This window comes from Gobius niger (assembly GCF_951799975.1).
Source record: "Gobius niger genome assembly, chromosome: 4".
NCBI lineage: Eukaryota > Metazoa > Chordata > Actinopteri > Gobiiformes > Gobiidae > Gobius > Gobius niger.
Window position 1 is genome coordinate 27,134,893 of NC_136855.1, and position 126,802 is coordinate 27,261,694.

The window sequence follows — 126,802 nt, forward strand, 5'->3', positions numbered from 1 at the left end:
TTGTGTTGATGTTTTGTACACTATTGACTTAAACTATGTAAATATGAATCAGGGCTCCAGTCCAGACTAACATTTCTGGTTGGTTTTGTCCATCAGATTTGGGCATACTATTTAAAAAATTACAAAAAAACAGGGTTAAATGCCAATACTTCCACAATACATAGCCTAGCAAAGCCGCTAGCTCAACCACGCACACCATGGTCTACATGCATGTATCGACTCTACGCAGAACACGCTCCTGTTTCCACCACCACACACACAACCAAATTTGTTGTGGGAGGCGCCCCCACAGAGGAGCACACTGTACAGATCATCGTTAAAGTTTTGTAAGTAAGGCACGATGTTAACAAATGTGGACAAATGCTGCCTTCTGTTGGGGGTTATGGATTCATTCAGAGGTACAAAGCTGTAATAAAACAAAAAAAGTAACCACGAAACTACGAATTATGAAGGTAAGCAACTTGCAAATGTGATGCTAACACCAGCTAAAGTTGCACTAACAGCGGCTAAATGCGAATATCGGCAAAATCCCCTTTTAGAACAGCAAAATAATAATAAATAATAAATAATTCATTCGTATGACCTAATAGTGAGGGCTGTCCATTCTCTCGTTGCCAATCAGAGAAATGTGTAACTGGTGTCATGTGAAAAGCACTGTACAAAAAATAAGATCCCTTTCCTCTTAATTCAATGAATTTTCCATATCTGTAAATATCATTTGACAATAAACTTGATACAGCCCTCTATTTTTATTCTCCCATAAACACAAAGAACATTATACAGTGTATACTTTTTGCTGTACCTCTCTGAATTTTCTCAACTTGGCACTGAATGACAACACGTTATTTACTGCGTGTAAATACAGCATGCATGTATCATATGTATATTTCCCTACGATCAGAAGACCTTTGACATTTTGGTTCAGCAACACTCACAGGAGCATCTTGACAAACAAGTACAAGACCTTAAACTGACCTGCGCTCAAATCACCAAACATCACAATGAACAAGAGGAGGCTGTGAGGAGAAAATCCATGCGGCTGAAGTGCAACTGCATTAAGTCTGATGAGTGATGTTAAACAACAACTGGACCGGCGGGCAATTATCATGATTGGAGTGCTATTCCCTGTGAGAGCCATCAGAGAGACAGGGAGAGGGGGAGAGCCGGAGCCAGTATCCCACCTTCTTACTGTGGTCACAGGGGTCCATAACTCATTACCATGCATGCTTTTACAGGCTTGGCCACAGCAGTCAATGTGCTCCACTTTATTTATTAGTAAATAGAGACAGATGGCAATGAGGAGGTGATATTGACTAGCCATTGCCTTTTAAACAGGAATCAATGGCAGGGGTGGAGCACAGAGAAGAGGGGCATTAACGCGCTAATATAGTCTTATGAAATGAGACGCCGCTGTGATGTGCCTCCCAAACATTTGGACATTTCCACAAATTAACCAACGCACAGTAGTGATGTTGGGTTCACTGTTAATGATGCAATGGTTAATGATACGCAAGGTTCGACAGCTGTCATTACATTTAAAAGATGAAGCGATACCCCATTGATCCTATTGATTGGTTTTACAAGTGGGTCAATTTGAAAGTGACAGGACAGCATAAGTGGTAGGAGCAAGTAGAAAATACACCCAGGTACACACCATTAAACACCGCGAGGCTGTCTTACATGAGATGTGTGTAGCTTATGTAGCTAATGCTGACGACAGTTTGTTGGTGAGGTCTGGTGCATTTAAAGATACCGGTAAAAAACAAATTTATCTATCTGTCCACCACCAACCACTCATGCAAACTATCAGGTTTCTTTCTTTCTTTCTTTCTTTCTTTCTTTCTTTCTTTCTTTCTTTCTTTCTTTCTTTCTTTCTTTCTTTCTTTCTTTCTTTCTTTCTGGAACATCTTCATAAAGACATGAGACAGGCTTCAACTCTGACACCGTTCAAATCCAGGCTGAAAACAGTTCTTTTTAGTTGTGCATATGACAACTTAAAGTATTTCTTCTGCACTCTTTGCTTTTAATGTAATTAACACATTGATGTTTTATGGATAGAGTCTATCTGCCGTCTCGTAACATGTATGTAACTATAAAAAAACATACCCTGCTCTTTTTAATTTTAAGTTGGGAATCATTACACATTTCATCAATTTCACTTTCTGATATTTTTGTGTAAACTTGTATTATGAAATGCTAGTTAAGCCCAAAGATAGATTATGTGTCACATTAAAATACATAAATTAATAGATGTATCAATAAACACACTTTTAATTTTTTTCTTGTAACAGTATCACTTTGCAGAGGTGTTACATTCCCCAGCATTGATGGACAGTGTGTACAGTCCATCATCACCCTTTTCTCTTCTGTCTCTTCATTACTCCTTAGCTCTTTCCATAGGGGGCAGGTGAGCTTCCTGAAACCCCTTCCCTCAGAAACAATAAGAACACTGACCGGGATACAGCCAGCCACAGATAGCAAGGTTGTTTAGAACGATAGAGCGCTTAAAAGATTATAGTTATGGGATTTATGGTTATAATGGAACTGATTTTAGGGGAATCATTCATTCCAGTGAACTGTTCAAAGGACTTATTTATTTTAAGAAGCCGACCTTGTTCCTGCTCTGGTGTTATGGTTACTGTTTATGACATGTAAAAAAAAAAAAAAGAAAAGATGATTCTATTGAGTCATAAAAAACATTTAAACATTTCTATAAAGTTGGTAGAATTGGTGCTGCCGTGTAGAAATGTACAGAGCTATAGTGATGAGGGGGTGCGGGGGAGTGCATGTGAGCAGAGTGTACACAACCATCCCCTCCACCGCAAGAAGGTCACCGGCTCTCTCCGAGGACTCCCTTAAATAAAGTCCCCTCTCCTGCACTTTTCTGGGCAAACAACCTCCTCTGCTCTTTATTAACTAAATATGAGGGGACTTTGACCGAGGGGACAAAAATTCAATATTTTTCCCCCCACCAAATATTTAAACCAAGCAAATAAACAGACAAATAAATAGATCTCCTCTGCCAGGGGAGACGAGGCCAGGCGGTCCCCTGGATGTAATTTGACGGCCCACTTACTTGGAAGACCAGAGCCCAGTGCAACTCAGACACTCATTTGAAGAGCTGTCAATCACAGGGCAGCAGAGGCGTCGGTGGTGCTGATGGAAATGTCTTCATATGTTTGTGTGTGCATATGTGCGGGTGTGTTTAGTGTGGACCCCGACAGATATTCGTCACCAAGGTTAGAGACGATGAGGTGATGCCGGCTTCGTACCATCCAGATCTGTTCACAGCTTTTTTAAACGGTTAAAGTGTCACCTTGGCTAACATTACTTTCCATGAAATATATTATTTATCGTCTCATATTGTAATTATCTCATCAAAGCCATACTGTGTAAAATTTCATCCAATGAATTGAATATGAAAAAGCATTCATTTCACTACAGGTTATATTGATAATAGAAAAGTAAACATCACCCGGGACATAACCAGCTCGTCTCCATGGAGATGCTGCTGTTTTGCCTTGCCTTTACTGTAGCTATGGTTTAATACATTTGACCCTCATCTCAATGCTTATCTTGATACACTACCAAAATACTAGTATTGGTGTCCAGCTGAGCAGTAGCAGCATATCGTTTGTGTGTCTATGTTTTGACTAGTTAGCTGCTCTAAGTTGCTCTAGAGATAGCGGCACAGTCATGTAGCGCAGTGTGGTTTTTGAGGCCCTGTAACTTTTGTCCCAGTTGTGCAGTAAAAGTCTAAGTTAATGCTTGAGAAGAGTTTGGGAGAGCGAGAAAAAATGATGAATAAAATTTAGTACACACACTAAAGTAATGCTGTTTGTCTTCTGGTCCCATCCCTGGGTAATCTTACAGCTACATATGAGGAAATCCTTTTGTGATGTGATGTGTACGTATGGTGAGGTCTTAATTTATTGTCTGCAATATTTACTTACAAATAAGTCCTGACTTATTGAGGCAAACTCTTATAAGTGGCTTACAATCATTGATTTTACTAAATTATTTTAATTTATGAAGCATAACTGAAGAAAAAAGGTTGGGTGAATGAAATAAATGTAAAAGGTGCTGTTTCATTGTGTTTGGCAAGAGAAGTAATATAAGCAAGGGGTTTGAACAAAAGACAAACATCTTATCTGAGAATCTTTGTTATCTAAGTACTTGAGCAGGTATGTAAACTTCCCTTTCACAGTATTTTGATGTCTTTGTTCCTGTTGCTCTCTTATCATTCCACAAGCAAACAAGCTCCTTCCTCCTTCTGCCCCTCTGAAGCAGACTGAGTCTGGCCTAAGCCTCTGCTCCATCCTGCTGGGTAGAGCCGGGGTGAGAGACTGGCGATATCAAAAAGTCTTTTCATCCATTTTAGATGAGATGCAGATGACTCAATTATGCTTGGCCTGACATCAAGACCACTTGGCGGAGGAGCTGCTAACGCTGGAAAACGATCCATTTAATCCCACTGATATGAATGGCAGCGCGCTAACTGGGCACGCAACGGTAAGGGGGAGAGACAGGTGCGAGGAAAGATGCTGCGGAGGAACAGGGCTGACTATGTGTGAGGGATAGGAAGACAGAGGGAAAGATGCTAGTGGCCCTATTAGCTGTAGGTACTTGATATTGCTGGTTTGACAAGTCTAGATGTCCGCTGTCAATCGAGATTTGTAACGTTCAAGTATTGCATTGTTCACGTGTTTTGTCAATGCCAGTGTAAAGGGTTGTATACAAAAACATGAAACAGGTTGATCTGAGGGAAATCTACTCAACATTGTTTTATTATCTTGATTAATATTTCTATTCCTAATGCTTTTGAAATGATTTAGTGTTAAATTGCACTTTTGGTTGAATGGTTGAAGAGATTTTGAAATGGGTCATCTGTAGACTGATGTGGACACATGTTTCTGAAGATGGCTATCAGAGTTAGGGTTCGGCAGTGACCCACAAACATGTTCCACTTCTGATCAGACGTGTTTGATCCACCAAAGCTCTTCCTCCCTGCAGACCCCAAACCCCCCCCCCTCCTCCTCTCCATCAGTGTGCATTTACTCTCCATCATAGGCCTGTGCTCTGGGCAGAAGCACTCAGCTCTGTCAGCATTGAGAATACCACAGCTTCACTTTCACCAGGCTAATTCCTGGTGAACTGGGGCTCGGGAACATGTCGGTGGTGATCAGCCTGCAAACAGACAGGGCAGCTGCTAAACACACTTGCTGAAATCTGCTGCTCACACTCACCGCTTTGGAATGCTGCCTTATGCGACTTGATGTTATTACATTATTATTGATCCATCAAACCATTCCTTTCAATCAACCGCACCCATATTTGCACATACAAGTAAAGGATGATCACAGGCCACAGCCTCTTTGATTTAGCCGCACTAACATATTAACTGATGATGCAGGTGCCCATACCTGTGTAATTGCTTAGCTCTACTCTACGGACTCTACTATAATAAACACAATTTGACAACAGCTCATCCCACACACCAAGATATCAAATAGGACGTTTAACATTTGCTCTGTCAAGTGGCATACGTACATTTAGGATCCACTTATCACAGCAACAATGCGCAAAAGCACCTCTGCTTGATAATAACTAGGTAGAGGTGCTTTTTATTACATGCTAAGGATATTATTTGCAAGAACTGCTGGCATGCTGGTATGATTTATATCACATTTTAGACAAAGGCCTTTGGAAGACACACTCTGACTCAAATGATGCTTTTAAGAGCTGTATAATTTAGAGCAATGACTGTTGGAGGTGCTTGGTATTTACACTTCTGTGGAGCCTTCGCTGCAAGTCTTTTTATGACCTCTGGTGCAATTATCAGTTGCAAAACATTATGGTTAGTGTTGCTTCACATGTAGTCAATCAAGTTGGTGTTTTGTCAGTGCCGGCTGACAAAGAGCTCGTCTGTGTAACTTGACAAATGAGTTGGGCCCATCCCACTGCTAACAGCCTCCCCTGAGCGCTGATGCTATCTCACAGCTCCTCTGCAGGCTTCTACAATTACGACTGCGTGGCCCAGTGGCCCCGGGGCCTCCGACACTGCCACTGCACTCAAGAGCCAGGGACACACAATCACACCGTTTCATTTGTACAAACAGTCTTTACATGGATTTAGACAGAGAATGTTGGTTGGTATTTAACCTCTTAACCCCCGCCTTAACCGAGTACATTTCCTCCAGTTCGGCTTTACCCAAATTCTAAAAGCTTCTTGAAAAAAGTGGCAAAACAGTGGTGACGTAAACAAGGAGGAAAATGCAACAAAGACGTGACAAAACGTTACAAAAATACGACAAAAACCCAACCAAAAAGTTACAAAACGTGATGAAGAAGCGTCAGGCAAGTGGCAACAACAAAAGGAAAAATCTTAGGTCAGTGTTGTTGGTCTTAGCTTTCAAATGAGGCTAACCTCCAGTCGAGAAACATTTGGATTTGGGTAAAACCAAACCGGAGAAAATGTGTTTGGTTATTTATTGTACAGCAAGTTTTCAAATAAACTAATAGATAAACTGTAAAATCAATCTTGCATCTTGTAGCGCACATGACTCGAACTCAAATTTCTTCAGATTCAAAAAAACACAACAGAGTTACCTTCGCTTAAGCACCAGAGAGCTTAACATTTTATTATTTCCTGTTGGACACCTGCCTAACAGATGCGAATATAAATCGCTGCAAATCAAACTGCATAGAGTATCAGCACAATGTATTTATGGCATACCCATAGCTTATATAGCCACGAACGCCACATTTGACTGAGCCATGACCCCAAACCGATACCTTTCCCCAGCACACACCTGGTTATTTTATCTCCCTGTGCTCCTATTGTTGGCCTAATTGAGGGTCGCTGGGCTGGCTGTCTGCAGGTTGACCCCAGTCAGAACAATGCATACCTGTGGCTCTCTTCAGCTCTGTGTCATTGTCTCCTCAAGTGGGGCCCTTTTCAGCCGCGGACCCCGGGGGGGAAAACACACTGAACATATCCATCACTCAGTCATCGGGCCGGTGCAGGAAGTGGTTAACTCGGTCAAGCTCTGCCGTAAGGTCTGGACAGGGGAGGGGAGAGGGATTTTGAAGAGACATAAAAATATATATAAAGGGCATCAATTTGTCAAAATCTGTGACATTAAGCAATCAATCACATCATCCGTCAGCGGGACATACGAGCTGTTTGCTCTGGGCTGCAGTGTGCCGCTCTGAAGATGGATAGGCAAATTGATCATGGGCAAATGCAAATGGCTTCTTGAGAAGACAAAGCGAAGTGATTTTAATGTCAAACATTGGGTATGCAGTTGCAAATTAAAGAACTAAGTAACTTGTTTACCTTAATAAATCCTTTCAGTAGTCCTTCTGGGGGTAATACAAGTGTTAGTGGGATGATTGAGGGGCCTTTCTTCTTCAACCCTGGTGTCTCTGGCCAAAACTGCAATTGCAACTCTCCTGCCTCCGGATCAGAGCCACCAATACACACAAATGGAATCCCGAAGAAGAAGCTAACAGGCTAACGGACAAAGCTAACTGCAGGCTTGCGCCAATTAAACATTATTTACAGCCAAATTTGAGTGATTTTTTTTTATTTCCATTGTGTAATTGGATGAACAATATCCCTCTCTCCCTCTCCCGTTTCTGTAAGTGTAGCATTTACTCTCAAGGACATTTAATGAGTAAAAAAACGTAACATGCTACGACACCTGCAGTGGCGCTTATGGGCCTCTAGAGACATGAGTTAGTTAGTTCTGCTCTAAGTTTTCTCATCTTTAATAAATAACTAAAAAGAAAATTATTATTGAAACTATTGAAATGGGGACAATCCAGACAACGTAATTATATGTCAACAAATTCTGTTTTTTTCATCCTATAGATATCTAATATCCTAAAATGCTGCACTGACCATATTTTTGGCCATTATTCTGTTTACAATTGGGTTACTGAGAAGACTTGTTTGATTATTAATATTCCGTCATAAATTGCACTGACAATCTAGAATCTAGCCAGAATCTTGTATAATTAATGTCATTAAGACTAGATGGTGATCGTGAATGAAAAAACACTGACACAAGGCGTGTTGAAGAATACTTTTTTTATTACTTTACTGCCATTCCTACTGCTTACAACAGACGAGCGGGGGCAAAGGGAGCACACACTGATTCAAACAGTTTTTAACGCTACCGCCAATCTACAAACAAATCTCTGACAACAAACAACAGAAGCGCAGCAAAGAAGAAGAGCAGCATTTGGCAACCATTAACATTTTTGAAAAAAGTAAAAAGGAGTGCATTCTGCATTTTTAATAGTAAACAGCGTCTCTACTTCATCATGGACTAGATAGAGGAAGGGAAATCAAACAAGCAGGGCTGCTACACTGCTTTGACGTTGGCCCCCTTTTCCCACCCTTTTTAGCTCTTTCTTTGAAAGTGGATTTCGACTGAAGCGCCGGATCCTTCTCTCTCTCTCTCCCTCTCACTGTCTCTCAGATGGCCTGCAGCATTACAGGGGCGCGTGGTGCTCTACACACTTTAATAGTAATTAAAAGCGATTGAACAGCTGTAATTATGAGAAACGGCGGCTGTGTTCTGGGTCATTCTATCAGTACTGCCTTTCATCCCGGCATAGGCAGAGGGACCCGCGCTCGCTTGTCTCCTTTCCCCCCCCCATATGCACGTCTTCATGTACAAACAACTGGCAGGCTGCCTACAGGCTTCAAACACACTATCGCATTCACACACACACACACACACACACACACACACACACACACCTACACACACACACACACACACACACACACACACACACACACACACACACATACGCGCCCACGACAAAAGTGAAAGTGAACAACACAACATATGACAAACACGCACACACGCAATAACGGTACAAACACATCATAAAATACTAAAACCACATTCTTTATAAAACTCTTTGTTGACATTCATAACTTTCTTAGCCTTCATAGCTTACTTTGGTCTCTCCAGTCTCGCTTTACCTCGGAACACAATGAATAGCAATCCACGATTCACAATGAACAAAAACGCGAGTGAGCAAAAATGCTATCAGTCTATTTTTGTATAATCATATAACACTATGTAGAAATCTCAAAAGCATATATGCATGTACGGTACTGTGTGGCTACTGAGAATGACTCAATACACTGATAAAAGCGTGTGTGGGTTAGATGAGCTTGAGTAACATTGAAATAATAAATAGTTACACAATGTATGCTAACAATGAAATGCAGGAATTGTTATACTAGCTTGATACGCCGGACTCGAAGCATGTTACTGAAGCACTATTGCGATAATACCGTGATACTATTGTGGTACTGTGGTTTGTGTTGGGCTGGGTCAGACAGGTTGGCTAGGGGTCGTATAGGTGAAGGTGGTAGGGGGTGGTGTTGGAGATGCCCTCGTCAAAAGAAAACAATGGTGAGATCACGTCGGTGCCGTTAGTGGTCTCGTCCCTCCTGTCGTGTGGGGCCATTCACAAAGACTGGTGGGCTACTTCAAAACACCTGGGATACATCACATCCTATTGAAAGAGAAAACAATAGCAGTTTAATACAGATGGCAGATACATTATGTCATCGTGTGTTGATGATGGGAGTGTGAACACAGCGCAAAGCCTTCTCCTGCACATCCCAAAGATTCGCAGTGGGGTTAAGATCTGGACTATTGGCCAATCCATGTGTGAAAATCGAACCACTCTTTCACAATGTGAACCCTGGCATTGTCATCTAGGAATATACCCGTGTATCAATGAAGAAGAAATCCACTGATGGAATAAACTGTAACATCCATTCATGTGATCTCATTTAATTGAGTTATTCTTGGGGACAATTCTACATAAATGACACAAATACATGAGTGAGAGGATCGGTCCTTGGGCTGCGAAGGGTAGGCCTGAAATCACTATATGGCATTACACACTACATTACACGTCTCTGGATTCCGCTACCACTAAAAACATGTACAATAGACCAGGATGAATGACATGAGTGTGCATGAATGAATGGTGGTGGTCAGAGGGACCGTTGGCGCAGATGTGTGCAGTCGTGATAGGTACCACCAAGTATAGACTAAATATGTAATTGATGCATGTAAAGCACTTTGTGAGTATGTTTGTGAAAGGAGCTATATAAATAAAGTTATTTTTCTTCACATTACTAACAAAAAGAAGCAAAGGTTGAGATATATAAACAGTGGCTCTCAAACTGTGGTCTGTTTACCACTAGTGGCACTGGGCTGTGGACCGTTGTTTAATTTAAGAACAATCTTATTTGTGTTTATTTCCTCCTTTCTCAAAATACTCAATTAGATTGACTACAGTCAAGTTCATTCCTGGTTTGGGACAGGTTTGTGTGTGAATTAAAATGTCCTAAAATATAATTTTTATGATCTATTTTAGTCTTTTTGTCCATTAGATTGTTGCTACAAGTAATTTAGAAAAGAATATCACACATTAAATACAGGTGTCTTCATAATTTTGAGCTTTTGTACGAACTTAATTGCATCAATTTCAGTCGTGCATGAGTGAAATGTGTTAAAGGTCAAATCACGTCCAGTTTGCCAGATTAATGTGACACATCAAAAACACAAACAGCTTCTAAATTGGGCCCACCTCCAGAGCAGCGACTCCACTCTGCTGATGATTTCGGCCAGATCAAAAGGCAGAGGCATGCGGGGGTCATCCACTCCCCAGAAAGGCCGGTCCACGGGGGCTTCCTCAGGGGGCAGTGTCTGGGCCAGTGTCGAGTGGCACCTGAGGCGACAGGACACAGGAAACAAGCGGCCATTAACTCCTTCGACTCATAAATCCAACGGGGTTGACAGACAGCAGTATTTTCTGCGTTCATGTGACATCATATCGTTCTAAAGAGCCTATAGTTTAACACAGAGGCGGAGACAGGTCGGTTTTCTATGGTGGAATTTGTCTTAAAACTGTCAAAAAGCAGATGTTGGTTGATCTGGCACAAAGTTCAGTGTCTTCTCTCTCTCACTATAGTGAGAGAAAGTGGTGACATAATTCATATTCCTTCATATATTGTTGTTTGCTGACCCGATACCACACAGATATAGATAGAATAATAAGGTTTACATTGTGCCTTTCATATGATATTATTGCAGACTCCATACAATTCTCACTTAGTCCATAGTAAAATAATGTAAAACACTGTAGTTTGGATTCACATTACTATTCTGAGCCCATATCCATTTCCCAGTAGTTGTTACTCAAAATGTTCTGCTGTATATGTTATTGACTTCTTTCTTTAAATATTGCTTTGGCTAATGTGACTTTAAGGATGTTGCCCCCCGTTCAGAACAGTAGACATCTGACGTTCAAGTCTTGATCTGTATTACAGTGTGTGGGTAAGTGTTAGGGTGCCCTCAAAACACCCATCTGCGGGCATGTGGCCTGATAACCAAAGTGAAATGTCAAGGCATGCATCCTACATAATAGATGAAATATAATAAGGCCATAAATAAATCTGTCTGCTGTTGCTCAGTTTGCACCACATAGTGACCTTTAACCTGGGGTCAGCCGTGGCAGGCCCTGATACAGTCGCAGCTGCGTCCAAGCTTTTCAGCTCAGCGGGAGGAGTAACTTAATTAATAGCATTTTTAAAAAGGGGAAGTATTTGCAGTGACATTATGGTGTATGTTACACAACCCAAGCGTCTGCCATGTCATCAGATTGGACCAGTTTGGGTTTCATCTTCGAGGAAGATGTAGCTAAAAGCCATTGGATAGAATGAAGAAAAGGGTGATGTTATGCTTTATTATCGAGTTATTTACTTTTTGGTTTGTTTAAATATGCAATTTGTATGTCTCATTTAATTTTACAGTCACATAAGAAGTACATCCAAAATTGTAGGCATTTCCAAATTTTAAGTATCTGTTCTGATCTGGGGTTGTTGCAGTTGATCAGGTCTAGGATCATCAGCAATATATGTCTAAAGAGTGAGATCAGCTGACTACATGAACATCCAGAATGGCCAGATTATTCCATCATGATTTGTTCTTCCATGATGACACGTGCATATTCCAAAATGACGATGCCAGGATTAATCGGGCTGTGGTTCAAGGAGCCTGAGACATCATTTTCACACATGGATTGGCCACCACAGAGGCTGGATCTAAACCTCAGGTAGAATCTTTGGGATGTGCTGGAGAAGGCTTGGTGCAGTGGTCACACTCTCCCATCACCAATGCTAGATCTTGGTGAAAAAATCAATGCAACACTGGATCTTATAATATTGTATCAGCAACAATGCCACAGCGAATCTATGCTGTAATCAAAGCTAAAGACGGTCCAAAAAAAAATAGAGCGTGTGACCTTTTTTTTTGTGCCAAGTTTTTTGGGTCAGGCAGAGTATCTGTTGTCGTATCAAGCACTCACAGGTATGAGCTTTCCCAAGTGGCAGCCTGTGCAAAAAAAAAGTTTGCTGACCCCTAAAGTATTTGTGAGGTGGCTCTCCTTAAACACACAGTAGTGTTTGACCAAGAGGCAGACAACGTGTGTTTCTCGTGCATTTTATGACTCTTAATGTTGGATGTAAAGACCCTGAGGTGGTGAGAGTGTGCAGCCTATAACCTGCTTTACAGGCAACGAGCAATTCAGCATTTTAAGCATTTATGTGTTTATAATGCTTTTGAAGTTAGTGAAATAAACAGAGGTAATTTGGCTCTGTAGTAGAAAGTAAAGAGGAGAAAGTGACTAACAGCTTGTTTCCAAACACAAACAGCTGCAACACTATCAAGCAAATAGCTGTGATATCATGTCTGTCGATTAATGCCTCATTCATCTTACGCACTCGCACGGCCACACAGCGAGATGATTTCACAACAGCGACAACGTCTTTATTGGAATCACTACAAAGCCCAGAGACACCGGGGTTTGATGTCCCAGCCTGATTTTGATATGATTAATAACATGGAGTCAGTTGATTTGTACAGTGTTTGGAAGCCTCATAGACCTTCATGCCACATCCTTTGTCAAAGCAGTGTAGGCTAAATATTTACTGCAGTGAGTTGGTGTTGCTCTCCGCTGTCGTAGTAAATCTGCCCCCGCCCCTCTCCCTTTTGACAGATGGGGGTGACCCTTGGCCCTGGAGGTGCAAGAGGGGAGCGCTTGAAGATGGCATTTATATGTTTTGTGAGGTGCGGTGACTAAAGAATTTCCTTCCAACCGCAGCAACACGGACTGGTCCTTAAAAAAGACACCAGCCAAAGGAAACAGGATTTTCCACCACTAAATGCTGAAATTTGTTTCTCGCACCTTCATTATAAGCATAAAGAGTATATATTTTTTGATCAATGTTCATAGTTACATCACATCATCCCTCCAACCCTGGACCCATACCAGCTTGCTTATCAGTCCAATCGCTCAACTGAAGATGCCATCTCCACTGCGCTTCATACAGCCCTCACTCACCTGGGGATCTCCACCTGGGGATCAACACGTCACTGTGCAACTGGCTGCTGGACTTTCTGACGGGGAGACCACAGGCTGTGCGTGTCCTCCAGAACCATCACACTGAACACGGGGGCTCCCCAAGGCTGTGTGCTGAGCCCCCTCCTGTTCACTCTGCTAACCCATGACTGCACTCCAAAGTACGACGCAAACTTCTTCATCAAGTTTGCAGATGACACATCAGTGGTGGGTCTCATCAGCAACAGAGACGAGTCAAACTACAGGAGTGAGGTGAGCAGTCTGGCCATGTGGCGCACACAGAACAATCGCTTTCTAAATGCGGAGAAGACAAAAGAGATTGATGTGGACTTTCGAGAAGCGCCGGCCAACGTGCTCCTCTAACAATCAACGGTGCTGCAGTGGAGAGGGTGACCAGCACTAAGTTCCTGGGTGTGCACATCACAGAGAAGTTCTCCCGGACCATGCACACTACATCACTGGTCAAGGAAAGTAATCAGTGTTTCTACTTTCTCTGCAAGTTAAGAAGAGCCAGAGTCCCAGCCTCTGTTATGTGCAACTTCTACAGAGGGACTATAGAGAGTCTCATCCGCAACCCTACGCACCCATCACACAGTCTCTTCAAAGTAATGCCTTCAGGGAGGAGACTGCAGAATCCACAGGCCAGTTCCAGTCAACTGAAGAACAGTTTCATACACCAGGCTATCAGGAAGCTGAACTCCCTCTCTTCTGCCCTCCCTGTGCTTCCACCCCTGCTCCACAACAAGGACGAGAGAATGAACTATTTATTTCAATGCGAAATGAACTGACAAATAAAAACTTTGAATCTTTGAAACCACAATACAGAGTAAAAGGTCAGGAAAGGTGGGTGCATAGGTGGATCCTTTAATGTGAGGTTTTGACAAAATTTGATGAAAAAAAAAAAGTTTTTTGTTTTTTGTTTGTTTTTTGTTTTATTTTTATTTAAACTGTGCTGAATTGGTTTCGTAAAATATGTCAAATATATTGCTATATTGTGTAGCCCTAATACACACCCAAACAGCATTTGACTCGCTTTTTGCCTTACTTTTTCATTTTATCCTTATAATTACTAAGTGCTTTTCTTTTTTTAGCTAAACAGAAAAAAAAAAAAAACCTGTAAAATACAGACAAGAAGAGAGATGCTTGAGTTGCCAAGGAACCGCCACAATTTAACGATTATATATTTTCAAGGTCCTTAATGTTTGACCAGCTCTCAGGCTAAGTGCAGCGTTTTGGTGTGGTTAGCCCCCTTAAAGAGCCACTGCATTACGCTTAGTGAGGAGCGGCATTAACATCACCAATTCCAATATATCTTGTGCGCTCTGGATCCGGGCCTGATAATAGCATCTGTTAACATGCGCTAAGTACCATTATGTAGCACATCACTTCATAAATAATACGATTAAGCGACCTTGGGGCTTTGCAACGAGCCGTGTGTTTAAATGTTCTCATCATTTATTTAGGCTGCGAATTAAAGGAAGCAGCACTTCAGAAGAGCAGGCGGACATGGCTGGCATACATATCAAGAGGCAAGTGCAAGTGTGTAAAAGAGAGGTGTAACTGACCCAGACGTGCGTTTAGTACATGCAGTGCACGGCTGCCATCATCCAGACAATGCAGAAATAAATCTATAAATCTGCATGTCACATTTATATTATGTGATGCTATACAATACGTCCGTTGGCATACATTCACACAATGGATGAAGTGCCTTGCCCATGGACACAAAAGCAGTAAGGGGTTTGAACAGTCTCGGGGACACACAATATCTGGGTTGCTATGTGGCAAGACACGACCAAAACATGACAAGGTATGCGTATAACACAATACAAGCTTGGCTATGAGAAATTCTCAAATCAGATACTTGCTGGATGTCATAGTAAGTTTTCAGATATAGGTCATAAAGCACTTCACAAAGAATCATTATTAATTCACTCTCCACACTCAATGATGGCAAGGTACATGTTAGCCACAGCTGAAGGGCTGCCAGTGGGCACCATGGACCCGTCCAGCCACCACCAAGGACCCATACATCAAATTCAAACATAGGGAAGGTGTGTGCAGTGTCTTGCACAAGGAGGACACAATGAGAGTATGCACAGGTGACGGCTCGATTCGAATTGCAAACGATGGATGTGTGAATGCTCTAACCCCAAATACGGATACACAGAGCATTCCGGCAAGTAGGTATTATTCTTGATCAGTGCATCTAACTTTTTTCTCAAAATTAGCTTAAAAACACACATAACCAAGGTTGTAGAACTGAATCAGCGGAGGTAATTCAGAACACACTCTTACACAGCCTACTGCTGTTCACCAAGTAACGCTGCCTGACTGCTAAAATGGAACCAAACAAAAAGTCAATATCGAAGCGAGGTGCCTTAAGCTCTCTGGGGCTCTGACTAAATTTTCAGTATAAGCTACAATAGAGTAAAAACAAGGCTCACCAAAAGATTTTCCCATGGCTGAACAGTCCACCTTAAAGTTAAGGTCAAAGACAAAGAGGTGTGATGAGGCGGTGGGGGTGAGGTGAAGAGGGAGAAAATGTGTTTGTGAGTCCAAGCTGTTCCAATGGATTAACCCGAGACAGATATGGGCCTAACTATCCCATCTGGCACTCGGTCAAGAGAGATTGGCAATACAATCACTCATTTCAATTTGCCCTGAAACCTTATAGCTCTGCAGGCCCCCACTTAAATGGTATGCTAATGTGAAAGGTATCTAGGATTCTATCGCCTGTATTCCACTGAGGCCTTTTCTTCCATGCAGCACAGTGCACTTGAACTGCAGCTTCACGGCCCTGGCGCAATAAGGGCCCGATCCCCCCTTGCGCTCAAACTAACCACTTTAGCTAAAGTGAGTGTTAATTATGGACAGGCAAAGCAGTCAATAAAAGGTTAATGTAAAAGTCAAAGGATAAATTCCTTTAAGCATTGCATCATTCCACCATCCCTGCGACCAACACGCTGCTCGCAGGTCTCCTAATCAATACGTTTTACTGTAATGCGCTCCCCATCGATTTCCGACACCCCCCCCTCTCTGCTGCACAGTCTGGGCTTCATCACTTGGCTAAAGAAAAGAAAAAGAGGAGGGGGGTTTGAGAGAGCGCCGAGTAAATAAAATGATTAACCTCGGTTTCACATTGTTGTTCCCCTTTTAGTCTCCATCTGAGAGGCTCGTTAGGAGGGTGCCCAATATCACTGCGGCTATCGAAACATCGCAATCATCAGCATCATCACCCCACTCAATCGCCAGGCCGCTGTGTAATTGTGTAGCCGTACACTCAAGCAGGGCCATACATTAAAAGGCCCTCTGCTCTTAACAGGGTGGAAATCCGCCTAATAGACAACATCAGTGCTTCCGACTCATGCAATTACACTGATAGATGCACAATTGTGTCAGGCCAAGTGAAAAAGAATCCAGACAACGCAGATAAGAAAAAACACTTATTGCGTTATTGCTACAGGAGGGCATTTGTAACCACTAGAGAACTGGACAACGTAGAGTCCGTGGACATCATCGTTTGGTCAGGGAGGGGTCCTCAATTAAGTTTCAGATTGAGCCGCTCCAACTGCACTTAATGCCAGTTTGTTTTGAAAAGTATGACGGCAGACAGTGAAGTGAATTGAGCACTGAGCGGCACGGTAGCACAGCGGTTAGCCCTCGTGCTTCACAGCTAGAAGGTCCGGGTTCGATTCCCACCTGGACGGGGCCTTTCTGTGTGGAGTTTGCATGTTCTACCTGTGTCTGTGTAGGTTTCCTCCGGGCGCTCCGGTTTCCCCTACCACTAAAAATATGTACAATAGGCCAGGATGAATGAGAGTGTGTTTGAGAGTGCGCATGGGGAAACCGGAGCGCCCGGAGGAAACCTACACAGTTTCTTGTCAATGTTGCGCCATGCCTGGATTTTTCACCTTTTTTCATGCGAGCAGTTACAAATGTGCAGCTTTCGCGGCACACGCCTATTTCACCGGACAGGTCGGGGTGCCGGGAGTCCCTCCTATTACTGCGCACTGCCGTACAATTACAATAGGCCCGAGCCCTGCCAGGCCACTCGGGCCTAATTACAGAGGGGGTATTATGTGAAATCGGCTTGTTCTCTCATCATCAACATACTTTGAACCTTCTCCAGTGGTTATTCTTAGTAGTGCGGTGATGGCTCCCAAAAAACTTCTCCTTCTCCTACATATCAAATGCTTTCCTCACCTCCTGAAGCTTAATCCTGTAATCACAAACTAAAACACACAAGCCGCATGGACTTTTCCTCTTCTTTATTGAAGCAACTGTGCAGCGAAGGAGAGCAAGAGGACGGGGGGTTGGAAGGGGTTACGGGAGATCACCCAGGAAGGAAAACCAGGAAGGGAAACTGCTGGATATTTTGTTTCTGCTGTTTTAGATCAATATTGCATTTTCTAATAAAGATAGTGAAAAAGATGTGTTTGAGATTATTACCAAATACCGGCAGAGCTGGACTGGCAGAAAAAAAACAGCCCGGGACTTTTGGGTCAAGACCGGCCCTCTGCAAAATTTAATTGCGAGGCCATTACCAATAAGATAAGCCCTTGTACAAAAACACCTCATAGCCCCCACCATTTTAATCTTATCGTTTCCAACATTTGTAAAATGATAGAACAATCTTAGAATGTTTGTTCCGTTAATGAGGTTCCTCTTGCGACTACGACGCAACTAAACTTCACAAAACCCATCAAATGCTCACACTGTAGATTTAGTTAATGAAATGAACTTACCAAAGAGTTAGAGTGAGAATAGAAGATCCTTTTATGGAAACCAGACACTTTTCCAAACTGCGTGCACTGACGACAAGGTTAAGCAAGGCGAGCCACCTTACAACTCCCAACATGCACTTCTTTGCATTAATTTGTCTGGAATGTATAAAAATAGAGGTCTGAGGGTCTGTGGGTCCTGGAGGGTGTTACAATAAACCATTTTCACTTATATTGGCAAATATGATGTGAGGGGCAGGAGTAATGTTATATCCGAGATTATCTGGGAACTATAACTCAAGAAAGCATGCCAACAGAGGGGTTCCTCGGCCCACCGGGAAAACCCCCGGCGCTCCAAGTCCAGCCAAGAATATCAGAATGCATAATACCCCCTCTTTAACACCGGTTAGTAGTTGCCATTGTGTCCCAAGGCAACACACTTCACCCACATTGTTTAGTCACAATATATAGAGACAAAATATGTAAAAATATGCCAAATTACCAAGGAACTCAGCGACGAGTTCCTTGGTAGATTTGGCAGATTCACTACAATGGAATGTTTATAAAGCAAAGGACAAATACATTAATTGGAATGACTAAAACAGCTATTTTTCTTTAGAACAGATTTTGAAATATGTACAGAATGTGAAGAAGAAATTGTTTTTACAATTCCATCCTTGCCCTTTCTGAGGCAATAAATCACTGTGATTATCTTGACAATACTAGCCCGAAAGCCATCTGAATGTTGCTGGAAAGTTGTAGAGGATGTTAAGAAATACGGTGCAACAATGAGTTCTGCGGCATCAACAAAACCAAAGCGTATGTAAAAGGGAACTTCATGCAAAACTTCCCCTTGACTTTGCATAACATCATTGAATCATTAACAAAATATGTGCCTAACCCAATGTTCAAACTTCAGAATCAAATTAAATCTGCAATTACACAGGGCATAAATCAGCTGTCACTGTCAGCCTTGTAATGTCTCATATGTCTGTGTTCACCAAGCCAAACAAAATACCTCCGATCACCTGCTTCCTCAATGCTTCGCTTTTGCTTCATGTGACTCCCCAGCAACCCCGGTGCAGGTGTGAATCTTTATGGTCTTGGCAACTTGAGTGCCCCTGATCGCTGAGAATACAATCAAACAAGTCATGAGAAAACAGGCATGTGTCACATAAATCAGCGTGGCCCTAAAGGTAAGGCGAGCAGTCACGTCCCAAGGTGAAGTGAGCACCGAATAATTGTGTTATCCTTTTAAACGCTTCAAGGTATGAGCAACCCGGAACATGCGTGTCATACTGTTATATAATGCTCAATTTGTACAAGTATGTGTTGAATTGATGTTTTAGCACAGTGACATTTTGTGGTGTTGTAATCCGGCCACAACTCAGATCATGATACAGTATGTGCCAGTCCAAACCCTGGATATATCTTTTCCAGTTCAGAAAATGAAAGACTCCACACATATACCCAGTACAAGACTGCAGGGTTACAACTTATTAGTAGGCTATTCTTTACAAGTACTGTAGCACTACTGTAGTTAATTTCTCATCAGTCTCAACTGAGTGTGTTCTCAAGTCTCAAGTGGTCTCAATTAGAGATGCACCGATCCAGCTTTTTTGCTACCGATACTGGGTTTTGAGTATCTGCCGATACCCGATATTTACCCATACCACTTTCTTAAAAGTGTCTTTCTCTGAGTGAAAAATTTAATACACTATCACCTCCATTTTAAGATCAATAAAGTCATATTTTATTGTATATGATATTACGGATCAATTATCAATCATCAATTATCATTATCAAACCATTGGATACACATTTAACAAGGATCACTGGACTTTTCTACACTAAATATCCCATATGGGTTACATTAATAGAAACAATTTACATAAAAAGATCTGATCAATACAAATATATTAGATCCGCTATTTCTTTAACTAAAACACTTGGCTTCAGCAGTAGTCAATTTTATTTTATTGGGCTACTCAAGGTATTTCTATCATAGTTTCTGACCCTAACGCATACTAACCGATTCTAACCGTGGCATTTTGGGCGGCGACCAAATACTTATACACAGCATGTCCATATTCACTCAGATTTAGGTGGTAAATGTTATGTTTTAAAGAGCCAAAACTGGTATCAGTTCAGTGTCGGATAATTGTAGCCAAGACCCGATATCATATTTTTTTCAGTATCGGCTCCGATATCCAGTATCAGATCGGTGCATCCCTAGTCTCAATGATTGTTAGTGTTAATTCTATTCAGGCTGAAAATTATTTAGATGATACTTGAGAACCACACTGGTCTACATACATCAAGAAGAAGAAGAAATGGCTCTTTAAAGTGCAATTCCTTCAAAATGTAACTCAAGTAAATACAACGAGTTACACTTTGGATTTGAACCCAGAACACTTGCGGTTGTTATCCTGTAAATGACTAAAGAGCAGCTTAGATGTGTGCTTATTAACCCCCCAGCTCCATTATCTCGATCACTGCCACACTGAGCGATAAATTTCAAGCGGTGCAGAATGTGGGCCAGCCAGAGCGCGTGGGTTGGGCTAAGCCATAGTCGTTTCCTCGGGATCAATCAAACACTATTGTGTCTGCAGACGCTGCTGACTGTACACTTTGTAAGTGTCTGAGGTGGGCAATTGTGGAAAGAGAACCAGGGGAAGGGGGGGGGTTGGACTTCAAATGCATGACATATGTTCCTTTCATTTTGATTCCCTCTAAGGAGCCATGGCTAATAAAACTAACATCTGATGCAATCTTTTTTTTTTCTACATTTAATTAGTGGTTAAGCAAAACCACATACACAAAAAAAATGCATTATTATGAAAGGAGACGAGATGGGCTCTGCGTAGGACTTTAAACACTCCCCCCACGTGCCACCAGCATGTCTGCCGCTGGAAACAATGATCTTGCCCAGGACCGCCGTACCTTTGGGTGGTGTAGGGACCTCCTTAACACTGTGAGGTCTCCCTTCAGCCAGCTGCAGTCTGGCTCCTCATTAAACCACATGAAACAAATAGGGCCCATTATGGCGTTTACAGCCAGTTGGGAATGCATGAATGACTAAGTGGTTCTATATAGTGCACTCTGAAGTTAGTGTAGCTGCGCACAGATGTAGTGGCTTTGTCATACCTGCCTGACGGTTTGATGTGGCTAAGTGTGTCTTCTTGTGGGAGGCGGACCAGGTGCAACCCAAAAACACACACAAAAGGTAGGCAGCTTCTAAATAGGCCTCATAATTGGGGGTCATAAAACACTACAGCAGTCTGGAAGTGCAAGAGGAGTCATGGCCCTGAACTAAAGCTTCTGCTGTCAAAAATCCAGGTGGATGTCCATTAGGTGCTTAACAGTGTAACAAATTACCCAACACTGTTACCCTGCTCCTTCTTCACCTCAGGCAATGGACGGAATGTGGCCTTATGTCAACACAGGCGCAAAATTTACGACCAGACGACTATAGTTTAAATGCAATCAGGTTCTAATAAAAAAGGCAGGTAAAAGGATAAACAGATAGAGCCCTTCTGGCCATTGTAGCCTTCCAACAGTGTGCTGTACAGACATATCCCGCCCTACGGCTCTGGCCCGGTGTAAAAGTGTGTATGTTTGAGAGAGGGAGAGAAGGGAATCAAAGAGAAGCGGTTACAATTTGTGTGAGGGCTTCAGGCAGAGAGCACTTGAGGTGTCTGAGGTGCTTGGCCCTACAGCGACTTGTGACAGGTTACAGCTAGCTCGCCTGAGCACCTGGCTTGAAGAAGTAAAACAAGAGGAGGGAAAAATACAAGCGCAGTCGATTAAGAAGATATTATACATAGAACTATATTTCACACACTGCATCTGGAAAAGCGTCATTTCAAATTGGCTCCAGACGGTCCTGCTTGAACAGATACAAAAGGCAGGAGTGGCTGGCTGGCTAACGTCTGAGGCCCCTCCTCTACTGCCTCATGGGCACTCTGAATGGTACACCAACACTCATGATGGATGAGCTTAGCCTCGACAGCTATACAAGCAGGCCAGAGAGGCGACACCTGACCCCAGTCACATGATAAGGTCGATCCAATGTGGGCATGCTTCCAACTTACTTCAGGTGACAATGGCAGGGTCGAACCAGCCAGTCTAATAATAGCTTCCTATAACTTATGTTAACACACTGCTGTGAGGGATAGTGTGCTATGTTTGCAAACTTAGACAAAGTAACCTGCTCCACAAAGGATATTAGGTTTCACAAAGAGGTTTGATGATGAGAACACCCATGGAATGGAATGAAAGCTTATTTCTAAAGGTCTTTCCACATGACACAAGTCGCCCAAAGCAGCACGAGGCCGTTCTGTATGGAGTTTGCATGTTCTCCCCGTCTCTGTGTAGGTTTCCTCCGGGTACTTCGGTTTCCCTTACCACTAAAAACATGTACAATAGGCCAGGACGAATTATGTTGTGTTTGAAAAGTGCGAGTGTGGGACAACGGATGGAAATTAGCCTCAGGCTACAATCCAGCGTGGTGTGTTTACATGTATGTATCCATGTATGTTCATTAACATGCACTGTCCCGCACTGTGCAAGAAATCTTGTTCATTCATTCCACACACGGTGGTGGTAAGTTACGTATGTAGCCACTTTACCCTGGGGTAGACTGACAGAAGCGTGACTGCTCACATCTCCAACCACCACCATTTATTCACCCACACACAGAAATCATTCATCCTACGGGTACTCCTTAACCGAAGAACCTGGAGGAAACCTACGCAAGCACGAGGAGAACATGCAATCAAACCGAGGACCTACTTGCTGAAAATACATCTAGAATCAAAGTTTTCTAGATGTAAGATTTCCAGAGTAATAATTTTCCCTGGTTGAATGAAGCTTGCAGAAGTCAGCAAAAGTGTAGGCTTCAACACAACTATGCAATTGCACATGCAGTCATGCATACTTGCTGTGTGCTCATGCCAGAGAAGTGCTTTCTGCCAGGTGTTTGAACTTCTGCATCACCTGCTGCTCCCGCTGCGTGAACATGAGTTTTGTTTCACCCTATTAAGTAAATAGTGTAATTAAAGGGCCTGGGTATTTAAAATGCTGTGAACAGGCAGCAATTTGTTTGGAGGAGCAGTCAGGCTAGGCCCTGAGGCAATGCACTGAACAGGAAGCACAGAGTAATGCCAGCCAGGAACAGACTCTTTCTTTGTGTGCACACTACATACAGTTTGTACCAGTCTGTTCAATTACTTCATCTCTGTTTGTGTGGGTGTAAATCAATCATTAAAGTTCTTTGTCTTTGAAAGAATCTGTTTGTTGTTGAACAGGTACTTAATAGTTGTGTTTGTTTTGTCAATATGAAAGATTGATGTCATAACTGTAGCACCTGCATGTCATAATTGTCTTTTTGACTGCACTTTATCAAATGGCAATAAAACAAAACCGACTATAGATATAGGCAAGAGGTAACGCAGGTGTTTTGCTCAAAGAAAACTGGAAGGAAAATATTGTCAGCAGAAATGAAGTTCTCAGACAGACGACGTCTCGTCATCATTGTGTCTGTGCAAACATCCCTCTTTACACTACCTATCCTAGTCAATTCTGTGCCTTTGCAGCTGATCCCGGGTCAGCTGTGGGAAAAAGAGGGGATAACCTCTTCCTGAGCAGCAGAGAGGCCCAGATGGCTCTGCAAAAGCTCCCATCCAAAAACTAGCTTACGACTCAATCACTGCGGCCATATCAACGAGTCCACAGTTTAACCCTCTCCCGTGTCAGCCAAGGTCACAGACGCACACTTGAGAGGCGAAGGCAGCCAGGAGAGGAGTGCTGCCAGAGGAGAAGGAATTAGACCCGGACTGAGTGGCCCTCATCTGGCTAAGCCTGGTAAGTAGCAAGACTAACAAGCTGAGGAGGCATGGTGTTTTGGGTTAGCACACATGCACACACACTGGTTCTATGCACACAATCGACATAAATAAAGAGGTAGGAACACACAGAGGAAGTTGGAGGGCTACAGATGGCATGCCCTGGGCCTACTGACTGGGGCTCTCAGTGAGCTCGTCTTAGATCCACACCCACAGGAGGGCTTGGGAGCTAGGAGCGGGGGACAAAGAGTGCAAGAAGAGATCAGAACACAGTGCTCTCACCATTTTAGGTCTATTTGTGTGAATAAATAGTGTCAATACATGTCCAAACCCATATGCTGTCCAAACAAATGCATCTAAGAGAACATTACATAAACACCAGTCCAGACCACTGCCGTGCCAGAAGTGCCAGAAGTCACCTCAGCTGCGATTCCGCCTGACTTGCACTATGGCATCAGACAGGCAGGACACAGGCAGCGTGAGGACAACAAACTGTGAATACGGGAAGAGACAGAAAATCATTGAGAAGCTTGCCTTTATGAATGTTTGATGAGAGAAAGTGGGGGTTTGAGGGCCCCTATTGCCTCTGGTTAAATCAGAGCATAGCGTGCGGTGTGTGACTGCCAGCAAACTGAGGTGGAGACGAACAGGATTTGGACTAGGCCCAGACTAATGTAAAAGAGTAGAGCCAGATATATTTCAAACCAGCAATTACTTCCCGCTCTTGTACAAAGTGACGCGCAAGGATTTCTTTGTGTACAAATTGATTGTGTCATAAATATTTAATTATGAAGCTGGCAACACTTCATTATACCCTCGTTAATCAATCAATCAATGCCACTTACATACTTAAACATGCATGATGCAACATAAACATAGTTACTCCAGAAAGGTCTTGTGTGTAATTGTGAATCATCACACACTATTGGATGCATTGAATATTTGCCCAGTGGTCGCCCAAATGTGGGTCGCGGGACTTTGCCTGTATTCACTGTTTATACATAGTTTTTATAGTTTGCTTTGTGATCAATGCTTGTATCAAGAGATTGAAGTGTGGAAATACTGTGATATGATAATAAATATACTGAAGCCAGAATAATCGTATCACAATGTATCATAAGCTGTTATAAAGCAAACTTGTATCATATGCATATTAGTTCAGGACAATAGCACTATATCGTATTACAAAGTTACTAAAGTAGGAGGAGGAGGTGAGTGACAGGAGGGTATTAGCCAAGCTCACCTCCATAATGGACAACACCTCCCACCCACTGCACGGGACTGTAGAGGAGCTGAGCAGCTCTTTCAGTGGTAGACTGAGGCACCCTCAGTGCAAGGAGTGCTACCGCAGGGCCTTCATCCCCACTGCTGTCAGACTGTACAACAAGACAGTAAAGTAACATGTGCAATAAACTCCCTTAGCAAAATTACGTGCAATATTCTCTGTATCAGCGCCACTTTATTCCCTGTACCAGCGTCACTTATTGACAACCTACACTAGGACTGTAAACTTTGCCAATGCTGATCTTCTACTTTCTACTTTTTATTGTCTGTTCTAATTTTTATTCTAATTTTTATTTTATTCTTAATTTCCTTAATGTTTATATTTCTGCCCCTTAAGATTTTTGTTTTTTTGCACACCCTGAGTGATCTTATTAAGTGCCGATTGTAACAAGTGAATATCTCCATTGTGAGATCAATAAAGGATTATCTTATCTTATCTATTTCCATGTTCTGAACAGGAAGAAGTGGGTACCAAAATGTATAAGTATTTACATGGTATTTTAAACATGGATGATTAAAGTGTTGCTAATGACAGCATGTTCCGCAAAAGCAACGCAGTAATTTAGATATTGAATAACACGTTTGATGGAACCAGTTCCATTCACACACAACTATAACATCTTTTACTGCTTCGGGTCATGGTCATGTTCCATTCTTCCCTTTGAAAGCAAACTAGTTAAACCTATAATAACAGTTCTGGCACTAGGCCATGACAAATGACATGTAGCTATGTGGGAGTGACAAACAAGAATACAACTCATGTTATACAAAGCAGAATCTCAATTAACAATCATAAAGCTTGTGTCAGTGTGGTTCATAAGGCATGCAGCTGAAGCGTGGGAAGTTGTGCATATACACCCACACCCAGTGTCTGTTCATTGTTCTTGACTTCACACCTGCACTGGCATCGGACACATGAAACGGATGGCAGTGACTCACAGCGGCTTGTTTTAATTAAAAATACAAGACAAGTTACAGCAAACCCTCTATTACATCTATGAAACTACTTTTTAATAGATGTCAGCCAGGTGCCAATTTCGCCTCAACATGACTTGGGTTATGTTACGAAACAAGCAGAGCAGCATACGTAGTAGCTTTATCTCATCTGCCACCAGTGACAGCACTGAATCCTGAACCACCCGTCGGAAGCTCAACTCATGTTAATGTGTCACAATGAGGCGTTTTGAAGACTTGATTCATCCAACTGTCAGCGATGCCAGAGACACCACTCCATGACTTAGGATCAAATGAAATCTACTGTCTTAGTCTGATCAAGAGTTGCCCTGGCTCTCATTTACATCCGTCAGGTTCAAACTTTTACACTTCACTACACAGGTGGATCAAATACATAAAGTACAGGCACAAGTTCAATCTTTGGACTAATTTATGCTCAAGTAACACCGAGTACTTCTGATTTGGAAATTATAGTGAGGAATTGACTGACAACTCGCGCTGCTTTTTTCTCACAACTGCTGCACTTTTACACATGGGCCAAATATGGGCTTCTTCCCGGAGCCTGAGGAGAAGACAATAAAGCAGTTTGCCAGTCCTTTCCAGGGCAAGAGTGAGTCTAACAGTGCCCCCTGATGGCTCATGCATACTTTATATCAGAATGAAAACGTCTGAGGCGGACATGTGTGCCAGGGAAGCTGCAACACCTGACATCAAGTGGAGCCATTGTCCAGTTAATGTCAGGCAGAGGGAAGAGAAAATAGTAGTACTTAGCAGAGCAGCTAACGTGGTCAAATCAATAGCAGCGTCTGAGTAGCGGAGGAGTGGTGTGCGCTAGGAGGTGGCTGGGGGCCAACCCCTGGCCCTCTGCCCCCCGGCCTGCTCCTGGGGGAAACCTGAATGTCTCTTCCGCCTCCATCTCTTCTGCTTCACTGTCCATCCTGTGACTCGAAAATGTGTTCAACAAGACAACATTTACAAACGTATGACTTTGATGCAACATGGGCAGAAACCCATACACACAAAAATAATACACACAATACGTCTCCTGTGAAGAAATAGTTTCCCAAAGCAGTGCATGCGTATGAACTTATATGAGTGCTAATGTACATGCGTCTAACTATACACTACTAATACAACTACTGACTCACAAATATAACAACAACAAAAAATCCTATATACAGGAAATATTAAGGGTAAAACAAGTGCTTTTCCCTCATTTATCCTTTGTCACTGTTGCCCTCTTGCTTTCAATCACGGTTAACATCACAGGACACGAGGTGGAGTGGGATGGGAGGAGGCAAAGCACAACCCTGCTGTACAATGCACTTGTCTGGCAGCTGCTGGCTCTGACATTTGAGGCCATGGGGACCTTGTTGAAAGAGCAGATGCTCACTGATGTACAGGCACAGGAACACGGCAACAACACAAGTGGCTGAGGCAGAAAAAATCTGCACTAGCATATGACAGGAAAGAACAAGGGGATAAAGCTAAAGATGGCTGCCACGTGCTGAGATTTGTTTGAGACAGATGCAGGGCTACGTCCGTGCACGGACATGGCACACTGATGCAGATACAGGGAAAAAAAACTATCAAGTGATTCAAAATATTACACGCCCGATATTACAATAAATGCAATGCAAGGATTATCCAAATCATTTTGTTTCTTTAATGTTCAACTGAGACACTGTCATCATTTAAAAAACAAAAAGAGACGATTGAAAAAGAATGGATGCACGGAGAATAAAGGGAAAGTAAAACTGGCAAAAGGCTGAAACACACGACTGAGAATGCAAAGTGAGAGCTTGACGATAGCATGGTGCATCTCCGGTAGAGAAATGAGTTTCCACAGAAGGGCTGCAGGCATCGTTATGGAAATTGGTGGCTGGCAGCGAGTTCAGCTGACTGTAAACAGGATCTTGGTAAGGCATATAGCCCCTGGTGCGGCCCGTAGAGCCAGCCTTCCTCATGGAGTTGTTCTGAGCTAAAACACTCCCACAGTCCCTCCTTCTATCTGCTGGGTTCCGTTGCTCCAACCTGCCCAAACTGCACTAGTGAGTAATTTATGAAGCCAAGCGGGGGTGGCGGCGGAAGCAGTACGTGCACATCCTGACACCGAATACATGGCATGTTCCACATGTCTTCGCGCTAAACTACAAAGAACCCTTTTGTCTCTACAAAAAAAAAAAAGAAGCAAAACTAAAAAGTAGTGGAGGCTTCTGTATCTCGTTGTAAGCGGTTATGATCCTGGAACTGCATCTTTCCTACATATCTATATTGTACCACTGCAATGAAAAATAAACCATCATCTTTCTTCAACACCCCAGATAAGTATAAGTGCATGTGCGGGTCAGATGGAAATACATGGGTGTCTCTGCAGTGCACAAGCAGCTCACTCTGACATCTCTGTTCTCCTGCTAATAGCTGTTGCCGGGACAATTAGGCCTGCATTATGTTTTCCTTCCAGCAAAACAAAGTGTGGTGGCGTAATGCAAGGTCTTACACAAATGTAAACAACTTCATCTTGTGTCTGAAATATGTGTCACAACAATTGTTCAAAGCGGCCCATGGACACAGACGTGCAGGGTTGAAGAAACCCTTTCTAATTAATGAGAGTGAGAGAGTCAGTGAGAGAGTCAGTGAAAGACACAAACTCACTTCTCCAGAGTTCTCCTTCAAACAAACACTTCCTACGGGACACTATTGTTTGGATTGAGGCATCATGGGTAGCCTTATTTACAGATTTTAATTGCTCTGGTGATCAGGGGGTAAAACACCCAGTCGTAATCACCCCACAGTAGAATTGTTACTCATTCTGACAATTGTAATATAATGCTCTACAGCGTGCAGGGGAAAATTGAAGTATACAAAAGAAAGGACCAGGGGAGTGAAAGATGGCTGAAACTGCATGAGGATACCACAAAAATACTGAGGAAAAGAAAAAATAAGCAGGAAATATTTGGGATGCTAATTTACTTTGGTGAGAAGAGCTAATCCGGGCAGGCGGAGAGCAGAGATGAGGATGGGACTGTTGTCCAAGGAAATGATTGCTCTCGCACCTCAAAGTGACAACCATGAGAAGCTCACCGTGCCTGGACCTCCGGAGCGGAACCACCGAGTAGACATTCACTGCAGTCGTCACACAAATATATACACCAACACCTCTGTGCTCAGGAACACCGCAACTGAGGAGCTGGGTCACCTACACCTGCAGATTAGTGTCAGCCGGCAGAAGTATATACATGTGACTGTCAGAGAGATGTCCCCAATCCTACATGAGAGGAGCCAGCACACTTGCACTGGAATACATTACACACAATCAGGTATATTTTGGGAGTGATTAGCTAGACAGCTCCAGCTAAATGAAAAATAAGAGGATGTGACAAATTACAACGATTGAAACAAGAAGCTGAGGGATGATTACAGAGCACTTAAGGTGTGTGGGGAGACTACTTCTAATCCATGGTCCAAACGTCAAAACATAGATTGGATAATATTGAATATAATTGAAGAGGTTTTCCCATTCTTGGTAAGCTTGTAACAGCACTTCACTGAAATGAAATGATTTATGTTTGTCTTTGTTAAAATAAAGGCTGCCAGCTCCGCTATCAAGCAGAAAAGTAATATGCCATACTCTATCCCATATTAATATGCCTGCTGATAAAGGTAACACAAACACCCTGTGCATCAAAGGTGCATGAAAAATTTATCAGCCAATCAGCTGGCAATTATTCTCTTTAATCTCCTGGAGGCAGCCAATGGGGATGTGCCTCTGGTGATAGTGGCCTGGAAGGTATTTTTGCCTTGGGTTTTAGCACATTTCACAGTCCAAACACTTACTTTGCATTATGCTCAGCTCAGGCTTAAATTAAGTAAGGCAAACTTTCTTAACCGCACAGTATATAACTTTTTATTTAACAGTATAGTACACCACAGTATTTGTTTGGTAGATTGATAATATGGTCTCTTCTCTCAGTATAGACCAGGTAAGGAGATTGGACATAGATAGATGCACCCTGCTAACTGAGAGAAGCAATGAGAACTTCTAAGCATGGCAAATTCAGTAAAAACAGACAAATAGACAATAAACAATTAACAATATTTTATTTGGTAACACTTTATTTTACACTACCCTGGATGTGCTTTGTAACAATGTGTAACTTGTACCTATATGGGTTGGATACACGATGGAATAATCATGTGTTTGTAGTTTGGAGGTACATAATGTAATAAGACACAAGAGTTATTCCATTGTGTATCTAATCCATAGGTACAAGTTATTAAAGATTGTTACATAGCACATGACATTGTACCAAATTTAGTTAGGTACAATGTATCAAGGTACTGTACAATAAAGTGATACTCCCTAACTCTAACCCTGATCTTAAGCAGCCCTAACCCTAAAGGTCATATGCCTTATTAAATTATGTACCTGCAAAGGACAAATACACATTATTCCGTATGTACAACATATATATAAGTTATTACAGATTGTTACAGAGCAGATCACAGTGTACTAAATTGTGTTAGATACAATGTATCAACCTCTTAACACCCACCTAAACCAAGTGCATTTTCTCCAGTTTGGCTTCACCCAAATCTAAAAGCTTCTCGACTTGATCTCACAGGCTATAGGCCAGTGTAACATCTCATTTGAAAGCTAAGACCTGCAAAACTGAAAAAAAGTGTCACCAAAAGGGGCAGGACTGGGACTAGAACAAAACACACGATCATTTATGACCCTATGTGTAATGGCACAATATAGTCATATATGTCTTTAGTCATTTACAAAATCCCATTAATTGTTCAATTACACTGCATCAAAATCCACATAGACCGTTCCTGCCTGCGCGCCATGATGGATAGGCGGTGCACAGCTGACAGCCTCCTTAGCTGCTCCGCTGAGTGTATAACTAGAAACATTAGCGAGCATCCTCACCCAAGGACCCCATCAAAGACAAGGGTATTTAGCCTGCTGTCTATGGGAAAACACACCGCGGACAGATGTATATACGTACACGTGCGTCCAAAGCTGGCACGCCCACGCCCGCTTTATTGGCACATGTGCACATTGACAAACTGCAGTTGTACTCAAACATATATATGGATGTACACTTTGATATGGCCGCAATAACACACACACACACACACACACACACACACACACACACACACACACACACACACACACACACACACATAAAGCAGGGAGAGTGAGTCAATAGTGCTGATTTTCCTTGTCAGCTCCTGGGCAGGCACTGGTTTAAAGAGACATCAATCTGTGATGTCAGCACTTACCTAATGAACCCGCTCGGATCGATGGGCGCACTGGTCCGCCACAGCCTGCCTTCACTGCCCGGGCCTGCTTTTTATGTGGATGCTCTGACACTTCGGGGATCTATACTGCGCAGGGCGGCGGACAGCACAGGTGTATCCAAGTGTGCACACGCGGGGAAGGCACAGGGACATCGATTCTGTTTTACATGGTTGTGATCACCTAGTTATTCGGGGACTTAGTTGTAAGACTCGAGCCGGAGCCGTGTTTCACTTCATGTGGTCCCTGCACTACTTACTGCAGACTCTCTCTGTCCTCCAGATTGACCAAAAGAGGAAGAGAGGGATACCAGATTGCCTCAGTGAATGTACATCAACAATTTTATCAATGAATTAAATAAAAAATAATATTCAGCACTGTTTTTACGCCGTATTTGTTGAACGTCACAATGGTTGGACTCCAATCAACACTCGGCGAAGTTTAAACAACAATTCACTGTCAAAGCAATGGTCTGGGGATGGCGACTGTGAAGGTGGGAGCAGTGGAAGACGCTGCACAATTGGATTAGTTCCATTTCCTTTGATCAGCCTCGCCCTGTCCCATCTCGTATGTGACACTTCAAATGCAAGCGCTTTCCCTGTGCCACTTAATTGACCAGAATAAACATATTATATTGTGATAAGTGTCACGATTGTAATAAATTGTTTGCCGTGACTGACACAAATCACGGCATTAGCTTTGCCTCCCTTATCTGGGGCCTCCTCGTGCCTCCTCAATAAACAATCTGGTCGACAGGAGGGAAGACGGCAGGGCAGGAGGAGATAGCAGACAGAAAGGGAGCGGGATTGATGGTGGGTGAGGAGAAAAGAGCGCTGCAAACGTGATATAAGGTTTACCCACTTAACCATTCAAAAAGTCATCTTCCTCCATCAGCGCCCCACTCTGCGCTGCATGAGAAACATTATCTTTCCACAGGAACCATCACTCACAATGGGCTCCCTTCAGAGCCGCTTGCCACTACTCATTTCCAACACAGTACACCGCATTTCTGACACTTTTGTATCGCCTCCTTACCTCCGTGTCCCTTGGTGCTAGTGTGTTAAACGTAAGAGCCAAATGCATTGTTGAGAGGATGAGAATAATGTGCGAAATAAAAGGAGAGAAGTGATGGGCAAGGAGGAGCGCTGAGGGCTGCTGGTGGGAGGATGTGGGGAGTCTGACGTGTTAATCAGTGAATCAGCGTCCATCCACTAATGTCTGCCACTGTAAATAAGGCTTCATCTCCTGCCGTCACATACGCTGCCTTTCCAGCCCATTAGGCGCGAGCTGGCTGGCTGAGGCGGCCCCGCACTCGCTGGAGACTCATTTACGTGTCTATAGGCATCTGTGGCTGGTGATAGGGAGCCCATGTGAAATTAATGGGACTGTGGGTGCTGCCAGTCGGCCAGCTTCTCTGCACTCACACACACAAACAGTATTTACAGAGCCTAATCACACGCATGTACGCTCGGGTGCATGAGCTGGCTCACCTACATATGGACACACAGGCATACACACATGCACTGTTTTTATGCACGCTGGGTAAACTAACCTTTGCCATAAAGATTTAGCAGCTTTATTAGTTTAGGAAATGGCTGTAATTAAGGATAATTCATAATGGCTGCTTCTCCCCTCTCAGCGGTATTAAGGATAGGCAGGCCTAATTCAACCAGCTTGCCTGGAACACTAAAGCAGTAAAATTGGTTAAGTCCATCTACAAAGGGGGACGGACAATATGCATGTAATATATTTCACTTTCATTTCATTGTATGAATTAGAGCTGAATGTTCATACCTCTGTAAGAGATTGTAGAATATTTACTATACATATTGTAGAATCTCCTAAAAAAACCTTGCTTCTTTACTGAAAAGGTCAATCTTGAGATGCTCAAGTGTGCATGTGGACTCTTTCACATATACCACCAGACGAGAGACATAAAACCAGAAGACAAGATCAATAAATGTACACTTTTTATGACTCATTATGACTACTGAATAATATAGCACAAACCCTGATCTCCCCAGGAGACCTGTTTGTTGTTGACTCTTAAACATTAACACATACTGTGACAGGCTGTCTAATGAAGAGAATTATGGTAAGCATTTTAAAACACATTATATAATGAAATCAATGTTACATTTTCTTATTAATAAAAACATAGTACATTTCTGATAAAACAAGTTTGAGCAGCAAAGATACACTGACCCTCTTCATTATAGTAAAAATAAGCAGGAGCTTAAAGAAACTGTGGATCAATTACAGAATAGCAACCTGTCCAAAATGTGATTTCGACACTGTCCGCTACATCTTTCACACCATTATTGATTCCTTTCGCTTGTAACGTTTTCTGTTAATTCTGTTCACCCCCACAAAATCTATATGTGTGCATTTCAAAGCAGGCATCTGAGCAGAGCAGAAGCTGCCTCAGCTCTACAGGCCAGACAATCACTGTCAATCTGCCTAATGACCCAGTGTCTGCTGATGCATGCTAGTGCACAGCTCCTGTCCCATGGTCCAACATGAAGCAGAATGAAGAGCATCCCCAGTTTTCAAAGTGTTGAAAGTGCATGTAACCCCCTGCAGCATCTTTCACGATGTACCTCACTTCCCCCTGTAACTTTAGTTAGATCAAAGGGAATGGGACCCTTAAGTAGAAACCGTACAGATCAACCAGGGTTGGGATAAGTCACATAAGGATGCGGAGAGAAAGTTGAATGATAGCGTATTCTGTCAGAGTGCGATTTCTTGGCTAACGAAAGTGTGTTTTAACAATGTATGTGCACAGGTTCGGTGAAGAAGGAGCAAAGGGCATGAGGAAAGTTGCAAGTCCTAATGTAGAGTGTGCAACCTCAGCTGTGTCCAGTACATCAGCCCCAGGATGTATGAGATTGAATCAGGCCCCGCCGCTTCACTCGGGTGTTTCACCGGCAAAATAAATGACAAGGTATGTGCTGCAGAAGAAACAGCGAGGGCGGCCCAAAGGTGTGACCCCACTGATGAGATGAAAGTCAGTCCGAAGCTGCCAGACGCACTATTAAAGTCAGAGACACAGGACAGGAGATGGAGAGGACAGGCGAGGACAGAGGGAGCCCGGTGTCACTTATCAAATTCCTCCTGGTACATGGTAACAGGGGTCAGGGGAGGAAAAGCATGGGGGCAGAGTGTAAAGATGAGTGAAAACACAGCGCCACTCTAATACCTTTCATAAAGAGAAAAGCCTCCTCATCCAGCCGGCGTGATTAAATATAACCTGAGTGCTGGAAAAGTAACCCCGCCCTCACCCCGCCGAGGCCTAAGTTTGTGTGTACACTCTGATGGGGTGAGGAGGCTAAAAGCAATTTGTGGAGAACTTGTTGGGCGAGTGGAGATTTTGGAGAGGGGACAAGTGGGGGTGAGGTGGGGTGGTGGGATGGAGGGGCAGGGTGCTGGATGTGCACATCTTGGCCTGCAGCTCCCCTCGACACGAATCGGAGAGCGCAGGCTGCTGCTCGTGGGAAATTAATGCTGTCATCAGCAGCTGCAAGAACTTAAGTTACAAGAGTGTGTAACTTTTACCTGAAGTGACAGGTCGACAAAAACTAAAGTGCGGAAAATTTCAACCCATTGTTCTTTTTCAGATTGCAGAAGCTAATTTATAATAAAATGAACAAATAATAAGCCTTTGCAATTGCTAACAGATAGACTGTGCATTTGCCTGATAAAGGCCATAGCATCAAAACATTGACTTAATGTCCTTTATAAAATTAAATATATTTTTGCAATTTTTGGCAAATTCTTTCTCTGGGCGGCACGGTGGCACAGTGGTTAGCGCTCGTGCCTCTCAGCAAGAAGGTCCCGGATTCGATTCCCACCTGGACAGGGCCTTTCTGTGTGGATTTAGCATCGTCTCCCTGTGTCTGCGTAGGTTTCCCCTACCACTAAAAACATGTAAAATAGGCCTATATGAATGATGTGTGTGTGCATGGTGGTGGTCAGAGGGCCAATGGTAGCTTACACCCACCAGGAATGGAATGAATGTGTAAAACTGTCTCATGTAAAGTCATGTAAAATGTGACCATGTCTGAAATACGCTATACACTTTCTTGCAAGAGCATGGTAACTTTTCCATAAATGTAACTTTGTGTAATCTTGCTTTTTACGAACTAATATTTATTTTAAAAAAAAGTTTTAAGATAAGCAAAATGAAAGGAATAATGACAAAGAAAGAAAAATCTATTTGGTGCAATCCAAAGGTCGGAGGACCTTCTGATTCCTTCCTTGGGTTGCAAGCCACAGAACATAAATCAATAAAATAAACTAGAAATGCAAATATTTATGGTTGCATCTTCCACCCACTCAACACCAGGGTGTGACAAAAGCAATACCACGCTCCTAATATTCTGATGTGAGAGGCCAATACCTTACAATAACCTTATTTCATATGTGCCTATGCAGCCCTCTGAGATCCGAAGAAATTGGGCCATCAGTGTCACAGCGAGCCCCTGTGTGGAGCCTTGTTTCTTGATCTAATAGAAGGTAATGATCCAGAGCGTGGGCCCAGGCTTTCCTCCAGCATGGAGCCGGCCTCTGGGGGCTACTCCACCCCTGACAGCGGCACTGGTTGTGGCAGTGCAATAAGAATAAACACATGCAGGCGGGGAGTCTATTTGGTGGAGAGTGATGGCTAGCTTGTTGCTTATCCAGGCCCAATAAATCTCCATACAGGGCCGAGAGATGAGCACCGCTTATCTCATCAGCCACGACTGATGCCTCTGACCGCACACTGTCGCTCCAACCCCTGATTTATCATGAACAGGGGAGGGGAGAAGTTCCTCGCACTGTAACGCTAAAACAGAGCAGGGGATTGAGGTAGGAGATACAGCGGGGACGTGAAAAGCAAAGGCAAAATAGAATCAGAAAAGAGGGATGGAAAAAAAGAGACATTGAAAAGCACAGGGCAAAGGCAGATAATGCAGAAATATAGAGAGCAAACAGAAAGGCTTTCAAGGGAAAACACCCAGGGTTTGGCATGAGGCGGGCGCAATAAACTAAAAATAAAAACTCGCAAATCCAGAGAGGGGGAGAGGGGAGCGTGGGGGTAAATGTCACCGTGCCTGTGTCAGGGCTGGACCAATTGAACTTGACGGCTGGATTTGGTGGGATTCAACGGTCTCTTCAGAAGCAAGAGCCAGAGAGGGCCACTGTTTAAAATGGACCGAAGGGATCTTACTGCAAAACAGGCTCGGAAATAATACTCAAGATCAGAGTTCATTAGTATTGGCTGGAGAAAAGTGAGGCACAGTTGTAAAATTCTCACATTGATACGCACATACATACATGCCAACATACATGCATCTATTTATTTAGCAGTGGAGTGTGTCAAGAGGCTGATATGGCTATGATTGTCCTGGTTACAGTGGCTATGTAAACCAGTACTGAAACCTGAAATTTCCTATTAAGTATCAAAACACACACACACAGACACACACAAAACACAAGACATGAAAAGTTGAAGAAATAATAATAGTGTATACTGAATGAAACAAGAAACAAGAAAAATGGGCCAAAGGATTAAACACTCTATGGTGGATTATGCTATGAAAACAAGCCTACAGAGGCACGTGCTAAAGGATGAAGTGTGTGTTTGGTGGTTAAGACACTGGTGACAGGGTTTGTCATTTAGGGATGAGACGGGAGCAGGGATATAAGAATGATGTCAATATGACTGTCACTCACGGGTTAGCGGGAGTCAACGGCAGCTAACTGGAGCTGCGGGCGACACTGGCTCTTCCCATCTTGTGGCCATATGAATTAGTGTGGTGAGAGTGCAGGATGGAGTGGGTGGAGGGGAGGGTGGGAGTGACGGCGAACAGACGGGTATAATATTCTCATCACTCTTCGCTCGGCACTCGCTGGTGAGGAGCGTGGCCCAGGGCACTCAGCGGGCCTAGCCAGCCGCCTTGCAGACCCGGCAAATATTCCTAAACTTCAATTTTTCATATTTCCCTGTATGCATAAGGAGATGAAAAATCATCCTATCATTTGTATTGTCTGACTGAGGTTATACACAAATATTAGTTTATCTAGCGCACCTAAGATTGCCTCCCTAAGCAAGACGGATTGGTCTTTCGGAGAGGGCAATATTCCCCGGGAACATATTCAGTCCATCTTTTATGTGCTGCAATTCACACAGCAGCAGGTATGAATTCCATCTGCAAACAGACCTGATAGCGATGACGCTAAACAGTCAGTAGAGACAGAGCTTATTATACGCAATACGCTTTAATTGCCAGACAATTTACAGGGTAAAATGTATTGTTTTTTTAAAGACTTGACATCTAATGTAATATTCTTTCTCTATGCAGTTTATGAACACTTACCAAACAGTAATATTAAAGCAAAACAAGCAGAACAATCAATTTGAGCGAAGAGAAGCAAAATAGCTTCTTAAATTGATTTCCTTTAGTGTTGTATGAAGTACGAAGAGTCTGTTTTATGTGCAGAGAGAGAGAGAAAGACGGAAAATGACAGGAAGCGGAGCTGTGGAGAGGAGTTCTGGGTCAGAAATCACCAAGTGATTATGCACCACTCAGCCATGTGTAAAACTCATTAGACAATGCATAATGCCCTTAATCAAATCAATAGCGCAAGCAACTTCAGAGTGAAAGCTCTCACCCAAACTTCCATAAAGCATGGAGAATTTCTCGTTTACTTATAAGACAGGGGAATTACACCCAAAATGGCTTTAATTGTGTTCTGACGTGGATCAATACTGTGTTGAGAATGGGGGAAAACCACAGAAGTAAGAAAATAAACAATGTGAAACTAAACTTAACGAGACTTAGACAAGCCACCAAAAAAGCAGAATCTGTACGGAAAATGTTTGATATCAACACACAGAAACTTTGCTCCCCACAGAAGTGACTTCAGCAACACAAAAAATACATTCAAATCACAATCAGAAAGAAAAATACACTAATAGCGTTATACAATGAATGAACCTGCATTTAACAAACAAATTTACTGCAGAGTGATCCTCGAGGTGCTGACTGACAATACGCGCCTGGGCAGGAGTGCGAGGGTAATTAGGCGAGTGGAGGTACAGATGTTGAGCTGTGGAGGACCCTTACTGGGACATCACGAAGCACTGGAGCACAAATAACCTGCATCTGCCTCCTTCTGCCAGCTCTAAGTACCTTTCTTTGTTAGGCGACGGCTCTTCATTTTTTACTGGTGACAGGCAATGTTATTTCCGTTATTTTGTGGCATCTGGTTAGGCTGGCTCTATGAAGAGGGAGTACATGCAAACGCACACGCACACGCACACGCACACGCACACACACACACACACACACACACACACACACACACATGGCACACTTTAATTAATTGCGGAAAGATTACATGGTCTTCCAACCGTGTAGTTTGTCATCAGAGCCCATTACACACTTCTATTAGATGTTTCTTCACAGTGTCAAGTGTAATTTGAAGGAGAGTCTTGGTAGAAGATCTCTAAGTACAGTGCCAAGCCTAATCGGGCCACTAAGGTTCATCTGAGCTGAGGAAAAAAATAACAAACTCTGCCATACCTCAATTAGCTGAAAGCTATGTGTAAACAAGTAAATGTTATTGGAGGTTTGCCTATTTCATGGAGTGTCAGTCACTCACACAGCTGACGCAAAGCTCGGAACTGGTCTGCCTCGTTTGCTCCACTGCTATTGCTCTTCATTTCTCTGGGAGAAGCTTTATTTTCATTGCTAAGCAATGAAGTGTCTTTGTATGACTGCAGAGCACAGCACAATCAATCTTACAGCAGCAGAGTTAACAGGACAGAAACCAATGCAGCCGTTATTCGGCACAGAACATTACCAGTGTATGGACTCATTATTCATCAGAGGCTCCATTAGACACCACTCACTAGGCTGCCACACTGGATACACTGCACACAGACAGACTGCCAGTAACTGCTGTGTTACATGAAAAGTACAGTGTCACACCAACATGTATTCATAGACTAAATATTCTACTGTCACTCAAATATGGACAATTATACATTTTTAACTGTCTTTCCCGTTTATATCTTAAATCAAACCAAATACTAGCCCTATAGCATTAAAAATGAGTACAGTATATCTTATAAAAATATGAAAGATATCTAGCTTTGTGCTTGAACATTTTAGATAAGTGCACACTGGGGAACATACAGCAGTAATGTGGTTCCTGGTTTGCTGTAAAATTCCCTGGAAAGCTGTCACCATTTTGCAGGCACATTCCTGTGTTCCCCACCATGTGCCCACAGAGACATGTGTGTGACAGACTGTGTGCCTTCCTGTGCCGCCACCACACTTGGTAAAGGAACTAATGACACAGCAGTTAATGGTCAACATTAGGGAAGAAGGAATAATAGGCTATAATCCATACATCAGCCTCATAACCTCTGGCTCTAATTGGCCACACATACTGAGTAAACTGAGAGAAACGCACATGACTTCAGTCGCTGCGTCACATTGAAGCTTTTACAGTATCAGACTGCAGTAAAAGCGTGGTTTGGGGGACAAACAGGGGGAGCTGGCTGCTGAGCTGAACCAAGGTGGCAACACAGAACACATGAGCAGTCCCTTATACAGCTGTCGCCTTCGTCCCCCTCCTCTTCTTCACTGTCACCAATGCCACAGTGAGCGTGCCCTGCCAGCGCTGCCAGCTGCTCACCAGAACAACGCACACATGCGGGGCTGGTGGGCCGCAGGCAGTGGGCCCGTGGTAATTGGGCTTTCTCACTTCGACAGTCAACAACAAGCAATGGCACATTCCTGTCTTGCCACAGTGACAGTTAAAAATGGCATAATAAAAGGCAGCGCAAACAAACATCCCCAAGGACCCTCCACTGCAACATTCAGCGGGTTGCAAAACAGGCATTAAACAGCACCACCAGGGAACACATGACCAGCGAAAAAACAGGAAGCACCGCCGCAAACAGGAAGTGACACGAGGATTTGCTGGTTTAAACGAACTATAGAAATGTGAGGATGCTAATGAGAGCCACAAAGACATGGGTACGACTGTTTACAAGCGCCTGCCCTGACTGTAAAACTGGAATGAAATCGAAACTAAGGACAAACATTCAGTGGCTCATTATCATCTCCTATCATGTCAGAAGGCTTGTTTTCATATCCCAGTTAGTTTATTGTGAGGAGCTAATTTTAGTTTGAGTGTTTATTATTCCTCCAATGTGTCCTCATTCTTAATTTCTGTCCCACTTTCTTATTTATCTCTTACTCCAGTGTTTCCTGTCATACTTTGAATCTACTTTTCATCTTCTGCAGGATCCCTAAGCGGGAGTCCAGATACAGTAACGCAGAAAACATACCTCTGTCAGGAAGGAAAAAAAACAACAACCTTTTTTTTTATTTTCATTTGCTTCAAAGGACAAGGAGGAGTGTTGATGTCTGCTAACTCCAGCTCTACTTTCAGTTGAACCTGCAATTACTGCCATGTCTATCTCTACCTTAAACATTGCTTAACAAGAAAAATATGCCAATATGCCGCAAAGGCTTTCATTTGAGCAGAGAAATTAAACAAGGTGCTCCGAGCGATGTTGTAAATTACCACAAGGAATGTGCAACTGGGTGCAGACACAAAGAACTCATCACATAAACTGCCTCAATAGCTGAGCACTTATAATTTGTAGCATTTTGGAGATATTTATTCTTTTTCAACCTGTTTCTTTTGTCCCCGTGGCCTCTTGTGGCCTTGGGGTTCAGCTCTTATCTGATTACCATGTCATGTCAGAGATTTGTCACAAAGCCATAACATACACTTTGGCTTCCCAGAGAAGCAGAGGCAGCTACTCGGCAAGTGAAGACACGGCCTCGACTGCAGCACCAGACAGAAGCAATTTGAGTCTGTCTGTCAATAAGTGGCGGTGTCGCAAAGACTTTTTGGGTTTTTTTTTAGATGATCTACATGGATGTGTGTGGATGACGTGCTACATACAAAGTAGGGCTGGGCAATACAACAATTACATTCAAAATCGTGAACTAATCCCTATAGCCTCTTTGTTTGATGCAGCTCTGTGCACAAACACAGACAGATTTTCCGCTCGCTCCTCCTATTGGTTAGTCTTCGTCACGCTCTGAGTGAGTGACGGGGGATTCGACCAATCACAGTGAAGTGTGAACTTTCAGACGCAGGAGACTTACTTCTTAACCGCTAACCCCCCTCTGCCTTAACCAAGCACATTGTCTACAGTTCAGCTTTACCCAAATCTAAAAGCTTCTAGACTTATTTGAAAGCCAAGACCTAAAAAAAATGATTGTAACTTTTTGTCCGTGTTTTTTTTTCCTCACATTTTTGACTAAATGTTTTCACAGTTTATTGTCACTTTGTCCGATTTTTTCTGCACTTTTTTGTCACATTTTTGTAATTTTTTGGGTATCACTTTATTGTACAGTACCTTGATCCATTGTACCTAACTAAATTTAGTACAATGTAATCTGTAATAACTTGTACCTATGGGTTGGATGCACATAGGGCTTACGGTTAGAGTTATGTCTTATTACACTATGAACCTACAAACTACAAATACATATTATTCCATTGTGTGTTTAACCCATAGGTACAAGTTACTACACATTGTTACAGAGCACATTACATTGTACTAATTTTACTTGAAACAATGTACTGTAAAGTCGTATATCTTGACGCTTGCCCATTGTGTTATTGTTGCTTTTCTGGCCCATTTTTGTCAATCTGTCTTTGGTCAATTTTTTGTTGTGTTTTCATCCTCCTTTTTTGTGACTATTTTGACACTTTTTTCAAGACGCTTTTAGATTTGGGTAAAGCCAAACTGGAGAAAATGCACTCGGTTGAGGCGGGGTTAAAGGCAATATAAAGATACACATGAATCAAGAAAGTCGGTAAGTAATAATAATAATTTAAAAAAACATCTACACTTCTGGAATACATGCAGCCAACATTTATGTGGCATAAAACCTGAAAAGGTGAAAAAAGGTGAACAAATGCTCTAAGAAAGATTTGCGTCAAAGTGTGCTACTCAAAATAAAAAGCAACTAGCTCGATAACTGCGTGGGCTAACACTTTCCAACATAAATGTTTAATGTAAATACTACATTTGCATTTGGAAATATAACTGTAAACAAAACTAATCATAAACAACTTAATTAATCCATGAAAATACATAATTCCTGCTGCTATACAGGCATGATTAATGGATATCCCATTTTTAATTTGTAGCCAAACAACAACAAACGCAGCTGCATTTTTGCACAGGCGATCTCAGCTAAACCAAAGAGCCCTGGCCGCGCTCATTGCACTGACCACTGCAATAACCTGGCATCTCCATCAGCCCTGCTAATGACATCAAGGCATTACTCACCGCAGTTGAATCGCATTTGTGGTGCTTTGGGTGCTTGTTCATTTCGAGTCTAGTTTGCTCATGACCACTAGTGCCCCGAAGGCTGGACTGGGGCCCGAACAGGTCTTATTAATACCTGGCTTCCACCGCGTGCCTGCAGGTGCTGTCAGAGGAGTGACTGATCCGACGCACCTGACGGCTCTATCTCCAACAAGCATCTCGGAAACCTCATCAGAGCACTTACTGAATCGTGATTAATTCCCTCCAACGTCGCTGACAGACAAGGAGCTTCATCTGTCGCTGCTTCACTTGCCTTGTTGGGCCCCGAGCGAAAAAACAGACAGCCAAAGATGGAGCGATACAGACGGCAAGAGAGGTAGGAGAAGCTTTAGCTGCTGGTAAAACAAACAATATCGAGCACAAGAGCACTGTAAAGAGAAAGGAAAAACAAAGGCTTGAGTGATGTATTGGTAAACCTTTCATTTGAACAAAGGGAGTACTGTGAAACCAGCACGGGAACTCGGTGTAGGAGACAGAATAATGTTGAGTTTAAGAAGGATGACAGGACCAGAGCAGGAGGCAAAATGAGCGAATGGCAGAGGAACAACAAAGGGATTATGGGGGAGACGTGACAAGACAGAAGTATGTGATCCTCAGTAAGGAAGACACAATCAGTGAGTCACACCTTTTACACTAGACGGAAACGGCAATTTAAAAGGAGTTTTAGGTTATGGCAAAGTCCTTAAATCTTGCAGATAAGTTCAAAATGTAATGTATGTTTGATGGGGTTTACAGAATAGCACAGTGGACAGCTTTTAGTACAGACTGTGTTTGAACTAGGGATTTTCTCAATTCTTCAGTGGAACAGAAGCAAACATTGTATTAATTATTACTTTATCATTTCATTTATTCATGAATATTTTCCTTTTATATATATATATAAAAAACACATTGTTAAAAAATAGGCCTATGGCTTTATAAAGGCTTATGGCAATGTGTGACAAATTCTGGCCCGTTCTAATTGGGATTCACATATATAGCCATATATAAAATGTGCATATTTCATATCCATTTCAAACATTTCCTGATCATAAGTGCTTATTGCTGGCTAATGGTTTTTGGATAGTGTCATGCATGAATCCGGATAAATAAGATTACACACACATCCCGTGCTGTGGTGGTGGGTCTATAGGGCTGAAATGGAGAAACGCTGAATCGATGGGAGCTGTTTTAGCCCTGTCATCCTTGATATCATAAGAAAGCACTAATTAACTTACTGCAACCCCTGGAACAACTCTGACCAGAGGGCTAATGTAGCCTAATCGTGTGTGCTTACTACCCCCGGACTTTCTCCTTTCACAGTCCGAGTTAATCGATTGTAAACTGCAGCTGGGGTCACAGCAACCCACAACTTCACAGCTGACCCTTCCACACCCCTAGGCAGGCCCTTAATGGAGCCACGCTCTCCGGAAATCAATACTCAAACTGGGCACGAATCACTATACGAGCCCCCAATCCTGATGGGATCTGACAACGGGGCTTGTGTTGAACGTCTAAATACAAGAAGTGGAGTCTAATATTTATAGCTTATGGCTCCTGTGCTTCCCCTCCTCCACCGGGGCAAAATAAATCATTCCAAAAAGGATATTTGTAGCTTTACAAAAATGAACAATGCCACATCACGGTGTAACCTTCCAAAAATAAGACGCTTCCTCCAACTTACTTATGTCTCAACATGGCGCGTGCAGGAAAACACATCAGCTACAAGCTAATCTAGTCTATTGAGACGACTAAGCTGGAGCGCCGCACGGGGAACGGGCTGAAAGACAACACAGGCGAATAGCAATAAGGCCGCCACTTTAATTCCTCCTCACCTTGGGAGGACCTGTTTGAGTGGCTATGTCCCGTTAAGATTAATTTCTGCCTAATACTAATTGGTCCTTGGGCTGGTGCGGCCCTGGGGAGCTGGCTCCCTTTGGTCCACTCTCGCTGGGGCTCTCTGCCATTGGAGGGGTGCTGATGAGCTGGCGTTTTTATCAGCCGCAACATTCCGCCAGAGCTCCCCCAGGGCTCTGCACAAGCTATAATTAAGTCTCACACAATCCATAATTGCTGTGTTTACAATTACTGCAGGAGAGCAACACATAGCCGAAGGAAGAAAGAGATAGAAGAGGCAGGGCGAGAGGAACTTGCCTGACCGCCCATGAAAAGGTACAAAATTCATATTAAAATCTTTTTTTTCTACCGCCCCATCTCACTTCATTTTGCCTTAATAAGCTCTCATGGCTGTTTGGCGGGGGTTTGGCCCATCACTTATTTATTTTTTCCCAGATAGCCCTATTAATTTTCCCCTGGCCTGGAGATGTGGACGGGATCTCAAGTCCCTTGGGTGCCCCTCGAAGGAAGAGCCGTAAATGACCCAAATAAAGGGTACTTTTGAAGGCTGCTGAGAGGCGCCGGCACTATTAAAACTAAATGAAGTGTTTATTAGCCGTGCCGGCAGCGCTCTAAACACTGCCAGATCAAGGGCAGTTACAGTTAATGTGTGTCTCCAAAGCATTGGCTGTTTGTTTAGCCTCGCCTATGGGCTGCAAAGAGCTAGAGGACACACATTTCCATGCTTCTTATCCATGCATTTTTCCCTCTTCCACACTCCCTATACTCACACACCTTGTCCTCCCACATCTCCCTATTTCTATCTATTACTTTTTCCACAGTGCTCCCGAAACGTGCCACTGCCAAGCTCTGTTTCCTGTCTATCCGCGGCGGGGGAAAAGCCTTTATATTGTGGTGAATCTTGGATCGCGAAGCCACACAGTGAGGTTAATGTAAGGTAGGTGTGACAGCGGCAAAGCAAAACCCGTTGGAAGTAAAGAAAAAGAACTTTGAGGTGCTGCGTGTCTGCTGTCTTTCTGTTTGACTGGGGAAAAGGGGCCCATTACACACAATGTACCAACACTGTCTGAGGCTGGGCAGGAGCCTCTGTGATGGGAGACCAAAAAGCTCCCTTTAAGGCTTTGATTGCTCCGTATTCTGAAAATTCCCCCTTAAAAGTTTCCTTTCCCTCTAATTACATTCCTTATTTCATTCCCGCTTTGAGACAAACTGCCAGAGAGACGCTTTCGGAGTAGAAGAGAGAAGCTCAGTTTCACTTATTTTTATATTTTTCTTTATATGGGTTGATCTGGTAATGAAAAAAGTACAGCGGAATTGGATGAAATGAGCAATAATCTGTCCATTTATCTTCTTTATATTTCCCTCTAATAAGCAGAGTTATCATACACATAACATGAAACAGACACGTCCATTCACGCAAGCACTTTTCATACATAGCATCTGCACTACCTGAAATGGCACAAATCCACTAACTGTTATTTTCTCATTAACGCACACTATATCCATTTTTTTTTTTAGTATAAATTTGCCACTATGGAGATGTGGGAGAGAGAATAATGACACTCATTTAGAGCTGAATTAAAAGTTCAAACAATGAAAAGTGGAGAAAACTTTCATATGGCACCTCCAAACATATCCTTCCGCAGAAATCTCTAATTATTTTTTATAACCCCAAGCAGTGCACGGTTAATATCACAGTTTCTCTCGCCTATCAACTATTGGGCTGACACCATTTAAGGCAGCCTTCTCGCCCTATTTCCCCTCAAACACTTCACTTTCGTTCGAGTTCCTGCGACTCCAAAAACAAATGAAGTCCCTTTTCCGAAATGCTGGCTTTTGTATGAAGATTGATGTTGGACACGGCGCACTTGTGAAGTGGGAGAGCGTGCAGTAACTATCCGCAGTGATTATCCTTGCCCATTAATAGCAGCAGATAGAATGTCACAATCAGGGATGTGCATAATTAATCAGTGGTTAGTCTTTGCGCCCTCCTCCCCGCGCTCCCCAGCTCCCCTTCTCCTCTGGGCTATTTTCAATGTAAAACAGGGTTAGGGACAATTCCCAGCAGTGTAACTAAATGCACCGCCCAAAGCTTACAAGGCGATGCGAGTCCTGCTATTGACAAAACATCACGGACTGGTAATGAACATAGTGAGGGATCTGACTTAATGCTAATTCCTTCATTTTTTATTTGTTATCACACTCCTGCACCTCTGCAATTAACATTTGAGCATGCCATTATGGAAATCATGCAATAGGTAATAATGTGGCTGAATATTGCTATCATGATTTGGCTTGGCAGTTATTTCCGCTGCCACAGAGGTTGGCAGTAGGTTGTTTTTGTTTTTTGTAGGTTTAAAAAACAATTGTTTTTGGGGAGAGGACAGGATAAATGATAACGGCTGAAGTTAATTCAGTTCATTTGATAGTTTATCGACATTTAATTTGTACATACAGCGCATTGGTGAAATTTGCATTTTGAGAAAAATGTAGGTTTAAAAAAACATAATTTATTCATGAATTAATTGCAGAATTTTCTTTGGTGAAAATGATAGTATTATCTTTGGACTGAACATGCATATTTAAAGGGGCTAGATGCAAGTTGGCCATTATATAATCACTACTGCCACCTCAGGTCATACGTTTAACTGCAGCTTCTCTATTAAGCTTGTGCATGACAGCAATTTGGACCTGAAGTAACAACTTTTTGAGTGACAGCGCAGGATTTTAGAGGCAGTTGTGGTGAATATGGCTGGGCTCATTCTACACATTAGGACATAGCTGGAACATGTAGGGGAGGAAAATGCACAAGTTGAACATGTTTAAACTCCGTATAGCCCCTTTAAAGCTGTGAGATGCAACTTTTGGAGTGAAAAAAAAAAATCCTTTATATATATATATCCTTTATAATATTTGTGAATATTTGACCTTGTAGTGACTCAGTGGCTTTATGTGCAGCATGGCACCTTTGCTTTCCCTCACAGTGGCCTTAATGGCACTCCAGGATCAGTTGTTTTTTATGGTTTGTACCAGAAACTGGCCAGAAATCACAAAACAATTGATTCTGGGAAAAGGGAAAAGTTGCATGGTGCACCTTTAAGTATTTGCTTTTTCTTTTTTGATCTGAACGATTGAGTGGAGGTTTCCAATGTCATCAACTTAAACTAGATGAACTGGTTTGTTTTAGTTGGATGAGTCTTGTTCCTCGAAAAGACACTCATCTAAGACACAAAATACTACAATGGAACACTCCTGGATGACAGAGCGCTTACACTAACTTTTTTTATGATACATTTTGAGATGAGAAATGCCTGATTTTGTAATCTGCACTACTTTTTTCCCCCTCTCATTTTCTGTTTTATATCAAAACAAAAGCCCTTCAGGCAACGCAGAAAGACAGAGGAGAAATCCGCACAAATCCAAGTGCCTTTTATATTCTTTGTATCTTCACCTGTCCTGGTCTAACACCCTGTTTGTAGATCACTATCAAAGCTCTCCGCTCTCTTCATTTGACCTTCCTCTCCACAAGTAAACCTCAGGCTGATTCCCTTCACAGCCAAACAGCACTGTCAAATCTAAAGCCTGCTGACTTTCAAACTTTTTCCTCCAGCATACACAAGAATTTCTGCTTGCCGGTCCTCGGGAGATCCGGGCCTTTCCATCAATGCCAAGAAGCCGAAACTGTGGTGCTCTGGTTTAGTCACTGTGATTTATATAAGTTATTATAGCCCATTACGGAACAAAAACAGGACAAAAACCCACTTCACAACAAAAGCTGGCCAAACAATGGGACCACAGTGGTGAGCGCTGGCATATGGGTGGGTGAAGTCCAGCACATGCCGCAGCCGCCACTCACCACACATTGTCTTTAATCTAATTCTACACATGGTTTCGTTTCAATCCGAATCAAAAGCTCTCATGTTAACAAACCATAACAGATCTCCCTTAATCCGCCTGGCAACAAAAGATGGATGCTAGAGACACTCCGCCTCTCCGTCCCTGAAATGACTACTCATTTACATACAAAACACTCGCTGGAGGTAAGGGCATATATTAAAGCCATTATTTTGTGCTGTGTTCCCATACGCATGGAAAAAAGTTAGCATAATTGTATTGAAACGCAATGTGAAATGGGAGCTGGCTATCCAAGAGCAACTTAGCAAATCCTTCCTGTTGCTGCTGGCGATCCGCACTTCTGTGTTCACATGATAATGCAGGCGTCGACAAATGAGGGCACACCAATGCAGAAGAGCGATTGTGGTCCTTCAAAGGCTCGCGAGCTGTGTCAATTCTAATCCTGCACGTCTAAAGTATGTGTGTCCTCTATAAAAATACAGCCGCAACTGGCACATGTTCTCCAGAAATGTACTAGGCAATAATGATTGATCAAAGGCTTCAAAATGGAGGCCGTGCGAACATCACTCGAATTTGAAATGAGAATATAAATAAACAAGCAGCAATCAAATATGACTCCAAACGCTCGTCTGTCACTGAGGACGTTGATAACTGACTATTACTATAGTGAAAAATGAGCTGTGTTGTAGAGCGGAAAAGTGACATCTTTGGATGTTCTCCCAAAGTCCAAATAAAACATCAACGCAATGACAAAGCCTATGTGATTTGTTTTCCTGCGGCAAAACACAAATACCAGTGCTCGGATTGACAGGAGCGGTTGGGGCATGTTGCTTCTTCAAGGATTAAAGATTTCACTTAACTATCATAATCACAGGCCAGCGGAACGTGCGCCGTCTCCAAAGCCACGGCTGAGGGAATTAGTCAGTGCTAATGTGGCCACTTTGCTAGATCAAACGGTGGGAAGGTTAGTCGCCGGCAACAGTACAGGGTAATAAGGATCCAACGGCATGTCAGAGCAGGAGGTCTGATTTGCACAATCTTCATAGCCCAGTGCGAACAGTAACGATGAGAACCTGACTTGTACATCTGTTCATGACAGCCACCTCGGGCAAAATACGCAAAGCTTGAATCAAAACATAATTCATTATGTTGATGTGATGCTTTTTTAGCTTTTACAACCCCACTCCACCTTGCCTTTCTTTCTTCAGCCAATGGGACGTTTGCGTTGATCGTATATCACCTGGTCTGACTTGCTCGGCCCTGTTTGTTCCCAGGTGTGCCTCCAGGGGCTTTACCTCACACCTGTGCCTTCAACAAGACCGGAGCTGTCCCGAGTAGAGTTTTATCACTGCTGCCCCTGCCTCCTGGTGGCTTGGAGTTGCAAGCACCGACTATGCATAAAGAATGTGTGGCATACTCCTCTTCAAACACGTACACAAGGCTGCAAGTAGATGCTCTTATCCTGCGACACATTAGGCCTGCCCCGTTCATATGTGTGAAAGCAGTCCCTCAAAGGTGTGAGCAGCCCTGTCATCAGCGCACAAACACACATGCAGAAGGCAGTTGGGTGTAAACTGCATACGAGTCTAGTGTAATGAGGACTGATGGCTTATGCCTGCTGTATATTCCAGAAGGGTGTCTTCTGACAGCTTTGGGAGCCGATAAAGTAATAACTAATAATGTGCAGATAGCAGCGCCACTGTGTGACAACTGTGCAAACGCTGAGAGTGTGAGGGAGCGATAGATAGAATGAAAGAAAGAGTGAGAGGAGATGAGAGGAAAGGTGGGGGCCGCTGCTGTTGGGTGCTTCCTTTCAAGTTTCAAACACAACCTCCGGTGATGGATTCAAACCTAATTCACTAGCTCCAATAAACACACAGGCAGAAAGAGAATACATAAACTGTTTAACAATCAGTCACTTTGAAAAAAGAGAAAAGAACAGAGGGGGGAAAAGCGAAGGTATCCGTGCGGCATTGCTTTTTTATAATCCGTCAAAACTATAAACAGAAATTGAAATAAGAAGAGCAAAGATAGGTGTGTGCACAGAAGCACCAGGGACAGAGGATTCTCTCTCTTTTCCAGCACAAGTGAGTGATCCTGCTCAGAATCCTACAACATGGAGACTCCTCCATAAATCATAGTGGCCACTGCTGGGAGACTGAAGTGTGGCGGTGACAGCAGACGGCCCCTGACTCCAGCTCCTTTACGGCTGTGTGTTTCTCTGCAGCAGTACAGGACTACAGCACTGTCCCACTGGCAGGTCACACACAAAACTTCACCAGCACTACACTGGAGCAACTTCTAATACTTCTGGAGAGTCAGGAAAGAACAGCTGCAAGACAATGCCTACTACTCCATTACCGTATTTTTCATCAAAAAACGTATGAAATAATAATCCCATTAGATATAATACATTTTCACTTCGGGGACGACATTCACAAATATGAGGTAAATATCCCTTTATCTGTACATAAATTATAGATCCAAGAGTTCCATGTGTGGCTCAGACAGAGCTCCTTGCAGCTGACAAGAGAATCTCACAGCCATTTTGAGAAGACACTAAGTATTCTTGAGCCATGCGTGCAATCCATGCAAGCTGTTAGGCCACACTTGGCCCTGGTGTTAATCTATTTATTTGCAGATCTGTGCAGCTGCAATATGAACTTTGATCAAGTTTTCTTTGCAAAGAGTCATGACAGGAGGTAGGTGAAACAAACGAGCGAGAAAAAACTAGGGAAAATGAAGCATGAAGGAGCGTGGTTATGTTTCAAGAGGTAAACCACAGGTTGGGTCTGGTGTAGCGCGACTGATCCGTCTTTCCCTTTGTGTGATTGGGTCTCTCATTAGGAGCCAGGCCCTGAAACCGGAGCCCACACTAATGCCCTGCCATGTTTAGAAAAGCACAGAAACCATTTGGCTATAATAGCAACCTTTTCAAAAACAAACCCCTGAAATGAAAGAGGGCCTGAATTGCAAGAACCGGCAGGCGATTATTTTGAAAAGGAGGCAGGGGAGCCATGACCATGAAAAATCATAAACTGTAACAGAAAATTGTGCCTGGCATGTCGCATGCACCACCCAATCCCCTCCTGCCGTGGATGCCCATTCCTCTTCCTTCACATCTTTATCCCATTGTTCCCACGACTGTCAGTTTGAATGGACATAAAAAACCTGTCTGTACAATATGTTGTGGGGAACACGTACTCACAGGCTTCATTCCACACTGATGCTATCGAATGATAAATGTCTCTGAGAGTTATTAGTAATTTATAGCTTCTTTCCTCTTCTGTGTCCTGCACTTTCATACAAAAATGAGCCTGTTTTGCCTGGAGCTGTCGAAATTCAGTGGAAACATGTATTATCAACTTTGATTTTGACACAGATACTGTACAAATGCTACTTGGGAATGCTCCATACTTAAAAGTAAAAGTAGGTTCTTACAATTGAGATGAGTTTGAACCTGCACCAATCAGCTTAATACACATTAACTTGTGATCATGGGCCTATGGGTCTTTATGTTGTTTACCAAGGATGCTAATGGTGGAAATGCCTGTTTTAACCACTGAGCTGAAGGCAAAGTCAAGAGGTAACTGGGCTTGAGGTCAGAGGTGTAGGGTGCAAACCTATCCCGAGTTCCCAACTTGGAGCTTGGGGCGACAGGCTACCAACCCAAGAAGGCCACCCTGTTAAAGAGCAGCAGTCTGGGCCCCAGGGGCCCACAGTGACAGCTCCCATGTCATAGGCAGTACTCTGGAACACAGCTAATGTACCCTGGGGGCTTGCTGTGAAGAAAAAAAAAACACACAAACACACACTGGGACACCTGGGTTTGAAGCTGTAATTTGTCTTCTCTCATGTTCAAGGTGTTTTATGAGAGCAAAAGGACAAGGTGAAACTGCGAACAAAACAAGCAAGTCCATGTTTGCCACCAAGCTGAGTTTATTCTAAAACGTGAAAGGACCAGGCAGTTAATTGTGCTGCAGCCTGTTCATCTGTGTGGACTTAAAGTCCTACAAAGATCATATTAGTAGGTCATTTAGTAGAGAAGAAAACATATTACAAAGAGCATGGGTTTGACTCCTGCACATAAATGCCAGAAATGTCAGTTTGGAAAAAGTTTACTGGAGTACTTCTAAGTTGTCAAAGTCAGTGCAGATCTATGTGCATGCATGAGCCTGTATGGCTGGGGGTGTCTGGTGATCCCTGCCTCTTCTGTATATTTTATGCTGGGGTATTAGTTAGGGTCCCTCCCAGAGGCAGTGACTACACCAGCTCTTCTGAGAAGACGCTCATCAACGCCATGCTTTCAAAGGCAGCTTTAGCCAGTGCTATTCAAAGCAATCAGCCCAGTCAGGGTCTTCCCATCCAGCCCAAATCCCTTCATGGCAATCAGAGAAAGTGAGCTGGGCCTGCCAGGGGCAAGGTATGGCTGAGGAGTGGGAATCACACATAAGGGAATGCTAAAAGGCCATGACATGCGCTTATGTATGCCCCCTACAAACCACTCCTACAAATACATATAAAAGGAAAAAATACATTTTATCATGAACAATACTGATAAATCAGATGAATAAATCTGTCTGGAGAAAAACTTTGCAAAAGCCTTTAATTCAAACAATAAACTAACACCCTCATGTACAACACAAAGTTTTGCTTTGTTCATCTTGCCACTGCTGCATTCGAAGAGTAAGTAGAAGCAGCTGTAATTCTGAACCATATTTATTATACCATAATTGATGTGTTTGAGGGAAGATTGAGTTGCTCACATCAGCCTGATATGGGAATACACTAAACCTGTGCGTGTGTGTGTGAGGGAGTTCCCAGTGGACAGAATTTCCCTACGAGAAACAACATAAGATGCCTTAGAAGTAATGTCAGTGTGCCCTCATATCTCCACAGTAAGGGCGCAGAGTGCTGGGACGAGGTCAGCCAGTTTTAGAGCGCTTTCTATCGGCATCTAAATCTTGTGGTTGTCTGTGTTTAGCTGTGATAAAATGCAACAAAAGCTCTTCTTTCAAAATCTAAAGCCAATCACTGCATCAGGAGCTGAATGGACTCGAAAAGCCACAACTTTCAGGGTTAATGTTGATTTCCCACAAACTATAGAACACTGTTTTTGAAAACAATCGTTTCTTGCTATTGTGTTGTGTTGCTTTTCAAATATAGTAACAACATTTGCAATATACTGTTCTGCATAAATTAGCTAAACTAAAATTAAGTTACATAAATCTCATCAAATAAAGTATAGAACATGATGATGATTTGTTGCATATTTGAGACTCAAGTGTCAAAGATTTGACTTGATTATGTTCTAACGTACAAATATAATGTATGAAGTGCAGTTTCTCTTCATGTTGCGATATTGTCTTTAAACTGAGGGATTATGGGACGCGATTAAGAAGTGACAGACTACATGTCCCTTCCGGGTACCGCTGCAGGGCCAAGGCCATAGTCCCATTCTTCAGCTGCATCGAGAAGAGGAGTTTCTTTGTGCCATGCAGTCGTTTGCTGGTATGAATCATAATTATGTATAAACATGGCAAAAGAACAGAGGACACCTTGACCTAAAACAGGACGAGGGAAGGGAAGAGCACAGACAGGAAGGAGGTTATTGGCCCAAACTATAAAACAACTACGTGCAGAGGAGTCAAAAGGAGTTCTCAAAATCCTACCACTGAAAGTTCAGAACATTGGTGCTTTCAAGGCCCGGACAGTGGGGATATTAGGAAGGTAAAGGGCCTATTGAGTGCTGGGCTATCTTGCCCTGGCACTTAATCAAAGGGATTAAAGCCTGGGAAGCCAGGCCCACAGGTTATTCTCCAGGAAGCATACCAAGTAGTTATAAAAAACACCACAGTTCAAAGCAGCTCAATTCTCCTATATTAGAAATGTTTTGGTCATGTCCCTCAGGTGGTTTTCTCTGTTTCTCTGAACAGTCATTGGTTGCATAATGGTTACTATAGGCTATTGCAAAATAAATGAAAGCAGTTGATTTGACATACAAAACAAGTTTCATAATACCTGCCATCTGAGAGTTATGGTTAGAGTTAGCAATTACATATCCAAATCTCAAAGTGTATTGACAGGAGAGCTTACACCCTATGCCAGTGTGATGCCTCATTTGAATGCCAAGACCTTCTAGTGTCTAAAAATATGTGTGAGATCTGTGAGTGAAACACAGTTTACATCACATTTGCCGTTCCTAACCCTAATCCCTGACTCTAACCCTACCCTTAGTCCCCTGATCAGGGGAGACGACAAGCAACAGGTTAAGTAAAAGAATTGCGTTGTACATTCTATGTACCAGAGAGACACAGAATGACTTTACTGATCCACAAGGAGAAATAACATTTTGTGTTAGAATGAAAAATATACAATTTGAAAATATAGTACAAAGGCAAAAGGTATTTATTATATGCTCTCTTGCGTCACAGGAAGAAGGTCCAAAACCACATGATCCTTTCTGTGTGGAGTTTGCTTGTTTTCCCAGTGTGACCTGCTGGGTTTCACCCTCACCCCATCAATCCAAAACATGCATAATAGGCTAAATCCTCTGGCTAATAAGTACAGCCAAACTCAAGATCTGGAGACGGGTTCCCAGGAACAGGGCTGCTCCTGACATGTTGCCACTTTGGCATTAGAAGATGGGTGAAATTTCTTGATAACTAAGTACACCAAAACCTTAACAGTATAATATTGAAGAAAAAAAAAAAAAACAGTATCTGAAAGTGCTTCAAACATCTCTGCCAGTGAAGAAAGTGTTTTGGTTCATCTTGTAGTGTAGAAAATGCTGTGGCAGTGGAAGCAGACCAGAGCAAAGTGGGATCAGACAGGAAGCATAGAAGGCTTGCTTTGTACCAGCAGCTTAGCTCTTTGGACACAAGCACAGTGCACAAGGCATCAGTGTGACGTGCTTGCTGCGATTCTCTTTGACAGTCATAATTGAGCCAGCACAGGGTCAGTGGTTTGAAGCTTAATGTGAAGAGTTTGAAAGTGAAGTCATCTGACAAATATCATGACTGTTCCAAAGTTGCAGTGGTTTCTTCAAAGTAGGAACAGACTCACGATTGCACCAAACGCTAACTAACAAGATTCGATTTAGCGGCCGGACATAGTGGAGTAAAGATTTCCAACGACACACAAAAAAGGTTTAAACATGAGCAAAGTATTTTACTGGAAGAGTGCCGAGTCTAAAAATGTCAAGCAAGAGAACTTAGTATAAAAAAAAAATATATACCAACTCATCTAAGGTCTGTCATTTACCATGTTCATTACCAAAGCATCAAACCTGCCAGAGACGCTGTATGGATTCAATAGACAAACTCCATCTGCCCGAGGTTCAGGACTATTGGAAACAGATGGGCCTCTAATTGTACTTTTTGTCCAAATTGCTAAATAGCTACTTGGGAAAGAAGCTGAAATAACATACAAACAACAGCAACTATGATAACAACTGCGCCTGGAATGACATGAGTACAGTAAGAGATCAAAAGCACGAGGCAGACAAATTCAACTCTTTTGAAACGGGATCCCCATAACATTACTGGGCCTCATATTGATTTACTCCGCAATTTCATGTTTCTTTCTCCCCACGCCAGGTCCACAATTCCTGTCAAGCAGGAGGTCCGGCAAATACCGCTCATCACGTTCTACGTTTTTTTTTTTTTTTTCCAAAACATAAAAGATTGATATCGTGCCTCTTTTCAGACAAAAGAATAATTGAGGAAGGGATGAAATTGCTATTTGGAGAAAGGAGGCGCAGCAAGTGGAAATAGATATCTAGGCCCTAGAGTTAGTTTAATAAAACATAATGGGAAAATGTTGCAGAAAGGGCACGTCTTAGATGAAAAAGTTGCACCTCTAGTAAAAAGCAATCCAGTCTGTCCTATTAGATTGTTCAAATTTAATCTTAGCTAAATGTGCCGATAGTGTAAAACAAATCTGGCTTGAGTACTGAATCGCAGATGACAAGAAAAGTGAGTAACTTAATATGGAGTTAACATTTAAGGAACACAAAGAGTTTCAGTAAGGTGTTTTTTTTTTCTTGTTTTTTTTCCCTTTTGGACAATAACAAAGAAAATGCTTTCTTCTCACAACTGGTGCCAGCATTGGGGTATAAGTGAACAGGTTGCTAAAATGCGCACAATTTTCAGCTGTGGACAAAAAAAAAGAAGAAAAAAAAAGGGAAGAGCAGATGCAGGCTTTTATTTTTATATATACTGCATTTCAGTCCAAATCACATCAAGGTATAAACACTGAGCCCAGAGCACATCTCCTATTCTTTTTCAAAGTAAGTCCTGCTGTTCCATTTCAAATACCTTGGGGTTATGGGTCATAATGCTGCTTTCCAGCTTCTGAACACGTTTATTCAGGCATCCTACTGTAAATAGGGGGAGATTCAACATCAAATATCTCTATTCCCCATGCTGGCCCTTTCGTCTGTTGTGAGCCGGTGTGCGCTTTTGGCTAACAAAGTAATGTTTTTTTCCTCTTCTCTTACCAGTCTCGGAATACCAAGTGGCAGAATAATTGAAGCAAAAGTGTGCGAGCAGAGCTGTGTTGGGTGTCACAATGCATTAGGAAGGATCCCAAACAAGAAATAGCGATGAAAGGAGTCGAGTTGGCAAAATATACTAAACCTAAAGATAACATAAAGGCAATATATGTCAGGGAATTAAATTAGTGTTCCCCTTATGTTATGGCTCAGGGCTTCTATAGGCCATTAAAGTGGTAATAAATGTGTTATAAAGATCTTACAAGCCCCTTAGGCCATTAAGGGCTGAGCTCCAGAGCTGTTTACGAGATTGTTTATTACACTCAGGGCTTATCATCATTTACCATGCGGAGGTGGCTAAAATGGGGTCTATAAATAGCATGGTGGCTGGCACAAGGGCAGGCCCAAATGGGGAATGTCACAAAAGTGTCTCCGTCAAGGTACGGCAAAGAGAACCAGGAGACAGGCAGAGGGCAGAGTGTAGCAGGTGGCTTTGTACTGTCTATTATGACCACATGCAGTGTCCGTTGCTGTGCTGTCAGGAAGGGGTGCCATGTGCTGATCTGGGAGCCCTAATAGAGAAAAATATAGAGATATGGTTTATATGACATGGGTGGTTTTCACACTTTGGAGATGCTTAAGAATTTGTCAGGTGATACTCTGGAATAAACAGCAGCTCTTTTTGTTTTGATTGCTGTTTTTACTAGGAGTTTAAAATTCAAAGATAATTGAATTCTGGTTTGCCTGTAATGACTAGTTTTTCAGTCATTCTAAAATGCTTTAGTGAAATATTAGGTCGCATTCACACCTGGGACTTGGTTCGAATGGGGACCAACATTCCAACATTGTTTCAGCATTCCAAATGGCGCGGTTGGCATTCACACCTCTTTTTTGTTAATCGAACATTTTAAATGCCTGTGCTGTAGCAAAACCATCTACAGGAAGAACGGTGAACAAAACACACACTTCTCTGATTGGTCGATTAAACTCCACTTCCTGTTCCGTCTTATGTTTACAAAATGGAGCGGTATCTGGCTGTGTGTAGTGACAGTCTAGGCTCGGAACGCACAGATCTTTTTACGGACAAAATGGGAGCAGAAATGAGCTGATACTAAGACTAAATCAGGACTAAAGCAGATATTTTTTCTTCACATGACAACTGAGAAGACTATGAACTCTTAAAACTCTAATTATAGAGAGTCTGCAAATGCGTTTTCATTTTAAATAGAACCAACTACATTCCGTAATGAATGTCGTGATTGTCAGTGCTGTTCTGTCTTTGCGTTACTCGTTTGTTTTGTTTGTAGCAGAAGCATAACGTCCTGCAACTTTCGCTTCCTGGTTTTGTTCCGCTCTCTGGCTCAGTTGCATTCACAAACCAAATGATTTGCTTCAGAGTTCGTATGAACCGAACCGAGACCTAGTTTTTCAGCCGGACCAGGGTTCGCTTCTTTGCCCCGGATCGGGTTTTTAGTGTGTTTGTGCGTTCACAACACCTAAAACAAAACGCACTATCTGCGCAAACGTGCCGGGATTCGGATCAAGAGGGTGTTGTGAATGCAACCTTAATACGGCTTTTCACCTGGTTAAGTTGTGGCTTCACTTCTCATTTAGTCCATAATTGGTTATTGGAAATGCTCTGTAAGATATAAAAAAAAATAAAAAAAAGTTTCCTTCACTGACACAATGTCACTGCTCGTAACCTCAAACCATCTTTCACTAAATGGAGGCGAGTAATTCTAAACCTTTGTAGTGCCCCATTTGCATATGAAACCAGTTCAAAAAGGTTTGTCCATAATGCATAAGCACATTTAGAGCCATGTTTACTAGTACTTTATTCTTCCCACTGACAATTCATGCACTGGTTCGGATCATTTTGTGAGACATGCCTGTTGTGAATTATTCAGTCACTCACTCCACCGCATTCAACAAACACTATGCATATTCACATAGAAAGAGACAGTCATGTGGCCTATACAAGAGTACCTCAACTGCACTGTGGTTAGTCCCTTTGGAGCGGCTGTGAATCCTATTATCTAGCCGTCAGAACCTGTCGGATGTCTATACCTATGCCATGCCTTCCTTGTTCATGGGGAATTCGTTGTACACCACACGTCCATTTAGAGGCTGCCTCCGCTGTGTACTTTAATGGGGCCGCGGGCCTTGAGCGTCACAAGCAGAAGAAAACACAGTTCAATTTTCCTTCGCAAGTGCAGAAGACAAGCATCACCACTGTATCGGGCCCCATGCATAATTCACTGCTGGTGATGTGTGTCTTAAACGCTGCTGAAATATACATGGCATCGTATGCAAATTTGGCAGCACTCTCGCATGCTGTACTTGCTAAACAGACAACAAGAGAATAGCATGCCACAAAGATAGCTCCAATCTGGACACACACAGTTTGTACTACAGAGTGTTAGCCCTGTAATTTCCCTCTATGTGTGGTGGAGGCAGAGGCTGTGCACAGGGCTGTGTTGGGAAATGTATTACTTGCTCTGTTCTTAAATGTCCCAGTTTTGCCGTAGGCAATTTAAATTGTTTATAGAGCCACACACCATTATAAAAATACAAGTATGTAATGTTTAATAAAGGATATGCTGCGCAATGGGGTATTTCTAGCCTAACTGTCACTAGCGTGAAAAGAAAATCCTCAATACATTGGGTGGATGTTTATAAACTTTAAAAGAAAGTGCAGATTGAAGTAGAGAGGCCAATCGCCTAAGGTGGAAAAAGAGTTTCATACAAATACTATTTGCCCTTTGAAATATTAAAGCAAAAGCTTTGATAAGAAAGTAACATGTGCTGTTAGCTGGTACACCTTGTAACCGTTTCCACTCATATGTAGAGGTCAGCAAAATACCCCCCCCCCCCTCTAACTTAACCATTCAATCATTCTTTTACAATATGGGCATGAGCATATGCATGTCTGTAATTTTAGTGAAGGATGTTGATGAGGGGGAGAAGAGGACAGACTGCTGGTGTCAGGTTTTATAAATGAGGAAGGAAATATCTTTATTGTAGGTCCATACAGACCCCCACTAGTGTTTTGAGTGGTCCCTCCTGGAGATGATCCGTGCATATGTGGGTGTGTGTGGGTTTTGGGCCAGGCGCTGGCTCAGTCTGGTTCCCAGCAGAGTGTCTTTAACAGGGCCTTCCCGCCGGGCTGCCAGCCTGTATCCTCCCCTAACGGGACAACAGCCCAGCTGACACTCCCACAGCCCTGCCAACACAAGCCGTGCCTCCGACCCACAATCTGCTGCCCTGATCCTGATGAAAGGAGGGTGGAGAGTCATTACAGCAGAGACAATGAGGAAGAAAGACCAACATATTCCATCCTTTTACTGAACAACTACTCACAATGAACAGTGTCATGCAAAACACAACTACACGTTTGCATATTAAGCATGCTAAGACCACCCTAGCAATGTCGGAGTAAATGTGAATGTGTGGGGGAAAAAAACATCAGGACACATTATTACAAAACCAACCCTATGAGAAGCACCATCCAGTATTTCAATATTGATAAAACATTTTCAATTCTGAAAATCAAAGATATACTTGGATTTTAAAACATCAATTGCTAGAAGCATAATTAAATGATAACTTACTAATGTGCATGGGCCAAGTAGTATGATCTAGTATTTCAAACACTTATTTTTGACGACAAACACTTGAGCAGTGTGGTATAGAGTGACTGCACAGACACCTAAAGCTGCCCTATGTTTTCTGGCTTATGTGTGGCTGCCAGGGCTGCGGTGTCACTGGTGTTGGCTGGTGTCGAACAGTGTGTTAACAGGATGTGTAATGTGGTGCGCCAGGGCTGGGTGGCAGCACTGTAGGCTAACAGTAGGGCAGTTATCATGAAGCACTTATGTAGCTGCTCTGTTGGGCCAGTCTAATTACAGGAGAACAGCGTGCACCAGTCTGGGCCTCCAAATGGCACCATATGTTTTCCCAGACTAACCGGCTGAATAAATGCCATTTACGCATTCAGGGTGCGCTGCGCTCTGTGTCTGGAAATCAGTCACTCAGTCTAGTATAAAACCATTCACACTCCTGAGCACCCTGCCACCCACCACCCACACAAAACAATCAGTGGCCAGTGATTTAGCATGCTCACCTCTCCATGTATTCTTATACGGCTTCCTGTTCAGTTTAACTATTCACCAAAGCTACTGAATACGTACACTGATGTGCGTAATTGCATTGGAGTTAAACAGTCGAGTTGGGTTAAGTCTTTTTACAACAAGTTAAACTTGGGTGTGTTCTTCTAAAGAAACGCAATGAGTTACAACCGCATCAAGCTGTAAAAATAATTAAAACAATAATTGCTTGCAAAGCATTTCATCTATGACTCACAAAAACATGTTTGAGTTGTTATTGTTGTTCACGTTGGTATGTTACCTTGGAAAGATGCTGGAATTATAAAACAGCCAATCAATCATGAGCCAATAAAAGAACAACTATAAGTGCACATTATCAGAGGCTTAACTTCGACAATTCAAAATGGACTAAAAATCAGAAATCATGCTGTTATCTCCTGTGCCTTTCCATTTCATTATGAGAAATCAGTATGTTCCCCACCAGCAGACTTTGGTAAACAGCAATTACAGAGCCACTGATAACAAGAACATAATTCTTTTGGTTGCAAAAAGCTGACAACATTTGTATCATGACCTCTTTTTTTCTGAAAGCTCTCAGTATCATCATTAGATAGACCTATCACATTTCATCAGTTTGTTAATGAGAACAGCCCAGGCAGAGGCTCACAGATGCCTATCGAGGGCACAAAACAAAGAGCCAATGTAAGTAAATATGGACTGTAATTAGTATGACAAGGTTGAAAAAACAGATAACACGCTGCAGCAGCCCAAAGGCCGACTCTTTCTCACATGCGCTGGCACAGACACGCTCACACATACACACACGTGCGAAAGATGGAACAAACACAATGAGGGTACAAGTCAACTGTTTTAATCAGCCGCAATAGAACATAATGAGGATCTACTAAGCCTCAGATATCAGCCGCCATCGGCCACTTGCTGATGCCTTTGAGGAGCTGATTTTTCACTTTCTTTATAAGATTAACACCATAACAAATATGGATTTGTAACAAAACCTGAAAAGTATATTACAAAAAATTGCAAAGGAATTATAGTTCAGAGATTATATATGAAGGGACTATATCTAAGTAACATGTGATTTGGTGTTGAAGTAAAAAAGGAAGGCAGATATTACCGTGAATCAAAAGACCATAAAAGCCGGACATCTAAATACGATCACATACAATATCAGATGCATGTGTGGGTATCAGGAGAGCTTTTTTACGTAATAGATTAATATGTAATTAATATGGTTTCATAGTGTTTTTAGACCATTTATTTGCAAAAGGACACGTTAAGTAACACATTAAGCTCTTCTTTTTTTGTTTGTTATAGCACTACTAAACTTAAGCTCCAGAATGGGTCAGTACACGGCGCTTTAGCAGCTTTTGTGGTGTGATATTGCCTCTCTCTATGTCCGTTCATCGATTTTATTCACATAATCACATCCTCTCTTTTTCCTTCTCTTTAGTCAGTCGCTCTTGGGTCCAGGCCACAAGATAACATAGCAATGTACTGTTTTGACAAGAAAGTTCATCATAAGTGTAAGTCATAAGAAATACTCATGCCAAAATGTGTTTTGCATAGTTTTTTCAGTAAATGGTCGTACAATTAGTCATCTGAAGAACTTACTTTTTTATGGGCCGCAGTGGGGGGACTGAGATCCAGGCTGAGGGTTCTACAGCCCCCACCCAGAGCCCCCCCCCCACTTCCCGCACCTATGACCTGATATAGCTCTTTGCAAAATGTACGCACTTTGTGACCCAAAGCATGCACCTGGACCAGCCACACCTCCTGCACAGCACAAAGTAATCACATGAATCAGTCAAGTCAGTTACAGCCAGACTAGTTCCTGCAGAACAGCAAGTATGCTGGAATTTGGAGTTGATCACCCAAGTGTGATGCATAGGGAAAGTGCAGGTGGGCCTTCTGCTGCTGTCCTTGGCCTCCACACACAGGTTTCGTCCCCCCCCCTCCAGGCAGGAAAAGTTAACAAACAGGTACATCCAACTGCTTTTGTCTATTTCAACTTTAGGACAAACAGAACTAACACAAGCGACTGTTCTACAAACTAAAAGAGATAAAACCATATACTGTGTAGAAAATAATGATGATAAGTCAAGTTTCCTCATGAATCCTAATCCTTAACTTGAATTTACTCAAGCCTGTATTGCAACATCCGGAACAGCCTGCACTAAAATAAATGATGTTGTTAGCTTAGCTCCAGTCTCACGTGTGAAATATGCTGCTGATACAATTATTCTGATGTCAGGATGCCAAATGCCAGTGCTACCAAATGCTGCTGTCAACCCAGGGGTTTAATTAGTTTGGCACGTGAGCCACTTATAATCACCTGCCATTACCAGTGCTGGCTGCATCTGCTTACACGTCTGCCACTCGTGAACAGCTTGTGAATGCATGTATACCTTAGCTTCGACTCTGTGGATAGTGAATATGTAATAGGCCAATAGCAGCAATACAGTTGAACAAAAATCTCTGGACAAACCATGTTTTGACACAGTTTAGCCAAAGCAGTCGGTGACCAATCCAGGACGTTTATTCATGGTACAGACATGACAGCAGTCTACCTACACAGATGCACTGTGAAAACAGAGGGGATTCATCGTGTCAAACAGCATTGTGAATAGAGCTTCACCACAGGCTGAATACATTACATTGTGATTTCATGAGAAAGAGCGGCTTGTGTTTTTCGACCCAAAACGGAAGAAATGTAAGTTAAAAGTGAATGGTTCACTCCCCCTGGCGTTGCAGTGGCTACCTCTAGGGCTGATGGTGAAGGAGGACCCTAAACAGATGGGTTAATTCGTACATAAGGATCTGCAATTTATGTACGATGACGAAAAGTACAATAGTATCGCATAATGACGGCTCAGATATGTATTCAAATACATCCATGCCGGTACAATAGATCTAACCCCCACAATTATTCCAAAGCAAGACTTCAATGCGGTGTCGCCCGAAAAACATCTGTCGGGGACTTGTGTGGCTACACTAATTACAAATATCTGCAGTAATCCTGCACCGATAAGAGAGTCATTACTCCAGAAGACATTTATCACTATGGGATTGATGACCCATTTCACACACAGTCTTTGTACAGAGAAGTGAAATAAAGATATTTCCTTTTATCCAACATCACTGCTGAAACCATCCATTTGTCACAAGGCGAGCTAGTTGCATTTGTAATTAACAGCTATGGACTTTGGCCCTAATAGAATTTTTGAAGGAAACTGGAGATTGGCGTAGAAGGGGGGCAATGGGAAAAGCCTGAAGGATTTACTGTGTTTTCTTTCTTGCTAATTGCCATTTGAAAACGCTGTCTTTGCCAGAAGAGCTGTGATATGTGCTCTGAAAAGCGCCACAGTAGCACTGCTGCTCTGCAGACTTTTTTCTACATGTGGAAGGATGCACAGGTCTGCAGCTTTATCGAAATTATCTGACACCTTCAGTGTAACCCATGGGTCAAATATTAAATATGCACATGCTTAAATTCATAAGTTAGGTCTCGCGCTCTTCCAGTCCTAATGCTTTCGAACATTCACCCACCCGCACAGCTGCCGAGTGGAGTAGCAGATGAACGCAGTAGGAAGCAGCTAAAGGTCTGGCCACCTGCCGGCCATGTCCCATCTCTGTAGCTGTAATGAACAGAGACAGCTTGGGGACCGCCCTGTGAGTATTTCCCCCTCCTGGTCCTTCCTGCTTCGGGGCAGAGCCGAGGGCCCGAGGGTGACAGAAAGCGCCAGAGATGTTCCGCACAGTGACAGGCGGGTCTTACCTGGCCAAGCAGTGGTACACAAGGGCCCGGCGGAGACTCACCAGGGGCACATAAAATGAATGTCACCATACACCAAGATGAGCTGTTGTATATACATGCACACAGTAACTACACACACATGATCCTGTACCATATGCAGAGAACACACATGCACCAGGTGTAATTCCTCCTGCAAAACCCTGTGACAGGAGCAGCTGCGGCCACTACGGCAGACAGATGAAATTTTCATAACTATCTTCTCTAACTTTCATCCTCACCTTCAGGATTTATGGCCTGCCTGCCAGCCTTGAAAAGACAATATGCTGGCAATAGGATGAAGTGGTATAGCGGGGTGGATTATAGATAACACAACAAAAAGAGGAAGAAGAAGACGAGGAAGAAGAAGTGGTCGTGGCTGCCCACTGCTCCTTACAGGTTGTTGCATCAAAGGATTGGTTAAATGCAGAGGGAAAAATGTGTTGTACAATTGTATAGTGAGGAAAAAAGCGCTATATTGTGGTAGGCCAAGTTAAAAATAAATAAGGTGCTTTTATGTAAAACATGATCACAGCGAAAACTGTTTACATGGACACTGTAAGTTGAGCAAGAATGACAAAGACAAAAGAATGAAAAATATTTTTAAACATTGACAACACATCAACAAGTGAAAGCTCATTGGGAGAGGATTTTTATTATTCTGCTGGATCTCTACCATTGTAAACTTGCCTCAACTGCACACATCCACTCATCATTATGCTCTATCAGCTTGTTGGGATGTCAGCTTGACCAGAAAAAATGTCCTGGGTTTCATGACTTACCCGTAAAACAGGCCCATACTAAGAGCCACAATGTTTTTCCAAACACAAATTGTGTTTCCATATTAAGAAAACCGCCCTTTAATGGGCATCTGTCAATGCAACAAGTGTATTTAAATGTCTGTGGTACACTTAATTGCACTCTTTTTCTCTTCCTTTGTGCCATGTGGCCCTGACAAGTCCTTACTGTGAAATCATAAAAAGCATCTATTAAAATCAGTAACCAATAGAATGCAGTGGTGACTCGCTCAGGGAAAATGAGAAAGTTTAACAGTGAATGTGATACGGATGTGTGCCAGTTGCAAGCCTCTCATTCCCACACCCAACCACAAAACGAGGGAAAGCTTGTACCTCAGTGGTTAATTACTAACGTGTTAAGAACCAAGCATAAGAGCATACATGGGAACAACTCATTTGTGTACTAAGTGTAAGATAAAGTGAAAGTGTAATCATTTATCTTACTCAAAGGGTATTCCTGCAGAAAAAGACATACTGGATGTATGTTTCAGTCTGCGAGCAGAGGACACGGCAGCTGTGAGGTACGACTGAGGTCAGGGAATGTCATGCATAACTGACTGATTGCTAAACAGGGGCGGATGCATGAGAGAGGTATTCATAATTTATAATCAAGAAGACACAAACACACACCTCACAAACACCCAGGCCACAGGCGATCTAACTGCACGCAACAAGTCGAAGGACCACACAGACATGTTTTAGATAAAGACAGACAAATTAGACGACACTGTCTTCGGCTAACCACTGAGCTTGCACTAATTACAAGCTGGCCAGTGATGAAAGAGACAGATGACATGTCCTTATTTGTTTTCTTGTCTTGAATGTTGAACTAGGTAAACACACTTCCACAATGTTGGTGTAGTTAAAATGTGGTAAATATGATATAGACTTAAACATTGTTTTGGAAGACCCAGCTACCATGCACAGGTGTTTCTACCACTTTTGTGTAAAGCCCTGAGGTAAGAGAAACACGGGCGCAGCAAGCAAGACTTTGGCAGACAATGCAAGCCAAAGCAAACAGGCAGTGCTTACAAAACAGGACCACTGTTGTGGGGTGATGAAGAGGCAAATGTGCGGCCACTGTCTGTGAGATCTGATTAAGCTGTCACCTTAGGTTACGCCTTACATCTCACAGACCTGTTTGTCAAAATGCCCAGACCCACCTCCTGGCCACTGTAATCACATGGGTTTATGATATCAGGCTGAGTGCCACTGGCAGTCTTACATAATTACACACATTAGTGATATTAAACTACACAGTGACTGATGTTGTCTTTTACACACTATAAAACTCCCAAAGTTGCTCCCCAAGTCATGCACTTGTTAGTCTGTAAAAAACACAACGCATGAGATAACGTATGGGCTATGCCTTTGCATGTCTCCTCCAATTCTCTATAGAGACAGTTCAACAGTTGGTGAGAAAGCATTACACGACTAAACCCAGAGCCTGATGTTAAAAGATGCTTGTCTGTGAGACGAGCTTCTAACATTAAGGAGGTCACATTAAACAAGGCCATGAGCTTTGTCTATCTTTGAACACTGCATCAACAACATGACACTCACTCATCTTTCTTATCCCAGCCAGGGCAGCTGACCTCCTTTGTGTACCAACTTTTCAGTCCTCCCATGTGCTGGAATGGGGGTGGGGTTAGTCAAAGACAACACAAAAGAACGAGATGCCAGGCGATGAAGGTCCCTCTCTTTTTCGGCATGTCTCTAATATACATCTCCACAGGGGTGCAACTGGTAGTTGACAACTTTGCCGAGGTCATTCTTGGTCATGCAAGCTTCAGCCTAAACATGCTGACCTGCACTGGCCTTCGCTGACCCTGGGTATTGATGACAGACTGGGTCTTTTGTGCAGCGGTGCTCTGTCCAGGTGAGGATGAGAAACAAAGACAATGGAAGGAAACATAAAGGCCAGGCAGGCTGAGAGAGAGGCCTGTCAGGTCAAAGGGCAGGCTGAACAGTTGACTGATGAGTGCAACTGTGGACACATGGACCTCTGCATGTCCAATGGCGCAGTCTGCCATGTCAGCTGACGTTGTCATTGTCTAGGATAAAGCCTTCACAAAGTCACGACAAGCAAGAAAAACCCATAAAAGCAGGCAACAGATGTAGCATGACACATGCACCCAGTGAACAACTATTCAAGACACAGAATCACTAAAGAGAAGGATAATTAGGGAATAGAATAGATCTTTTAAAACAATCAGCCAAATGCAATAGCATTTGGAAAGTGGTAAAAAAAAAGATCCAAAACTTTTAGTACATTATTAATCATAATTTACTAATGAAACATAATCATGTCAGTTTCACAAGCTATTTACCTGTCTTTAAAACTAAAGATCTGCCCTTCTCTGAATAATATCTTCATCTTGATTCACAGATCCCCGAAGTGTCCAACAGTTTTCTAGCCAAAGGTCAATAGCTGCATAGTCTTCTGCTGGCCCACACTGAGAATGGGAGGACAGACTTAGCCAAGTCAGGCACAAAGCCCTGCTTTGGGTCATAAACATCTCCGTCTGTCCCCCACTCCTTTTCTCCTCCACAGAGGTGAGCCGGGTTTGCACTCTGTTAATCTTTCACTACAGGTCTGCCCGCTTTTCAAAACCCATCCACTGGAGAACAGAGGAGAGGAATGAAAGAGGGGTAGTAAAGGACAGGAGTGGATAAAAGAGCAGGAAGAAAAAGCCATAGAGGGCCAGATGGGCACCTTCACAGTCCATTTATCAAACCCAATGTGGCCCTCCCCTCCCCTTCCCACTGCTCTCATGTCCTAAACCCCCATGTAATTCTGTAATGATTTTCATTATCATATAATGACCTTACAAAGCCTACAGCAGTTTGCATGGTCAGTACAAAACTCACAGCTGTTCTCTTCAGTGTTTGCTCGCCGCCTGTGACAAAGCTTTTTTTTGGAGCTTTGTTGATGGTCAGTGCACGGTCTAAAGTCAGAATAAGGTCAATTCCACAGGAAGTTTGATTAGTAAGTAAAATGGATCAGACAAAATAATGCTGCATCTAATTGGGTTTTGTGAGTACAAATACGTATGTGCGTGTGTGTGTGAGGAAAATGTTTGGTTCGGCAGTTCTCAGTCTACACTTCCTGTGTGGCTTAACACTGCAATAGACCGATCACCGCACACATAATAATTCATCTATTTCTCTGGCACTCACGAGGCATTTACCGAAGGGACACAGAGGGCAGCATCTATCAAAGACTGTGCGGTGTGCATCGGGAAAACCCAGTTACCAGAAAAGCTCATAAGAATAAAAAAGCTCTCATAACTTTGTTGGACTGAATGAATGGACCGCTCCAGCAACCAGGGGAGTTGCAGCATCACTCACTCTGAGTGCCTATAAGTCAGGGTGAGAAAAACACTGGTCAACAGGTCCAATTTCTCTTGTGTGCTCTTCTAGCGTTAAAAATGCCCCAGAGGTAGGAGCAGCAGCAGGCAGAGCCACGTTCCAGTGCACAGCTTTAACCGGTGTTTTAGAAACAAAAGTCGTCCAGAAATATAATCAATCAGTGCTGCTTGTTTATGTTTACGTGCCGCAAGCTAGAGTCATCAATCAAACGTCCTTTTTTCCCCTCCACGCTTTTGCGAGTATTATGTGTTGAATGAGAACCACAGAAAAAAGACTGTAAAATGATAAAAGCTTGCCTGTTCCATATTGGAAGGAAACCTAATTAGAATGCCAGTTATAAAAAGGGAGAAAAATGAATCAGCAAATTACTTTATTTTCGAGAGCTTTTATCAAAATAAAGTATTAGATGCATTTCATGGAAGAGAAATACAACAGTAGTTAAATTCAGTCCGGTGCAGAATTATAATCCAAACAAAACACTGCTATAAAACATCAAAATGCTAAATCACTTCATATCTCTTACTTTCAGATCAATCCATATTGTCTGATGTACATCTCTAATCAATATCAGTATGTCCCACTTAACATTGCATATAGCCATGCGTTTAGTTTTGTTTAACACTATCTGTTGACAGCCACTTGACAGGATGACCCCTGGTCCCTTTGTGAGTGGGGACGCTGGGGGCTTGGCCAGACATTTCATGTGTTTAAAGGAGAGGGGAGATATTGGGAGCAGCTGGAGTTCAAACATATTGTGTGAGACATTTACCCTCCACCCAAACTAATCTAATCAGTCTTTCACTGCTGATAGGGTAAACGTCTGTCTGCCCGTTGACAAACTCAGCATTTCCTCTGCGCGTCGGGGCCTCTAAAGAAGGGCTCTGCTTCATCTCTGGTTAAACATGGGTAGTAGGTGGTGCCACTGCATTGTGGGTGGTGGAGGATAGCAGGAGGGCGTGTGTAGGGTGCAATGGTTTCTAGCTTTCAGCACCTGGAGCTGGAATGTACTATCACAGCGAGGCCTACATCAGGGCTGAGGTGGTGGACATCCACACAGCAAAGCAAGGTATGTGGAAAAACAGTGTTTACAAGACTCATCTGGATGGGCTGCAAGGGTCAACTGAGGGTGACAACTCAAAACAGTGGGGCGCCGTGGAAAAACAATAATATGTATGACCAAAAGAAGACTCCATACAACCCTAATCACTTGCAGGTTTCCCTCTTGTACAATGTGAGCATATGTGACACGGAGGTCAAAACTGTTGATAGTGAAACATGTGGATTTACATACATTTCATTTTCTGAGTATTCTTCTGGAGTTGAGACAGAGTGGCTGAGAGAAGGAACAGCTAAAATAACACTGGATGTTAGTGTGAGGCCCTTTTTTTCTTTATCTGCATGAATGGCTAATGTTCTCATCTTTGCTCTCTCAGCCCTTATCTGGGAGGAAGGAACTGACCAAGATAATCAAGACACAAGTGTGATAGCTAAGAAAGCTGCCAGACCCAAAGACCACAAACAAACTTGAGGCAGACCAACGAACAACGTGCAGCGTAAGCCCAGTAGAACGCTGGTAAAAGTGCCAATAAAGAGGTTACTTTGAGCAACTTCACTTTACAATTTAAACACAAGCTGAAGCCTTAGCCTGGCGCAGTAACTCTTACTTATAGTTTCTTGTCTGTTAAACATTCAAGCACAGAATGTCCTGTGGAAAGAACAAACTAGGCGGAACAGTGTGTTACCTGTCTCTCCATGTCTGTCTTTGCTGGTGTCTGTCTGTCAAAGCTGACAGTAAGGTTTCCGCCATCTCACGCCGGTTGTCCCCTGCTCTTCCATCCTCCTCCTCCACCATCGCCAGAAACAAATTTGTCTGAAAAAAAAAAAAAAAACACATGTTAGAGACTAGAATATACTGTATTACAAACCAAACCAGTATAGCTTCCCTTGAATTGACAAGCATAACAATCTGACTGACCAAGGCTGGAATGACGAGGAGCTAGATGGTCACACTAACTTTAACAGTGCTGCACTTGATGATGGATTTCTCAGTCTGTATTGTCGGTCAAACGTTAGAATGGAAGGACATGTCGTGAAAAGGCGAGTGCAATAATGCCCGATCGGTGCTGACGATAAGATTAAATAATGTCTAGAGTACAGTGACTGCCACCTGTGAATTCTTCCACGCATTTTGAAATTTCCAGAGCTCTGAGACTATTATAACATCCCTGGGACGGCGACATACAGTAAGTCTAGTATAAAGTCAGTTTCACATCAGAGGACGGGCAAATTACCAAAATATTAGAGTGTGAGTCAATTAATCACGTCCTGCACAGCACAGTGTAATGTGTGAGTATCCCCCTGTTGAACATGAATTACAGGCCGGCTTAAAGTGTGACGTGGCACATCAGCGCTAATCTGAGACATCCTGGCAAACCTTCCCCTCAAGTCCTCCCCAGCCTCTAAGCTGTTCGAGAGGGAGTCAAATGAAAAAGGATCTGGCAGTCCAAATTAAATGCAACGCTGTCAGCCGCACTCAAATCCCTCTTTTCCCCTCACCGTCTCTGTCTCCGTCTTCTTCTCTACCCTTCACACGGGCTCTTTCCTTCTGAATATCCTTAAACGCACCCCCCCCCCCCCCCCCCCCCTTCCCCCCTTCTCGCCGCATCTGAGGAGTGATGGATGTGTAACTATGACGGACCCTGACGCCTTGTTAAGAGCAGTCTCTTCCTGTCACATCCGCCAAGTCAAGAGCGTTCATTTCTTTGCCATTAACAGTCACCCACCCCCCCCCTGCCTCCCTCCCGCCATGCACACACACTTTCAAAACAGAAGGGGGAAATACACAGTGTAAGGCACTTCTTCCCTTTTTAAAAAATCCCTTTTCTGACTATCCACCTGTCTGTCTTAATTCATGTGAAGATAAGTCTGATTGGCTGTGTGTGTTTCTAAAGGAGAGCGGTCTGATTTGCAGACGGAGTAATATGCTTACTTCCTCCGCAACACACAGGAAATGTCAAAACATGTGGCAGCGTGTGACTGATTACACCTGACTTTGAGGAGACACCAAAGATTACAGTGACCAAGAGAAAGCAATGGCTGGATACACCCCGTATGAAAACTGTACCTTTCACTTTAGATCAAGCCCTGTCCTCTGTGGGTGACTGACAGGCTTAGGAAGTGGCAGAAAGTGCATTCAGAGTCTACCAGCACCAGCTCAGTCGGAGAGAATTGTGCAATTGCGGATGGTCTATGGTTGATATAACGGCAACACATCCAGCCTGTTCCAGTCAATGGTCATAGGCTCTCCATAGAACCCAGAAGATGACCTGCTCGAGGAAAGTTTTGGTGATCTACGGATACACTTTGGTGATAAACCAACCATGCAAAAATACTGGGATGTTGTCATAGCTCTAGTTTGATAACCTACAAGCATTTTTTTCTTTTTTTTTTTATAAAGTAGTTGGGTTTAGAGTAGAAAGCAGAACTAAGCAACTCATGCCCCAAGAGGCCATAAGCGCCACTGCAGGTGTAATAGCATGTAGGTTTGTTTTTTATTCATTAATTGTCCATAAGAGTAAATACTATGCTGACAGACAAGACAAATCGAGAGAGGGATATTGTACATACACTTACACAATGGACATAATTTTTTTTCACTCAAACTTGGCTATAAATACTTTTTAAGTGGCGCTAGTCCACATTTATCTTTACCCGTTTCTACTTCGTGATTCCATTAGTGTGTATTGGTGGCTCCAATCCGGAGGCAGGGAAGTTGCAATTGTGGTTTTCTGGCCAGAGACACCAGGGGGAGATGAAAGACCCCCCAATCATCCCATTAACACTTGTATTACCCCCAGAGGGACAACGGAAAGGATTTAGTAAGGTAAACCAGTTAATACAAAAAAGCAATTCTGTCACACACACACTTATCTTTCTTTGTTTTTAATTGTAACTCTGTAGTCATATAAGATACCTCTATTTACTATCTAATTGTTTGCACATTTCCTGTCTATTCCTGAGAGGTGAATTTCTCCATTGTGAGATCAATAAAGGCTTATCTTATCTTGTGTGTCAACGGTATATTAATTAAAACAACTTGCCCTGAAAAAAAATTGATTAGTAGAGCAGAATCATCAAATCAGAAAATATATCAAGTGTTGCCAACTAAACGTAACTAATCCATCAGTAACTAACGGTTCACAGTTCAGTGTCTTGTGTTGATGCAAACTACATTGATTTAAAGCAGTGTTGTGAGAATTTTCACACCAAACAACCCACATGTGCGTGTGTTCAGAGCATGTGCATGACCTTCTGTTTAAAGGCTTGGTGCTGAGAGAATCCTTCAGGTTTAGCCCCGGGCTGATCCCCAGGCCTTTTAGACTCCCCACTGGTTGTTTACTGGTCAAGCCAGGCCCGTCCACACCACAGGCCTTTATCTCTGGGCTGGTGTTATTACTAATCAGGCTCCTTTTTTCCATCTATTTACACCTTGATGACAATTGCTGTCTGCAGCCAAGTCATCTCTCATCACTGGGCTGACCACAGATGTCCCCCTGACCCATAGCTGCAGAGGTGAATAAGAGGACAGGGAGGTTCTCCACAAGGACACATAATATATTGATATTTTGTAAATTTATTACCTTCATGAAGGGGCTTATGTTTATATTTTCATTAGTTGGTGGGATTGGACTTTGTTCGGTTATTCTGGGGGGTTATAGGCAGTATGGTCATGGTGATGGAAACAAATGGTCACGGTCACAAGGCCCACATGATTAACATATTTGGAAAGAGTTTTCGATTATTTTACCTTGATCTAAAGGCTGCTTGGGTGGAGTTGACTTGAGGTTACTATTGTGAGATTTGCTTAGGCATTGTCTTTTTAAAATGTGAACCACTTCACCTACTGCAAGACTTGGAAAACTGCAAGGAGGGCATTACAATATTGTTATCTTGCTATTGCATTTTGAGATAGGGTCATTGCATATTGCATGTTTACCAAATGTCATGTCCCTTTACGCGGTATCCCAGGTCTCGTTCTCCAGCACACCGGGTCGATGTTAACATTTTCCGCGCTATGCATAAGCAGTGCAGGCGAACAAGGATTCACCGCGGCTGAGGGGTATTTTGCCCGGTGGATAGTCGAACTGATGACTGCCTTCCAAGCGAAGACTGGCTCCAAGGCTGCCTGGGGCGTCTCACTAACACCTCGAGCCCGCACTGTATCTTAACACCAACAAGCATCTGTCCATTCAATCACACAACAACATGTCACTCATTCAACGCTGGGAAAGCCTACGCTGCTCACTTTTGCAATTCACTGCACATCACATGAAACTTTAGCGAATAGCTGTCACACCGGTCACATAATAGAGGAGAAACAAGTGCTCAAAGGCAGGAAGAAGGTTAAAAAAGGATGCAGAACCTGAAGTTTTACACTCCATAAAACAGAGCTACTAGCCGACCACCAGAGTATCTCAGAAACAGTTAACACCCCATGAAATGCCTTCGCCGACTTGAGAGCGGGACGTTTGGTGGGCCCAGAGCACTCTTAAGCTCCCTGGCACTCACTTACACAGGAAACCCCTCAAGACCGGAGGCCACAGTCACGTTCCAATGCCAAATTTACCTCACCCTATAAAGTATTTTAACAGGAATGGCTTATTTCAAGGCTTTATATGGTAAAAGTCACGGTAAACAATCTGACCACTAAGTAGAGATAGCCCAAAATATTTTTTCAGGGCCGATACCGATACCTATTATTTGTAGTAAATGCGGCCGATAACCGATATTTGGAGCCGACATTCATTTGCAGTTTAAGGGAGAATAGTGGTGTCAAAATATAGAATAATACCAACTCTTCACTTAAATTCCTTTACGCATATAGTATGTTCATGAAACAACTGAACAGATTTGTAACATTCTCAAATTTAAGAGAATTAAACAAAATTTGTATGGAAAGGTGAACCTAAATGTGTGCACTGTGTACACTGTGCATGCAAAGCTTTCACTGCTGATTGGCTGTTATTCGTGCATTGGCTCTGCATTTAACCGGAGCGTATAGATACAGACGCCATCTAAGGAATCGCCCATATATGGTCACGTTTGAAAACAGTTAAGGGGGAAAACAATTTGGAGAAAAATCTAAACTTTCTCTAATTATTCAAAAACTACTTTAAAGGCACACTGCGTAACATTTTGGACTAAACTGTTGCCGTCATTACAAAACATGTTCCTAATGACCAGCCCAACACAGAAAATGCTATTTCTGCAGTGCGTAATCGAACAATGGATTTGGATGAGGACCTAACCTGTTTAAATCTCAAATTCTGCTGACTTTAGTCACATCTCCATGGAGACGAGCTGGAGGCGTACCCACTCCCGGTAAAGTTACAGTCATGTCTTAGGAGAGCTGAGCCGATCACAGCAAAGGCACATGTTTGTTTGTACATTTATGAGGTATTTTTCATTGATGAAAATGTCTATCATAAAATAAATGCTTGTATTTCAATTTTATTCATTGGGTAAAATTCTACACGGTGTGGCTTTAACAAATGCAGAATTATTATAGTTTTCTACTAAATAAAGATACAAAGACATGAGGAGGAGCAAAGTGTTTCAACAGCCCATAAATACATAAAAACGGAGAATGCTAACAGGATGCTTCATTTTACCATCGTGCTAATACTAACGCTAGCTAGTGCTAGCTATGACTGCCATTTTTTCGCTTCTACTGAACAATTTGCTGTGAATAAACATCCAAATGGACCCGATTTAGCGTTGACTTTATATGTAAATAAGAATTTATATTTCACCAGAAAATGGCTAAAAAGAGTGAAATATTGTGTTTCCCAAAAGATTCTGTTTTCCCCCTTGGCGAGGCCACGCCCCCTTCTATGACGCAATGTTGCCTGTATCTATAACCAATCAGATGGTGCTGTGGGTGGGACAATGCTGGAGACAAAGTGGTGACAGAGGCGCAAACGCAAAACAGCCAAAATAACAGAAAGGTTTTAATTGATCTTCTGAAAAAAAAGTCAGATGCCAATAACACCATAACTCTTCTTCTTCTTCTTCTTCTTCTTCTTCTTCTTCTTCTTCTTCTTCTTCTTCTTCTTCTTCTTCTTCTTCTTCTTCTTCTTCTTCTTCTTCTTCTTCTTCTTCTTCTTCTTCTTCTTCTTCTTCTTCTTCTTCTTCTTCTTCTTCTTCTTCTTCTTTCTAATTCAGTCGTAATTTAGCATTACTGTGTTTTTACAGCATAAAGATTGCAATAATATCATTGCAAACACAGTTATTTAATACTGAAGTTCATCATAGTCTGCGGTAACAGTCAACCTTTATAAATCCGTGACTTCAATGCTCATATCTGCTACATTGTGATCATTTTATCGACAAACCAACCATAAAGACAATCCAATAATTGAACTATTAAATTCTACAGTAATGTCATATTAATGTAACTCCAATGGCCTATCTGACACCCTTTACATGGCAAGTCATTACTGAATGTGCTCAGCCTTCACAAATTTTTCTTGTAAATTGTTCTGCCAGTGACTTTTTATTGGTCTATGAAGTTCGCCAAACTCTTGGCTGTCTCACCTCTGCCTCACGTCCAATACAAGAAACCAATATGAGTTTGACCAGTCCTCGCAAAAGGCACACCATGCTGGAGGTAATGGATAGTTTCTGCTCGGCGATATAAACAACTTGGGAGCTATGATTGTGTCAGGGATACTTTCAGTCTGGAACAATGTATCAGTGTGCATTCGGGCCATGCCACCACCAAGTTACTGTGCTTCTATGGGAGGGCGCAACACCGCTGGAAAAATTATATTAGCCCAGGAAGAAATATAGGCCCAGACAGCTTTCACTTTTCTGACATCACACGAGAAATCATAAAATGTGTTTATAGTATATGAGCGTGTGTGTGTTTTTCCACTGTCTGTCTGCAGCCACTCAATTATATATGTCTAAGGAAATTGAAGATTTTTTTATAAACTTTTTTTTATTTTTTAGATTTGATAGAGAGGAATGAAAAACTAAGCACAAAACTTCCTGTGCCCATTCCTATGACTAACCCTTTGTGAGCTCCAATTTAAGGGTCCATTACAAATGTTTTTACAACATGTCTTTTACCATAAGTGCCATAAAAAGTCAATGAAAATATTTCATGCTGAAATTTTTACAGTATTAATTAGTGGCCTAACCTATTAGTTATGGCAGCTGTAACTGGGCTATAAAATCTGTAAAGTCTCCTACAAGGATATCTAGAGATCAATAATGTGCAGAAAATCAACAAATGACTTCAAGTTTCTCACAAAGACATACAGATTGGTCCCTGCCTGTGCTTGGGTTAATGTGTTCTCGTCATCTCCGTGGTGATACAAATGTAGGCCTTTTGCTGCCAGCTTGACCTCTGCAAGGTCACGAGCCCCATCAATTATGTCAACCGGTAAAATGGGCTTCAGCACGCAAAGCAGGTTATATGGAGTGTAAAACATTAGAAAAATGTGTCTGCAACATCAGAGTAACATGTTTGAAGTGACAAAGGAGTGGAGGGGCCAGGACACTCCAAAAAGGGAAGACTACTGACAAGTGATTTTGTTTGAAGGTATTGTAACAACTCAAGTGGGCAGGGAGGTTTTCTATGGGCCACGACGGCACTCCATCTTCTGGCCAGAATACTAGCCAGATAGAAGGACATATGCTTTCCACGGGGTCAAATGAAGCAGAACTCAAAGGCTTTTGTTACGATCCCTTTTGGTGTTGAGAAGAAAAGGCAAATCTGTTGTTGGATGGTAGTCCAATAGGCTCACAAATATCACATAAGTATTCACTGGCCAATTCCTCCCAAAAGCTTTTGACCCTGTCTTACCATGAAGAAAGCAGATTAGGTTAGCTCTAAAGGATAAAAGTTTGCAGAATGAATTAGCCCTGCAGTCGACTGGGTCATGGGATTTATGTATATAATATATATAAACTTGAGAAGGCTCACTCACTGCGCTGGCATCCACCATCCATCACTGGGAGCACTGAGAAGCGCTTTTGGCTAATTCGTCACAATGAAGACTGTGCAGGACAGAGATGTTTGTGATGGGCATGACACTCAAGCACCTTTTGGAACGTTAAAGTCCCCTTTCTCCCCTTTACTCTATGAAAACAGAGTCAAGATTCAAGCCTGATAGCAGATAACCATCAGTAGTTCACTTTCCTGCCAGGAAAAAGCTTTTTGCTGACTGGGCCAAAGCCAGTGCTTTTCCTCAAAAACATGAGTTACAGCATTTAGCATTTTGCACACTGTGCCACATGTCAATTCTTCAAAAATGCTAAACCAATAAAAATGGTTTCAATCTGCACACACACTCACATCGGGAAATTTACTTTTATGGAACAATATTCCTGCAAGCGCTGCAATGAGAGGTATAACTCCTCCATTCTTACATCAGTGTAATTTAGCTTTAGTGCAAATACAGTGTGAATAAAATAAAAGAAATGTAGGAATGAATAACATGCTAAGCCAAGGTCCACAGTAGTTGTATGTTTGAATACCTCTCAGAGAACAGGCCTAAATAAATACTGAATTACTTTGCTGCGAGACCAATGAAAATTACACACATCCCTAGGTCTTTATCAAGGGATGATGTAAACCATAACTAAACAAAATCAGCGCCAACAAGTCAATAGAAGAGGGACCTTTATCACTGCAAATTTATAAATCCAAGTTGCAAAGGCAAAGTTTGGTTGCGCTTACTCCTTACTTTAGCTGTAGTGGAGAACTTGTGAAACATCATGCAATTAAAAAAGTACAAGTGGTTTAGATGCAGTGAGTTTATCATTAAAGTATAGAGGGCTTGGGAATGTGGGACAACAAATGTGTTGTTACTTTGCTCATCTGCATTCTTTGAGCTCCAGGTCATGCATAAAAAAACCCAAGCAATTCTTTTAGTTAAAAAGTGAATCTTCTGAGAGCGGTGATTAAGTCCTATTATTACTGTTGTCATCCCCAGGTTAGCCATGAATAAATAACACTGGAGTCTCTAAGCACACCTGACTTCCACTACGTTAACAGAGCACTGTTTCCCCCCTGTGTGAGTGCTCCCCACCCAGGGAGTCTGATGAGAGCCACTAAGAGGTGTTTATGAGACTGTTAGCCAGGAGAGGATGCCGCCTTGCAGCTCTCGCCCAAATAAAAGAGCCATTTATTACATCCAACATGACCCTCTCATTACACACAAATAGGAATTAATGAGCGCTATATCTGGCACTCCCAGCGGAACAAGGCGGAGCCTGCTAAAGGACTAGCGTTAATTACACTGTCCTACATCTCACCCATTTAAGACAACCCATCAGATACTGCTATCTCTATAAGAAAAGGAGAGGAGTGAAAGTATGTCTGAGAGGATGCTAACGACAACTAAGCCTTAAGAGGCTTTATATTTAGTTAGCAAACACATATGAGTGACTTCATTCAGCTGATATGCTAATCCTATCAGTCAGGGTGTATTGACACTTGGCAATCATTGATGTTCCAAATCAAATTTGACCTATAAATTCAAGAGACTGAAGGGCGAGGGCTGCACATGAAAGCATGCTTTATCTTTGTAAGTTTGCTGAATCTACAATTGACTAATTGGGAGGCATTTACAATAGTTATATACAGTAGTTAAATGGGTATGCAATCAAGGACCACATTTTGCAGAATAAAAATAAATTTGTTTGCAACGTTCAATCCATTTATAAATGTGTTAAATACACAAATATATGTACAATAGGTGAATCCTGACCTTATCTTATCTATTAAGATAAGGTTTATCTTATCTTATTAGCCTAATGCTCCGTCCACACCAAACTCGTTTTGGCGCCTCCAAGGCGTCAGGTTTACATTTAAAATACATGGAGGACGCGCCTCCGGGGGGCGTCAAGATGTCCCGCAGCGCGTCACGCGCCTCCTCCGCGGCGCGTTTTGAGGTTTTTCGCGCTTGGTGAGCGTTTTAACTCCACATCTGGAGATGGGTCCGTGAGCGCCGGCCTTACTGCGACTGCTCACTGCTCCTTTAGGCTGCCCAGCGGCATTGAAGGATGGGTCAAATGCAGAGCATGAATTTCCATTGGGGGATTACTCTGTCTGTCCTGATTGTGTTACAGAAGCCAAGCAAATACTCTATGATCACAGTAGCAAAGCAAGGTGTAATTATTCTATTATAAACCATGACAGGTGTAAATGGGCCAAGCCACAAAACAAACAATGCCATAGAAATTTACTTTTCATTTTAATGAAAAGTTAATAGAAAACAGCATTAAAAGGAGTGCTTTGCTGACAATCCCTTCCTAATCTCTTCCTGTCACACCCGTTTAAAAAGCTATTGAGAGTTAATCTCTTTCTTACCACTTTATTATTTAACATTACACAATTTTATAGTATTTTTTCCTGCAGAATTAACTTAGTTTGTTGCATTGCTGTTGACAAAGAAGGCTTTGACGTGTTTAGCGTTGGGTGTTATTGATACTTATTTCTATCTATGGTAAGTTCAGGGTTAAATATCTCAAAACAACACAAACTTTGTTCTTTATATAGTATAAAAAGGTCCCTGTGTTAAAACATGGCCTTAAGAGGCTGAGGGTTAAATCAATGACAAACAATCCTCAATAACAACACCGCTATCAACCAGAGGCTTAAAAAAATGTTCTCAAATACTTTTATTTTCGTAAACTTCCTTCCACCTCTGATTTTGTTCACCGGAGCCTTGTAACAGATTGCAACAATTGCTACTTCCACCAACGAAAGTTTCTGATGAAAGAAGCTGTGATTATACATTTAATATTCAGTGTGATCATGTTGAAGCGAAACATATACATCGAACAGGTTCAGGTTGTTTTCGTTGCTTTTAGACTCTGATCATTGTCATAGAATTTCCCCTCTCTTCCTCTTTCCACCAGCTCTGACACCGCACTGCCTGGAAGAGTAAACAATTACACCTGGATCAAAGTGTTCGAATAATTATATGTCAAGAGCTGGTTAGCGCTAATGTCTGTAGTCAGCCGCAGGAGGGGCGGACTTTTGCTGCGAGATGCTCTTGAAATCTCGCTTTCATCTTTTTTATACTTTTCCCCACCATCAAGGCACTTTTCTGAGCGCACGCTACTTCTTTGCATCTTCTCTGAGTGTTGGTATGACACAGGAAGAAGCTATGGGCCCCGCAGCTAACCCCCGCCGTCCGCGCTGAATGCGATTAAGCCAAGCGGTGATTAATCTGGGTTGCCCCATAATTCCTCTTTACCACTTTAATGGATGTTATCTCCCCTCCTCTGAAGCCTTATCTTGCTGATCGAGGCCAAGGATGAGAGAGAAAAAGAGGAAGAAAAAAAAAAAAAGAGGAAGGGGTATAGCTCTGAGTGGTGAAGATTCAAGGGGGGATCACGCGCCAAATCCATACAGCGGCAAGTAAATGAATAAGTAAGTAAATAAGTCAGTAAATAAATAAACGCGGGGATTGAGGGAGCGGCTAAGAGGATAAGGCAGATCAGTCTCTGTAAAGTGCTCATTTGTTTTCTAAGAAGACGAGACAAGCCGCCTTCATAGCTCGTTGATACTGTGTAAAAAAATAAATAAAAGAAAAACACTGTCAACATCACAATTCAGACACAAACAAAATAAATTATCCAAAACCGGTGTCAATAAAAGCTATCCCGCCCACTTTGTTTTTGTGAGGGCGTATGCCATATACTAAAGCTGACAGTCGGGAACAATAACAGCATAGGATGTGTTTGGAAGAAGAGCAAATGACAGTGACGTCAAGCAGCAGCATTGTTTTATTGGCGGTTTACACGCCGTAGCCATAGGGCGGACAGAAAGTCAATGATGGCTAAGTTCCTCTAATACGTTCCAAATTTAATCATCCCCTGGCCTAAACAAGTCAGCTCGGGTCTATTGTTACGATAAACACGGTGTACCTCTCCACACCTTCGCTCGCAAAGACAATGGCTTACATCCTGTGATTGAGAAATAATTACACACATACGCTATGATGAATTGTTTTAATCATTTCGAGTGAGAAAGTGCTCCGCCAGGAATTGCGTTAAAGAAGAAAAGATGAGCCGGTGGAGGGCATTGTGCTCTAACAGACAGTAATGTATAGTAAAACACTATCAACTCTGACAACAAGAGCAATTACAAGCAATTGTGTGTGCATCTGCTGTAGGTGTCTGACTCGGTGCATTCTCGACTGTCTCCACTGCCTTGGACAAACTTGGAAGGACAAGCCAAACTTTTTCATGACAAAAATATGGTTATAAAGTTTTTATTTTGTACAATGTTAAGTATATTTAGAGGGCAACAGTAGAATAGTATTATATCAAGTGTATCAAATGATCTATTAATCCATAAACCCAATAATACCCAAACTGTTTTATCCATTCCTTGAGACTGAAGCAGTGTTATAGAATCTTTTAAAGCAGTAAGTAACTTGTTTACCTCAATAAATCCTTTTCGTAGTCCCTCTGGGGGCAATACAAGTGTTAATGGGATGAATGGGGGGGTTCATCTCCCCCTGGTGTCTCTGACTAGAAAACCACACTGGCAACTTTGCTGCTTCCGGGTAGGAGTCACCAATACACACTAATGGCAGCACAAAGAAGAAGCTAACAGGCTAATGGGCAAAGCTAACTGCGGGCTCTCTCCCTTTGCCTTTTCTGTCAGTGTATTATTTACTCTGACGGACAATTAATGAGTAAAAAAAACACTTATGGCCTCTAGGGGTATGAGTTACATACTACTGCTTTAAAACACCATGGATCTATTACTTCTTCGAAAACAATATTCTTTCTTAAACTTTCTCTATGTAGAAAACGAGTTATCTTGCTATTTTTATTACGAGAAGCAAAATAGCCTGATGCAACAAATATTGCAAAGGGGTTTCCAGCCCGCTTAAAACAAAAACAAATACAAGCTCTATGTCGTGTAGCAAGCTGATCATAACACGCATGTATTTATTAGCCCACAAACCGTAGATTTTTATCCTCCCATGTCTGTTTATGTACATTAATGCCTGTGTAGGACTCGAGTCGAGGAGTGACGGGGTTAAAGCTGTTCGTCGCTCTTTGTTCCGCGCTGGCTTATAGTGCGATGTTGTGGAGAGATTCTGTCACAGACAAACCTCTGCGGGATTCCATTCACTGGCGGTGTACATCTTTAGGTACAAAGCTGCAGGCTGCACTGGCTCCAGGTAACATAAACGCTCCCTTCAAGCCACCGCGTATCTGCCCATGAAAATTCTCTAAAGGGGTTTAAGCATTTAAGCACAACACTATCAGGCAATGCCGAAAAATTCAGCTTACCCTGTTGAATAGGGACTTCAAAGAGAATTGCAAAATACCTTCCCACCGTAACACTTTCTCCCCATCTCTCTCCTACTCCATCGTCTCGCGGTACTATTCATTTTATATTTCAATACACAAGCAACGGCATAATGTAAAATGTATTATCAGCTGTATATTTCCGTTTTAAGAAGAATAACAATAATCTTTGGGTAATTTCGTTTTTATACAGCTTTTGCTAAATAGGTACAGCATGCAAGCAAATACAGAACGGCAGGTAAACAAGGCTGTGGAATAATGAATGTGTGGATTAGAATGAATGTCACAGTAGCCAGTTATTTCAACAATAATTCATTTTATTTGGTTGATGGAACAGAACAATTTTCCAACTTCACTCCACTTCAAAATATCAGCATCTTCATGGTGGCTGAACTTCAGACGACCAAATGAGCTTGACCACTGATCTCCAAGAAAAGGAAAAGATTTGGAGGAGGAGATAGATTGTCAAAAAGAAAAGGTCCTCAATTACGCCAACAAAATACTGAGGGGCCTGACCATGGTGATACACAGGTTTACAAAAGCATCTCAAACTGCGATGGCAAAAAAACAGAGAGGAGGATGTGAAGTTGCACTCCCGGAACATTTACATTTGAAGGAGGAACTAAACCAAAAAGTCTTCTGAGAAGGTGTACCAAATGAGGGATGAACTTCAGAAGACCAGGAAGGAGCACAAAACTCAAATGAGTTTGACTGCTGACCTCCTAGAAAAAAATAAGCAGGAGGAGGAGGAGGAGACTGATCAGAGTTGAAGAATTTGCCAAGAAAGTGGAAACTGAAAGTGGCACAAACTTGGTGATGCTCAAGCTTCACTATCTGCCAAAAAACTAAGAAGTTCTGCAATAAAAGTTGGAAAACCTCAATAAGCTCAGAGAGAGGGACAGTGTTTGACACCAAAGAAAGGTGGAAGGAGGCCCAATCCAAAAGGTTCAAGATGAGCACTCACCGGCACAAATAGGGGGTCTGATTCAATCACGGACACCTGTGCTCTGGAGTACAACACCGGCCACTCCACGAAAAAGAAAATTGGATGACTTTGGAAACGGGAATCTAGGTCGATAGTACCTCTGGGGGTAACGACGAAGTGTTAATGGGATGATTGGTGTCTCTGGCCAGAAATCCACAATTGCAACTTCCCTGCCACCGGGTAGGAGTCACCAATACACACTAATGGAATCACGAAGAAGAAGCTAACAGGCTAACGGGCAAAGCTAATTGTGGGTTAGCGCCACTTAAACAGTATTTACAGCCAAGTTTGAGTGAAAAAAATGATTTGTTGTGTAATTGGATGTACAAGATCCCTCTATCCCTTTGTCTTTTCTGTCAGCGTAGTATTTACTTAGTTAATTGGTACTGCTTTAAATAGGTAGTTTTTAGATACAATTACCAGGTTGCTAGGAGTACACATTCAGGAAACAGTAAAACAAACTAAAATTAATGAGCCAGAAAAAATACAAGAGGAACTTAAAGATACTGTCGCAAAGAGGAGAAAACATCCCGCATGAAAGAGTCTGTTGAGCTTAAACAAAATAGCCAAGATGCAAAACTGAAGGGAGGAGCTGCAGGACCATGGTGCCACCATGGTGGACAACAAGGTGGCCAGGAGAGGGGAGGAGACCATTCTACTGCATGAGATGGCCAGCGTAATGAAGCAGGAGCAGAAACCGGCTAAGTGAAGGGATTAACAACTTGGGAAACAATCTTTTACAATCAAGATTCAGATCTCAGTGAACTTTTTAAATTTGCCCAGGATTATCAACTTCTAAACTAATACGATATGACACCTTACATTTCAGAACATGTTGATATCTAAGTTTTTAGACACACCAAAATCCAATGGTGACAACAAAATGTGGTTGTTTTCAAAGGACATTATATCAACTAAATAAGTAAAGCCTTTGCAATAACACTTAACTGAAATTTCAATTTCAATCAGTTGGGGATAATCGAGTGGCACTATCTTGGGCTATACTGACGCATTAAACTAAATTACATTTTCCGAGTCCAAGCTCCGGTTTCTATCCAGGTAACAGCTCATATTGACTGTCACTGAAGGATAAACTAGTGTGTGGCTACGCATTTACTTTCACTGTTCACACATGGACAGACAGCGTAGCACAACCCCCAACGCACAAACCAGCACGGCACTTGTGTGTGCCAATTCGCTTCCACAGAGAATATAATAAATCTATAAGCCTATTTGCATGGTATAGACTTAAAAATGCAAAACAATATGATGCATAAACATTGTGTGATTGAAAATAAGAGCATAATAAATGGTTTCATAATGAGCAATAAAAGAGGGTCTTTAAACAGTTTACTGCTTAGTTCACAGTTATAATTAATCTGGCTTCCATGTGTGCATATAAAGTGGGTATAAAATTGCCTGGGTATGTGAGTAAAACAGCAAGTGAAGGAGAGAAAATATGCTGGTAAACCTATTCGACATGATTCAGCTGTGGCCTTTTCGCCAGCAAACGGACCCCTTTTTCCTTCTAATCTAATCAATATGGCCAGCTCCCCAAATAATACATTACAAAAAAATGCTCCATGAAATTATTTACAGTGAAGCACACACTAGAAACCATAACATTTATAATGTTTTACAAAGCCATCAAATAAGTGGAGAGGGGATTAATTGCCCCAGCCCGACCTTAAAATAATTATTTTGAGCGGTGCAACTCTAAACTCCAATGAAATTGATACACTTTGATAATTAGATTCTTGGCACTGACCCGCTGAAGTCAATAAAGGTTATTAAGGCCAATTGCTGTCTAAACGCATTACGGGCAGGGTAAACTGTCCGTCGGAGGCCCCTCTACTCCAACGCCAATATGATAATCCATTCTCCGTCCTGGGGGTTTCTTCCCTAGCGTCTGTGTCTCCACTCTGCCATACAAAACCAGATTGGATTCGCTTAACCTTTCCAGGACTTTGATCAAATGAGCTCACAAGGCAATAACATTTACATTGACCCCCCAGCCCTCCTCCGCCCAACACACACAAGCCCTTCCCCACCTCCTGTGTGTCTACAGTCTGTCCCTACTGCGCACTCGCCTCCTTCGCCCCTCGCAGCCACTCTTCACACGCCAGGTCAATAACCTAATCAGCTATCGATGGCACCCGGGCTAGTCAGTGTATGATTGCAGTGCAGCCCCTCCACAGCAGCCCCCAGATTGTTTCCGGAGACTGTTATTAAAGCGAGGGAAGGAGATGAAATGGCCACTAAGCGCATCCTCTATTATATATAGAGAGCCCATACTTTGTCACACAATGAGGGGGGAAATATGTCATCGCGGAAATGTGTAGGTATATGACCAAACCATTGGGAAACACAACGTGACAGGCTGGGTTGCACAGAGGAGAGGGAGACACGGCCCTCGTACCACTTCCTGTTTTGTACATCTTGAAGTATACAAATGTATTCACGTGTGCATATCCCGTTTATTATGAAAGTAGATTAATTTCCTTGATATGCGTTGAAAAGGTTTCCATCTAGGAGCCACGTTCTCCTGTCAAATGAGGAAGAAACCGTTGCAGGAGAACAAGAGAAAGAAGGAACATAAAGAGAAAAGGAAGAAGCCAAAGAGAGACGGAGTGCATTGAAATCTCTTTGCATCCACGGCGGCTTTTGAAGTTGCGAGATGAACGGCTACAGAAGTCAGAAAAGTGACAAATTAGGGAAAAAGCTGTACTGTGCAAGCGGCGCGGCTAAATCAATTAAAGTCACGCCGAGTGCATACATTAACATCAATGGTGCGTGCAAAGCCACACACACACAACACACAGGACAGGGGGAAAAAAAGCTCTCGGGCCCACCGCTGTCGTTTCTCCCCACCGCATTGAAGAGATAAAAAAAAAAAAAAAAACACCACAGCGGTATTTAAAATATTCTGCATAAAAACCAAGGCTCTCTGTCTATTGTCACTCAGGCGGAAGCTATTCATTGTTGCTAGTTTAAAGAAATGTCACCGGTGTATGATCATGGTGATAGCAGTGTCCTGAGGGAGAGCAAGGCGTCAAGATGGAGGCTTCTGAACGGACTTCAGCACCCGCGCTCGCCCGGGGAGAGAAGGAGCCTTTAAGGTGAAGCCTATGGACCTGCCTATAGACACAGTCCAAGATTATGCAGGAGCCCTTTGTTTAAAATCAGCCATCATGCCCGTTATGGCGCGAGAGCGAAGGAGTGGACCTATTTTGTCTAAGATATTCATTTATTTATTTGATGCATTTTATCAGAATGTCATTCAAATGGAAGGGTGAGCATTTGCATGACAACAGGCTGAGCTGAAGGGAGAGGGCCCCAGGGATAGACAGTATCCATAAACAGGAGCCTGCCCCCCCTCTCCATATCTCAATATTCCTTCAACAAACTAGCAAATGCATACATAGGCCAGCGCATCCCATAACGCCGTGTGCTAAATATGACAAGAAAGGACTTACTGTTAATATTATTATTTTGGCGGGAATACACCGTGTTTTTATTGCTACAGTCTGACGCACAGTAAAACATGGTGTAATTTTATAAACTCCATTGAAGATACAGATTTTTTATTATCTTAAAATATCCCGAGTAAAATCAGATTTAACAACATATAATAAAAAAAAGGGGGGGGGGGGGGGGGCGGCACGCTGGAATTAAAATAAACTCCAAGCGAGGCGGGGAAAGACAATCGAATGAAAATAAACCTCATATGCATTTAGCAGGTCATAGATATTCCTCTGAATGAGACCGTCAGTCGCCGGGCTCCAAAAATGTAAAAATATGAGCTAGACGTGACCTGTAAAATTTAAATGCCTAAAAGTAATCACAGGAATTGTGTTTTAATCTAACAGCAGCCCAGTAGCCCGAGCTATCCAAAGCAATGAGAGGCGGGGGGGAATCTATAAGTCCCATCTATGAAGTGCTTTTCCTCAGGTCGATGCATGTATGTAAATATTGCTTGTGAGAGCAATAATGCTGCCTTTCATCACAATAGTGAATCATTATATTTATGCATCCGCCGGTGTTATTATTTTTGCGCGGGTTCGATATGCATTTGTGCGGAGGGAAACAGTTGCTTTTGATGCTATTTGAATAATTGAGTTGGGTATAAATCAATAGCAGATATAACGTATGGTTCAATTTGGTTTAACAACAGCAAACGGTATTTGGAATAAAGTCTTTTGTTGTTTCAATGTTATAAATTATGGGGAGCAATACGGACTAACAACGCAATTTATTTGAGTTCTGGTTTTGGTTAACAACATAATGCACAAATTAAAATGCTCTGAATTCACATAAATAAACAGTATTCATCTATAAATACTAGTTAAAATTTGTTTGTATAACAAAAATCTTAATAATCGTTAAACACTGTCCAAAATTATACATACAAGTTGCTTTATGGTAAAATTAAGTAAATAACTAATACATAAAGAAATCACCAATGCATGTGTCCTTACAGGTTACAAAATTCAGGCTGTAACAAATGTGTTCCTTTATTTTCTATTTTGCTTTTCTATAAATAGTATAACACTGTACCAAAATTGTAATCTTTATCAGCTCAGGTATATGATTGCAGACCCAGGTTGCCTATTAGAAAGTGATGGCAGTTCAAAAGGGAAAAAAAGGCTTCACTTTTAACCACTGCCCTTCACTAAACACATAAATACGGGTCCGAATTGCGCACTTCATCGAGGGCCTTAAGGTGCAGCTGGAGTTTGAACCCCCGCTCCTCCGCACACCGCGCACACACACACACGCGCACATACCCTCATATACTCGGGCTGTTTCTAGCGCGCGGAGAGGAGAGAGTGAGCGAGCCGCGCAGTGCACTTCTCCTCCAGCCTCCTGTCTTTATCCCCGCCTGAGCATTAGATGTGATTACTGCTCAGCGGCCGACACTGACAGAGACAGAGAGCTCCCCGAGACAGCAGGAGCAGGGCCCGGGTGAACGGCGGCGTGGAGGAAAAAGCCGGGGAGAGAGGCAGAGATTGCTGAGATGCTGTGCTATACAGTGATGCAAGAGTGCCCCCTGCTGCTTGCTGCGAGCCTGGGTCATAAACACGCTCGACAGACTCTGCTCTTTGGAAAGGACACAATGGTACAGTGTGTACACCGCAACTATGATTAAGGTATCATAATAATCTGTCTTATTGTGAGTGATTTCTTTATAGTGGTGTTGAACTAAATCCCGCTCGCCCGCATGCCCGTATTAAAGGTTGGATGAGGCTTCAATTAGAAAGCATGACACACTCTTGATAATGCGTTGTGGCAAGTAGTTAGACAATATATCATGTCGTTTTACACAGCTATTTTGCTTAAGGGAAGATTTTTTTGTCCTGCAAGATCATAAGGTACTTTGCAAAAGAGGCACAAGTGAAAGCATGTTTCAAATTAATATGAGATCTAAAAATGTTAATGTGTCCTACTTCAAAGAGTCTAGGAATTTCTGTCATCATGTTGCAGTAATTGTATAAAATGATAGCTGTTTGCATGAAATCACATACGAAACACTAATATGTCTGTGTCTGAGTCGGCCTACCATAGTTTCCAAAAGCCTCCAGTCGCTCTCCAGCTGCTCCATGGGTCTGCTCCACCATCTGCAGAAGCGAGTGTAGCGCCTGCCTTGGAACCAGTACTGCCGCAGCCACTCGAACTCCACCTGTATGTGCACCAAGCATATAAAATATACACAAATAAATACGCTTCTTGAAGTATTCTTAAAATAAAACATTTTCAAATAAAGGCAACACAATTCAAAACAGTCTAGAAACAAAGTGATGTGTACCAGTACTGTGACATTATTAAACTCTCTACTGTTAAACTATTATGAAACTGAAAATAAGTGCTGAGAAAATGTCAATAAATAAGATAGAAAACATCCTTAATTTATGTGTTGTGTGTTCAGTTATGGCAGGTTGTATACTGGGTTGCTCTGTTTGATTCAGAATTTAATTTATGTCTGGGTAGTGTTATTAATTTAATCAATGTTTAAACAATATCATATAGATATGATATTGTTGTTTTATTGTTGTTTTATTGTAGACATTTTTATTGTTGTTTTCAATAAAAATGTCCAGAAATTGTGTCCGTCTAAAAAGACAACAAATGTAGACTACTCTGAATACAAAGTAAAGTCGGTTGCCTCACCAAACTGAGTGGCTGCACAGACAGAGCGCACCTGAAAGCTCCGCCCTTCTCTTCCTCTGCTCTTCCTCCACATCCCTCCCCTTCTCACCATTTTCCTGTACGTCTGGAAATGACAGTCTCTGCTGCCGAGCCGCTCCTCCACTGGGAGTGTTTTTGTTTCCTGTGCTTTTGAAGTGCTGATTTAATCCTCGCAAGGATGCCTCATGTAGCCAGGTGTGGCCTATCTCTCCGCTAAGTGCGTCTGCATGTTTATGTTTATGCCGTAGCACTAGCATGCGTATGAGAGTGTATCTGTCTGCACAGGTGTGTGATCCCCTTTGTTAGCGTCTACGTACTCTGCCACTGTGACTGTGAGTGTCAAAGATTGCCCCAATTGCCGCCACCAGGAAAGTAAAGCCTTTAGTTGCCCACCCCCAAAACGTCCTACAAAGCATCATCCACCCAAAACAATGCATGTTGCATTTCTGTCTGACGCAGACAACTGTACAACACAGAATCCACTTGCATAAAGGGGTCTGTATCAAGAAAGGACAAAGAGAGCTATTGTTATTTTCTGAAAACTATTTTGTTTACTGCACGAAACAAAGCAGTGCAAATCCCTTCTGGAGCTGCAGAAATGTCACAACAAGGTTCAAGTATGTGCTCTACACACGTTGTGCCATTGTTGTTTGGTAATTATTTTTTATACTTTTTTCTCTTTTTCTAATAATACAGCTAATTGGAGAATGTGTTTTCAATCGATTTTAATAGTTGTCATTTAAATGTTTTAGATGTTTTATTTTTGTTTAAAAAGAAGTATTAAAATAAAGAGTAGCAAAGGTATTTCAAAAAGAAGCCATGTGGACAAGTTCCCCATCTTTGGAGATTAATAGTAAATAATGATAGGATTTGAACCCATGTTGTTGTAATTACTCACAAATAATAAACCAACACATCACTTTCCTTTACAATTATCAGACGTTTTAAAGTGTTAAGTCCAGTCAATAAGCAACCTGCATTTTAGTTTCCACAATCGGAAAAACAATCTCAATAGTGGCAGCATTGGTTGAAGCAGTACACAGAATCATCCTGCCATTTGCTTTCAAATGCTCTGATCACAGCGGGGATGACATGCAAGGACTGGGGCATGTCAGGAAGAATACACAGCCAGTGGCAGTGCTCAGCAGCCCCTCAGTCATTCCATACAAGCCACCCTTCAAAGAAATGTCATCCTTTATGGTCCCTTCAACACTCTCAAAATCCACTCCCCTTCGATCACTACAGCTCAAACACACAACAAAGCCCGGAGAGCCGATATCGGACATCCCTTCCCCTCTCTCTGTCCCTCCTACTATCCCTCTGATTGTCCGCCTGTCCTTTAGTGAGGAGGATCTGACCTGTGTCTCCACTTTAAGTTGACATGGCTGCTTGTCCCCTACTGCGCATAGACACAGCCGACCCAAAGCAAAGCATCCAAAGGCACGGAGAAAAGCAGTCGCTGTGGCATTTGGAGCCTGGCCACCCAGCTGTGCTTTACCAAGAGAGGAACCCAAACTAAATGTCACCTTACCCACGCAGACCGAGCCAAAACTTGTGAGAAAGAGAGAGCGGTTGTTAGGGCTAGTTTTTCTCTCAGACGGCATGGCTGTGCGAGAAGGGAGCGAGTGGTTCCCCTGCGGCACTCGCTGTCATCTCTCCAGGTGATGGACATACTAACTACACATTAGGCCTACATTAGATGGCCGGCCACCCGCACGGCAACTCTGGAGTTAAAGCAAGCAGCGGCCTTTTCTCCATTTAATGAGGCACATTTTTTCCAAACCTTCACAGTATTCCCACAGCGGGTCAAATCAATTTCCGGACCGGAGCCCTGAGGTGGGAACTGATGAGAATAGGATCGATCCCACTCTGCCCTCCTCTGTTTACTTTTTCTCTCACTTCAGTCTGGAAAAGTGGTCCCCCAGACTCGCTGTAAAAACAGCACATTTACTCATGAAACTGCCACTGTGGAGGGCACATAAGCAAACACTATTAAGCGTCTTTTTCTTTTTCTTATAGTGACATAAAGGGCATATGGCTTATACAATCCATCATACATGACAAATTATTGTCAACATTATTCAATAATAAAATAATTAGATTTCTATTTAATTATAAAAGCGATGACGTTTGCTCTTAAAATATGAACTACAATGCAGATAATACATTGTAAAGATGCCCAGTATTATCATATTACCTAAATATCAGAACATTGTACAACTGTATTATTTTAATGGCCATGCAAGTACTCATTAAATGCAATTATGCAGATGACATGTAAGTAACAACTGTAAACAATTTTGAAAGACAAAAAGCACAAGCATTCTGAGTTTCACTGACAGGATTACAATGACATCTGAGACTAAAACCACACAGCAAGTGCTCTGAAGACAAGCAAAGACCTAGGAGCCTGGGGAGATACTTTGGCCCAGAAAACAGGACACTACAAGGTCAGACACTACTGTTTCTGCACAGTTTACTTTCAGTCTGAACATGTGGGAAAAGAGCGTCCCTCCCTTCAATATTTACTGTGGGGGACTAGCATCATTAGAGGGGTCCCTTAGGGCACTCTGTCACACACCCACCTGGGAAGTGACACAGTGGCTTTAAATGAGACAAGACATTTGCGTCTGAGATTAGCATTTCAAAGCCAAACATGCGCGGGGCCGTGTGGCAATGCAGTACAGTACATGTCCCCCATCTTTTCCAACTAAAGGGGGCGAGATTAAAAAAGGAGGCTATGAGGGCCTGTGCTTTACAAACAGGTGGGATGAGGAGTTTTCTTCATTTTTGTGGAGGTTTCCCTTGAGCTGCTACTTTGACCTGACATTCCACCACATCCCCAAACAGCCAGCCTCAGAAGGTAACGCTCTGCTTCATCATCATCAGACCTTCCCACATCCTGTGACAAGTCAACCTCTTCCTCCTCCTCCCTCCTGCCATTGCACCATGTTGCACTGCATCCATGGCACGTCACCAGGTGCAATCTGGCTGTTTAGCACTTCTTAAGGAATGGCCCATAAGGTGGTGTTCAGGTCAGCCTGCCCGTGCGTCTCAGGCTTGTTCACTTCTTGGTTGTCCATGTCAAACACGACCCGCGCAATATGCACCCGCCAAGCACCAAAGTGGGCCGCCATCATAAATAACTCCAGCAACAATACATCATTTAAGTGTGTGTTCGTTCTCGTGGGCAACTCAAAACAAATGGCCACATCGATCATTGCGAGTGCCAGGTAGCGTAAGCTCGGACCCCAGAGAGCCCCCTCCTACTTAAACACTTGCGCATACAAACGCACACCTGCTCTTTTATAAATAGCAAATAAATAAAGCAGCCTTATGTGGCACAGGCCAACATGCAAGCTTAGCGAGAACTGTGCTCCTCTTGACACTACTCCCCTTATTGTTTGGTGGTATTGAATAATTAATATGGTGTACAACCTTTAAACAACCTTAAGTCAGACTCATCTGTCATGGCTCCCTACTGTGGGTCTGGGTGCTAGCATCATCCAAGATGTGCGCTGTGAGGCCAAGGATGCAAAGGGGAGAGGTGAAGTTCTACATTAACTGCTGGCCTGTGGCAAGCCAACACAGGGGGCTGGTTAAGGCGCAGACGGCCTTCGTGTTGCTCTTTGTTAACCTCGCTCTATCCCTCAGAATCCCAAGCCAGCATCACTCATTGTTGTGTGTGAAAGGGGTTAGTGAACGGAGCAGGGCATGATTCCATCTTTAGATAACATATGGAGTCGCTATTGCGTTACAATCCATCACAGGTGAGGACAAATTAGAGCAACCTGGACTTCCTATTGGGAGGCATTACCGAGAGTAACAACAACCTGGTCATAAAAGAAGTTAGAGAGCGTCCATAGGATACACTGTAATTTAACTGCATTGATAAAGTAAAACTGTAAAACGGAAATCCAGTGCTACTTACTGTATTTCATTTTTATTTAACTTAAAAGCTACAAACTGGTAGCGTATTTGTTTAGTAATGTATTCACGTCCAATAACACATGTTAAGTCACAGGTGAACTTGTTGGCTTGTGTGAACATGCCTCATTGTGAATCTCCTCACAGAGCTGTAGAGTGGTGGGCAGAAGGGCCAGCAGGCTGTGGGAGCCAGTCTCCGGGTCTATGCGCAGGTTGGACAGAGCCTCCTGACACCGCGACTGGATGTAGGTCAGTGTCCCTTTCGAACACTGATGGGAAGAAACGAGATGTATTTAAACCAATACGTGTGACTGTATATAACTGAGTTTTTGAAGATATAAATGTAACAAACATATTACAGTTTGATCATTTATTACAATAATTTTATTTCATTTAGCTGCTTCATAAATATTCCAGTACAGTAAATGCAATCCATGGTTAATTAGACACTGTTTATTTAGACCATTGGTCCCCAACCTCACATACCCCTTGGACATTTTTTTTTATTCTTAAGTACCCTCAACATCGAGATTGTTAACAGTTAATTAGAAAACGATCAAGTAAAGGCCAGATTGTTAGCTAAGACATTGTATAAAAGGCTGTCAAAATCATACTCAATACTCAATAATCAAGAGAAGTTTCAACTTCTTTTTAAATCTGAAATAAGTACCCTGCTTGCGTACCCCCTGGGTCCCCATATCAACATAATATTTTTGTAAAAAAATAAACAAATCTAAAAATTAGGGCTGCAACAAACGATTATTTTGGTAATCGATTAATCTATCGATTATGTTTACGATTAACCGATTAATCGCTTGGCTGTGAATGGTGTAGGAAAATTTTATTTTTTCAATTTTTTACCTCATAAATCTAAAGTGCGGCCACTTGAGGACATGTTGATGGAGTAAACTTAAAGTGAATGTTTGTTGAAGGCTCTTAGTGCTAATTCTGCTTTCTGATTGGATAGGTTTTCATTAAAAATACACAATTTTCATGTCATTTTTGCTCTATTTGAGTCTATGTTTACTAGATAACGATTAATTGATTACTAAAATAGTTGTCAACTATTTCAATAATCGATTAGTTGTTTCAGCCCTACTAAAAATATGATTGATGAAGTCATGTTACTTTGATCGATAAAAAGAGAGTCAACTTGGTTTTTATTCACTTTATATATAACTAAAACAAAGCAAAACAGAACAAAATAAAGCAAATTCTTATTATCATTATTTTTTGCCGCGGTTGTAGTACACTCTCTGAACAAGCACACACAAAAGTCACAATGTTTTATGTTTTACCATTGTTAAATTTGCTACAGATGGTTGTTTGCTGTTGCGTGGCACTGACCCCATTACTAAGGCCAAATGACCAGACAGCTTGCCGGCTACTTTTAGACAAGTTGGCTTCTCACCTCGGCCACTCTGTGTGTGGAGCTGAAACGCGCAGTGTCTCCGGCAAGGACACAGTGCTGATGGGTGGTGTTCAGGTCATCTGGTAAACACAGCAAGAGAAAATGTCAAGCATAGAGAATTATCAGTTAAAACACTGAAGAAAATGTCACAGTCGACAATGAGCTTAAAGTGTTTCAGTGTGTGTTTCAGTCTAAGAAATGTAAAGGCAGTGAATTAAAAAGTCATTTGGATGCAAAGACAAATAAAAAGTGGGGCATGAATGAACATGACAACTAAATCATGTTGTACTCCCAGACAGATTGCACTTGGTCCAGTCTTGATTCAAATAGACTGAGCTGCATTGTACCATAATTTTAATTACCAAACAAAACCAGATAGTGCTCAATCTGTCAAGATGGAGGACCCACACCAGCAAACATTTGTCCAATATCACAGGAGCTTTACACGGAGGCCTTACTGCTGTTTCCAGTGTATCCCTCCATGTGTTTCTTTGTGTGTATAGATGTTTCGCAGCTCTGCCATTATTTGCCTCATACCAATAATTAATTTAGCCATGACAGGGCTGTCATTCACAGCACATGTGCATATTTACACCCGCCTTGAGCAAGAGTACACTGGCTAATGCCTGTGATTTGAAAGTCAAACAGCCAAATGCTTTGGAAGGAAGATATTATTGTTTGGTGGAAGGGGAAAAAGATGGTGACAAACAAAACAACTTGCCGGTGTTTTCTTCACCCTGATGAGATTGTGAAGGATTACGTCTCTGGGCAGAATTACTCTGCGTCTTTAAAACTGTTTATATCCAATAACAAATTATCTCCATCAATCTGCTCTTTTCTTGGCGCGTCTGATGCGTCAGTGAGATCAGGAGGGAGTAGAGGCAAACTCGATAACTGTAATAAATATTTATCTTTCTTTCAACCCCTGCGCCTGCTGCCACTTGTCCTCCTTTTCCAGGAAGCAGGCTTTTAAATATATTGGGTCAACTCTTTAGCTTCAATCCCCCTGTGCATTGGGAGCTGGAAATCAGATTATTGAACAGGCCCGGTGTCAAGACTTGCATTGTTCTTTTTTAACCACTGAAATTCCATTTGGGTGGAAATGATGGTGATTCAATTTGCCTCCAGCAGCTCAGACATTAGCAGTTCAAAGGGGGCAGTCGGCGACAAATGGTGGTGAAAAGACATTATGGTGTCTGTGGTTATATGCCATTGTACTTTCCCTCTAATACCACAAAACTACTTATCATAGGGTGTATGTCACTGGAATACAGGTGCAACGTATCCTAACCCCCGATTTATCGTCCTCAGTCAGGACATGAGTTACTGCATGTCTCAAAGCAAAGGGCTGCATACAGTGCAAATGTGTGAATATTTCTCCAAGCAAGTTCAAAGAAGTTCAACTTATCAATTGTGTATTCTTTTCAGGTTGGAAACAAGCCTCCATTTAGAAAGCAATGCATCCAGTAGGGAATTCTTAGGAAATGTTTTTTCCAAAATACAGTGTTGTTATGTAGTACTGAATATTTTGATCATGTTATTTATCTGGGACAGAACCCTCTACTGTGTAAATACAAGCATAGTTAATATAAGAAAATGTAGAGCTGGACATGAGCTAAATCTGTTGTTAATCAAGAGGCAGATATGTAAAGGATTATGAGTCTTTAAGAACACCCTGATCAATCCACAGTGTTACGCTAGAGTAGGTCAAGCTCCCATGTCAAATACTAATATGTTATTTCTAGAGAAGAGAACAAAAGAATATGCAATACCCTTCAAGAATATACAGAAAGTTGTGGAAATTAATAATATCAAATAAAATATTATTTAAAGTAATTATTTAAACAAATATGCGTGTAATATTATCTTACACGAAAGAGAACTCTTGTGTCTGGCTGACTCTGAACTAAACATCCTCCCTTATGTGGAAAGCGTATAGGCTGCCCATAAAAGCACAGATTCAAGATCCAGTCCACTTCCTAACTCTTTATCCATCTGAACACTTCCAGCTGCAGTGATGTGGATACATGCCCTCACACTTGGAGAAAATAATGAGGGAGCATGCAGAGGGTCAAAGAGACAGACTGAGGTGTCCGTCACTGCAGCCCAATGCATAAAGCAATGATTTACACTCTTCTGACTGGTCATCTGTGCTCTTAGTCAGCACTGGGTCAAAACTTCAAAAACATAACATTTTCCTAACCTCTCCGCACATCATTACATGGGACCTCAGAGTTCCAACGTCAAAGCTAAAAAAGTGTCTCTCTCGCACACAGCTCACTCAGACACATCGTTACATTTTTTCCCCCAGAAAGTTCGATCAGATACAAAGCCTATGTGGTGTCATGAGAGGGAGAGTATTCTCAGACTTACAGTATATAGAAGACCGTACCTTTCATTGCACAGACATATACTTTAAAGACGGTTCAAAAACAGCACAACTAGGATTGAGAGACTACAAAAAGGGTTGGAGACATAATGGATCTCTGCGATATGTTAGAGAAGTGTGTGCATTGCAATTGTTTTTTGTGGTATTACTATTGTACCTCTCATGTAATAACAGTCTCCGGACTCGAGCGGCAGCATCAGGCCAGGGGTGTGGATGTCCCAGGCAACTTTCAGCCCGATTCTCCAGTAGGATCTCTCGCTGCTGCCTCCTTCACTGCTCTCACCTGTCAGTCACAAAGAGCTCAACAGGCTACAGCATTTCCCATTCGATTTTTCATACTTCAGCCATACAGAAAACATTTTAATGTAGCAAGTGAGTGTGAAGGAGCGCGGACTTTTAGCAACACATATACCAGGCATGCACCAATGTTTTTTTTTTTTTTTTTTTGTACTTTGTAGTCTTTATGCAATAGGATTAAGTGCTGTCCTGATAAACACCACTGACCTTTACAAAAAAAAGAAAAGAATATCAATATCAAATCCGCAGCACTTAAAATAGTTAAAGGTGTTATGATTTAATTCACAACACTTTTACAATAGATAGAAGATGTCTCCCATTGTCTGAGTAAAAATCACTTAGCAGAGCAAATGGAATCTGTGTTCTTGTGATCACATTGGCTGTAAGTACAGGATCTTTATGCTATCATTATACTGCTCAAGTGGAAAGAGTTAGATAAAAGCCCTTGATATTATTTAGAGTGTATTATTGGTCCGCTGGTATGCTTGGATACTCCTGTCTCTGTAGCCACCTTCTCTGCTCTCCTTTCTCCTTCCATTCTTACAAGGCACATGGAGAAAACAAGATTTGGCTCGGCTGGCCAACACCCTTCAGAAAAATCAATACTAAAGTCTTCCTGGGCCTCTCTGCCCCACAGCTGCCTTTTCCTTTGCTCAGCACGGATAAATAGTAACTTAATTTCCAGCCATTGTGCGCTGAGAGCCGGCTAATGACAGCACTCCCTAAGGCCTCGGGAATGGTAGAGGATCATCGCGGTGCCGGAAAACACTCATTCAGGGCAGATTCCTTTGGATGAGAGTGGATGGGAACAGCACATTTTACAACTGCCTAAACAGTGTGAGGCTACTCAAAAGCAGATGACCAACAAGGCATCTTGTTTTCTCAGTGAAGATTTAACGCTGGCTTTGGCCTTGCAGCAAAGTCAGCCAGTGTACGAAACATGATGTAAAGGTGTAACATTCCTGGAGGTAACCATTTGAGCTTTGTTCTGTGCTGTCCAACGTTCTAACAACCCACGCACATGTCTGGTCTGACTTCCCTCTTTCTGAAGTTAGAAGGGTCACCCAAAACTAAAAAAGACACAGCTGCTCAGAGCGGCAAGGTACTATGGCATTGTGTTTGAAGCTTGTGTTCACAGGGTCAGAGTTGAAACGGTCTAGAACAAATCATTGAAACAGACATAAAAGGCAGGTGTTTTTGGTTAGAAAGTCCCAATGAAGAAAGTCCAGCTGTGAAGTGTTGAGCAGGAATGGGATGTCAAAGAAGTTGACATTGCACCTGCACAATGCAGACTTTATTGAACTAGCACCTTTTACTATTCTCCGCACTGCCCATTTTGTGAGAACATGAAATTATGCACATGATGTGGATTTTTGAAAGATGTAAAAAATCATGAGAAATTAAGCAGAAAGTTGTTTGGTGGAAGGTCGGATGAAAAGCACCATTTATAAATTATCTTGATGATATAAAAAAAAGACTCTTTCCCACCTTAAAGAGGTGTTTTTGTGGGTTGTGTTTGCTCTGCAGTTCATTATTCAGTTCTCCAAGAAGTTCTCCTTGAATATGCTCCAGCTCAAATACTTTATCATCTCCATCGGCAAATACTATCAACTCTTGAAAGGGAGCACACTCCATAATTAGCAGACATCGCATTAGCTATAGCACTACAGTCTAGGAACAGTTATCAAAGCCAGGCTCATTATTCCATATCAGATAATTGCACATCGATCATTTCTTGGGGAAAAGATTTAGATGAGATGCAGCAAGTATGATAAGACCTGTTTGTTAGACTACGCTATTGAGCATGAGTTAAGAGCTCACACCCAAATGTCTGTGATCTCCCTTAGCAACGCTGATGATAAGGCTGTCAGCACAAGCTGGTGATGACATTTGATAATACCCTGACACTATCACATAGATGGATCTGATGACGCCTCACCAGGGGCCATGTCTACAGATGCCACACTGCTGCTGCAGGGCCGAGATGCACAAGGTTAAACACATCTGATTTGCCAGAAAACAAATGAGATAACTTGATGGGATATTGATGTGAAGCAAAGCTGAATATTAATTTCAGACTGTTGGAACTCGTATTATGTGGTACACTGAATTGAAAGTTCAAATACATTTTCATAGGAATATACAAGGACATTAGTTATAGTCTGAGCTTCTTACCTTTCTCATCATGACAGCAGCTATAGCTATAAACAGCCACTGGGGAATGAGTGACAAGGTTCTCATCATGGTGCCACCCGACTGCCATTTTCCCCATGCCACAGTAAGGCTCTTCCTTGATGTGGCTCATAGCTGCTGGGTCCATAAAATTTAGCAAGGTGACATTGAACTTGACTGGACCAGTGCAAAGACACGGTGAGCTGGGCTGGGAAAACCTATCTTCCTGATTCTCTTTATCTTCGATGTGATAATCTGACAGGCTGTGCTTGAGCTGCGCCACTGGTTTTTCATTGTCCCCTAGTCCCAGCGGCTTAGTCTCTGAACCACAAATGGCCTTGGTCGCCCATGTAGGACACTTAACTTCACTTTGTGAACTAATACTTGCTTCACATTGTTTTGTTTGGGAGCACTCGCCCTCCTCACTGCTGTTTTTAGACTCCGTCTCCCACTCGCCCTCGGGTTTTGTCCCAGAGCAGCCTTCTTCACTGTGTTTGGACTCAATGTCCCACTCCTCGCTGTGTTTGGACTCTGTGTCCCCCTCCTCGCTGTGCCGGGACTCAGACTCCCCTCCCTCACTGTTTTTAGAGTCTTCACTGTCCCCCTCATCCCCTTGTTTGACTTCTGTGTCCACAGCCTTTGCACATTGGGCAAGTCTGTCTCCTTCTTTTAACTGAGACACATCAGAGCAGAAAAAGTTATTCAGCTCCCATAAGGCTCTGCAAGCAGCCCTTAAATCTGGGTCGCAACAGTCCTGTCCTTTGAGTTGACTGTCTTCACTGTGCCAGGGAATGGCGAACAGTCGAGTGTCCAGGTAGCGGTAGGTGTGCCCAGGTTCACCCAGCAGAGCGCGAGACACGGCGGTGAAAACATCCCTGTCGCGGACACGCACAAGATCCCTCAGGAGACAGCCTTTCTTCCTCAGAGTTAGGAAGGCCGCCTGCACATGCGAATGGAGCTCAACAGGAACTGAACAAGACCTCCTTAACACAAGTCCAGTGTAGCTGGAGTCCCACTGCAAAAGAAATAATCTTTATAACATCAACACTTCCCATAAAGTATCAGGATGTTTGATCCACTCACCAGCTGTTGAAATCCTTGATCTGTGGGTCCCAGAAAAGGAATCTTCTGGTCTCCCAACTCCTGCAGTAGCCTTCGCCTCTGTGAAGTGCAACACAAAATAAGTAAAGGCAAAACCAATTCACAGATATTGGATTTGCTTGAAATCTCCAGGACAAAAAGTACAACTTATATTTTGATTTGCGTATTTTATATAATATATTATATATTATAATATATTTTAAGAGTTTCCATTTTTGTACAAGGTCAATAATATATCATTGTACAATGTGAATTTTATATTGTATTTATTTTTTACAAAACATTACCTTGACAATAGAAAACGCATTCAAAACTAATCCTCGAAACACCGTGACGCTTGCTGACTTCTCATTTTTATGATTTTGTGAAGGCTGCCGAGGGGTTCCGCACAACCTTATAAAAGATGCCCTGTGCCATACAAAGCTCTTCCAATAAAACTGTCAACCTGGTGGTGGGATCAAAGTTGCTTTTATTGGGCTGCATTCCATTCTGACCCGTAAATCCAATGGCAACTGGCATAAAACTATATGCCCAAATAAATTTCACAACTGTTTCCCCTCCCTATTTCCACACGCCCTCCCTGTTGTTCTGCACGTCAAGTGGCGGTGCGCGTAATCCACACATGAACAAGACTTGATGACATGCTGACAGAGAAGCCACAATACTCACTTAAGAAAAATAATGTTACTTTGAAATTAGTGGACTCAAGAGATCATCCTAATAATTAAATACTATGAGTAAATGTACTATATGAAAATACCACTTGAGTACCGGCAGCTACATGAGCTTAAAGTGCACATGACACATTAGACAATTTTTTTTGCTAAAACATAGTTAACACCATTATATTAAAGATTTTGCTAAAGGCTGTACCTAGTTTTCTTTAGTTTGGCCATTTTATGTTTATAGTTTCACTTCCTTATTGGACACCGACAGGAAGTGACATAGATGAAGGCAAACATTTTAAGTGGTTGCCGTGCCAACCATGTTAAGTCAATGAGTCAAACTGCTATGGAATGTTACCTTTTTCTAGATAAAGACGGCATCTCTGGAATTGCCCATATGGTTATGTTTGAAAACAGTTGGGGGGAAAACAAGAGCAAAATCTAAACTTTCTCTAATTATTCAAAAACTACTTTAACAAATGATGAATTTGTGAATGCAGTTTTCTACTAAATAAAGATACAAAGACATGGAGAGGAGCAAAGTGGTTCAACAGCCCATAAATACATAAATAATCGTGCTAATGCTAACGCTAGCTAGCGCTGGCTACGGCTGCCATTTATTCGCTTCTACTGAACAATGTGCTGTGAATAAATCCATCCATATGGACACAATTTAGACTACTTTATTTGAATGTGATAAATAGGTTTAAATTTCACCAGAAAATGCCTAAAAAGAGTGAAAAATTGGGTTTCCCAAAAGATTGTTTTCCCCCTCGGCAAGGCCACGCCCCTTCTATGATGAGATGCTGTCAGTATCTATGTCATGTCCTGTCAGTAGTTAAAAAATTCAAATAAAAATAACTTTTCTGGCCAACCTTTTTCATTAAAATTGCTGCTTCACTGAAATTATCTAAATGGATGTTATCCAAGTCATTTCATAAGCATTAAAACCATAAGTCATATGCACTTTAAAAGTTTGTTTTTTCTTTAGTAGAGACATAATTCAACAGACTAAACAATACAATATTGTTTAATGAAAGAAAATTATGATGTTTCCAATAATTCACCACAAAAATAGATAATAAATCAATCATAATATAGATACAGAAGATGCAAACATTATATTTTCCCATATGTCAACATGAAGATTTCGTCACTAAGAGATTTACTCACATTAACATTGATACCTTGAAATATTGTTACTAAAGTGCAAGTAAAAAGTGCTGTGTGAAGTACAGTTTCTTCAAAAAGTTACTCAAGTGACTACTTACGCGAGATATTGGAATACAGAAAAGCAAGTAAGAAAAAAAAGAAAATGGGACGGCGTGTGATGCGAGGCAGTTTGGCGAATTTACCTTCAGGGATAAATCTTTACCTTAGGCTAAACAACACACAACACCTGCTGAAAGTTTTCTTAAAGGATGCACATGAGTGTACAGGCCTCTCCAAGTTATTCTGGAACAAACAAAAACAGACTTGCAGACAGTTGGAATCTGAAAAACAAAACAACATACACTATTCATGGCCAGACTGCACTCAAAGGCAGTTGGAGAGAAAATTGACAAGCTGACATCCACTGGTGTCGAATTCCGACTTATGACAGAAGCCGGAGATATCAAGGTGAGGCTCTGGGCTAGTGGTGTAGAAGAAGGCAGACGGGTTTTCATAGGGGTTTGTGTGTTTTTTGTTACCTGCGCCGAGTGTGTTCGCGCACGCCTACGTCGGTATATAGGTTTATTAGGATCGGCTTTATTCGCAACGTCAGATTCGCAACTACACAGACAAGTGAAACGCCCGTCCCGCAGAAAAAAAAAAAAAAAGAAGAAAGAAGGAAAGAAAAGGGGGGAAACGCACAAGGTAGCAAGCCCAAAGATGATGTTTCAACCCCTATCGCACACAACCGGTCCTGTCACACACATGTCAAATGCATCAAGCAACTCCAAAATTCCACTGGAAAAAAAAGAAAAAGAAAGACAAGGAGTTACCAAAACCCTCTGAAGAAGATGGACTCTTTGCCTTAAAAAAAAAAAAAACCGCTATGTATCTCTGTTCGTGTCTGCATCTAATTCGAGAATGGAATAAAATCTCACTTTCCACTCAGCCGCTAGAAATGAGATTACCAATCCCATAATAATGCAGATGCTTGGTGGTAGCCGCAGCAACCATCTGCGCTGAGTGATATATCTGATGCTTTCGCTCCCTCGGTCTATTCCTTGATGGGATTATTCCATCAGCCACTGTTTATCATAGGAAAACATATTTGGCAGAATTGAAACCAATTGCCTTGCTTTGATCGGGCCAATAAGAGATATCAAACTGTGTAGGATGTAGTTATTAATTTCATTTTTTCCCCCATCTGTGACACTCCAGTGGACACATTCTTCAAAGCGTGAGCAGATTAATGTCCAGTGCTTAGCATCAATAGCGGGAAAAATAGCCAGATAAGTTGACTAGCTCGAGGGATAAATACACTGCCCCAGAGAGTCTGTTGGAATGCGCTGTTTTAGGTAAAAGGAGGACATCGCATAGGACTGAGCATATATGGATTTTGGCTAATGCTTCACAGACAACAATAAAGTGACATTGTAAACACTAGAAATGGTTTTATAAGTAACACTTGCAAGGCACGTAACTGGCTTTTGTGTGATTCATAGGGACAACAAAACCATCTTTCACTCGGTTCCTTGAAGAGCGGTGCCAACTACCTTTATCATATCTATGAAAGTGCTATAAATTCAGATTGTAGACGGGCCCTGGGCAGACCTAGATGACGTGATGAGGGATTGCTGTGTTATAGAGTTTTACCACTTGCGCTTGTATGACACCTGGTTCCGAACTGGTCCACCCTGTGTATAAGTGATGGTGAGTAAACAGTCCTGACAAGCCGACGGTAATACGTCCCGCTCAAAAAGAGTGAGTGGACGTGCACATCAAAGCGGTTTCTGTCCGGGTGTATTTGGCACCGGATTGCCAAATCTGATGGGCCGGTGAGAAGCAACACAAAGTGTGAAGAGCGAGTTTCTGTGAGGATAAAGTCAGGGGAAGGATGGATGCTAAATTGCAGCTTGTATTATGCTTTATTCGTTCGGTCTGATCAAAAGGTAAAAGCAACCTGGACTTTTAAGCATGCAAAACACCTGGACTCTGCTGGCATAGACAACAAAGCAAGGAAAAATGTGTAGCGAAGGGAACTTGAACCTTGAAATGATCAACATGAGACTGGGGAAGCTGTCGGTCCTTTGAAAACACTTTGAGACATCCATATGGGGCACTGGTTTTGGTATGTTTTTTTTTTTTTTTCAGGGAACAACATTATGAGATGATTAAAGGTAAATCTAACGTACTACTCCTGTATTCCTCCGGACTTGAAAGCTAAACTAAAGTTTTGAGTAAAAAACTAACAGCCACTTTTGGAATTTTCTTTTGTTTAATCCAAGCTGAGAATTTCTTGTGGTTATGCATGTGTGATAGCTTACTAAACAGACTCATCAATGCTCTACTGGAATGTCTCAGAGTGTACAAGGAAGAAGTGCTCTGGTAATATGTAACTTTAGGGCACATAAATATGCAAAAGAATGTAAAAAAGTTACATTTAGTTCTGTCACAACAACAAATTTGAAGTTCAATATATTGAGGCAGGAAAGTGCTGCGATAAACTATATTGTTGACTCCAACGATACTAGATAATGTCAACTCTCAGGCATAAAAATGACAGTAAAGCGTATCATCATATCCTAAAATTCCACATAAGCTGCAATAAACATGAAATATATTGAAACTCAATGTTTTACAAAGAAAGAATGGAAGGAAATGCTAATAAATGTACAGACGATAAATATCGAGCCCAAAAAAGTATTGTTTATCTGTTTTTTATTGAACGATAAGTTCTGGAGGTAATTTAAAAATCCCAAATTATTAGATAATCATCAACAATAGAAAGGTTTTAGTGAATTTAGTTTTGTCCAGTGGTGTCGTGTTGTAATTAGTGCATTTGTACCAGATTTGCGATCGCATGTGGCCACAACAGCATTCAGCATTGCGAGACAGAAGTGAAGCGATCTCTTAAAAATGTCTGACATAGTTTAACACAGCCTCCAATCCATAAACTGAACATTAGATATTGAGCCAGTGAGCAGTGAGAGGCCGCGGGTAGGCTCAGTGACAGATGACAGGCAGAATGTGGGCCTCTTAATTGTGCTTAAAGGCTGAAGGCTGCGTTGTTAATTTCACCTTGCGACAGGTCGGCAGCTAACGTGGTCATTTATACTGGAATATTTCCATCCATCAAACTTAACATGTGGTCATTCATCAAAAAGAACTGCATTTTTATCCAAGATCTAATATCCAATTCAAGATCAAAAGATGAATCTGAGAAAATAGTTTACGTTTTTTATCACACAGAGAACAAAGGACACTTAAATGCTACACAAACAGTTTTGAACCATTACACTCATCAAATCTGAGATGAGGTAGGGAACAATTTATTTCAAATCCACCATTCAAAAGTGTAACGCTAATACATAAAGCCAGCCAGAATGGCACATATCCACACTGTTCTGAGTGTGTTTCGATGTCTGCGGTGTCAACATCTCTTTCATATGAATTGACACCTCAAAAGAAGGAGAAATAAAAAGATATTTAAGTGACCTTTAACGGGCGTCAAAACCTCTTCCACAAAACAAAAAGCAGTCGGTTTGAAGATCTGATGACAGAACACTGCATTATCTGTTTTTATTTATCTCACATCTTGCTGTTTCACACATTGGGAGAAAAAAAAATCGACTACTGATATTCCACTGCACCGTGCATTCAAGATCTTAACAGAGAAAATGCCGCCCGGCCATAATGTTTCCATTAGGACTATGTCAATTGAGAAAAGCTTTTTAGTTTTCACCTTCAAATTACAACATGAGCTTTCATGAGGTCAGCTGTTTTCCATGTTTTAATGCCGACACAGTCCCCTGATATTCAGGCGGGGCAGTTCAGCCGGGGGAAAAAGAGAGGGGCGCTAAAGGAGAAGGGGAAGACAGCGTTGATTGAAAGACTGTGATTAGCAGTTTTCAACGGGGCGCCAGGGCCACTGAGTTGTTCTAACAGGGTTGTCGCGTCTCGAGGTGCAGTCAAGGAGAAGTCAGTGCTTTAGAAAGCTCTCTTGATTTCTTTATTTCCCCTCCCGTACACTTTCACTGTCAGCCACACACTCCTGCCCCTCCAAAAAAATCAATATAGCGGTGCAAAGTGCAGCTCGGCCCACAGGGAGGAACAGCTAACTGTAAGGGGCAAGATGCAGCTCTTACAAGGAGGACAAGAAGCGTCCTACAGGCCTGTCCCATAGGCAGTGTCAAGGACAGACCTGAGACCAAAGGACTGGGGGCTCCAGATTAGCCGTCATCATGCAGCTCCCCTACTCTCTCCTTTGCAGCCGGATGGGTTTGGATGGCCAAGAGGAGCAGAAGAGATCGATAAGCAGGTGGGGCGTTTAAAATCCTCAGCTCCAGAGGCTGCTGTTACGGTTCTCAAAGCACAGTACAGCAACACATCGCTCAGCTGAGCAGAGGATGAATGGAGTGGTTGTCCTGTGGCTGCACCTAGTCATTGAAAGGTTTGTTATTGGTGACAATAAACAATTCAATAGCACTTAGCTGTACAGAGTGTACTGGCTGTCCACACAGGCATCACAGCGGCTTTACTATTGACTGCACATTGCCACAGATTGCCATAAAACACAGAAGAAATTTTGTATAAATACAAGATATTCAAACAAAAATCTGTCTTTGTCAACAGTGAGGGTTCTCATTTCCATACAGTAGGCTTGAAGAGAAATCCTGTAAAAGATATGGATAAGGTATGCAAGGAGGATTTGAGTCCTGCCATACGTCTCCTTATGTGAGTGACTGATCACAGCCGAAATGGCTTGTGTTTTAATCCGGTACCACTGTACGACAGTGCAAAGACCCAGCTCTGTGTATCTCAGCACAGACTGATCAATCCCATCGTGTGACAAGTAACTCTCCAAATGATGATGATTTCCCAGTTCCTGTCCTTTCCACTCCATATTAGATCCTCTTCTGACACCAGTGAGTCTGGTACTTCATGGGGGATAAGGATAATGTGCAATCCGAGCCGAGAGTTTTGGAGTCAAGAGAAAACCGAAAGGCTGAGTCTGTACTGCGTTGGCTGACAGCAGTGGAAGTGATCACAATTGTATACTTAACACTAGATTGCTTCCATTATGGCGGATGTAGGCTGCAGAAGCTACTGTTTGAAATGCTCAGGTTGTTTTGTTTTGCTTTTTTCAGGAAATTGCCCGTCCATCATCTTAACTCTACTGTTTGTCCTATGCAATGGCTATCTGTAATATTTTAATAAAGTATGATTAACAGGCTGGAGTACTTACTATAATCCACTGTAAAAACATATGGCGCATAACAGATGTGGTCAGACATCTAGGACAGGTCTAAATCTATCTCAAGAAGTATTTGCCCCAGATAATCAGGCATTATGAAGTGACCTCAGATTAATATTCAATTCATCTCGTCGTATGATATTCAGAAGATGATAACTTTCATTTCGAAAATCTGAGGTGTAGCAAATGCTTGTTTTGCTTGAGCACTATTTTAAATCACCAGCAAAAGGTTAATCCATCTTGACTCTTCCCAGTAGCTATAATGGTGACAGATTAACATGCTGAATACTAACTGAGCCATTTTATAATGTAATTGTCAGGCACAGTAGGCATGTCCAGATGAAATGGTTAATAATAAAGCGTAAGATGCAACCAGAACTAAGTGACAACAAACAGTCCCGTACATGGGGAGTTGCGAAGCCGTCCAAAAGTCTTGCTACCAATGCAGGTAACAGTTCAATCCTGCAAATGATTGCAGGGTTAACTGGTCGAGCCTGGATAGACCATGTTCTGCAGCATTTAACAGCTGGCAAGTATGGAAGTGAATGCATTACCCGCTGCCCTTATCCTTTAAAATATAACACCCGGACATGTGAGGTGTACTTAGTGCAGTGGGAGAGGGGGAGAGGAAAATGGCAAGGTGAAGTGAAGCAAGCATCTGATAACGTGATGTCCAAGTGCCACCTAGTGACAGATATCAAGACGGGTATTTGAAAAAGCAAGAGCAGAGTTTATTCCTTCAAAGCCTATCAAATGTATTACATTTGTTTCAGTAACAGACAACTTACTAAATTCTAATCAAGCAAACAATCGTATCTCCATAGGTGAGTTGGGTTGTTGGAGGTGGTCTGTAACACTGCGGCCTGTGGCCCCTGGGCTCCTAGGTCCCCTCCCCTCATTAGCCCAAGTATAAATCACACTTTGCCAGCGCCCAGAGGTGAGAGGGATGAGAGTGGAGGTGAGCTTGAAATAATGCTTATGTCACGGCGGGTCAGCCCTCCATTATGGTCGTTTCAAAAACTATTAATCTTTCTTGTAGTCACTGGCCTAGAAATAATTACTTCATCTAACCCATGTAATACAGCATGACCAGCAGTCGAGCCTGGTCAATTTGAAACTGGGGAGGCAAAGATAGAGAGAGTGAACGCATGAGGTAGTGGGGGGTGAAATGGAGGGCCACAAATTACCAGGTCCTGTCTTGTGCTACCGGGTGACTGATGTTCGGCTCACTTCGGCTGTGGCCTTTTACACTCGTAACAGTGATTTAGATAGATACATACACATGCTCTAAGAGCCACATCATGTCTAGGCACACATGTATAGACATATTAATGTATGATTACACACACAGTGGGTGGGACGTCAGCAAATCACATCATTTAGAAGTCGCCTCGAGTCCTAGTTAACAATCATTTATAACAGCTACAAGAGCTACCTCTATTATAAGGCTGGGGAAGTTATTCCAACACCTAACAATAATAACAAGGCTTCATCATTATTCCTCACTCATTATTAGTGATGCAACTCTAAACAACTTCCCTAACTTTATTTCTATTTGCGCTATGTCAAAACATAATTGTAGGAAACATAATCTGTCTGTTGCATCACGCAATGTTACAATGACAAATGACTGTTGCTAGAAGTAGATTTAATTATAGCACAAAATGGTGATGTTTATAGCATGACCATTGAATTAACTTAATTTTGTTTTCTTGATAAAACTGTTTTTACAGCAATTGTTCCTGAGCTTGTCCCCTACACTGCCTTCAAAACTGTCATTAGGCACTTTTGTTGAATAAACAAGGCTACAGCATGGTGGCCAGACAAAATAAATGCGACCAATGGTGCAAACCCGCTAACAGCATCACTACTGCAAACTCAGCCTCTCTGAACGTCACAGGAAGTATGAATGAAGTGACACAAATAAATGCAGCCCTCCAGTGGCTGTCACAGCTGGCATTGCAGGTGCAAATTTAATTAGTCAAGGTGAAGTCCCCCCTTGTTGTCTGAGATGGGGGGGGTCCTCACCATGCACGACTGTAAACACGCACTATATCCTAATCAGGTGTCACTGCACCGTTTGATCAGCCCGCGAAAACTTGTCACGAATTCCCGGCAGAGAGTGGGCCGAGGGGTAGAACAAAGGGAAAGAGCTGTCAGGAGGAAACAGGGAGGTGCTGGTGATGGCAGTGGTGCTGGATGAAGAGAGTTTGCCCATTAGTAGTCTCTGTCGCTTAGCTCCCTCCGACTCTATTCTCTCCCACAACCATTTTTTTTTTTTTTTTTACAGCGGATACTACAACTTACAATTCCTTAGGTGCAGGCCATAGCTGTAACTCCACGCTGGGAGAGTCTCAACTATCTGTCACTTAAAGCTTCCGTTAAAAAGCACAATATATCTACCTTAAAACAAACATCTCTGTACTGATTTAGTTTCAAAGCAACCATATGCTTTATATGAACCAATTAGAATGGTATTTTAGCAAAAGTGCAAGACTTTACACACAGTTAACCTTTCGAATACATTAGCCGAATGAACTTCATAAGAACCTGCAGAAACTGACAAGGCCCAATCTTCTTTGTGACTACCATGGAAACGGAGATTACAGCCTAAGAAAGAGCAATGCAGCATGATTTTCTGAAACCCAAACAGTGATACATAAATTAATTAAAGGACAAAAAAACAAGTATAGAATTAAAGTTGGAACATCTGTCAGCGACTTAGCTTCCCAGCGTAATACCAGTGTTAGAACATTTATACCCTTGAAGTTAATGATCCCCTCTTTAATTGACAGTCAAGGAAAAGCGGCAGCCACAGCATCCTGCCAAGACGTCGATAAGACCCCCCTTCCCGCCCTAAAAAAAGGGGGGGAAAAAACAGTTTAAAGAACCTTGGCACTAATCCCTATTGTCATCCCAGCACAGCAGAAGGACTTACAAACAGAGATAAGTGAAGTGAGGCTGTCTATTCCTCTAGAGTTATGGGGACAGGCGAGCCGCTATGTGCCTCAAATCAGTCACTCAGATTAGCCCGATCCCTGTGTGCTGTCACTCAGTGGAGACACAGGCTTGTCAACGCATTTACATGAGTCCGTCTCATACGTGACAATGCCCCATATATATGACAGTACATGCGGAGAAGAGGTCCACTTACTTGTCTGCAGACACGTGGAATACTGTAGACAGGCTGCTCTTGGATTAGGCTCATGAATTGTACTTTGTCTCCTTTGACATCCCAAGAACAAGTTTAGGAACTCTGTACTAGTGCTGTGTTTTCCTTATGTTGACTGTTACTTGCTGTGTATTCTATATTATAAACAAGAGAGAAAAGCAACTTAAGCATTTGTTTTTTGTGACATGACTTTAGTCTCTACAGTGTAACATTAAAAGAGAGAAACACAGAAAATTCTAGAGTATGTTCAAACAGCAAGTTTGGGCTAGAAATCTAATATAACAAAAACATAAAGCCCTGGAGATGACATTATTTCACAACAACAGTGGTCAGACTTGGCCTTACACAAGGAATACTGTACATCAGGGAAAACAAAAATCACAAATTTCGCAACTGACTTCTGAAATGAGTTCAATGATAACAAGCAAAGTACAGCGGGAGGAAAATGTATAAGAACTCTTTGGAAATTCTCACATTTCTCCCTAAATTGGTCATAAAATGTGGTCTGATCTTCATCAAAATCATAACAATGAATAAACAGTGTAAACTAATACCACCCAAACAAGTGCATGTTATCATATTTTTAATGGCCATAACATGTAAACATTCACAGGACAGGGGGGGGAAAGTAAGTGAACCCAGGAATCCTGCAACAGTTTTGTAAAGAGGAATGGTCCTGATTCATCCTGATCGTTGTGCAAGTCTCATCTGCAACAACAGGAAAACTGTTATTGCTGCAAAAGAAGGGTCAGCCAGCTACTTCACTTACTTATTCCATGCTGTTGTGAATGTCTCAAGGTTTTCTGCAAAATAGCTTGATAAACATGTGAATTAATTTTTCTATTGATGATGGCAAGTTGTCCAGGCCTTGAGGCAACAAAACAGCCCCACACCATGTTGCTCCCTGCACTAGGGTTGTGCCGATATCATCGTCCATCGTGATGGATGGGCATCATGATGGAGAGCCACCATCGTGATGCCACACCCCTTCCTGTCAGAAACACGCGCTGGTCTTCTGTGGGCCTTGTAAACCTACAAACTTTGTAAATTAAATCACAAATATAACTAACATGCACGCTAGTTTCAGTCGCCTGCCAGAAGCCATGATGTGTTAGCCGTAATTATTAAAGTAAAGACGCAGCGCTGCTCTTTTTCTGACGCGCGGAGCTCTCTCTCTCTCGCTCTGCAGCTCAGAGTTTAACAGCGCGTGGTTTTGCTTTGCTTTGCTTCGTACGGAAACTTAAACCGTTTTAAAATGACGAGATGGCTCTCACATTGGAGCTAGCTGAGTGCCCATGGGTTTGGATTATTCTCACGAAGGACTGAGAGAGGAGAGAGAGAGGAGAGAAAAAGGCGCGGTGCAGGAGGTACGAAAGTTACGAGCTCACGGACCGGGCGGCGCGTGGAGCGGCTTCAAAAACGTAAGCTACGACGCAAACATGTACATATTGTCCCGTTCACCCATTGTTTCTTAAACATTACGTTAAAATTGAGCAAATGCAAATAATAAGCTCCGATTTACATTTGTGTTAGTGTGATAGGAGCAGTGGTATTGAGGAGGAGTTGACGCTCTGAATAAGTCGTTCTCCTCTCAGACTTTACGCACGAGTTTCAACACATTTCTGTTGCAAAATTTGTGTTCCATGACTCTGTTCAGATCATGTTTAGTTTAGATCCATTTATCCTGCAATCTCACATTTTCCTAACATAAATAGTAATATGCAGCATATATAGGCTCTGTAAATGTCTTTAAAAAAATGCTTATAATGAGAAATGACGATATCATCATCCATCACGATGGTTCACTGTAATCATCGTCAAAGGCCAATTAAGGGGACATCGCCCAACCCTATCCTGCACCATGCTTCACAGTGGCGTGTTCCATCCAAACTATTCAACTTTGGGTTAATCAGTCCATATAATATTTTTTCCAGTAGTACAGTGGAGGATCGATCAGGAGGATGAATCTTGGACCATTCCTCTTTACAAAACTGTTGCAGTTCAGCAGGATTTCTGGGATACTTGCTTTTCCCTCCTGTCCTGTGAATGTTTACATGTTATGGCCATTAAAAATATGATGACATGTAATTGTTTGGGTGGTATTAGTTTAAGCAGACACGGTTGATTCATTCTTATGATTTTGATGAAGATATGACCATATTTCTGACCAATTTAGGCAGAAATGTTTTCACATACATTTTCCTCCCACTGTAAGTGGTCAACCTTTTAACCCTGGATGTTGTAAGTTCTAAGTTAGGTGTAAAAACATTTCATAGTCAAACAAATTCTTTGGCATTCTTATGTCATATTAACCTCTTACCCCCTGCCTGAACCGCGTGCTTTTTCCCCTGTTTGGCTTTATCCAAATCAGAAAGCTTAAAAAAAACACCAACAAATACGCGGATGATAACAAATCAAGTTACAAACAAAACGTGGCAAAAACACAACAAAAATGCAACAAAAAAGTGACAAAAACGTGACAAAAACGTGGTGAAAACTCAACAAAAAAACTATGAAAAAAAAAGCTATGAAAAAGCAACAAAAAAAATGACACAATGGTTCTTAGCTTTCAATGAGGCATTGCTCTCCAGTCGAGAAGCTTTTAGATTTGGGTAAAGCCAAAAATGTGCTTGGTTTAGGCAGAGGGTAAGAGGTTTATAAAACTAATATTTATTGTATTTACCTTAGAAACACTTTAAAATAATGTCTTCAAAACTAAAACTTTAGCCATTCCACTTACTGTTTGTCCTCAAATCTGTGGCCCCAAAGGCACCTGAGAGCTAACATGCTGACTGCTTCTTATGCTTCCGTGACTTATTTCACTTCAAATAGTTCCGCGACAAATGACAGTGGATGCCTTCTACATAACGGGGCCAGGGCAAGCATGACACATGGGTTGACAGCTGAACCTTCCAAGTCCCTACCCCCTTTACCCCTGCCATGGTACAACCGCATACCCCCAGTGCTACGCTAACATCCCTGACATGAGTGCTCGGCAAACCTCTCTAACCTCTCTTTGAGTCTGTGTGCAAGTCTTTCTCATTCTCACCTCACCGGAGACAAACCTAAATTCAGGACCTTTTTAGCCAAGCAAGTGGATGTGACCCAGTGCCCCCAAGTCAGGTTCATCTGAATAAACAGACAGGGGAGGGGAAATCTGCCTATATTATGAAAGGAGAAGAGACGGTACGAATCAGCCAAGGGGCTCCTTTTTATGCACGTTTGATCAAGTGCTTGACAGCTCCGGTGGATGGAATTACGGACTGTTGAACAAAAAGTTGTAGGATGGGCATGCCGGCTTAGGTGTGTGTGTGGACAGCTTGGTTTTTTTCCTGCCAGACAGTGCTGGATTGTGACAAGCCTGCCGCACCACACCACTCCGCCGCGAATACAACTCGCACCGGCAGCCTCCGCAGCCCATCACTCAGGATAGCCGAGCCAAGTGCCGTGAGAAGAGGTCAGACGTGGAGGAAGATGAGAGGGAGGTGTTGGTCAGGGGTTAAGTGTAGAGAAGACAGCAATGAAAGGCAACTGTCATGCACCAGTGCTTGCCCAAGAGCACCTGTCTCCTGAAGAACATGCAAAGTGTGCCGGTCACGTCCTGAAAATACCCACGCTTTTTGTTCCATAGACACACGGCAACACCAAGACAAGCTCATAGGAAAGGGCCGCTGCAGAGGCATCGCCGGTCTGACAGCATGCCAGTCAAGCTGTCGTTGGCTCGTTCGCATATGCAAAGAAAACTTAGGCAGATGAAGAAGAAAAAACACTACACATAAGGGTGGGGGCTTGGCAAAAGAGTCACTGAAACACGAACAAACGGAAGTTTTGAAGAAATACAAAACGAAGTAGAAAGTTCAATCACAAACTTCTAACCAGCTCATTAACAATAGGTCATAGAATTGCCACATCTCTGAAACTGTGCTCGGTGCAAAATGAATGCACATAATCAAACACAAAACTGCCCACAATTGTTTGGCATGACCTCTATGCACACACTATTTAAAAGTTTGTATTTGCTTCACACGCACCCACACACAGATGCAATTCGATGGGCAGCCCTAAAAATGCAAATGGCCCGTCCAATGACAACATTCAAAAAAAGCCCCTACCAAAGTCAGGCCACACTTTCATAGCTTCTGTTTATAGAAAATGACTTATGATGTCCAAATTAACAGTTACTTTTTACAGAGGCTTGTGAATGCGATCCCATGCAGGTTTCAGAATGAAGGGTTTTGGACCTTTCATGAAAAACAGATGTTGGGCAACACCGTGGCAGTAGGTACTTTCTTTTATTGGCAAAGTGAGTAAAATAAATTGGCAAAATAAATTCACAAATAAACAGCATGAAGATGACTTAGTCTTCTGCAGGTGGTTCGGGATACTTTACAATAGTTGCCAAAAAGAGAAACCGCTTCTGCAGGAGTTTTATATTGAGAGGAAGAAATACAAGTTAACCATAGTCTTGCACTGTTTTGCAAAACCTATAGGATTAGCCCATGCAATACGAAACAAACAGAAATATGAGTGCCTGGATCCCAGCCTTGAGTGCTTAATGAATCCCCCGGAGGTATGAGGTGAGAGGGTCAATCCCATGTTTATTCAGCAAGAGTCCAATGAGCCACCGCCATCTATTGATCCAACTGATTATTCTATGTCTCTCCTGTGACAGGACACGTGCATGACAGATGAACCAAGACTTGGACAGGTCACATTCGTTATAGCCTCATTCAATCTGACGGCTGATCTAGTTGGCCCGTTTGCATGATCCACATCGCAGCCTTGTTTGTGAAACAGTGACATCAGCAGATAATAGCTCAACATTAATATAGGATACTCTGCAGGACTGTCAGACACGTTAGCTGTCAAGAGCTGTTGGGAAAACTCTAGTGTTTGCTGCCACAGGAAAAATGAAAAAGAAAATGCTGTATGGTGGCTGTTTTTCACAACTAAACATTGAATTACTTGCCAGGAAGTAAAATGGCTTTCTATCCAGTCTGCAATGCCTTGATTGTTTTTCCCCAATAACATACCAAATCAAGGAGTCAATATATTCATCTGAGCAAATTATTTTTAAAAATGTACATGATATATGAAACAATGTGAGGAGTAAAACATTTCTTTAAAAAATGACACACAAACTATTGTATTAGGAATCCGTGGATAGCGGCTTCAAGCCACTGTCAGGTTCACACATATAGATGCAGTTAACACATACATCAGAATGATATGGCTAATGCACATCCACCTAGAAATGTAATCATCAAACAGGCCAGGCAGGGTAAAGACATGTAGAGGAACAGCTCAAGCCAACTAATCAGCCCCCCACTGAAGCTTTCATAGCAGATCAATGAAAGACTTGGGGCTCTAGGCCTGCACTATATTACAAGCCAAAACTTCATATTCATTCATTGATTTTACTTTTCAGAATAGTATATCACTGAACTCCAATGGGAGCAAAAATAGCTGGGGCTGAGGTCAACCCTTGTGGATGGATGTTTGCACAATATTGATGGTGTGTGCAAAAAGAAATGACTAAATATCTGGATCAATAGCTAGTTTCCCAAGCCACGACAGGTTGTTCCAGATGGAAATGTATACATCTTTATAGTTATAGCTAACAAACAGTGTTAAATACTCCCCTGAAGGTAAACCCTTCGATTAGAGAAGGCCAGAGGTGACTGAAGGGGTCTCTTACCACCTCAATGCTTATTTGCAATAGCTCGGGGACACAAGTGCCCACAGAAACCAAGGACCTGAAAGGCACTATTATTCTATCCTTTGGTGATAGTATTCAAATAAACAAACTGTGACAGTGGCTTTAGCCAGGCATAGGTAAACAACGGGCTATGTGATCATTGTAGCTGGAGCTCCAAAACGTTATAGCTACAGCTGCTGATAACTCAAAAGGTTATCTTACTTTATTTACAGCACATCACAATTACCCAGAACAAAACAAAACCTCACAGCTCCCCCTGTGCTACTACAGCCAACAAGGCCATAAAGAGGGAGGAACCCCATCATTGCCTGCTCCTTAATTAAATGAAAGCTGTTAGCTTCATTTGCTTCCTTATTTTACACATTTAACAGGCCGACCCACCAATGAAGACCTCCTAGACACCATCCCTGCTTGGCCCTAAATCATGAGTGGATAAACGGCTTGGCAGGTCCCTGCTGGACACCCAGCAGCCGCCCAGCGGCTAAACCAGAACAGAGCATGTGGTGGATTGACACCTACCCAGCGATAAGTAATTCTGTAGAGGATTAGCAGCATGATAGCCTGATCAATACTGTGTGCTCAGGCCATTAGGAATGCAGTGAGGAAATGACCCCCTCCGGTAATAAAGCAGGGCATCTGGGTTCTCCTTCATTTGCCAGCTCCATTAGTGTAATGGTATCATTATCTGCCACAGCCGTATTTTTCTGAGCTCATGCTTTTTCACAGCTCCACCAGCGGGGGTCTGATGAAGCTCTGTGCACCCCATACCGAGTGTTCCCTTTTCTGCCATTCTACTCAGAGGTGAGGTGTAACTCTAGCTCTGCTGGAGCTTATGTGCTACCCTGCCTTAGGTATTGATAGCCGTGTTTTATGTCAGAGCCCAACACTATTTCTCCATTATTGGCTCATTAATAGAGTGGGCAGCATGTACCTTTGGTTAAAAAGGAGAAAGTGATGGCCGGCAAGGAACCAAGTTGCTTACTGTGCTAAATGTGAGACCCCCCTCTCACAAAAACACGGGGCTAGACATGACAGGACGTCGGCATTAGCTGCCATAAATCGTTTCCTTTACACTTATTCACCAGCTAACATTTTGTGGAGGAGAATTGATTAACCATGACTGAATGTGTGGCCACATAATCAGCTTTTACTCCGCTAGTTGTTAATTTAACAGAACTGCCAGGGGAAACACAAACCATTTTAATGAGTGCTCAGAAATTAAATACCCTAAACAGCTTGCACAATGTGCCACAACCAGAACAAACCAATGAGGCTGATCTAAGCAATGGGCCGGGCTGAGCTTGAGACCTCACAACATCTGGTGACCCTGTGTGATCATTACTTACCCTGCCACTCACACACACACACACACTTCCTGTTTGGACACAGCGCTTTATACTTGTCATCACGGCACAAATGGCAGTCCGGCATCAAAGACGGCACTAAACTTGGGATTAAGGGACATGGTCAGAGTTGTTTTCACACTGACCAAAGCTTAGGTGGACAATCAACCATCTGTTCAATATAATACTGATTAAATATAGATGGGCATGCACATCCTGCTCTTCTATATACACCCTGGCCCCCATGGGACAGTAGACAGAATAACATTTTATAAAGACAATATTCTATCCAGAACCATACTTTTTATTTATTGCAAATTTCCACTCATCCTATTATTGGACTAAAGAGAAAGGAAGCAACCCCATTAGGTGTGTGCAGCTCTGCCTGAGAGCCCGAGGGCCAGCTGGAATGAGTTCTATGTCTGAGCCGCTCATCTGGCCGCCATGGCTGCTTTCATAAACAGGAGGAACCACGTCCTACATAGTTTCACTGCTGTCTAACATGATCCAAACACATGTGCCACAGCAGACAGCATCCAAGCCAGGAGATAAGACAGGGAACAGACAGAGCAGCAGACAGATAGACAAATGGACGACTAAAATGGAAGGCAGCTCAGGACGCCTTGGGCTCAAGAGCAATCCTTCTCTTCCGTTTTCTTACTGTCCACAAACTGGAAACTTACAGGGGTTTAGCATATGATAGGAAACAACGCTAAGCCCCAGTCAGCACAAAATAAATGTCTCTGAATCACAAAAGAAAGGGGGAACTAACTTGTGTATTGCCTGTTTATTTCTGTAGCTATCGACAATGGTCTTGCAGCAGGATAATTTGCAAAGTAGGTCTATCTTGTGTCTATGTGGTACACCCAGAAAGTGAATAGTATTGGCATCAATTTAAAAAAAAGAAAGAAGTGGATGTATATCAAATGTATTGATTATTATGTTTCAAAATTATTTTCTCAGAATCTAAGCTTGCTACTGCATTTATTATCATTCATTCACAATGTTCTTGGATAGCACAATTCATTTAAAATGTCTCAAAATCAGTGTATCAACTTTTACTCACATTTTTAGGCAGTCATTTTTTATACAAAGCTGGCTATTCTATGTATTTATAATAACTTATTTATTGTTTGTTTGGTAATGTTTTCTCTGTAACTTTTCGTGCATTTTGTCCCATATAGAAACCCTACATTATTGAGACAGCCTCCCCTTGCAGACAGGCTCCTTTGACCCAGTGAATACAGTGCATCCTCAGCAGACCTGCCTGTTGTTATGGAGATAACTGTCATTAGCAACGCGCGCCACAGCAGTGTGAGCTGTCTGGGCACCTGGCCAAATCTAAGCTGAATTTGACTGGGGCATCATCATTGTCTGTCGTTACTACTTTGTATACAGAAAAAAAAGTTATGTTCAACCTAGAAAGCATTTCTGTGGTGTATTCTCTTCCACACGTTGAGGTAATTTTCTCAAAGCTACTTTATTTTGGCACAGTGTTGTCGCAATGTGTTCGTAGAAAAGCGACAGCGCGTAAACAGGCGTATCGCTTCAAATCTGCAGAATCATAAGGTGGTAAAGCCAGTTAAATGACAACACGCATCTTTTTTTCCTCATTTTGGAAGCCATGGGGGAAAATGGAAAGCACAATAGTAATGGAAAAGGCAAGGTGAAGTATGCGCTAACATTTGCGTCTTTGCAGCCTTCCAAACGCAGCCAGCAGTGTCACATGTGGAACATTAGATATTCATTGAGCAACAAGGGCTTAGAAATAAACCAGAGCTAACGGAGAAAAACGCTATCAATACCTTTCTTCTCTTCTCTCCCTCACTGTCACCCGATCTTTTCATGTTCCTGGAGTTGTGTTTACACTGCTCGCTTTCATTCACGATGATGCTGGTCGTTGTAGTGCGCGAATAAAAGAAGTCAACGCATATTTAGCCAATGTAGAGGAAGAATAACAGATACAATCCTAAATAGTTTTTCTGTAGCCATTGTTTCTAACATACGTTTAGACTAGACACATATATTTGACTAACTAAAAAGTGAGACGCGGATGGATATGGCTCAAGGACTACAAATCCCAGTGATCAGGAGCAAGAGGCGGAAGCTCCGTCGACATACCAGAGAGTGGATGCAGCGCACACAGCGCAGGTAGCCGTCAATCTGGACTGTTTTGCACATAGCTACTGTGAATTATCAATTGTATTTTAATATTGATATACAATTTTATAAAAGACAAACGATTTACACATACAACTAGCCAAATAGTTCCAGGTTAAAAACATGCAAGAACTAAAAAAAAAAAAAATAGGGAGTTCTGTAATACGCATCAGGTCTTAGAAACATGTGTTAAACATTGGTGCTCCTTGCGCTTTACCCCTTTTGCAAATCAAAAGCAGTGGCACTTTCATCTTTGATGTGTAAAAATACCAATAATACTTTAAGCGTGCTCCAGTTAAGTCCAGCCAACCCTCTTTCAACTCTTGCATGCGTCTCAAATCCAGGTGTTATTCGGTCTGTGTGGGCTCCTCCAATGTCAGCCCCCTAGTTCGCTCCTGATCATGAAAGTATACTGTAATGTAGGTACACAGACTGTTAACTGTGTTTTGGAGTTTGCTGAATTAAGTAAGGGCTGGTAAAAGGCAGATTTCTAAACTTTTAGCATGTATTAGGTCTACTGACTTTGATCATTAGTTACCTTACTGTTCTTATGATTGAGCTGACCCAAGTGACCTGGTCAAGTTTTAACTAATTTCTTTCACCTGCCTTAGTGCCTTCTTGAAAAAATGCTCAGAAGACCAACTCCTCCGACATCCTTTACTTATATCCAGATGGGGCTCCTTTTGATTTGTATTTTTAACATACATTTCCTTACACTGTCCTGTCCATTCAAGGTGGAAATGTGCCTGAAATATATCCTTGGGATCAGGTTCTAAAAACTAAATCCATATGCATACTTTTCCCCCTCGCCATATGGAAGCCTATAGCACCTTTTAAAGTTACATGAAAAGAGGAAAGTCTTATGGCGTTGTAAATTATATCTCTTTTTTTTATCTTATAATGTCAAAATGTGCCTTTATGCTGCTTCCATCGGCCCATTCCACCATTACCCTGTTCCATATGCCAAACTATCTTCCACATATTTCTGTTGTCAATCATTTTTATGGAGAACAAGTGAAAGTACAAAGTGTTCACTTGTTGGGGCTTTTAGATCTTGTGTGCTCTGAGTGAACATAATGTATTAGATCTTTTACGGCAGCCAGATTTGCCTAGCTTGTCCTACATGGTTGTTTAAAGACGTAGGTGGCCCAAGGCTGGATTTTTTTGGGAGTTTTAATATTCTTGATGTCTGAATTATGTGCACTTTGAAAACCTAGTTGGTAATAGTCTACTAAAACCTATATATTTCAATTATAGACCCTGGAAGTATTTGAGAACACTGGATTGGATGACCTGGGCTTATGTACAAGACCCCTGATGGACCTCATCGCTCATGCCCAGGACCACCCCAGATGAATGGGCAAGATAAGTAGGCAAAAAGTAAGTGAGGGTTGGTACATTTTGCATTATTCATAAATAGATCAACTCCAGATTTGTTGCTTTTATTTTTATGATCGCAATAAAATTCAGACAAGTGAGTTTAACAGGCAGACTTAAAGTTATATAAAGTTATTCTGGCATATTTAACAAATATCAAAAAAAGGTATAATACTTTTTGTCTTTCAAGGATGTTTTCAGTCTAGCAAGTGTCCAATCTTGATCTTAACTATTCTCGATGCAAACAGAATCTTGATGCACTTATGTATTGCAAAATGTCCTACAGGTTTTTTTTTTTTTTTTTTTGAAATATATCGAACGCTGAATGAAAAACCAACTCTTTAGTAAACATAATTCACATGTCGTCACTGTCAATCACCATGATGGGAACCACGTTGAGCAGAAAATATTCCTTGGATGCTTTAGTCTTGATAGTCACATCTGAGGATCTGTGAACAATCAAATCGTACAGGCCCTTTACATGGAGTGAGGCCAATTACCTGTTCCAGCAATGCCTGTCAATTGTCCTGACTGTGAAGCCTGCACCTATCATCCCTTTCTTCAACTTGCTTTAGGGTCACAGTAAAGATAGGTCACACTATGATACAAGTTCTGCTATCACTTGAAAAAAAAAAAAAAAAAAACACTTTGAACTTTTTTCTTTCCCTGTCATAAAGCCAATGATTATGCTCTGGTAAATATGTTTATGCTTAACGGGGCAGTGTGTTTTCTCTTAATATTGTGCATAGCATCAACCCAGGACGACCTGCCAGACAAGGGCTCTCTTATGTGATACAATGAGCTATGAAAAAAGGCTCAGAGAAGAATAGAATGTGAAGGGGACACCGTGCCAGAACGTGCAAGAGTAAAAGAGGACAGGGACCATTTTATTGTGGTTGTATTAAAGCCAGAGCCAGCAGCCTTGCAATAATTTCCTCTCAGTGCACCAAACTATTGTATGATTTAAGAAAGAAAGAAAGAAAGAAAGAAAGAAAGAAAGAAAGAAAAAAATACAGCACGGACTTCTATCTGAATAGTGTTTCAGTTTGGGAATGTATATGATTTAATTTTTGTGTTATCATTTAAAGCTGTGGGTACTACTGCAAAACTGCAAACCACAATGTTTTGTCCCATTTTATCCACACATGGCTGAAATAGGGGTTGTAATTGTTTATATCCAGAGGTGGAAAAAGTAATGTGCACTCTTCAAATTGAAGTAAAAGCATTACAAGTTACATTTGTAGCTATTATTGGTAATTATCTGCTCATTACTATTGCATCACTTTGCTTCTTCCCATAATATGCATGTGCAGTACACATTGATACACATGATGCTAAAGCACCTACCCTGACACCTCCAGTAAAGCGTAACGCACCTTCTCCTGCACCCATCCTGGCAACACTTACTTCTTTTAACTCACAAACTATGCCATGCTGGACACGCAACCTTGCCTTTAAGCAGATCAACTTTCTTGTTTTATTTATATCATGCATTATGAACAGATGAGACAAGTATGTACTGTCTCTCAGCGCTAACCCTTAGTGCTTACCCCTAAGGAAACTGTTATTTGTCAGTGCTATAAAGCAGATTGCTGCCCAATGGTTCCAATTAACATCAAAGAGTGCTTCACAGGCAGTAATAGTTATATCAAAACCTGAACTGTATTATTAAGGCTATGCTGCACTCCTGTAGATTATGGCTTTTGTTGTAGAAAGGGGGTTTTCTTTTTCCCTGAGTTTCCATCCCATATGCTCCACTGACGAAGTTACGCTGCGTGCCTTTGAAGTGCCCCCACATAAGGCCATGGTCTTTCTGTACCACCGGGATACACGCTTGTCTTAACACTCAATGGCCTATAGTCGCTGTAATAAAAAGGTGCTACTACATGAGTGATAGAAAAGATTAAAGGGCCCATTGCTGAGTGGGAAGAATGGGAAATGACTTTTAAAATATTTCCATGTGTAAATTGAGGCCACAGAAATGTATTCATCAGATACATAAATGTTACATTGATTAAGCATCTTATAACCAAATGATAATACATGAAACACAACTAACCTTGCCTTATTGTATTGTTTTTTTTTTTTTTTGAAGGGAAAACATACGCCTCCGGGGTAATAACAAATAGGGCACTAATGTCAGGCTTTCTTTTTTTGCTTTTTTTTCCAAAATTGTATACATGCACTTATTCAACCCTAGGAATTAGCCTAGCCCTTAACCTCTTAATCCCCACCTTAAAGGGACTATACAGAGTTTAAAAATGTTAACATTAAGTATTTTCCTCCCCCTACATGTTTCAACAATGTCCTAAGGTGTAGAATGAGCCCAGACATATTTACCACAACTGCCTCTAAAATCCTGTCACTCAAAAATGTGTTAATTCGGGTCCGAAGTGCCGTCACGCACTAGCTTAATATAGAAGGTGCAGTTACACGTATGACCTTAGGTGGCAGTAGTGAGTATAACATGGCTAACTTGCAACTAGCCCCTTTAACCGAGCAAAAGGGTCAAAATAGTGGTGTGAACAAGGATGAAAACGCAACGGGGAAAAAAAAAAACGAGGAAAAAAAAAAAAAATGTTAAAACGTGACAAAAACGCAAAGAAAAACGGTGACATACAAGTGATGAAAAAGTAACAAAAAATCATCAAGAACGCAACCAATAAGTTACAAAAACGTGACATAAAAGCGATAAAAAAAAGTATTTAAAAATTCAACAAAAAAGTGACAATAATGTGACAACAACGCAAGGAATAATCTTCAATCAGTTTTGTTGGTCTTAGCTTTGAAATGAGGCGTTACACTGTTACTATAGGCTGTAAGCTCCAGTCAAGAAGCTTTTAGATTTGGTTGAAGTCTGTAGAAAATGTGCTCTGTTAAGGCGGGGGTTAAGAGGTTAGATTAGATAAATGTGCCAAAATAAATATTTCAATAAAAGTTTTCATTCTTAAAACAACTCTGTAGCCTTTAGTGCTTTGGTAAAATACTTGCCACTTTATGAGCCAAGCTTAAGCAGCACATAGGAATCTTTAAAATGTCTGAATAGTTCATACATTATTAGATACAAGTTGATTAAGCCGCAGTAAAGTGGTTATATAGCACCACAGGAAAAGGCGCTTTGGTGCGAGAGAGCGAACGGCCTTAGTCTAAGATGTGGTACACCTCTTTGAATGGGATAACTTCCAGACTTCCAGTGGAGGAGGAAGCCCTTTTTTTGCTTCTGCTGTGATTTGAATACCATGATCACTGCACACTTTTATTGGAAACCTATTAAAAATGAGGCTTTGACACACAAAAGGGCCCCTGTATAAATCTCACGCACAATGTCAGGCTGAAAGACGTTATAAAACTCAATACGGAAGCATGTGTGTGTCCCGTGCAGGAGTGACCCGTTTTCAGAAAAAAAAAAAGACTAGACTGAGCTGTATCCCTCACCACTGGCGCGCAGATTAATGGCACATTTGTTCAGCGCGAGGCGATCACTCGGGTCCGCGACTTAACTTTTAACAAAGCAGGCGGCCCGGCTGAAAGATGCCGATTTGTCAAAATATAGTCCATGATCTAAAGGGGAAGCGGTGGTGGACGCAGTGGCCCGGCCTGACCCTGAGCTCCACCTGCTCTGCTGGGCCTTGTGTTTATAAAGTGCCAACTCGTCTCATTAGTGCTCCCATTAGCCCAGAGTTATGGCCACGGCGCAGATCAAACAGGCAGGCAGCGGAGAACAATGGATGAACTGGCATTAATATGATATGTAAGAGTTCAACAATTATTTGGTGGGAGCACTTTGATGCAAAACTGTTTCATATTAGTGCTGTTTTATATGGGCTTTTCTTCTTCTACTTTAATGTGCATGTTTTCCCCCTGAGTCAGAGT

At 42.1% G+C, this 126,802-nt stretch overlaps 1 protein-coding gene across 1 annotated transcript; it reads right to left on the reverse strand.

The window, feature by feature from the left end:
* Positions 1–8,765: 8,765 nt before the first annotated feature.
* fto (FTO alpha-ketoglutarate dependent dioxygenase) lies at positions 8,766–121,255 on the reverse strand. The gene is made up of 10 exons (XM_079554477.1): positions 121,198–121,255; positions 102,070–102,147; positions 100,990–102,001; positions 98,675–98,800; positions 96,129–96,208; positions 94,843–94,986; positions 90,165–90,284; positions 71,013–71,140; positions 10,636–10,776; positions 8,766–9,546 (listed from the first exon to the last, which is right to left on the reverse strand). Exons 1-10 carry the CDS (start codon positions 121,237–121,239, stop codon positions 9,540–9,542), a joined length of 1,878 nt encoding a protein of 625 aa, XP_079410603.1. The 5' UTR covers positions 121,240–121,255; the 3' UTR covers positions 8,766–9,539.
* Positions 121,256–126,802: the final 5,547 nt, after the last annotated feature.

Bases quoted from the DNA above. Each gene is read 5' to 3' on its own strand.
- fto (XM_079554477.1), bottom strand. From the start codon at position 121,239: ATGAAAAGATCGGGTGACAGTGAGGGAGAGAAGAGAAGAAAG. The intron at 102,148-121,197 runs GTATTGATAGCG...TGCACTTCACAG, and splicing joins AGGGAGAGAAGAGAAGAAAG to AGGCGAAGGCTACTGCAGGA. The intron at 98,801-100,989 runs GTAAGAAGCTCA...TGTGACTGACAG, and splicing joins CTGCTGTCATGATGAGAAAG to GTGAGAGCAGTGAAGGAGGC.